The sequence below is a fragment of the Anopheles bellator genome, chromosome 2 (assembly GCF_943735745.2).
Source record: "Anopheles bellator chromosome 2, idAnoBellAS_SP24_06.2, whole genome shotgun sequence".
NCBI lineage: Eukaryota > Metazoa > Arthropoda > Insecta > Diptera > Culicidae > Anopheles > Anopheles bellator.
The window spans coordinates 15,685,645-15,825,679 of record NC_071286.1 but is presented as its reverse complement, the minus strand read 5'-3'; the positions used below and the strand labels follow the sequence as shown (position 1 = coordinate 15,825,679).

The 140,035-nt window shown below is 50.0% G+C and overlaps 11 protein-coding genes and 1 non-coding gene across 14 annotated transcripts; 8 read left to right on the top strand and 4 right to left on the bottom strand.

The window, feature by feature from the left end:
• Positions 1-5,663: 5,663 nt before the first annotated feature.
• On the bottom strand, positions 5,664-20,226 carry LOC131211482 (fructose-bisphosphate aldolase). 2 transcript variants are annotated; one of them, XM_058204965.1, is made up of 6 exons: positions 20,131-20,226; positions 17,341-17,500; positions 17,024-17,267; positions 14,494-14,684; positions 13,997-14,425; positions 5,664-6,770 (listed from the first exon to the last, which is right to left on the bottom strand). In XM_058204965.1, the coding sequence occupies exons 2-6, from the start codon at positions 17,473-17,475 to the stop codon at positions 6,678-6,680; spliced, it is 1,092 nt and encodes a 363-aa protein (XP_058060948.1). In that variant the 5' UTR covers positions 17,476-17,500; positions 20,131-20,226; the 3' UTR covers positions 5,664-6,677. The 2 variants fall into 2 exon arrangements, with proteins under 2 accessions (XP_058060948.1, XP_058060947.1); XM_058204964.1 differs by lacking the exon at positions 5,664-6,770 and adding an exon at positions 11,389-12,185.
• A 676-nt stretch (positions 20,227-20,902) lies between these two features.
• LOC131209889 (ras-like protein family member 10B) lies at positions 20,903-23,887 on the bottom strand. The gene is made up of 6 exons (XM_058203042.1): positions 23,580-23,887; positions 23,068-23,171; positions 22,767-23,003; positions 22,588-22,695; positions 22,460-22,527; positions 20,903-22,379 (listed from the first exon to the last, which is right to left on the bottom strand). The coding sequence occupies exons 2-6, from the start codon at positions 23,131-23,133 to the stop codon at positions 22,259-22,261; spliced, it is 600 nt and encodes a 199-aa protein (XP_058059025.1). The 5' UTR covers positions 23,134-23,171; positions 23,580-23,887; the 3' UTR covers positions 20,903-22,258.
• A 1,280-nt stretch (positions 23,888-25,167) lies between these two features.
• On the top strand, positions 25,168-25,240 carry Trnaa-agc (transfer RNA alanine (anticodon AGC)). The gene has a single exon. It is a non-coding gene; the product is annotated as a tRNA-Ala (tRNA).
• An 8,530-nt stretch (positions 25,241-33,770) lies between these two features.
• LOC131212802 (odorant receptor coreceptor) lies at positions 33,771-41,338 on the top strand. Its single transcript, XM_058206825.1, has 8 exons — positions 33,771-34,209; positions 34,380-34,540; positions 35,766-35,864; positions 36,116-36,233; positions 37,466-37,673; positions 40,523-40,727; positions 40,845-41,000; positions 41,176-41,338. The coding sequence occupies exons 1-8, from the start codon at positions 33,771-33,773 to the stop codon at positions 41,224-41,226; spliced, it is 1,437 nt and encodes a 478-aa protein (XP_058062808.1). The 3' UTR covers positions 41,227-41,338.
• A 7,991-nt stretch (positions 41,339-49,329) lies between these two features.
• LOC131208692 (alpha-tocopherol transfer protein-like) lies at positions 49,330-56,291 on the top strand. Its single transcript, XM_058201512.1, has 3 exons — positions 49,330-49,386; positions 55,253-55,557; positions 55,625-56,291. Exons 1-3 carry the CDS (start codon positions 49,330-49,332, stop codon positions 56,244-56,246), a joined length of 984 nt encoding a protein of 327 aa, XP_058057495.1. The 3' UTR covers positions 56,247-56,291.
• Positions 56,292-58,825: 2,534 nt separating this feature from the next.
• On the top strand, positions 58,826-60,379 carry LOC131207077 (odorant receptor 83a). Its single transcript, XM_058199685.1, has 4 exons — positions 58,826-59,887; positions 59,945-60,049; positions 60,102-60,257; positions 60,329-60,379. Exons 1-4 carry the CDS (start codon positions 58,826-58,828, stop codon positions 60,377-60,379), a joined length of 1,374 nt encoding a protein of 457 aa, XP_058055668.1.
• Positions 60,380-66,422: 6,043 nt separating this feature from the next.
• On the top strand, positions 66,423-89,283 carry LOC131212856 (glucose dehydrogenase [FAD, quinone]). 2 transcript variants are annotated; one of them, XM_058206908.1, is made up of 5 exons: positions 66,423-66,968; positions 81,515-81,704; positions 81,780-81,906; positions 87,317-88,611; positions 88,681-89,283. In XM_058206908.1, exons 2-5 carry the CDS (start codon positions 81,555-81,557, stop codon positions 88,930-88,932), a joined length of 1,824 nt encoding a protein of 607 aa, XP_058062891.1. In that variant the 5' UTR covers positions 66,423-66,968; positions 81,515-81,554; the 3' UTR covers positions 88,933-89,283. The 2 variants fall into 2 exon arrangements, with proteins under 2 accessions (XP_058062891.1, XP_058062890.1); XM_058206907.1 differs by lacking the exon at positions 66,423-66,968 and adding an exon at positions 70,754-70,814.
• Positions 89,284-90,756: 1,473 nt separating this feature from the next.
• LOC131211261 (uncharacterized) lies at positions 90,757-91,181 on the top strand. Its single transcript, XM_058204666.1, has 3 exons — positions 90,757-90,802; positions 90,871-91,004; positions 91,056-91,181. The coding sequence occupies exons 1-3, from the start codon at positions 90,757-90,759 to the stop codon at positions 91,179-91,181; spliced, it is 306 nt and encodes a 101-aa protein (XP_058060649.1).
• Positions 91,182-92,412: 1,231 nt separating this feature from the next.
• Positions 92,413-95,856, top strand: LOC131209353 (general odorant-binding protein 84a). The gene is made up of 4 exons (XM_058202406.1): positions 92,413-92,478; positions 95,080-95,401; positions 95,500-95,629; positions 95,709-95,856. Exons 2-4 carry the CDS (start codon positions 95,144-95,146, stop codon positions 95,795-95,797), a joined length of 477 nt encoding a protein of 158 aa, XP_058058389.1. The 5' UTR covers positions 92,413-92,478; positions 95,080-95,143; the 3' UTR covers positions 95,798-95,856.
• A 159-nt stretch (positions 95,857-96,015) lies between these two features.
• LOC131209197 (cytochrome P450 4C1-like) lies at positions 96,016-98,359 on the bottom strand. Its single transcript, XM_058202202.1, has 5 exons — positions 98,008-98,359; positions 97,674-97,932; positions 96,910-97,036; positions 96,650-96,844; positions 96,016-96,594 (listed from the first exon to the last, which is right to left on the bottom strand). Exons 1-5 carry the CDS (start codon positions 98,357-98,359, stop codon positions 96,016-96,018), a joined length of 1,512 nt encoding a protein of 503 aa, XP_058058185.1.
• Positions 98,360-99,684: 1,325 nt separating this feature from the next.
• LOC131209055 (microprocessor complex subunit DGCR8) lies at positions 99,685-102,168 on the top strand. The gene is made up of 3 exons (XM_058202027.1): positions 99,685-99,991; positions 100,060-100,349; positions 100,415-102,168. The coding sequence occupies exons 1-3, from the start codon at positions 99,757-99,759 to the stop codon at positions 101,852-101,854; spliced, it is 1,965 nt and encodes a 654-aa protein (XP_058058010.1). The 5' UTR covers positions 99,685-99,756; the 3' UTR covers positions 101,855-102,168.
• A 3,398-nt stretch (positions 102,169-105,566) lies between these two features.
• Positions 105,567-107,314, bottom strand: LOC131210752 (uncharacterized). Its single transcript, XM_058204045.1, has 3 exons — positions 107,146-107,314; positions 105,834-105,948; positions 105,567-105,756 (listed from the first exon to the last, which is right to left on the bottom strand). Exons 1-3 carry the CDS (start codon positions 107,288-107,290, stop codon positions 105,567-105,569), a joined length of 450 nt encoding a protein of 149 aa, XP_058060028.1. The 5' UTR covers positions 107,291-107,314.
• Positions 107,315-140,035: the final 32,721 nt, after the last annotated feature.

Sequence of the window (140,035 nt, the reverse complement as noted above, 5' to 3'; positions counted from 1 at the left end):
CATCGTACCCGGAGTGATTTCCGATAATCTGGCCGCTCGACGACGGCAACAGCTTGCTCGGCAAAATAAACCACCCGTCAGTAAAGTATCACGCTCACGCTGTCATCTTGAAGGTACTGCCCGTCCTGCGAGCCGCGACAATCGACGTTTCACGAAGGGCTCAGGCGAGTGACGGGGCCAGAAATTGGCACAACCTTCCACGCAAACCCACCATTAAAACTCGATAATTCATCTGTTGCGCCGGCCAGCAGTGTTCGTCGGCGACAAAACACCTTCTCGGTGCTGGAACTAAATTTAGCACCATGAGAGCGAGCGGAACGAGTCATGGGCTAAGAATAGGATCAGGTGAGGCAGGTTGGCTGGGCACAAATATCGCTCCAAAGTCATTGCACCTTCCAGGAGCATCGGCCCGAGGCATCGTGCCGTGCTGACCCGAGTGAAGTACCATGTTTTGAATTTTGGCCACCACTTTCTCCACAGTGCTCAGTTTCTAGTAAAAATGTCCTACAAGCGGCGGTCCGTGTGGTTCGCACAGTCCCATAAATCCTGTTCTTGGTCCGTACCAACGTACGACTTCATGATTCACGAAGAAAAAGGTTCCACTGGCCCCGATGAACCGTTGGTTGGAACACCGTTGACCATCAACCGTAACAAATCAGTCTAGGGGAGGGAGCGAACGGGTCTGTAGAGTACAATTTAATTACGCCATCTTTCTTGAGCTCTAGTTTCGAGGTCCGCGCCGGCAGGACACCCTCGAAACCTTGAGCGCGTTCGAGCGGGCGGTCAATTTTGCTTCCAAGAAAGTTCATCTCTCACTGAGGCTGAGCTGGCTACATCTTGCCATGCTCGTGACTGACCCGTATCACTATAAAAACGCGCGACCAATGTCGATAGAGCCAATTAGTGCGAATTTCCAGTCAACCAACAGTAACCTGCTGACCTGAAATGACGCTCCTCCTCGGGGTCGCGATTAAGGAAAAACAGGACGCGTAAGTGCAACACGGAGCCGAGAATCAGGAGCAGGTTTTTGGGTCGCCAGCACATTCGACGCACTCTCCCGCAGATCCGTTGAACTCCTGTCACGTGACGGCAAAGATTAAGAGAGCGGAAAAAGTGAGCCACTCGTTGGTTCAGTTCTTCAGTTGTATGATAGGGAAAACATAACATACTAAAGAACGCTTCCTGAACTGCTCCCCGGTGGCTTCGAACGTTGGCTCCCAAGAGCTCAATTTGCCCGGCCCGGTTCGACGGGGAAAAGAGACCCATTTAACACACCCCACAGCTTCCCGAGGCAGCAAATTGAATATGCCAACGAAGAGCCAAACCCTGGTCCCTCCACAACGGCAAGGTACGGCGAACGGTACGGTACATTTCGCAATCGCATCTTTTGTGAAGCACCAGGCGTCTCCTTATTGCGGAGAAGATTTCGTGGTCGTTTCGGCTCCGTTACTTCGTTTTTTTTATGTGCTTGCTTGAACCACCGCCCCGGAACCTGGGTGGATTGTAAGTTTTGCATGCAATTTAATATTTCAACAGCTGCAGGGTGCCGGCACTCCGAGTGCGAGTGCGGGATTTGAAAGAAAATGGCTGCCTCCGTCAGGCGGTACCAGGCGTCCCCATCGACGGAGCACAAAGCGCCCGAAAGTTTACAATCATTGAAGTTAAATGATTTGCCCGCTGGAGGCACCCCGTGCTGCAAGTGTTGTTTACTGTAGTTGTGTGGGGAGATTATTTTGCCAGCACTACGCGACGGCGACGGGGAGTGGTAATTGCGAGCTAAATGGTTTACCGAAACTTTAACGAAAGCGCTTCGCTTCGCGAAAGAAACTCATTATGAGGCGCATTTGATGCTTACTTTGGCCCGGATTGGTTCGGATAAAACTTCGGCTAAAAACTACAACTATTGCAACTCGTAAAACATCTGTTTGCTAAATCTGTTGAAGCTGTTTTGGAATAAGTCAACCGGTACAACGTTCGCCGGTTTCCATCGACTTTTGGAGCCGTTAATCCCGACTTACGGCTACATTTGCCTAAGCCCACACAGCAGGGGGCCGCGTTAAGGCTTATCACGCTACCTTGTAGGTAGCAAAGTAAGGGAATGCATAATTCATGTATTCATAATTCACCATCATCGCCTCGTGACGTGCCGTGACGCGGCTAGCGCTTGGAGCACAGTGCTCCAGTGCGATAAACGAACGGCACTATCATGGCGTTCTTGATGATGAAATCGGTGTCATGAACTGGCTAATGCAATTACGAATGGAGTAACACGGCACGTGCTGAAGAACTTCAAAGGCAGAGCTTAATCCGATGACTAGAGCGCCGGTTCAGTGAGCGATTCTACCCCTGGCAGATGGAACTAGGAGGAATGTGGCCCACTTTAGCTGACGCTCTGACATTATTTTGTTTGCAAAATCATTGGTAAACATTCAACAATAAATCTGAGCAAAAGTGTTGCCAACTGTGGATGATGGGAAATGGGCCCGAACTGTTCCCTTCATTGTGCTATTTTCTGGGCTGGAATTGATGACCATCACCCCTAGGGGTGATGATTGACGTTTGGCGTACCAAAAAAGGATGCGAATCAGGAATCCGACTATTTGGCATTCCGGTGGGTCATGGCACGCACGCCCGCCACCATAACAAATGGTTTCAAATTACATGGGCATGATTGAAAAATCACAATCCGCATCGAGATCCGGAGATCGCCGCGCGGAATATTAATGGCACCAGCCTCGGGTTTCTGGTGCTCGTATCTCACTCATAGAAAATGTTGCCACTAAACAACATTTTCACCGCCTCAACCCGAACGGCGGACACGGTTGCATGTCGTTAACTCTTTTTGGACTAGGAAATTTGACACAGGAAATTTTCGGTTCCAAAGGGCTTCATCACGGTGTGTTCACCGTGTAAAGGTCGCTGGAGTACGTGTGCCAGGAAGGACATTTTCAATGGGTTCCAATTACGTGATGTACCGACGACCCCAGGATTGACTGGCAACGTGGTTGCGCGAACCTATCACATACCGGGGGCTGACCTTTTCACAGCGAACCCACAGCGTTGAGCAATGGAGAGCATCGCTACCTCAGAGACGGTTGCGGGTTAAATAACCAGCATCCTAACGTGTTGCGTATTGTCTATAATTTAGGACCCGATTTCCATGAACAGGCGTTCTCTTACTTACTGCGTTCAACATCATGCGGCAGACGCTGAATGAACGTGACTGGCTGACGTCGAAAATTCTAAAGACGAACACAAAGTAAAACATCACACAGTTCCGTAGCTTCGAAGCCAATTTTTTAGCACAAAATGAGAATGCAAATCAAAACCCACCCAGAAATGGCTGCCGAAGCTTGTTGCGTGTATCTCTCGGGGCGCAGCAAGGAAAAGCGCGAGCCGTGGCGTGTTCGTGTCCTCCCTGTCCTCCCCCAGGGTCGGTCATGATGCAAACGGCGTAGGACGCGACCAAATCACTCCCCCCACAGGATTGGGAGATAGGAATAGAAGGCAAATTATATTTACAGAAACCCACATTGCGTTCGCCGTCGGGCGTCCCTGCGGTACACGCTCGCCGTTCGTCGCACGAAACGCAGGACGAGGACATTTTCCGATTACATTTTCCTTTTCGCCGGTGCTTGTTATCAAATGAGAAAAATATGATTTGCTTTCGTAACCAGTGCAGTGGACGATGCAGGACGCGCCATTTCTGGGGCTGTCGCTGACGTAAAAAGCGTTCCAGCATATCGACCCACTGCAATCGGGGAATTAATATTTACTGTACCGGTGTGCCGGTCGGTGACCGTCAAACCGTTGCACAGATCCTTCAGGAAGGATGAAACGATGATCCCGAACGGAACAATCGATAACGGGGGATTTAAGTGATTGGTGACGTGATCGTGCCTTGATCCGTGGTCAACTGGTATGTTATCCTAGTTTGATTCGTAACCATCGTCATCGTCGGGAAGCTAAAGATAGTTAGCGAATATGAGATTTCAAAGCCCACGAACAAAGCCACTGGCCGGCAGACTGTGCCATGTAAGTCCCATCAATCATTCAAATGTGAACTTTTGCACACCTTCTGGTGGTGGTCTCTGGGCGGTCCGAGGCCAGCCGGTGGCGAAGGTTAGTATTTGTTCGCTCGCCGGCCACGGTCGGACTTCATTTCACCTTGGCCAGTACACTTGATGGCCGGAAGGAGGTCATGAAAAACGGAAAACCACTTTTGAGATTGCTCGCTGCTGTTGCTCCCAGTCAGTGTGCAGTGCGCAATGAATAATGTAGAGCTTCAATGAGGGATCCATTTGTCTTTAAAATTAGTTTTCCGAGACTTCCTTCCTCCTGTACCTGTGTGTGTGCTGGCCGCCGGGACGACTAGGGACGCAAATAATTGGTTGGAAAAAATACGATCCAACTTGTTTGCTGGATGTAACAATGGTTGAACTTTGGATCCTGCTGCGATTGTGGATTCCTGAGTTAAGTTGCGATCGTTTAACGGTTAGCCACCTGACCATTCGAATGAGGTAAAACATAAGGATCTGGAACAATATCGAAAGCTTTTAGTTGGAACTTTTCAAATGAATTTATTTGAGAAAGAATTTTATTTAAATTCGCAAAAACGTCCCATGATAGGCGAATGATAGGATTGCACTAATTTCTCATACCCAGAAGCGCTCATTTTGTGCAGCAATTCATGTTACGATTGAGCCTTCTCACACGCAGTTGATTGTTCTTACGAAGTATCAATCATCGCGGCGACCGCGGATTATTTTTCAACAAATTTGTCGCCCACTGAACTGTGAGTTTATAAATATAGCGACCGGTGTACGGTTCTACGGCGAAACTGTCAACGAGAATTCCCGTAACGGCGCGGTAACAAGAAAAAATGATTAATATTATGCAATTACTCTTCGGACTGTCAGGCAGGATCAGTTCGGCTCTACTTTCTCGCCCAGCACGACGTGTGGATTTAAAACAAAGTGTCCACCACCGGGAGTCAAGCAACGTGCAGCGAATTAAAAAAGGGGTCCTTCTTTCGCTCCACCGTTTACTGATCACGCCAATTCACTCATCACCACGCACGGTATCAGCTTTCCGGGTTGCCGGGTTTGGCATCATCGGTGCAATAATTGGACTCTTAATTTGTCATTGCAATATATCCTAGCTCCTGGAAAGCTTCGAACGCCATCCCGGTGGTCCCCGGCCCCTGGTGGTAGCGGAGTATTTCATCATCATCCACTGACGGTGTTGCATAAATGAAGTACTCGGTTTTTGTAACCGAGTCGCGGCCCGAGAATGGACTGCTTCCCGGAGGTGAATTAATATTTAATTGTTATCGACCCAATGGAAAGTAAAATTAATTTTACATTTTCATCTGCTCACCGGCCATCGCCCTTTGGTCGTTGTTCGCGTGGCATAAGTTCATCATCGTTCGTTCGGTAACCTCTTCATTCTCGTTTCGCCATAAAATAATCATCGCGTGCCTTAATTTGCTTGATCAATTACGAATATGTTTGTGCACAGTCGCAACACATTGATTGATTGGTTGTGAAACGAACAATTAGTTTCATTCGATGAATTCCTTTCCGTTTCCGTTCGATTACATACATGTTCCTAATTGAGTCCATCATTTTCGGATGAAATTAAAATTACACATACGCAAATGATTTTTTTTCCACTATTTTCGAATTACATTTTATTGTAACATTACACGATACGCTTAATTTGCCCACACAGTTCACCATCGACTGGTACTTGCGGCGGTATAGGTTTTAGTTGTGTTGCGTCTGATCTCTGCAGTCAGATGATGCAATTAACGGTAACACCGTAACGTGCCACTTCCGTTCTCTTAACGATCCAGTATCATTTAAACTAGGGCTCTATAACTTATACAGAACAAATAACACACAGCAACAGACAGAGTTGTAGTTTGCGTGTGTTTCGTTTGACGATTGGTTTGACCAAGCACCGGAGAACCGCGTATCGGTGCCCGGCGGGCTTCCGCTACCATCCGGACAGCAGTCCAAATGCCACAGCTTACTAACCGACGGTGAAGTTGGTAGAAAGCGCCACCCGAAAGCCCCGGAAACCGCGGAACGGCGGAACCGACGGGCCCCAAACGGTGCATCTCCTGTGCATGGGTGCTCTACACATCGCTAGGAAGGCTATAGGTCTCCTATGGCTTCACGCTACGCTCTAAACCTTCGATGAATTATCACCCACTATGTGGTGCGGGTGTACGTAATATATGTGTATTATGCTTTTGTTTGGTTTTTGATTGGTTGCAACAACTTTAGCACGGGAATCTAGCGAAGCTGGGATACAGTGTCTAGGGTTCAGAGTTCTTAACGCAACCAAAATGAGAACGGAAGGAAATCAGGAACGTGCCGGAACGTCGGCGGGGGATACCACACCCACACACACACACCCACACACATGAAACCATTCGGTGGCCTCCGTCCTGGCCTCAAAGGGGGGCGAATCGAAAGCGGAACGACGGTGCGCGAAATCACTTTCGCTGTCCGGTGGTGTTGCTGCTTTACATCCGCCGCTCCCGATATGGCCGCGAGAGTGTTGCAGGGTGGTGGTGGTGGGGACGAGGGCGTACGATGAGGGACAAACGGAGCACTCGGGGGTGGGTGATGCAAGTTTATGTGGATGCAAAGAGGCCGGCCCGCGCCTTAGTAAGCGTGGTTGGCGACGAACAGACTGCCGGAACCGGCGGCACCAGTGACACCGCCGCCGTACTTGCCGAGAGCGGCATCGCTGTTGGCCTGCAAATGAAACAAAGCACACAAGGGAACATTAACATTCGTGCGGGGCTCTTCAGTTTCGGAAAGGAATGCAGAAATGCGTTAGAAATGATGTGGCCTCTCCGTTGGCCATTTTTTAAATTGAGTATTTAGAGTGATTGGCAACGAAATAGTCAATATTTCTAAGACGATTGATCTACCTCTAACAAACGCAGCGTATTTCTAAGTAATTTCAGACAAAACATCGAGTTCAAAATATTTAGATGCGGTGCTTTTATGCGACCAAACGGGGCGATTTATTCTGCGTAACGTGCCAGCGGCCGCGTCGATGAACCGAACTCGTAAATATGAATGGTGCAACAATTTGGCACCCAAACTGCCCCGCGGAGGGTTGCGAATTTCGTCGTAAATTGTAACGGCACGATCGGCCTCGCGTGTGTCAACGTGACCCCGTCCCCGTGTGGGTGCATTGGGCATAAAAATGGGGCACCCTCTCGCCGGGACCGGGAACACCACTGATCCACCGATCCATGTCCAGCGACCGTGAACGTGATCTTTTGGTCAATGGAAAACCCAAACACAGCCCCCCAGATGGTCCTCCCGGACGGTCAAAGGAGCGTGACACAGAACATGATTGCTGAATGATGCTAACGAACTGTTAATTGCAACCCAACCCGCGGACACGTACTGACTGGCTGGCTGGCTGCCCGATGGATCCCGAATTTCGATCCGAGCGTTTATGAAACCGCCGTCGGCAAACCGGAAACCCGCGTGCTCGCGAGGAATGTCAAACTCGAAACTACACCCAGACTGACACGGGGTTCCACGGTTCGCACCATTCAGAACGCGCGTCTGCCCACGGAACTCGATTTGGTCCGGACGACATATTCAGAACCGCGTGATTCACGCGACCAAAGAAAACCCAGGGCACGCACGCGGCTTGGAAGTGGCCCCTGGCTGCGTTTGGCCGCGTTCTGGGCCACGATTATGCAACGCGCGCCAGTGAGCGTTGGTGGGGCAAGCACGCGGTGCTTACCTTGGCCCCCATTACTCCGCCGACGGCAGCTGGCCGTGGGTTCGCACGGATGGTGCTGCCCATTATCGGCCCCCGTAGCTGAGAAGTCTCTCGGGGAAACCATTTGACATTGGTAGTTCGGACTTGGTAGATAGAGGAAAGTGCAACGACGCGCACCCGTCGGTGGGCCACGTTTCCGGGAACGATCCGACTTCCGTGGGATGTCTTCCCTTTTCGGCTAAGGGTATCTGGCCGGCCTGCAGCCGGGATTATTGACACAGCACAACACCAATCAACCGGCGGGCGGTGAGTGACATCGAGCGAGTTGTGGCTGTCGAAAATGCGATAAGGAGCGCGGCCTAAGCCTATTAGTAGAAGCGAGTCTGTCACGAAACATGATATGTCTATCGGCTCGGCCACATGTCCGACCGCGCAACCGAACGGTTGATGCTCGATGCGTGGTCCACCATTCTGTCGTGGAATCTGCCATTACGCGGTTCACATGCCTCGATAGGGATTCGGTGCCTGATTAGCATAAGCAGTTCGGCCACCACACCCGCAAACTTGTTTGCGAAATGTTGGACAGTCTCCTCGAGTTTTCTAACCTTGAAAATGAGAACTGAGAGGCTATGTAAGCTCCCATTACAACTATTAATTTATCGTTTAACCATCTTAAAGCCCGCCACTCGTACTAAGCCCCGATAATCTCGTGCTCAGCGCTTGACAATTCTTTGTTCGAAAACCTGCGGCCAATTCGAGTGAGTGTCCGCGGGCCACTCTATAAAAGCGGACGGTTGGTGTCCTTTTCGGGTTCGCACAGTAGCAGGAACAGGGAAGCGGACAACTGATTGCAATTTTAATACAATTTAAACAATTCCACTTCCGCCTTTTTGGCGGCCGCGCAATCACTCGTCCGGCACAGAACCGGACGTCGTCGTCGTCTTCGTCGTTCGGCACCGATGTATCTCTCCGTTTTCTAGTTGGCTGACTGAATTAATTCCATTCTGCATCCATTTCATTGCCTGTTGTTTCCTAACGGTGCGCCTGAAGAGAAGACGAAAGACACTTCCGGGCCGAACGGGGAAGAGTTCTTGTAATTTTCCCTTTCCGTCTCCAAACTGGAAACCAACCGAAGGACCATCGCCCGGTGCGATGCTGATGATGACGGTCAGCGGCAGGCCGCCGGTTCGTTTGGCAACCGGATGTGCACTAACCGAGAGCGCCCGGAGCGACCGAGATAATGGCGTAGATTAATATTCAAATGCCACCGTTGCACTGGATGTCCAGAAGATCAGGAGCCACGGTGTACGACCACCACCGGCCAGCATGTAGAATGGGCAACCTGGTCCGGGTTTGCGGTCAACGAATCGAACAGCATTGGTTTGCACTTCCTGGCGTGTGGATCCGTGCCGATACAACATACCGATGCCACCGAGCATCGCCACTGACAATTGTCCGGAACCAATAGAATCCCGAACTAGGGAGACTTGAAATGATAAGGAGATGTCAGCGACGTTTGGATGGAACACATCTTCCTGGTGTTCGCTACGAGCGAAACGGATTTTTGTGGTGTTGTAACGTAAATAACTTGTCAATTTTCTTTACAGCCCAGGGCATAGTTTCAAACTTGCATTATTTGGCCATCAAGGTGTGAAGCTTGTCGTACACTTTGCTTGTCACAGTTCCAAGAATATCGCAAAATGAGCAACAAACTTTAAGCTTTCCCATCGAAAAGCACATCAAAGAAACTCCTTACAAGATTCCGATTGACCTCCCCGATGACCACAGCGCGGCATTGGGAGTGCTGTTTGGCTCAACAGAAACTCGAAAGAAAAGCAATTTTTAAACAATTTGCTACCCACCAAACTTACCCACTCTAACAGGCGAACTTGACCAGACGTGCCAGCCAATTCCGAAGAACTTGCACACGTCTGGCGAAGAAAAGTGTGTTGCGAGTAGCACTTGCTGCAGCTTAGCGCAGGCACGTGCCAGGTACATCAACGCTTCCCGTAACTTGAACGAACTGGCCAATCGCTTGATGGAAACTTTTACAACAAAAAAAAATTCAAAAAATTATTAAATCACTCAGGTCGATTGCAACGATTTTGGGCAATCGATCCCAGTCGCCCTGCCCCAATCGATCGGCGTGTCGGGGGCCAATCTCGGTTTATGGTTTTATTGTGGTCGGAATCGAAACGATTATTGGTTGTTGATAATAAAGCGTTCGGTACGAAACGCGAACCACGCGCCCCGTTTAATTGTGCCGATCGATGGCTCCAGTTCGGGGCCAATTCAGCCAAAACATAACGCCTTGCTGTATGCAATAAAACCTAATCCTCGGACAACGGAAAACTCTGCGGGTTGTTTTTGCTGACCGGCAACAGGATATCGACCCGAGCGGCCGAATAAAGGCGCTCGCTGACGGTGCAAAATCCACCGAGTCCCCCGTAATTGTGTTGCACTTTTAATTGGCCGACCAACCTTGAACTTAACACCACCCAGGGCGGCGGTCCGATTCGAATCACACACATATTTGAAATTATTCATATTTTCCGTGCCCCCGGATACATGGCATCTGTGCTGTGGGGGGGTTCGTTACGTTTTACTGCACCAACAACCTGCCGCCTGCCAAAAACCGTGATGTGTGCGCTCTGTAACGGGAAAAACACGGCCGCCCAGACGGCTTTCCTTAATATCGGCCGGTGTGCGGCGCACGGTTTAATTAGTCGGCCGCGTTGTCTTGTTTGTAGCAAGATTTAGGTCTTCCCGCCCGTGCCCACGCGCGCACCGTCGTGGACTTTCTTCGTTTGCGATCGACATTCGAGCAACGCCTAGAATAAATCATCAGTAATGATTAATAGGCGGCCACGTCCGGGCGAAACCCGGGCAGCGAGCGAAGGAGGACCGCGGCGAGATGGTTCTAAATCATTCGCAATACTTCGCCGGTCTGTTGGGGCTGTACGCAAATAAAACTCCCACCGGTGAGACCTACGACGCAGCAAACAACTGGAACAACACGGCAAACTGTGCCCATCAACAGGTTGCGTCTTGTGCGCCCTTCGGTTTGTTCAGCGTGGCGCAGAGAAGTTGCGAGATCGTTTGCACTCACTGTCATATCGCAACGTTGTCACGATCGTGATCGCGCCATTAATCGCGATGCGTGGCGCCCTTCCTTTCGCCAAGGCTGTTCGCCAATCACCACGATGAGGAGCACGATTTCGGTCACGCGTACAATCGATTAGAAAGCAATCGGATCGCTAGTGTTTACTGGCGCCAGACAGACAGCCTGCACAGGTTGTGGTGAGGGCGATCTCTCGATTAAGTGCTTTCTTCCTCGAGACGGGCAGCACACGTCATGGATTTAATGGAATTTGGTGAACGGCGCAACTAGACACTGATTGTAAACATCCTGGCGGTGCGCCGATAGGGCCGTAACAGCAAACTACTTTTATCATTCCAACGCCGAATAAATCGATCTAAATAATCATGCGAAAGCGCAATTGAAGCTGGGGCAGAATTATCGAGGACTATTGAAAGGTTAACACAACTTACAAACTAAACATACCATCCGAAAGGCGCATAGTATATATGGGAAAATAATAAAGCAGTCATGCATTCTTCATTCTGTGCAGCTTATTCTGGCGTGCGAATTTAGGCAAACGTTGAATTTATTGTTTTATTTTTACATTCCAATCCGTTGTTGATGGTTCAGTTCTTTTAAGGCACGAGGATCGTGGTATTACACAGTACACAAACTAGGCCGTCTGAATCGGGTTCACATTCAGTTTTGTTGCTGTATTAATCCAAACTAGATGGTCTGCTGTAGATACCACGCTGTGCAAGAGACGATGCGCGATAGTTTATCGACGCCGAGATTAGCCACAAACACGCATAAAATGTGTAACAACAATTTGACATTCATAAACTTTGTACAAATAGCAAAATAAGAACAATGTGTAATAAAAACGGCTATTAAAACAATAAAATACATTCATAACAGTGCTGTGTGTGGTGTTTGTAGTGTATGTGGTCACTAAGCATCGTGCCAATCGTGGGTCTCTCTCACTACGTCTGCTACGTGGTGTGTCTATTGTGTATTGTGCGGATATGTCGATGTCTGCGCGGTTATCGAGTCCCTCTTTCTCTCTCCAGGCGCGCGCCCGCGGAATGTCGTAGCTTTTTTGCTCGTGATGCGTGTGTTGGACGTTTGTTGTGTTCCGTGCCGCGTTGTTCCTGAGATGATGTTGATGCCCCGTCTCGTCCACCGGCATCCTGCCTGACTAGAGGGGGCTTCATATTGTTCTGCGGCAGCAACACCACACGGCTTAGTATGCGTGCGACTTCACGAACAAGCTGGCGTTCGCGGCGTATGAGGGAATCGAACCGGGGACATACTTTGCCTGGGAAGCCAATCCGTTTGCCTAGAAGTGTTGGGTGTTGGTGTGTTGGGTTTAATTTAGCGTTCAATCAAATAGCGGCGCAAGTAGAGTGTAGTGTACGTTAGTAGATAGCAGTTGGTGATGATTACAGTGAATGAAGCATGCGGACAAGCGAAACAACACACAACATAACACATGCATAGCGAATGTGGCAAACTTAAATCGACGGATAAATGATCACTGACCACTGCTTACGATTGGCACCGGTTCAACTTGCCGCTTCTAAAAAGCCGATAAATCAGAGCACAACGCCCTCACAAGGCACGCGGGGGATTTCAAGTGGCTGCTCCACTGGTCAGCAGGTCCACAACAGCGCAAGAACAACCGGCTGCTGTTGTGCGCAAGAAGGTCGCTCTCGTCGTCGGCGTCACCCTCAGCGAAGGACATTTCGTGGGACGTCGTTAAACGATACGATCCGCATACGGTCATGTGAGCCGCCCCGCACAGCAACAATGCCAATCCACAATGGCGCAACATCGCCGTCTCTACGCCATCACCATTAAGAATCGGTGTGCCATTGAACTTCACTCGGTCCTACCCCTAATGAGTGACATCAGAGAGCCTGGTTAGTTCGTGCCGTCGGCGCTCTATTATGTCACGCTTGCGGCCACGAGGGAGCTCTGCACAAGGTGGATCGAAAGTTGTCCTATCTTTCTTTGGAAAGGCCACTGACTGACATCGCGACAGTTTGGGCTGAACTTGGCCGCCGTAGGTTAAGCTAGGCACTTGCGGGAGTCGCAGCACTCAGAAGTTCAAGGCTGTTTGCATCATCGCATCGTGGGCACCTGTGGTGCGGTCCAGTGTTGACACCAGAGGCACCCACGTGGACACAGGTGCATTGCACGCGGTGAAGTCACGAACCGCAACAACATACTTCGCTCCGAGGGGGGAATCCCGGAACCGACAATCTCGGCGCCTCGACGGGGATCATGTTATGAGCAGTTTAAAGGAAATAAAAATGAATCAAGTGCCACATTAGGGCGCGAGCCAGGCTCTGGGAAAGTTTTGTTGACACACCAGCACATCAGCGCGGAGAGTCCGGATCGTTAGACGACGACCCCCACACTTAGGGGACGCTGGTTGTCACTTGGCACGATTCTCCTTTCGAAAACGATACGGAATGTGCCACGCTTTGGTCGCGGCAAACCAACGATCGAAGAGCAGCAGTGCACACAGCAGTAATGAAAGATAAATTATTGCAAATAGATTAACCCACGACGTCGGCCGTCGCCCTAGTGGCGACACTGTCTCGTCGCCGTCATCGCACAAAAAAATGCGTGCCTCTACGGCGAGTGAAAGGGGGAACCATTTTTCACTTCCGATAGAATGGAAATCGATACCATCGTCTGCGGGGCGACGGTTTCCAGACACAGGCGTCCGGTGGCGTCGAGTGACATCAGCCCGCGGGGAGCCTGCACCCGAGTGCCAGCGAGAGAAGTGACGCGAAGTGAAAGAAAAAATGGTGAACGCACGAAAAAGCGATTTTATCGATTCTGAGTCGACCCGTCCCGGGAAAAAGAAAGGAATTATTTAACGATCAACAATTTGATTCATTACAACAGCCCGGTGCATTCTGAGCCGTGGTGGTCTCATCAACGCTGAGACAAGGATGCCGTTAATTAATTGATTACTTGAGCTTCGCTATGTGTCTACTCTTTCTATGCACTGTTTTACAGGAGGACTCATCGGCCCAGAGAGGGAAGAAGTGGTGTAAGCATACTAAAGATTTACCCATTTGACGAATTTGCACCTTGCACCGAATGGGACACTGAATGAACTAAGCGAACACTTACCTTCGCACGCTTGATCAGCTCTTCCTGAGCGGCCTTCACGTTCTCCTTCTTGCCACCCCAGGCACGCAGGACGGAGGCCTGCAGGGCACGACCGTACGAGAAAGTCAGGGCCCACGGTCTCGTCAGCGGCACCTGGTTGATGACGCTCAGGTTAACGGAGGCTTCCTCCTCCGACTGGCCACCGGACAGGAAGGTGACACCGGGCACTGCCGGCGGTACGGTACGGCGCAGAGCCGTGACGGTGGCCACTGCGATCTCCTGTGCGGACGGCTTCTTGGCGCAGCTCTGACCGGCGGTCACCATGTTCGGCTTCAGCAGCGTTCCCTCCAGGTACACGTGGTGATCGTTCAGCGCCTTGTACACGGCCGCCAGCACCGTCTCCGTGACCTTCTGGCAACGCTCCAGATCGTGATCACCATCGGGGAGGATCTGTCCAAGGGAGGAAGAAACGGTCCCATTAGTCTGTTTGTCGCCACTGCACGGCTAATGGCACTTACCTCAGGCTCAACGATCGGGACGATACGCTGCGACTGGCAGATGGAAGCGTAACGGGCCAGCACGTTGGCGTTTTCCAAGATGGACTGGTAGCTCGGGGTGTTCTTGCCGATCTTCAGCACGCAACGCCACTTGGCGAAGTCGCAACCATCCTTCTTGTACTGGGCACAACGAGCGCCGAGATCGTCCAGACCTGAAGAAGAAACGGAACGGGTGAGTTGCGGATGATTAGTTTCAAGTGTGGCGTACGATAAGAGCTTAATTACTTTCTGACTTCTTCACCGTCTCAACCGATGGATCCTATTTGCTTCATAAAACTCAAGTCACTTGCATTGGGGAGATAGATGCAGCCGTGTAACCGTTCAATAGCAACAGTTCCGAGAAACGATTTCGCATACAACCAAGAGGATGCGAGGAAATGCAATTTCTCGCCCCCGTTTTGCTCGTGGTAATCCGATTTACCGACTTTACCACCGCTTGGCACAGTTCCAATGCAATAAACTGAAGCAAAATAAATCAATCTTCCACACAGCACACAATACCATTAGTAGTGCGCTTCGGGACGAACGGCAACTAACCGGACGGGTAGAGCATAAAAAAAACAACACCAGGAAATGCACGGAACCGTAATAATGCTGGGTGGTTACCGATAGAGGCGAGGCCAATGTTGACATCCGAGAGGATCAAGCCCGGGAAGTGTCCCGCACAGAGAACTGTTGCCGCAGATGAAGCGAAACGAGATTTGCAACCCGAACAAACAGCTTTTCACTTTCTGGTGGGCTGCATCCGACCGGGACACACCGTGGAACAAGTGCACTCGGTCGGAGGGGAGATAAAGCGTTCCTCAAGAAAGTTTCAGGGATTCAAGAGAATAACGACGTTATTTGCGCGCCCCGCCTGGGGAGCGTTTGATTGCTTCAAAAAACAACAACGGAGATTCGTTATACGCTTCGCGGTTCATAGAAAGTACCTTCTCAAAAGAGTGCGGTGGCAAAAATGCGGAACTTTATGTGTGTAACTAGTACTTCACTCGCTCTCCCAAGGCATGTGCCTCGTGCACACGCTGACCCACTTGCAGGCATCGTATCTCATCCGTTGAGATTAATTGCTGTGACACCGCGGAGCCGGACGGAGCGAGCGAGCAAGGCAGATAAGAGAGCCAGATCCAGCATAAACACGCCCCAGAGGCACCGGAAGGCGGAACCCGGTCCCTGCTCGTCCGCGACATGGGGTCCGCAAGAAATGCAATAAAGGAAACTGTAACGATTGCGCTGCGAGAAAATTGCTCCGCAAAAGGAGCTTGTGGTGCTTGCGGGCCAAAACCTATCGACCGTGTTTGTGCAGCGCTCGTGGGTGAGACATGTTTTTAATTGAAATTTGAAGATATTCTTCAACACGCAAGATAACGACGCTCGCACAACGGCTGCGTAAATCCTCGACTCGTGGCGTTGAAAATGAAGTTGACGCCACCTAAGCACAGAACTGCAACAGCCGCATTTTACTGCGTTGCTTCTCGGCGTCCGCGAGCACGAGAAAGGATGATCCGCCGAGACCGTCCAGTGGGACGGAAAATTCCTCCTTCAACGCGTCGCGGCGGGCAAATGAGCACCATTTCGCAGGCCAACAACACACCAACCACCACCGCGGTTGGTATTCGCTGCGCCATACCGATGCACTTTCGCACTGCGCCACAGTGCACCAGCAGTGTGTGCACAGAGAATTCTCTTTAATTAACCCACTTCTGCTTGCTTCAGTTGCATTTCCCGGCCATCGTTAGGGGTTTCCCGTTAGCTGTCCAATCGGGCCACGTTAACAGTTGCGCGGCTACAACATCCTGACCTCAATAATGTTGATTTCCGTTGCCGCCCTTGCAATTCAATCGTCCGCTGCCTCCACCGCTCAGACACAGCTCAGACCGCATTTGCTGGTCACTGGGTCGGAAATAAAGCATCGTGTCACCTTCAATGCGCAACACCGGAAAATTGCTCATCCTTTATTCGCGCCCCCTGGCCACCGCCCTGGCTCGAGTGGAAAATCATTTCCAGCGGAAGTGGGATGATGTTGACTCACTTAGCGAATGCCCTCCTTTTTTCTTCTTTACTATTTTCTCGCCTCCGCGTTCATTGAGCGTCACTCAAGTGGATAATGGGGTAGAGAGCGTGGGTTTGTATTGGCTTCGCTACACAAACAACTTCTGCTCGGGCTTTCCTTAATAAAGCCTTCCTGGACTGGCCGCCGGAGCGAAGGACGGGCAGTCCATTCATCTTAATTAAATTTTGCTGCAAAAGAAAGCGGTGACAACGGGTGGGTCTGGGCGCGTCCTGGCGCAGCGTGTTCCCTCGGCGCCGTTGCTGGTTATTGTTTGTAAACGGCAAAGGATACTTTAATTAACGCCGGCCTCGGATTCTGTATCCCAGTGGCACCCGGCCCCGGCTCGAAAGCAGCATGCCGGCGACTAATTTTCCTTTTCCTTCACGCCTTTCGTCCGCAAACGCCCAAATTAGCGCAATCATTTACGCCGTCAAGACTCACCCTGAGTGGTGCATTCGCCTTCCGAGCCCATCAGATCGACGACACCCTTGTCGACCTTGATACCGGACAGAATGCCCTTGTTGGCCAGCAGCTTCGGCAGCGGGGTACCATCCTCGCCCTTCTGGTACAGCGTCTCGTGGAACAAGATCACACCGGAGATGTGCTCCTGCAGACGCTGGTCGGCGGTGAACAGCAGCTGACGGTAGGCGCGACGGTTGTCCTCGTTGTTCTCAACCCCGATGTCCTGCAAAAAGGGATAGCGTTCGGGGCATAAGAAGGCGAACCCTGGAGCCCGGGTGCGAACTTTGCGTACTTACAGCGAAACGCTTGCCACAGGTGGCCGTGGACTCATCGGCAGCCAAAATACCCTTACCGGGAGCAACAATCTGCTTGGCGATGCGGGCCAGCTCCTCCTGCACATCCTTGGGTGGGTAGTTGAAGTAGGTGGTCATGTTGCTTGAGGTAAGTTTGTTCAAGCTGCAAAGAGAAACAAAGGCATTCATACCACTGTTTTCGTCATACACTGTTGTGATTGTGAAAGCGAGTGCACAATGTGTCTCGGCTAAATGGAACAGTGCAAAGCTGGCGACATCTATCGACACCAGACCGAACCTCATCATTTCATGCAATTGCGTCACAATCTTTCATCATCGCGTGAAAGATTTCTAAGGGTCAGTTATTTGTTTTGACCCACCCTGTGGAGCCTCAAAATAATTTTTACTTTGTATGAATACCGAATCAATAAATCATCGAACCAAATTGGGAAACTTTCCCTCATTTGGCCATTGTTTTCTACGTCATGGTGCAGAGATTATCCGGACGTGCCTAAGCAATCGTTGCCCAATAAATCTCCTCTCGTAGGACGCACTTTACAACGTGACAACTCACTCCGCGCTATCAGTGCACGATGCACGGGGCAGAAGAGCATGATAAGATGATCAAATTTAGGACCGAGTTTCGTTACCAACAGTCACTCGGAGACCGTTATCGGCAGGAGACATGCGGAGACGAGCCTCTCGTAGATTTACGCGCCAGTAATAGCCGCTCACAGCTGATAACTAGCACAGTTGACGGCCGTTCTCAAGCTGGTGGCCTTTGAACGGGAAACGAAAAGGTTATCCCGGGGTTACTATCAGGCCATGAAGCACAGCAAGCTTGAACTTGAACGACACACCGTTCGCTTCGTGCGTTGTACAGAGATTTGAACGGAACACGAAATGACGCAAGTGCTGCACTTTGTTGCCTTGTGGACTGATATTTCATCAATTTCGAACCGATTACAACGTCTCATAATGACTGACGCATAAGCAACAACCGGCATGATCACCTTAAATCAGAAAATGGCACATAATGTTACGCTTTCAATCAATCAGTTCCACGGTGTGCGCCACAAGGCTACCCGATGCTACAGGATCACGCCCTTATCACCCCCTTTCTCTACTTTTCTTGACTTTGAGTTCTATTTTTGTGCACTCAGCGACCACTCGGCATCCCGCCGTGATTCGTACGGCGTTCGAGATCGAGATGCTCATTGAAAATAAGAGAATGAAACACAGACCACATGCTCGCGGTTACGTAACGGCAAATTGTAAACATTGAAAAGTGAAAGCCGCCCTTGAACTTGGGCCAAAGATTAACGTCGTGCGTGATAGCGGACACGCACCGGAATGGGGACGACGTCTGCGTAACAGAAACCAATATAATTGCTTAATGTAACATCCGACACGACTTGTGCAACTACAGTTTGTCCATGAGGCAACCCACAAAAGGCTCAATTTCAAGTGTCGCGGGTTTTTTCGACCCGACTACGACTACTGCGCAATTGCGTCCCCGGCCAGAAGGCGGTGTGTGTTTTACCGATTCCGAAACGACCGAAAAGAAAATTCGGCTCAGCCACAACTCCTTGACACGTGAATGACCTTCAAACTCGGCTACTGTGGGTCAAAGAATGGTGGCGGTCGGTGCAAGGATTACATTCCGTGGCGTTCGCGGTATTTGAAAGTCAAAGCACGATGCCGATCGATGGGTGCATGTCTTCTTCGACTGAGCTTAACACGATAAGGCTGCAACATCGCACTCGTCCCGGCAATGTTTAAGGCGTAGCTTGCGCCAAACTACACGTGCTCGGAGGTCAGCGGATTACTATGTAAGTTTGTCGCTTAATTTTAGCATCGCTCGCTAGCGCCTTCACAAGCCACAGTCGGTGACGATGACTGGTCAAGGCCCAAGACACGTCCAAAAGTGAACAGCACTAGCAAGAAAATAGAAGGAAGCGGATGCATTCAACCGTCATGCGCAGCACAGCCCATGGACAAATGGCGTCCCGAAAGATCATGCAGAGGTCGCAGAGATGGGCTGCCATTTCAGCGCGTTCTAGCGCGGCCATATTCGGACTCTTAAACGAGAAGAACGAGATTAAAATGTATATTGGGAAGAAGCTCCAAACTGGTTCTCTTCCCCGGGGTGCCGCACGAACCGAACGATGGAGCGGATGGATGGGAATTCGCGACGGTCGTTCGAGGTCATTTCAAAGATGTGAGGTTACTGACACTTTCACTATCCGTTCGGACCCGACCAATGGCCACGGAAGGAGTCGGCCCCACCGGGCTGGCCTGTCGCAGGTCCTGGCCTTTCGATTTCACTCTGCCCAGCAAAACAACGGGAACTTCTCGGAGCGATATCCATTTCGTGGCGGATATCAAATGTAGGGAAGAAATTTCTTCCCTCGGCAAAGGTTATTTCAAAGTCGTCCGGACTGGTTGTGCAACTGTTACCGAGCGGCGGCCCCCCGCCGGAAGCGCCACACACGTTTACCGAATTGATGGAGCGGTGCAGGAACAAACTAATGCACCACCGCGATTATTCCTCTCATTCGAACGATGAAGCCGACTGTGGCTTTAATCTTATCACTACCCCCGCAGCCGCGAATGAATGGCCACTAACGGAGCGAAAAACCACGCACACGCTTCAATTCAACACTGCACTTTTCGCCGAAAAAACTTGTGCCACCGATGAGAAAGGGTACTTTTCCACGCCACAACCATTGCGCTGATTATTCAACAGTATCGGGGCAGTGTTATGGTGTACCAGAAAGCAGCAATACTCACTAGAAACCGAACCGGCTTTGGCTGAGAACTTCTGCGACTTTACTGGAAGGCGTGCACACACAATTTAAGCCCTTCGCAGCTAGATTGCCGTATTTTGAGACGGTATCGGAACGTCAATGTTGAATGAAGGTCGTCGGCCGTAACGCTCGCAGTAACGCTCTCAATGACAGCGCACACGTAACGCTTCGGAAATTCGAAATGAATTTCGCAGAACAAAATAGCCGTTGGCCAGGAACAAGAAACGCGTTTTGCTGCAAATTGTGATTCTTTGTGTGCATTCCTTTTGGATTAACCCGTAAGCTTTTCGCTTCACGATTTTCGGGACCGGGAACCTTTTAAAACACATTGGTGACGCAATGATCAGTCACGATGAAAAGGTAGCGGTTGAAAGTGGATGACGAAATCGATGGCGAAATTTTACTCAACACAGGGTGACACACTTCGAACACGCTTGTTTCGGAGTTCAGGTTCAATAAAAAAGCAAATGTTTGCAACAATAATGTTTTTATGCTTCGTAGCTGTTTTACAAACTTTCCTTTTCATGTTCGAATCAATTCACTCATACTTACCGTTGACCAGCGGAATAAAAAGTCGTGTTTCGTTTCTCCATTGTCGTAGATTTATTTTCATTTGTTTTCAAACCCTACCATTGCTTGATTGATTATAATCGATAACATAGTTTTATCCGTTCTCAGTCGCTTTCTTTCCTTCAAAGTCATGTTCATAACTATACGATGTTTCGCTAACGCAATTCATAACTACAGTCCTCCTGCGCTGCCCCGATATCTGGACCGAACAAGAATTCATTAGCATAAGCGGATGGAAAATTAAGTCGACCAGTTATAGGCGCTCGCAGGCAGTACTTGTTGGAATGGAATAATTAGCAAAAGCGATTTGGTTGAGCCACGCATTCCATTGCGCTAGTTTATGAGGGAGCACTCGCTCGGAGGCTTTTTGACTTGCTTGAAGTAGTTCAATTAGTGTTCTTATCACATTTGTTTTGAGGGAAAAAATTAAATATCTACTTTTTAAAGAGAACTTTCGGGCACTAATATGCTGATATCTTCTTGGATGGGGAGAGGAATCGCCGCAGTGAGAAAGAAGCAAAAGCCTATCTGAAATCACATTAAGTCACTTATGACTAGCTAAGCTATGACGTCCACCATTTCTGTACATGGAAATGCACATTGGTACAACTGCTGATACTAGCAAATTACTTCGCTCTACCCCGAAACGAACTATCTATCTGGATTCGAACGGCAACCAAACAAGCTCAGCGCATTTATTCAACACAAACAATCGAATCAGCTAACGGCCCAATCCGATCGCACTAAAAACGTTAACAATGTAAACCTGATGCCTTAGCAACAATTCGAAAGTGGCCGGCGCATCCCGTACCATCTCAAGTGTGGTGCGCAAGCGAAGCCACTAAAACCAAGCCGAAGCAAAACACCCTATTGTGCAACTGTGAATTGTTTCAGTATTTTGTGAACACATACACACGCCTAGACACCTATAAACTGCCCACCATCAATACCGAGGTGCTACTGTATAACGTTATATTTATTGTCTATTTTGGTTTAAATCACGCTAAACTGTAATTGTGTGTGTCTTTTGTACAACGGATGCAATACGGTCTACTGACGGAGGTCTTAGGTATTTCGAATACGGCTTTGGTAACGGGTTTCCGGTACATTGAGGTTCAGGGGTGTCGATTCTGGTTTTCTATGGTTAGTACTCGTAGCTGGAAGCTACACAAGGTTCGTTACTTTCGCAAAGATTCAATAAAATCTCTCGTCTCCTTGAACGATTCATCATGATGCTGCCCCTAGTCCCATGCCGCTGATAGGAAAATGTGTCTACTGTGTGTTTATCTTGCCAATTTTAACATCGATACGGTCGGTTAGCCCCATTAGCCAACCACGGTTACGTTCTATTTACAACCCATTTATGAACAATGCCCGTGAGACTGGATCATATTGAGGGACGCCAAAGTGCATCCTCGACCGGCCCCGATACCGACTCCGACTGACGGTAATCTAAAGGGTAGAACGGACTGCAGCCTTCGGACTCTGGACATGATTTCGGCAGTCAGCCGCTTTGGAGGGAACCTCCAGTTCAGCTACTACTAGAGTATTGTGCAACGATTTTTTGACCTAATCGACTGCGAGAACTCCAGCTTCGGAGCGGTTCCACCGACCGGGTAGCCCATCAATTCTTTGAAAATATCACCAATCTTGTAGTTGTATCTGCAAAAAGACGAAGGCAGTTGGAGAGAAAACCGAATTAGATCAAGTCACCGTGAGCGGCCCGAACGAGTTGGGATTACTTTGCCGAACACTCCACATAGCCACAACGCCAATGCTTCCGGACCAGAGTCGAGATGTCCTTGAGTTCCTGCAGTAAACAGAGGAAGGGTGAGCCTACGGAACGCGGAACGGGAACGGTGGTACTGACCTGAGTGTGAGGGTTCGATGCCCTGTCGAATTTGTTGCCCACAACCATTATTTTAAAATCACGATGATTGAAACTTTCTAAAATCTGATCACGCATGTTACGACAGTACTGGAAGTAGTGCGAAAGTAGAAGCTTATAACAACGATGGCTCAACAGGTACCCCACCACTTCGATATTACCTGAAAGGATTCCAGATTCCCCATATCGTACACCAACACGTACGTATGCACGGTTCGCAGCCCGAGCGGATGGCCATTATTCCACTCGGCCAGATTATCCACCGGGAAGTACTTCTGCGGGGGCACATCCAACACCATTAGCTCCCGTATGCAGGTATCACAGACCAGGCAGCTTCGGTAGACGTTCCGCTTTGCGGTGCGAATATGTTGCCTCGGGAAGTCGTGCTTGAAGAATTGCTGCGGAGTGAAGAAACCGGCGTCAGTGGTGGGCGAGTGGGCCGGAAGCGGTAGCAGCAGTCACCTGTAGGATACTGGTGCGCCCAACGCCGGAGGCCCCCAGAAACGCCACCTTGAGGGGGCCTTGCATCCAGGGGGGATCCGGGCCTTCCAGAGTGATACGCTATGCTGAAATACACTTATTCTGTATTCGGATTTCCATGTCGATGGACAGAATCTTATTGAGCTTATTGCTAGTGGTGGAGGCGGATTTGGTGGTTTTGGTGGTGGTGGCTGTGGGGGTGATGTTGGTGGTGGTTTTGGCTGTACAGGCGTTTGTAGTGATGGAAGAGTTGGAAGAAAGAGATGAAACTCTAGCGGCGATAGCACCGGAAGTGGAGACACTAGCTGCACCGGCGATAGCAGCACTAATAGAAGAAGAAGTAGAAGTATTGGTGGTGTTCTTGTTGGGTGGTGACCAGTTTGGGTGGGATCGGGTTGCCGGCACGCTCGCTCTGGCCGATTTCGACAATCGGCCCTTATCCGAGGACTTACTGTTATGGCTGATTTTGTGAGAGTTATTGCAATGATCATTACCATTATCGTGCAACAGTCTATTGGAATTGGTGGGCGAAAGGCGGTTCCACATTTTAATGGCTAGCTTGAGCAGACTAATGGCAAACACTTTTCCTTGGCTTAGTTATCCGCGGCTAACCCCGCAATGGTTGACCCACTCGTCACAGTCCTCCAGCTACCAGCCGGTATCGCTGTGCCTCGATGACCGATTTAGTGTTTTACGACTCCAGAGGATTCAGCGACCGTCTGGCAGTGCACACAATGGCTCTCGCCTAGGATTATCTCTGACGACCGGGCGACCGGCTGCGGAACATGTCGGTCCTCCCGAAGGCGGCTTACGTTGGGGCGGCTCGAGCGGACACTGTGCAACTAAAAATCGTATCAGAGCACGACACACACTCGGCAAACTACTCTAATTATCACTAGTCCACTGCAAACACGTTATTGTGCGCCAAAACCATTACTATAGCGCTACATTATGCGCTAGCGTTGGGCACGTCAGTCCGCTTCCCGTCACGATGCATCCGGTGCCGCTGGCCCGCTGGCTGGTCATCCTGCACACGTGGAGTCTTCGCGCCGACGACTGGCTGACGCTGGGCGGCCGACGGCTCTAGAAGACGAAGAAGAAAGAAGTGGAAGGACGGAAGTGGTGTTTGAAATACGAGACAGGACAATTTTTTTAATGGCCTAAGACTGCTCGCCGCCAACCGTCGAGAGGCCACTCCCGAGCAAGGATAATACTTTCACGCTTCCGAAGGCACGGCCGAACCCGTGTGCCGTCGGTTCGCAACGGTAAGCCAACCGAACCGAGCCAGACAGTGTCTGTTAGCTGTAAGCTAAGTAAGTGGTTTGCAAGGCGATGTTAATCTCCGACATTTGTTTACAACAACAGCAAGAGGAGTCCCGTAGCTTCGTTCTTCTATAACTAGCTACAGTCAAGTACTGTCCTGCCTTGCCTTAACCAAAATACTACAAATAATCCTGAATATGCGGCGCGTATTTTTCGTTACAAGCAACGACACCGGCAAAGTTAATAAACTATCGATTGCAGTGGACGTGTAGAATTTTCCCTATAAATGGAAACATTCATGCCACGTTCGACCGGGACGGTAATCAACAGAGGGTAAACCTTTCCTAGACAGGAACGGGGTCAGTTATCTTCGTGTCCTGCCGTCTGCTAGCGCTACCGGGCGTCGCACCTTCACGAGCAGCGAGACAGCGTGTACGGCTAGAAATATGTTTACGTGCCTGAAAGGACCTGACCACTCCCGGGACGGTACCGTAAGTCATCGCCACTCGGCTCGGTAACGAGCTGGTGCACCATTTATGCACCGGTGGCCTAAAAATACGACGTCGGGACGTCCTTCGCAAGGAGCGAAACTTCACCAGTGGCCGCCACACGCCCCTCCATCGGTCCTAGTAATCCGCTCCCCGGGAGATGGGGACACGGATTGGTTCGTTGAGCCACTCAGCGGTTGAGTGCCGGGCCGTGTGGCTTTCGCTAATGGTGGCTCGAAGTCGGGCTGCTTGAAAGTGAAAGGAGGTCAGTGCGAATCGGTCGCCCTCTGGACGCTTTACGATTGCGAGAGGGCTACCACCAAACCGAACCGGGGATGTAGCTCAGATGGTAGAGCGCTCGCTTAGCATGTGAGAGGTACCGGGATCGATACCCGGCATCTCCATTTTTTCTCATATGCTCCACAATGAGCTGCTTGACAACCTATCAAATGGTTAAAATAAGGTGCAGAAGGTAATTGCGGTACAGCTATTAGCTCTAGCAGAAAATAAAAACATTTTCTGAAACGGTTATATAACGGTGTGACGGTTATAAATACCGGTTCTAATGAAACGGTTGATAAGGCGAATGTCCACATTTCTCATATTGACATATTCGTGAGGTCCTTTTGACCTCCATCACTCAACGCTGCGAAACTGGTTTACCTATGGATATGGTTCAAAACCCACCAATTTTTCCCACCAATCAAGCAAAAGGTATTCTTCGCTGGCCAATTTTTCGGCCAATGGCCGAAACAACGAACATGCTCTGTGACGATGAGCCGAACAGGGGTAAAAATAGAATGAATAATAGAAAATCGATCACCCCTCCGAAAAGTGACTTCATAAAATGTCACAAACGGCTCCGGGGCTTCAGCGGCACTTTTGATCCTGCTTTCGATTGCTAGCCCGCGGAAGGGCGCAGCCCTGGAGGTTCCGTATTTTTCCAAAGGTTCGCAATATTTTATCCGCGGCGTTCCGCGCCAATATGACAAAATGATGCCGCTCAATAGCTGTTCTATGTGCAGAGCTCGCATAAGTTTTCCTCGTTCGGAGGGGAAACTTTTTTCGATGTATTTTCGTGCGCTTCAGAGCATTGGGAATTCTTTCAGGCTGATAATGTTTCGTCAAAGTCGCAATAAATCTATTCCCACAGACCAATACTCGATCGCTAACAATAAAATATAACCTTCATAAACGGTTACATAAAAAGGTGTGAGCAAAAACGAATGAAACGAATGTAAATTGGCCAGTAAGTTCTGGATTTCCAAGTATCACTTCGTTTCGTGCACTAAAAACTGTTTTAAAATGTGCTTCCCCCAACAGAAGGTAAAGAATAAGTCAAACTCCTAATCACTTGACCGTTTAGCCGTTTAGAGCACAAACTAGAGTCCAGTGCTAATACGTCAGGTTAATTCCAGAGCGTGTATGTGTGTTGCTCCATCAAACGATTATGAATATTGCTCTACAAATATTGATAGTATTGGGTGATTAGATGGAGTGATACCTTCGTCCCGCTCGTACCAGGGTTTGCTCTGTGGGGCTAAACCAGTGGATTCAATTTTCTTCAAATGCACGAGCACCCGGCACCGAGAGCAGGGGCATGTGGGTCCCTCATTGATTGAGGGGTGAGTTTGGTGAAGTAATCAGCAGGGTACACAGCGCTGATTGCAAAATACATCCGCACGATGATGATTAGATGAAAGGATTTCCGGGCCTTTCCCGGGCGGACATTGATTCGCTTCGCCCCAGTGCGGTCGAGAGCCTGGCCGAGGTACACTCCTTCGGTTCGCTACCTTTACTTTCCGGTCTGTGAAAACGTTCAACCGATCAGCCTGGCTATGTCGGGCAGCATCGTCTGGGACCGGGGCGTTCCAACGACCCGGGTAAGTAGATCATAACCGTATGAAGCCATTGGCATCGGTCAACACATACACACATCCACACAAACACACCCACTGCAGATAAAGGAGGGTTATTTAATGTACGATGCGAACGTTGTGGAAGTATCTGCAGTGCATGCAAAGGATGCACCATCCGCAAGGTGGCTGCACTTCAAACACGAGACGAACCCGCTCACATTTGCATGAATGAAATGTGGACGGCGTCCCTGGTGCCGGTCGTGCGGGGAATTCTTTCCAGCACACGACGGCGGACGGTTCAGGTAGGTAAGCTATTTGCGAATTATTCTTAAGCAAGTGCAGTGCAGTGCTAGGAATGCATGAGTTTGCCTTCATCAGAGAAACACTTTGCACATCCATTACGGGGATGAGAATGTTTATTGTTAAATATCCAAGGCGCTATGCTTGCCATTGTATCCGCTACGGTTGTTAAGGAATCGAGCATTCCCAAGGAACTGAGTTCTCACTATTGACAGATGTAAATTATGTACTCATCGTAGCATCGTTGGCTTAGCAGCCCCTGCGATAGCTCGAAGATGTCCAGGAGGTCTTGGTTCCGGACGAAGAAGATGGTACGCGCAAATACGGATAAAATTACTTACACAAATCCCAGGGCTTCATATTATCTTTCACTCATGAATAGCAGGATCATTTCCTATCCTTTCTGCCGTTCCACGATACTGTGTATTCAGTATTTGACCTTTGTTTGATGTCCTAACTTTTGTGGTCTAAGCAAGGTGGTCCAAAGAAAACCCCGGAATAAAACGAGCAGCGTCGCACAGAGATAAAACCTGGCTTAATTGATTAAATATGAATCAAGCACGTTTAATAGTGACGATAAACTCACGTTGAAGTAAAAAAAAGCAAAGTAGAAAGGACAGCACCGGGCGGGGCGTCGGCTAAATTGATTTGTCGTTAGTCAAGATGCCGCCGATTCGGAACCATTTGGTCTAACAATGATTAGCCATGTTTGACCCCACCCGATCATCTTCATCACTTCGGACACGTATAGAAAATGTTAGTTCGAAAGGACTCTGAGGACGTAGTTCGAGTTTAAGACCCAACCAACAATTGTTAATGAAAAAATGGGCCAAAAAATGGGTTTCGCCAAAATTGCTTCATAAAGACGTTTTCTTTATGAGAATTCACGCATCCCTTTCACGGATTCGCGAAAAGACCTAGGCCGGGAGCAGGAAAATCACGAAACCTAATCAACCCACGATTATCACCCACCACCGGGGTTTATGATTAATAATGCCAAGCCTCGGCTAGATAATCCCGGCGATCAGCGCTAAAATTTACTCCCGCACCACCGACCGCGGTCAGCTGTGAGAATTACCGGCCCATCCGGCGGACAACCTTCGGCGTCGGCAATGCAGTGTTTATGCTTGATTAAAGCCCAATGCGAATGCGAAGAACGGCAGCGGCAGCGAACGCTGATAATAGACTTTATCATTCGTTACGTTTGAGGCAATTTGCGGCGAAAAAACATTGCGGCCCCAAAAAGCCGAATGCCCAGGCGACGGGCTGGCACGGCACACCGGCGTACCGAGTAAGGTGGCCACAAACCCTCTACGGAAAACTACCGTTGTGGTAATGCTCGGCTTGAAGAAAACAAAAAAACAGCGAATCGCGAAAAAAAACAGCCCCACAATCACAATCCGTGCCGAGACTAGTTTGATTGCATAACACAGTCGGGCGAAACTCTTGCTGCTTGGCTTCGAAGTTCACATCCTTTCGCATCGCGGCCACCGTGGGTTCGGTGAGTGCCGCCACCGTCGAATCGGGGAACTCACGGAGCTCGAGGCATTTCCCCTTTCGGCTTCGGCAGGGCCAGACACCGCCAAGCACGGGACTTTTGTGCCAACGGCCACCGACCGTGTCGGGAGAAATTTGGCCAACATCCCGAGGACACGTTCCGCCGCCCGGGGGTTTATTGTTGTTCGCTCGCGCGCCCCACCGCGCCTGTACTATAATCTGCCTGTGCCTCTGGCCCCGATGGGAAGTGAAAGTGCGTTCGAATGGATGGATGGAGAAAAGAAAGGAAGGCAAAACCACATCAAACGACAGCACGTGTTCCGTGGCGACTGGCTGGCCGTGATTGGCTGGCCAAAACGAATAAGCGGATTAGTTCGACTGCACCGCACGCGAATGGCGCTGTAAACCTGGGGGGAACTGAACATGATTTCTTGCGGAAAAACCGCGGATTAATTAGATTGTTATTCCACCGGCCCCCGGGGAACGGGGGCTACGCACGCTTTACTTGCGATGCGACATCTTCTCAATTTTCCAGCCCCGACCGGGGACACCTTCAGTCGCGGGGTGTTTATTTACTTTAGCTTGATCCTCTTACGATGGGACGTGCGGCACTCCTTCACGACGGAAAATTCGCTACACCCCGTTTAGGTCGGAGGGGTATCCTTCAGAACGGCGGTCGGCTGGCTGGCTAGCGGTTCGCTAGTTCAACGGCACTCCCATGTTGGACTCTTCTCAAACAAACACAAACAATCACTCCTGGCGAAAACAATAGCACGTGCGAGGTGCACTGTGTCGCGTGGTTTACTAACACAAACCCACCCAGCACCGGGACACCGTAAACCGAGCACGCCGTCAAACACCAGGCGCCTCCACCGGTCCCGTCGACGCGGTTGGCCACCCCCCGGATTCCGTGGTTAGCATTTGAACCCTTCACACCCACACACGGATACTCTATCACGCACCCATCGAACGGCCCTTGGGCCCCCTTCACGATTCACTTTTCGCCGGGCACTTTTGGTTGGCAGGACAGTAGTAAACCGGGCCGGGCTTTTGGGCAATGGCCACCACGTAGGTGTGGTTGTGTGTGTTTGGGTGCGTGCGTGCGTAGTGCAGGTGTGTGCGGTCGCAAGCGGTCGGCTGCACGGATAATCGGCGGCGGATCAGCTTCCGCTCGGGGTGGAAGTTCCAGTTCGACTAACTCGCGCTGCTCCCGGCTCACGCTGTTCGGTTCGGGCCGGTTCTGGGAGAACCGGAAACGAACGCTTGGCCGGAGCGTTGTCCAGCATCCGACACCGAGGCGATGAGTGCCCCGAATCATTAGTGCCTGGTGTGAAAGCAACTCACTCGAACGCGGGAACTCAGCATCGCAAGCCAAGCCGAAAACGAGAGTGAGTAAATCAGAGAGAAAGGGAGCACGCTTATCGGGAAAGCATCGGCTCTCTGGGGGGGCCACATTATCACGTGAAGATGCTTTCCCAGCTAGTGGTGCTTCGAGATACTGTGTACAAACAAAAAATCCACTCAAACGATTCCCGGAAAACAGCTGAGTAAAGCAAGCGTCTGCGGTCGTCGCGATGATCGGCCGACGGTTGGAGGCGGTTTGGTTGTGTCCGGTCGCCGTGTCAAGGGACGAGCTGGAGTTAGTCGTGCTGATTTGACAAAAAATTGACAATAAATATTCCGATGGTGTACGCCCTGACACATCATATTGTTTTTACGGCACGCTTCCGGCAATGATGCGTGCCTTTTAGAGAGGGACTTTCCCCTGTATTCCGTATGCTTAGGAGTAGTGCCGAGATTAGTATGGGGTCTTACCTTTTTTTATTATAATAAGTAGAGTTGACATCAAAACAGAGAAACGTATGCTATCCGCGTTGCATACATCCAGGGGCAAAGGAAATAGCCAAAGTAAAATCACTTGGAAACGGTCTGTAAAAAGGACGAAGCAAGTTGAAGATTTGATTCAGCTTAGATTGCACCGAAATTTTCCAATTCCAATTCCAAATGAAAAGCGCCCAAACCCAAGGGTGACGATGGAAAGTTAATTAAAGCACTATTCCTTTGAAGCGTGTCCATTGACCGGCTAACTATCAGCCTGCGATCTGGATCGTGCACGGACCAGCAGCGTGGCAATATGAGTGGCCCCATTAATTGCATCGCGCCATGATTTTCCGCTGCCGCCGTCTGGGAAATCAATGTTGAATTTAATTAAATTGGAACCCTCACCCAAAAGAGTCCTGCTGGGAGGTGCTGCGGGTGCTCGCGTCGTCCCAATTGCCAGCGCCTTCCGATTCTCCCACCAGCTATTTACCTTACCTCCGGCAACACGAAGAAGATTCTCAAAGAATGATGAAAAACTAGTGGATGCCTCCTGAGGGAGGCATTCGGGTTCTCAATCATCTTCTAATGGGGCAGAAAGAGTCGAGACTACGAATAACACCGGAGGCTCATCCAGCGTACGGTAGATGAAAGGATAATGCGCTTTGTTGTTGGCAAACGACCGGGAAGACGATAAAGGGATGAACACTTTTGCCTACCAGGCAGTGCCGACAACCGACAACGTGTGGCGTGGTAGTCACGGGCTTAGCGCTGAAGTGTCCCGTAAAACGAATGCGACCTCGGGCCGTTTATGTGGCCGTTCAACCTGCAACGGCACGCTCCCCGGGATCCTGGAACCACGGGTGGGGAAAGTGAAAGTTGCACTGGTAGCATCCCACCGGGCAGTATCTGTGATCTGTGACGCAACATAAAATGCCGGGTGCTTCACAACCAAGCCCGGGCCGGATCCGGACTTTCCACTGGGAAGGTGTATAAAATATGCTTATTTAAGCTCGCGACAGCGCCCGGTGTCCGGTGTGAAGCCGGGCGACTGTGAAGGTCCTTTATTTTCTTGTCTCCTCCCTGTCACCGTCCCTATTGTCGGTCACTCGGGCGGTGGATGGGAAATGGTTGCGGGGGAGATGATAATTTAGTGGTCACGCCGTCGGGGGCCGGGCACCGGGCACGTTTGGATGAATTATTTCCGGAAGTGAGCTCCGGATTTGCAGCATAATTACCATTCTGTCATCGTGGGAGCTTACGTTTGATTTAATTGCATAATTGCTCATCGGTCATCCCTCGAATTTCTCACCACTGCTAACTTTTAATGGACTATTTTTCGAGCATCCCTTAAGCACAGCATAAGAGGTTCTAAGATTTTCGAAAATAAGGTCTTGGTTTCCAAGAAGGTTGTCGATGTGAACCAAAACAAATCAAAAGTAGACAAGGACACCGAACGCTTTCGTCCCCTCGTGCGGGTCTATATTAATATTTCAACGTGGGACCTCGAACCGATGACAAACGCAATCAAGTGTGGCAGAGCGAAGCGAAAATAATTGGGAGCAAAGTTTCATCACTTCACCGGTCCCGGTCCCGGTCCGGGGGATGAACGCCCGGGTTCCACGGGAAGAATGCTGCACGCTTCAGTATTACTTCTTCCTATTTTTCCCCATCGACTCGTTCACTCTTTCTATCTTTCTCTCTCTCTCTCTCTCTCTCTCTCTCTCTCTCTACCGATTATCGGTCAGATTAGGAGCGGTTGCTATCAATCATAATCCGGGAGAAGCATCGCGGAGCATCGCGAAACATAGTTTTTCGCCGTTCCGTCAGCTGCTTCCGATGCAGATTTGATGAAAAGGGGAAATCCCAAAACAGTCTTTTTAATGATGCTCTTGTCGTGCACGGATGGGTCGTGAAGCGTGGGAAATGTACTGTCGGTGGAAAATCGATACAGTATTTTCATCGTTCGGCCTTCGGTCCGGGACCAATGTCATGCCTGGGTGTGGCGTTGCGGGTTGTGAAATCTTTCGAATAGAAAATTCTAAGCACACAAGGTATAGTTTTCTTCCACCGCGCGGCACGGATCGTTAGCATAAAAGATTCATATGCTTAAAAACTCCCCACCGGGGGGGCCACATCTCGGTACGTTACAGTGGTCGGTGCAACGTGTGTACGCTAACAGGATGGTCGTGGATGGTGGGAAAATGTGTGTATTAGCGTGCGATGTGGAGCAGATGTTACGCCTTGGGCAAGTCCCCCAAGATAGTCCAAAGACCCACCGGTGCAAGTGTACCGGCGAGCGTTGAGCTGTATGAGGCGTCCTGGCGACCTTAGGCCACGTAAGCGTCAAGCGAGGACAATTATGAGCAATAGCCTCGGAAAGGGACCCATAGCGGCACGACTCTTAAATCCGCTTCACGCGTCGAACCGAAAGGATCGCTGCAACCATCGCTGTGTGGTGGTCGCCGTTAAACCAAAGGTCACTCGGTCCAGTGATGTGAGCCACCCGATTTTTGAACATCTTTTTGGGATTACTACGGAAAAGTCGGAACTGTTTTTTTTTTCTCTCGGTCCAACGAATCGTGTAAATTGAGTGCCCCTGACGCTTAAGAACTTTCTGGAACTAAAACGCGGATAAGCTGGGCTCCCGTCGTTTGCCCGTCGCCGCGTTCGGAGAAAGGAAAATTTGCTAAGCCACGCGGCTTTTGAGGCCACTTCATCGGCAGCTGGGGGTTGGAAGTTCCAAAATTTATCCGTTATCGTTGCGCTTCGCTTCGGTGGATCCAACCGCCGGTTGGTGATTTGTGAAAATTCGTGCAAGTTCTCTACTGCTGACCGTGTGTGCGAAGTTTGTGTGGAAAAGACGTGGAAAAGCATCGCTTCAAAGTGAGTTATGGATGAGTCGGGAACATTCTAGAGCTTGGCCTAATTAGCCCCTAGTTTTGAATTTAGTTTGAGTCACCAAACAAATGAATTAATCTAATCTAAATTTACTTACTCAAGTCAGACATGCTGAGTCTTCGAGGCTTGGGACAATATTGAATGCTCTTTCATTTATTTTTAAATTTATACATTTTACAAAAAATAATTCACCATTGCATCGAAAGACCAGTTGTGAGCAATTTTCTAGTTCACTTAAAGAAATGGATTTTTTTTCCGTAAACCCATGAATTACGCAACGGTTTGTTGGCCCAACTTTTGGCCAACTGCCCAGGACTTCTATCTAAAAACTTACCCGCAGCCCGAAACTGAAACCATCATAAATCATGTTGCCCTGTGTACTGTGCTAAACGGATTTTACTGCCTTTCGGCGGACTATGTTTGAGTTAGGGATTTTCCATAAACTGCGCCAAGTATTTCGTTTTGCTTTCTTTCGGCTCAGGCTCGCTTCGGGCCCAAGTCGATAAATCAATTAAAATCATCGAACACCAATGGTTCTGTTTGTCCACCTCGCGCACAGATGCAAGTGCAGCCCACCAAATACGTCGGCCTGGTGGCCGACCTGATGCCAAACATTAAGCTGATGCAGGCGAGCGGCCACTTTCTGTTCCGCTACGTCACCGGGCCGATTCTGATCCGCAAGCTGTACTCCTGGTGGACGCTCATCATGGTGCTGATGCAGTTCTTCGCCATCCTCGGCAACCTGGCGACCACGGCGGACGACGTGAACGAGCTGACGGCCAACACGATCACGGCCCTGTTTTTCACGCACTCCGTCACGAAGTTCATCTACTTCGCGGTGAACGCGGAGAATTTCTACCGGACGCTCGGGATCTGGAACCAGACCAACACGCATCCGCTGTTTGCGGAGTCGGACGCCCGTTACCACTCGATTGCGCTGGCCAAGATGCGGAAACTGCTGGTGCTGGTCATGGGTACGACCGTGCTGGCGGTGGTCGGTAAGTTGTGGACGTCTTTATCGGCCTAATCGTAGGGCCGGAACTTCCGTTTGATTAATCGCCTCGACAACGCGCCATCCCGTGGCCGGATGGGCTGGATGAGTCGTTATGTTCCGTTCCGTTTCGTTCGCTCGACCTCTAATCTCACTCTCCGCCACATCTCCCAACAGCCTGGGTCACGATAACGTTCTTCGGTGACAGCGTGAGAAATGTGCTCGATAAGGAAACCAACGAAACGTACACGATCGACATCCCGCGGCTCCCGATCAAGTCCTGGTACCCCTGGAACGCGATGAGTGGGCCGGCGTACATTTTCTCGTTCATCTACCAGGTAAGGCGGGGGAAAGCAGAAGCCAGCCCCGAGTGTCATCGATCGTCGGGTGCACTCGACCGCCCGGGGACGGAAGCCACGAAATTAAGACCACAGTTTGTAATTTGTTCCGTTTTTTTTTGCTCGTTCTTCGGTCTATCCATTGAGTCGGGTGGGAGACAAGGCGATTACGGAAATGTCGGAACCATCCGCACTTTCGGTGGATTACTATTATTTCCTGTGCACAATGGTTTCTTGTGCCCAACGCAGCTCTTGACGATGGCTTTCGAGAAGATATGTATATTAAAAGTCGTTTCTTTGATCGCTGGAAGCAATTACCGTCTGTAAGTCAAACTGCGGTCGTCGTCGTCGTAAGCGAAGCTGGACACGATGCAGCATAGGACAATACATGAACGACGGAATGAAACGCGATATTCATGCGCGACATCCAGAGCACGCAAAAGGACTCGTTATGGAGCTTTTGTTCCATGTTACTTAACAGGCGCTTTCTGGAAATCCCATTAAATTCTGTTGGTAGGAAATATGGAAAAGTCCGTCCGTTTTAGTCCGCCAAAACACCATCCTTAAATGTATGGTTAATTTTTCGTATTGAAACGCTTTACTCAAATTATTCTTTTCTCGTCAGTCCGTCAGTCATATAGTTAATTTATTAAATCGATGGTGTTTAGTTGCTCCCAGCTTCCATTATCGGATAATTCATTTATCAACTACGAAGTAAACTGTAATCGGTCTCTCAATAAGCGCTTAAACAAATGAGGTCATCAACTCAAACGCTTCCGGTGATTGCGTAGCCCCTGGCCCCCCTTTCTTGCCTCACTGCGCCCACTTGGGCCACCGCCGGATGGCATATTTGGCAACGCCAAGCGCGTCCGTTGCACAAACGGTTCCAATTACTCCGAAAGCCAACCAACTCCCACGGCCAACCCGAATCGCCCTGAGTGCACTCGGGAGCAAACCGAAACTTCCGTAGCGCCGGGCGTAATAAAGTTTGATGGGTGTTTTTAATTTTATCTCCTCTCATAAGCGCTTAATGGACTTTTCATGCTCGAGAAAGCGACCGCCAGGGCGGGCAGGGAGGATTCCGGGTTTTTGGGGATTCTTCGGGAGCTTTTCCACCCGATATTACCTTCATCAATTGCTAGAACCGCAGAAACTGTGGCACAAAAATCCTGTGGGAAGTTGCGTGCATTAGATGCTTCTCTGACCTTCGCTTTCCAATCCACAGATTTACTTCCTCCTGTTCTCGATGGTCCAGAGCAATCTCGTTGATGTGATGTTCTGTTCGTGGCTGCTGTTGGCCTGCGAGCAGCTGCAACATTTAAAGGTAATGGGGCGCGAAGCAGGGCACCCAAGTCCCGTCGTCCCGGCCGGACAGTCCCAGTGCAAACAGTCCAATTCCCACAGCAACGCCACGATGGCGAATGATTTTTCCTCCATCTTTCATCATCATTCTTGGGCTTTCGGTCGGACGCGCTCTGGGTTGGCATCGATTTTAATCGCCCCCGTCTTGGTTCCGTTCCCGCGGCCAACATAATGGTCCTCATCACTCTCTTCGACGGCGTCGGCGGCAAACAGGGAATTATGCGGCCCTTGATGGAGCTTTCCGCCTCGCTGGATACCTACCGGCCCAACTCGGCGGCACTGTTCCGAGCAATTTCAGCTGGCTCCAAATCGGAGCTGATCCTCAACGAAGGTAGGTACCACTGTGCGGTGTGCATTGATAACAGGCAGACGGATACGAACAGCTAGTCGGTGGCGGTGGAAAACATGGGAAAGACATTTCCGATGCTAAACTGTCGGGCGTTGATGAAACGACTTGTCTAGCCAAGCTAGCGCGCGGACCTAGAGTCTGCTGGCCCTAGACCGCAGATCCAACAGGCTACAGGAACGAAGCGAAAAAAGGAAACCGACAATGTAACCAACACTCATCAAACCGGGAAATGAAAACGAGAGCCATAGGAAGGCGCGAGCGATAAAACAACACTGAAGCCAGTCCCCCAGAGCAAGGCTCGGGGAAAACCTGAAGCCTGACGCTAAACAAGCGAAGAAAAACAACCTATAAATTGAAGGTTAAAAATAGACTTTCCATACCCGACCATGGGTCGTAGGTTTTACCGCCCGCTCGGTGACAACAAACTCCACTGCCGGCCACAGTAACACGAAAGAATGTGTGAGGTTTGTGCATTTGGGATATTTTAAAAAATTGTTGGATTATTTAATGCGTCCGTCATTGGCAAAAAGGACCATTAAAAGATGAAACAAAATTTGTAGCACATTTCGGCGCGCCTACCACAAACGTTTGCCGAGCGATGCGAAAGTTATGCTCGGAGGTGTAAAATTACTCAATTCACCCCGAGTAAATCTCGGCTCGCCACGGCACACGACAGCACCCCGGACGGTCGGTTCGGGGTTTGCGGATGGTGCTTGGTTAGTTCCGACCGCTACGCGAAACGCATATTAAAAACCACCCGCTGCTATCTAACCGACGGCTTCGGAGCACTCCGGTTTCGGGGAGCAACGGGGAGTTTTTATTTCCCCGTTTCACCGCCAACATGTGGTCTGTATCTTCCGCTTTGAAGAGCTGGTTGCGGATTTTAGAGTGGTTGTGGGTTGGCATGGTTTTTGTTTCTTTCGTTTTGGTTTTAATTTGCTTCGATTTGAGCTAAGACCCCGCCGTTTTGGCGTTGTTTGAAGCTGCATCCCGCGCTAATGGAGCTAGTTTAACGGTGGTTTCGGTGTCGACCCGCACTGCAGTTTTAACTACGGCCTCTACGTCGTCTCGTGCCCGATAAACAGATTTTTTTTTCTCAGGACAGAACAAAGGACACTTCCTCTCATTTGCATCATCAGCACGGCTTTCTGGTGTTTGGCAGCTGCTTGCCTAGTAAATGATCTTCTCTGCTCTCGACGTGTTTCCATTCGCAGAGAAAGAACCCGAGGTGAAGGACTTTGATCTGAGCGGAATCTACAGCTCGAAGGCGGACTGGGGCGCCCAGTTCCGGGCGCCGACTACGCTGCAAACGTTCGACGAGAACGGACGAAACGGAAATCCGAACGGGCTCAGCCGGAACCAGGAAATGATGGTTCGAAGCGCCATCAAGTACTGGGTGGAACGGCACAAGCACGTCGTACGGTAGGTGTTTCCACGTCAGCCAGACAGTTGAGGACTTGTTTTTCCCGCCGTAAGAATGCGATACTTGTGTAACCTTTTCTTTTTATACTTAAACATTCTTGAAGAAGCTCAATTGTTTTCAGCATTTCCATTTAGGTTCTGTTCGCTCCTGTTGCTTCCCGTCTTGAGTGTTGCTGCCCTCTTTACCGTTAAGGACCCTCGCTCCATAATGGGCCGGTCACCATGAAAATTGCAAAAGGACTCTTTTTCCTACATATTTTGATTCGTTTTTCTTTAAAGTACACTTGAAGGATTGCTAAAGAAAAACTTTTAAAGAGAACGTGAACGATGATGTGAACCATACTTTACACATCTTGACTGTAGTAATCCTATCGTGGCCCCTCCAAAACAGCACAAACAAGAGCTAATGTCTGAAGGGCGAACAAATGGTGCCACGAACTGTGTATCATCATGTACGTAAAATCCCCAAATCGTTTCATAAAGACTTCGGAATCCTATCGCTAGCTTTCCACCAATCTGAAGTCCCTGAATCTCGACCCCCAACCCAACTCGGCTTGCTCGCAAAAGGGACAATAATCCCATTCCGTTCGATTGCGCCCCGGCACTGGATCGGTTCAAAAATGGATCGAATCAAATAAACGGGTACTCGGGACCGGGGTAGCTCAAACGGTCAAACGGCCGGATGTCCCCGGAAGCGTCGGAAGGATGCTTGCAACGTTGCCCAGCGTGTTCCATAAATCGTACACGAGCCTGGCAGCCGAGGATGGGTGGTAATCGCTTAGATTCCCGACGGACAAATTGAATCATCCGAACGCGTTGACTTGTCCGGGGTGTTATCTGACCCCGGGATTACAGGCAACAGTGTCTGTTTCTGCCGATTCGGCTGTAAATTTTGCCAGCCGTCTTGTCAGGCTTGTCTTGATTTGCCAATATTTGACATGATGGGGCGAGGGTCGCTTTCGAACCGTGACCGAGTGAGAGTCCTTCTTCGTCACCCGGTGACGGTTTGCTGAAGAAAGGCCGTCGGTTCGAATCATTTTCAATCACCGAAAACGACTTCGGTGTGATACTTTTTTTCATGTGATACTTTTGACGCTGCTCGCTGTGCGCCTACCGGGTATGCAATATGTTTGCACTGCTTCATTTTAAAATCATTAAAAGCCGTTACGAAACTCCACAACTTTTCAGTGACACTTCAGCCCCATTCATTTTGTTTACCAACGACACAACAAGACGCACTCGAGTGTCCTTTTTATTGAACAACAACCCGCGACCGACGGCTCCGCTCATTCTTTTCTATGGCTCCGTTCAAAGTTCGGCCGTTAACAATGCGAAATGCGAAATCAACCATCGACCGGATTCGAGCATGTTTGTCCTTTTCTCCGACCCGCCCCGTCTTCGTAATACCCCTGTCACATGACACGTGATCAAATAGGGCGGCCGGAAAATGAGAGCGCTAAATGAAAAGAAAATCCGTCTCGAGTGGTGCCGGCTTTTCTTCTGGTGTCGTCGACGATGAAGCAAACCGATTCCGACGCACAACGTCTGCGCTCGTGTCACCGACGTTTCCACGTGTGTTTCCGGTTCCGTGCAGCCATTTCCATTCAAATGCCTGAGGTTCCGAATTTAGTGAAAAACTCACCAGCACCATTTTTCAGACAGCCAAAGATAGAAAGACAGAACCAAAAGGACTAGACGAACGTTTGGAAGCAAACATTATTTCATGTGTTTGTTTCCACGAACCACCTCTCTGTCTCTCTGCGTGGTCGGTTCAACTGTCGCCCGATGCGGGAACCGTTTAGCGGAAACATGAAATCCGCCCGACGACCCGAAGCAGGCGTGTGACTGGGATTTGAAATGTCGCTCCGTTCGGTGATTCGCCGGTGGCCGCCCTTCCTGTGTCTGGCTTGCCCTAAACGCTCCTAGCTCCTTGAGCGCTGCTCCAGGCATCAGGAGTTTGCCTCTATTTTTGCTCGGTCCTTGGAGCATTCATTCAAAGGTTTGAATTAACTGCTCCCGGGCTGGTGTGGGAAGAAGCATATTCATGCCGCTTTCTATGCAAATCCGGTCCCGGCCTCCGTTGGGATTCCTATGACATCTGGTCTCTGGCTGCCGTTGATGCGGGTTGTTTTGCACCGCAAACAGGCATTCAAATCAAACCGCCAGCGTGCCCGCGTGAATCCCGCTCTGGAGGCTTTAAACACAGCAGACACCTACCGAGCGTTAGGGTACGAGAAAATGTCCCTATCCTGTGTCCCTAATTCTCGAGTCGCAAAGTGCGGTTCCTAAAGCAATAAATTCAATGTTTAATGACTGTCGACTACCATAAATATACTCACCCACAGCCGGATAAGCACACTGAACGCACGTCGATAGGCATTTTGCGTACTTCAGGCGGCCAAAGTGGAATCCCAATTTCCGCTTTTTAATTGAAATTTCAGTCCCCATCCCGTGCGGCCGAAATAAGCTTTCCCAGAAGAGTACCGCGTTTTGTTTGGTACCGCCGAACGAAAGTTTCGCCCAAAAGAGAATGCAAATTGGGTGCCCGGTTCCGGAAAATTGTCGACAGACTGCTGCTGGCAGGTTGGAGGGCAATGTAACGTTCCAACAATGCAGCGATTCTTTTATTAAAGAAGTTGATTGTTTTGGACAATGTAGGAAACGACAAATGGAATGATGGATGACAGCCGCCCGTAGTCAAATCCTGTGCATCTCGATCGATCACGATCTGTTTGATTGATGCTTATCCCTGATAGCTGTTTACTTTTTCCTTCCTAAGTTCGATTGTGTTTCAAGCAGCCTGAAGGACCTATTAGGCAAAATGCAAAATCACGCCCATTCTCTTGCAGGCTCGTAACGGCTATCGGTGATACGTACGGTCCTGCACTGCTGCTGCACATGTTAACGTCCACCATCAAGCTAACGCTGCTCGCCTATCAGGCCACCAAAATCGACGGCGTCAACGTGTACGGCCTGACGGTGATCGGCTATCTGTGCTACGCTCTGGCCCAAGTTTTCCTGTTCTGCATCTTCGGCAACCGGCTCATCGAGGAGGTAGGTCCTCGAGGACGAACGGCCCACAAGTGGGCCCCCAGTCTGAATTCGCTTTTCGCTTTCGTTCCAATTTAATTGCGCCCTCCACCGGCACCGGCCGGATATCGATCCACACAGAGCTCGTCGGTGATGGAGGCGGCCTACTCGTGCCACTGGTACGACGGTTCGGAAGAGGCGAAAACCTTCGTCCAGATCGTTTGTCAGCAGTGCCAGAAGGCGATGACCATATCCGGGGCTAAATTTTTCACCGTTTCGTTGGATCTGTTCGCCTCGGTAAGTGGCCGCCCGCCGGTGACCGGTCCCGTGCAATTTACCTTGAGTGCTTTCCCATCTGCCACGGGCCGGCCACGTCAAGTCACCAGGGGCAAGCGCTGGGCAGGCAAACGCCATCGACAAATCAGCTTCTTTGAGGTTACGTTTCACATCCTCCACTCCGGCTTCGTTTCAGGTTCTGGGAGCCGTTGTCACCTACTTCATGGTGTTGGTGCAGCTGAAGTAATCCACCCAAATCCTAGTGAATGCAGCACAGAGCCTACCACACAGTCACAAAACAGGAACCATCACACATCAATCACCGAGGACGCGCTGTGCAAGGCACGATACGGTTTTTTGGAGGGGCGAGTTTTGCCTCCCTGGAATGCGGAACGGAAATAGAACCGAACGGCGTAGGGCGTACGATAGATTGGCTCACATAAATCTGAACCCTTGAAGCAAGTTGCTGCGTAGTGACAAATAAAGACACGTATTTTTTGCTCGTGCACAAATCCATGCTCCGGAAACAGATCTTTAAACGCTACAGAAACCGGATTCAGAAGCACGTACAACATAACTGCATCGGCTTGAGTGTTTCATTTTTTCTTCCAGACCCGAACCCCTTCGGCTGGATGGAAATCAATTAAAAGCACCCAAAACAGCTAATTACGGCATTACTCAGTGCTACCCGGGGGAAAAAAGGCAAAACCTGCACCAAATGGCAATGGCCAACCCAGAATTCAAATAGTCGAGCCGGCTGGCGGCCCCAGCAACCGGAGAGAAATTTCTTTCTCCACGAACCGGACGGGCGGAAGCGAATGAAGCGAGCGAGCGAAAATCAAATGCATAAATTAGCAAAATTTCGCTAACCGCATTTGGCGAGCATCGGAACACTTCGCCCACTCGGCCCCCCAAAGAACCACTCCGGACACAACGCAAGGAGGAAGAAAACTTTTCGAAATCATTTTCTCACCCGTCCCAGACGCGGGCGATGTAATTGCAAAAATGTGCATCACCAATCGCCGCGCGCCAACATTACCGGCGCCATCATCATTGGGCGGCACCTTTTTGGCGGCGTTACTTCCGCCGCTTTCGACGACGTCGGGGTTGCGTGGTGCCTTGTGAGTGCATTTGTCTCGTGGACTCGATTTTCTTTTCCGCTCAATGTTGCTTCGGTTTCGCTGGCTTTCTGGCAAAAGAAAGCTTCCGGAGATGGCTGCCGCGCCGAGGGAAATGAAAGTGTAGAATAGTTTCCCAATGGAAGGGAACATAAAAGGATTATATGATCTTAATTTGAACAGATTTGAACAGACCATCACATTCTTTAAACGTTCGAATGAATGTTTGCACTTTTAAAACATTTCCTATTTTACTCGAATTGAGTATGTTTGACCGGATGCTGGCCGGCTATGCTGATCTTTTTCGCCCCGATGTCTCCGGCAGAGCCGTGCCTTCGACCGAGCGAAAGAATGCTCATCATGCTCGCACTAGGCTTGGCCTTGGTCTGTCTAGGACACTCCGTGTGATCCATCAACCTTGCCGCGTGAAAAATCGATCCACTACGACGAGCAACCACCGCCTGACGCGCCGCGTCTACGGCGTCTCGAGCCGTATTACATCACATCCTCCGTCGCGTTATGTTTATTTTCGCCGAGGATAGAAACCATCACACGCCGGCCGAGGCTGTGAGGACGCCTCAGCTAATGAACAAATCATAAACATGTGTTATTTCAGGCACAGGAGATGAGTCATAAAGACGACGCCGAGTAGAAGCTTCAGCGCAACCAGTCCGACCAGATGGAGGAAGATTTCGCTGCGGTCGTTATGCTTTTCTTATGCTTGCCCCGTGGCCGGAGCAGAAGCTGCACAGCCAGCGTGGCACACGCACGGCTCCGGTTACGGCAGAGCACCAGAGGCAACCAGACCGTAACCAATGTTCCAGTATCGAGCATAATTATCTCGTTAACAATGCGGAGCCCACGGGCCGCCGAGGGGGGCTCGATAAGAAATGTGAGCCCGGCAGCGAGTGCAGAATGAGCTTCATCTGCTAATGTCACTGATGCCGCCGAATAACTGCAGACTCCATGCTACAAAGGACCTCGGGCTTTGCTATGCAAGTTCATGTCTTGCAATATCCGTTCTTCTTCGGCTGTGTTATCAGCGCCTCTGCCTTAATGCCTCGACGCTTTCGCCTTCTACCGCTCGACCCGCGATTCCAGGGCCAATCGATCTAACGCCCCGCGCGCGGATATGATGAGTTGCAGTGGGTGAGGATGTTTTTGCGCCGTTTACCGCTCCATGCTCGAGCACACATAATGGGTGCCCCCTTACGCTTTAATGGCTAGCGTTTTATAAGGCATCACCCAGCGATCGGCAGCGAACGAAAGTTCATGTGCCGGGCGCAAGGTTGATGATGGTACGCCAGCGTGAACGCTTGCGATACTTCTTTCGCAAAACTCGTGCTCTGCGAAAGTGGAAATCAAAGCTCGAAGAATAGAACCTTGCGAGGGTGAGCGGTTTCCAGTGGCACAGGAAACTCGTGGCACAATCTAGAAGCGAATGAAGGAAATCCATTAGAGTAGAAAGCTGCATTGTTTGTTCCATCGGCAAATAGTAGAATTGATGGTGCTTCGATTCGAGCGGCACCCAGTGCCGCTGATTTATGCTGAACGCAGTTAAACTAACAAACTCAGCCTCGATTGGCATCGATGACGGGCAGTGATTACGGCGACGGATGCCAGCATAAATCAAAACACTCGAAACTCATGACGATGATCGCTGTCCACGTCCGCCACCTGGCCATTTCAATCGTTTAAGCAGCCACAGCCCGCTGTTAGTTACAGTTTGACGTACATAAAAAGGGCAAGCATCCGTGACAAATCCTGCGTGGACGTGAGAATAAATAAAACAATTTCCCCAGGCCGGACCGAACCAGAAGCTGTCCACGAGGGCGGGCCGACAAAATGGGCGGCTAGCGTGCTGGCTGGCGCGGCCCCCAAAAAGAAAGCCCCATGCACGTAGTTGCGAAACCGAATTGAACGAGCTCAACATGAGGAGCCATAACATGTGAGCTGACATGCCACCGAATAAAACGCGGCAACGGCAAACACCCCACAGGCACAACACATAATAAAATAAAACGCAACGACCCGGGTTGAAAATGATACTGGAATTTTAATTGATAGCCGAGCAGCGAGCCCGCACAAAGCGCTTTCGGCCTACAATTACCCATCGACGGGCAAGTAATAATTCGTGAATTCCGCCCGCCCGAGCCGCGCGCGTGTTCGGTTCGGCGAACGAAATTGAAAAGCCAAATGTGGAAACGCACAGAAATCACCGCATTACGCTGGGCCGTGTGCTGGGGGCCTTTTCCATCGATGCCACATATCGACGCCGTGTTCAGAATGTTGGGCTTTTTCCTCTTTAGTGAACTTGAATGAAACATGGACAGCATACTATGGACCATCCGAGATCGGAAAGGTCAGAACCCCAATGCTGATCGGGAAAAGGATTTATGATTTTCCACCAACCGGTTAGGTGGGTTGAAGGGTCACTTTCTCCGTCGGAATCACCTCGAGTGACACCGTCCAGCGAACGAGTGAACACCCTCATCACCCCGCAAACGATCGATTTCCATCTCTTCCATCGGACGATGATCGGTACAATTTCCGTGCGCTGGAGATACGCGGCGTTTCCGCTTTCTTACACACGCGCCGGGTGCTACAATTAACGCGGTGTTGCGGTTCTGGGATGAGGCCGCCGAAGGTGTGTTGCATATGCGAAGCGAGCTGAGAGATCGATCCGCCATGATGATGGGTGTTGCATGGTTCACATTAACGCGCCGTGCCGTAACAGATGAATCGCTGCCTAAGTGCTTCCTACTTTGCTTATGAAATTCAGCCTCAGGGGCTCTCTGGACAGATGTTCGGTATCGACGATGTTCGGGTGCTTGGATTCTTAGAACGACGAGAGGGCAGTTTTCTGAGATCAACTTGTTGAGATGGCAATTCGAGCTGTTTCAATTCTCTAAGGTATTACGGAGTGAAGTCGCGTTCGTTGAGAAGGAAGAACTCGAACCGAACCGTAGGACGACTGTCACTTCCTAACAAATGACCGCACTAAAACTTCTTAAATTTCTTAAACCTTCCCTCCTAGTTTATGGACAAGTTCTAAAACCTGTCTTTTGTCGAAAGTATCCTTCAGATTCATAGGAATTTTGTAACAAAGCAAAAATCCCCGTTACTTCAGCTTTTGGACTAAGTTTCTTTCTGCAAGTTGTTCATAAAGTCACCGTCCGGCCATCATGGGGTATGTTCCCCCGAGTGGTGGTCCTCAGCATGTCGTGTGTAAAATTTAATCTGTTGATTACAAAAACCGACTCATTTTCAGAGAAAATGCACAAACTTTGCCACTAAAAACCGAGAGCCACGTAAGCGCAATTTCTCCAGCCCGGGGGGGGGCCGTGTAGCTGCATTTCATTCGAGCTGTAAAACGGTGTTCGGTGTTATGAAAAGCCAAACCATTATTCGGGGGCCTGAATGATTCATCAGCTGTTGCCACTGCCGAAGCCGAAAATCGCAACCATCGCCACCGTTGCAGCTACCCGACCCCGGGTCGGACGATTGATAACGCAACTCGCAACCCGAAATTAGCAATCCTTAACGATGGGCCACAGTGCGCACCGCCGCACCAAGGGCCGCATCCGCATCGGGCGTAGGTAATGTTGTGTGTTTTTTCACGAATAAAATAGATAAACTAGACGCGAACAGGGCGCTGCGAGCGTAAAATACATAAATCTGGTACGATAGCAGATGCGTCGGATGAAGCCTGGGGGGTTGGCCAATTGGCCCCGCGCGCGCGCGTGTTGGTGAGCTTTTCTTGATTTTCCTTCGCCCCGAAATCACCAAAGTTCCGTTCGTTGGCACCACCGTTCGGTGGAGGAAGAAAAGCGAAATGCGCGCGAGCAGAAAAGAGTAGAGACCATACACGCATCGCTGGGTCACGACGAAATCCGCTCTATCCGAGCGGTGCATTAATTAATCGGTCCGCACGGTCCGCGAGCAATTCGGCGGGCGCGACCCTAACACCCGACCGGCGGGCACATAAAATCATCATTCCGCGCCACGTTTTCGTGCCACGTTTCGAAACGAAAGCTCCCGAGGCGCACCGGCGCTGAAGTCAATTAAATTTCTATCAAATTATTGCCCGTGTGCCGTTTTGCAGTCCTGGCTCGGAGTTGTAGAAACTTCCCCCAGATGACGTCGGGGCTTCCTATTCCAGGCAGCAGCGGTACAGTTCCTGCCCGCCGTCTCTCTTTCGCGAGGTGACAAAGTTTCATCCGTTCTGGCGTGACAATGTATTCGAGACACAAGAATGGCTCGAAACCGGTTCTCCGCTTTTTATGCACCAAAGTTGAACGATGCTTCTGGACTTCTGGTCAACTTTTTTTGTTGCACGACAATGTCGGAAGAAGCCAGCTGCTAATTGTTTTCCAACGTGGCGCGAATTATGGTTGCTGCAGGGAAAAGTTTCAATTGAACAACGAATTGATAAACAAATTTACAAATGTGTTTGGTTCGGTTGCCTCAATCATCTGATGTCATCAACCGTCGATCAAACAAGACGGTCAGTTGGCGGTCAAAGTCAGTCTCTATTTGGAAAAAAGGCGTCCCAAAAATGAAACAATTTTAAAAGCCCCGATGATTAGACATTAATTAGTCACCCAACTGGTGAGCTTCCTGCTACGGCAGGAATAACTCAAAGCCAAGCCACATTCGGCCACCATTGCGCGAGCTGCGCCGCTGCTCATTAGCCAACCCCCCGAGCCTCGGGATATTACAATCTGGTCTGGTACAACAATCCCTTAATGCGCGGGCCGTTGTTTTCGTGCCTCAAGGAAATTGCACTGACGCCACCGACCGACCGACCGACCGGAGTACTGGGCTGCACTCTGCGCCCTCTGGCCCCCTGGCCAAAGGATTCCGCAATTCCGCGGGCAATGCAACGCGTGCCGAGGCCTCGCCACGCCATCACGCCATTTCCATGTTGGCGTGGCTAGGTTTGGTGGTTGGGTTGCGTTTGGAAACATCCTTTCTTCGCTGCAACATAACCCTGGCACGCGACAGAACTATGGTTTGCCCGGGGCCCGCTAGTCCGCAGTTGCCGAAAGGGCGTGCCAAGGCAGGGCCCAGATCCAGGTACTGATGTCGGCCAAGTTTAAAAGTCGAAAATTGGATTATGTAAACAGAGGGCTCTAGCTGTGGATTTGGTCCTTCTCATTGTGCTTTTTTTGGCAACAGAGCCTTGTTTTGACATCTGGCACAGGATTTCATTTGAAATGCTTGTCGAAGTTTAGGATGATCATGCTCTTGGAGGATCACAATGCTTTCAGTGGTTCAAAGAATTTAAACATGAAGATTTTGACTTCACAAACAAAGAACCTGGGAGGCCTCCAAAAATATTCAAGGACGCTAAACTACGAGAGTTTTTAGACGAAAATGGCATGCACATGCAACAAGAACTCGCGGATCAGTTAAATGTATCTCAATACTCAATATCCTTACGTTGAAGGCCCTGGGAAAGATCCAGAAAATAGTAAAATGGATGCAACATTAACTGGATGAAACGACAGTAGGTAAACCGAAAATCCACATGTAAAATTCAGCTCGCCAGGGACAAAAGGAAGTCATTTCTCCATCAGATCATGATTGCGGATAAAAAGTGGATTCATTTTGAGAATCCCAAAAAGAGAAAATCATGGGTCAGTCCGAGAAAACCATTACCTTCGACTGCAAAACCAGATCGATTCGGCAAAAACAACAATGCTGTGTGTCCGGTGGGACCAGAAAGGTGTGGTGTACCAGAAACTCCCATCAAAGAACATTTCTTTCGTCCGGGCATCCACAAGCTACCAAAGAGAAGGCCAAACCACCAAACAAAACAAAATAGAGTTTTTCATTTCAATACCATAAACATGTAATGTCTTTGCCAAAAATCCGATTTTCGACTTTTTAAACAGGTACTAGATGTCGGTGGCTGTCCAGTGGCTAGAATTCCTTGGATGCATGCGATACACCCGCCGGCTGGCTGGAGATGAAGAAATGCTTCCGCCACCTGCGCATGTCTGCGTGCGTGGGTCCACGCAAGTGACTCACCGCCTGGTTTCGCGCACCACGATGGCCGCCTCCCGCTTGGCGCTTGGTTGCGTCTTTATGAATTTTTCGCGCATCGTTCGCGCCCCGCTCCAAGAGCCAGCCACGCCAGAGAAATTCAACGCAACGTCCGAAACAACCGCTAAGCCACCCGGCCGCCACCACCGGTGATCTTCACGCTTTGCTGCTGGAACACGACGCTGGATCCCCACCACCTTGGGGGGGGGGGGCCGTGGTGGCTCCGGTGGTATTGGTGAGCCGCACGGACCAACGTAGCACCGCGGTGTGGTTGTGTGTGGCGGTTCTTTAAATATTACCTCCCGGCACACCGCAGACCATCGTTCAGTTCGGTTCCAGTGGTGCCGCAGTGCAGAGTGATCCAGCCCCAAGAGCCTCTCTAACCGGATCTCCAGCGTTAGGCCGCCGACACTGCCGATCCGCAGACCCGTTACCCCGGTGATCGCCGCTGCCAAAGAGTGTTCGCGTACTTCGTGGTCACCGCCAGAAGCCAGCACAGCTCACAACCCAGCAAGGTATATTCGGGTTCGGCCGAGTGATCCGTGTGTACCGCGGAAGACGCAGTGAACGTCGTGCCCCGTTACTCCGTTGCACAATCCGTGGCCACCAGTGATCTCGGGGCGTGAAAATGTGTACGGTCCCGTCCGCGATCGGTCGCGGACCGGTCGCGGGCTCTGCGGATTGCGACACTCTGTCTCTCGTTAGCGCAAAAAGGGCTCCAGCGGCAGAACGGCAGCATTGCGCAACGTTGGCGGCCAGTGGATTAAACATGGACCGCAAGTGCCTCGACTGGTTTCTTAGTGTGCTGTGTGCCCCAGACAAGATTTAGATCACTTTCGGTTAGAGAGCCTAACGCGACTCTCGGAGCAGCCCATTTTTTCCCCAGTTCAATGGTGAAAGGAGCAGCCGGAAAAGTTGGAAACTCGTTTCCGGCACGGAATGCTCACGCGTTCCCATTCCCGATCGAGTTTCGATCGATCGCCATAGATCAGTGTGCCTCATACCTTTCCCTATTTTCACGTTCACATTACTTCTCTATTCTAATCGATCATTTCTTCTCTTTCTACGCTGCGCGGTGCCTCACAAACCAACGGTACGAAACGCCTAGCCCAGGGTATCGCAAAAGATAGGCCCAAAAGTTCCACAAAACCAAACACAAAACCCACAGTCCAAGTCCCACGATGCCACCGACCGTGCACAAGGAGACCAATTTCTCCACCACAGACCTGAAGTGGAAGGTACGTTTTTGAACAGGTTGGAGGCTGGAGGCTCACTGTTGCATGCGCCACGTGCCACGTGCGTTTAACATCCCGCTTGCGGTCACGCGATGCGCCAGCCACGTACTTAGCGTCTAATCCGGGGATTCCGGGGGGAGAGGGTCCAAACATAACACCTTCGCCGGGATCGGTGCCATCTAATCGGTGTCGCATTCTAACACACTTCCCCGGTTGGTTGCCCGGTTGGCCTTTGATGCATGTGGGCCCCGGACACTCATGTCAGCTAACAAAATAATCGATAACAGCGAACGTAACGTTATGTATGTAATTGCTTCAGCCTCATTGTTCCCGGTGCTAATCATCATAACCACCATCATAACAGTCCAGCAGACCAGGCAATGCTTCCTCTAAAACCCGGACAAAAAAAACCACGCAAAACTAATTGGCATTAACTTTCACGGCTGCCCATTAAACGCGGCCACCTTTTGTGCACCTTATCCCCAGGAGAGATGGGGCCGAAGCAGGAGAAAGCGCAGCTTCTTCAGCAACGAGTTCCAGTTTTCCCGCGCGGCCGCTTCGCGAATTATCGATCAGCTGGGCCGCGTGCTCCAGTTTGGCGTGTGCAAAAGTTTTCCGATTCGCAACCCCATTTTCCGGACGGTGTGCCGAAAAGGAACGCTTTTCTCCAGGCCTTTCACCGATCGGAGGAAAAACGGGGCCTGCGAACGGGCCGCGTGTGTTCGCGTTTTCCAATTTTCTCCAACCACCGACAGAGATCGTTGACCCCCTTTTCGGGGCGGTGGATATTGGAACGGAGCTTTCATATTTATGATCCGCGCGTGCCACGTGCGGCCACCGAAACGATGCTCACGCCACTCCCAGGGATCATTAATATATTCGACCAGCGCTAGAAGCGGTGGGCTAGTGACCCCTGTCGGGGCCTGTCGGGGCCCGTCGGGGCTGGTGTCCCAATTTTCCAACCCCACCCGTGCTTCATTTGCATCTGTTACCTTCGGCGGGTCATCCCGGTCGGGAATCGAGTTCATCTTCAGGACCCACGTCTCGACCGGTTCATCATGCGCCGGGGTTATCGATTTCCGAACCCATGAGCCTGGGCTGGCCTGGGTCGTAAATCTTTTGGCGGGTCGATGACGTGGAAAAAACCGCCTCCGTTGTGGTTCCGTCTGTTGTGGAAAGTTCGCGGCCAAACTTTTCTATCCGGAGACCGAAGGCCCCAAACGGTGGGCCAGCAAATCGATCGAGCTGGGTAACTATCATAAATTCTGAACGCTACAGTTCCGGTTCCGTTAAAAGTTGTTTACAACTTCGTCCGTTCCCGGGGATCCCGGAAAAGTGTCGGTAAGTTGTGCCATCCTTCGCCGCAGGGAGGTTCGGACACTTGTGCCGTGGCCACAGGCCACGGCCTGGGATGTAAATTTTACCAAACATCTCCGTGGGGTGTAGGCCATAAATAACCCACTTGTTAAGTGGCCCGGTAATGTGGCCCGTTGGGCCCAAAGTCTGCCCCGAGTGCTGGCAATTTACGGCTGCCATATTCTTTTGGGCCGATAATCGGTACTCTTCGTTGTCGCTGATGGTTTGGATCACCGTTTTGTGGCCCTGAAATTCCCTTTGATCTCCCTGCATGCTGACAGATTCCGTTCCGAGCATCAAAGCCCTCCGGAAGGACACACTTATGCTGCCGGCACTAGGCAATGACGGCCGATGACTGTTGGTGATGCTACATCATCACCGCACTTGAAATGCGGCCTTTGCTCGGTGAAGCCACGGCGCGCCCCGAACGGGTGGATCGTTCGCTGGCAAATAGGGTCATGAAGTGGTTACCAAACGAGTCGCAGTGCCGAGGCTGGCAGCATAGCGAGCGAGCGGGCCCCGATGCTGCTTCGGTCGATCTCGGCCTAGCTTTTCGACGTAGCAGCGTTTGGCTCTCGGGTAGGCCAGTGTAGCAAACGGCAACACGCTAGAGTGTCTGTTGCATAACTTTCGCTAGCATACGGCCTACAGCATAACTCGGTGCGGTTGCGACCCCGCTACGAGATTGGCGTGGCGTCGGGGCCTCCCGTTCGTCGTTATAATCGAGCGGTACGCGGTGCAATTGCGAAAGACCTGCAATTGCTTTTGTGTGCTGCCAGCCGCAATACCTGCCGAGGATTCTGGGTTTTTCGTCGGCTGGCTGAGGACCGGCTGAGCAACACATGCTGGTCTTCAGCACTTGGCCAGGCGCTGAGATGGAATACAGGATGGAGAGAGAGAGAGCGAGCGAACGAAATTGTCAAACATGCTCGTTCGCCGCTCGGGGATCCGTTAGGCTCGGGTTGGTCCCCAGGTCCCGGTGGGAAGATTTATGAAGAACATTCGTTTCCGTTCGAGCGTCCTTCCGGGACGTGGGGAATTGCATGAAAGAACGGCACCCGGCGAATTGCGAGGGTTATCCTTATTTTATTTCCTTTCAAATAAGTGCCTCCGGAACCGGCGCCCGAAAGAATAGTCATTTTAAATATTCATGGGATTGGCAGTGGAAAATGCCAGCCTTTTCCTAGCCCGGGTCTCGCCGGGGCCTCGGTTGGGTGTGTTTTTTTCTGTTCAAGAAATCAAGAAAACATTTTCCATTCCAGAACCGGAACCCACTCGACTGATTGTGCGCCCAAACTCGCCGCCCTCGCGGGAGGCTTTGTTGTTGCGGCCCAAAGAAAAGCGGGAAAACATTTGGGCCACCGAGGGGCTTTCACCGGTCCGTGATCGAATCGCTTCAAGATAGTTTCCCGGCCAACGAATCCACGGCCAAACACCGCACATCTACTCCAATTTGCTTGCGGTCCCGTTTGCGGGAAGCTAGTCCACAGATTATTCTTTCGCCAGCCTTGAGCTGGTTAGAAAAACCCTCCGCACTCCGGACGGATGGCGACTAATGGATCGTCGAAGGGCAGTCTGCCTGGGGCAACGCTCCACTTAGTGGCTCACGGGGAGGAAGGGGGGAAGGGAAAAACGAAGCATCAAGAGGACCACTTCCCCCGAGAGTGTTAATTAGGAAGTGAATTGTGTTGGCCCGGTACCGGAAGGCCAAGAGCACGGGTTGAAGTGCCGGAGAAAAAACCTTTCTTCGACTGGCTCTCGGCCACTTCGTGCAGCAAAAAGGGACCGGAATGGAGCCCCCGCGTGGAGCGTGTCTCAAATTTGGCGTAAAAATTAAATCGCTTTCGCTTTAAAGCCGCACCGTCCCGTGGCCAATAGTTGCCTGAGGTCCGTCAACGTGATGATTGAGCATTACAGATTTGAAACTCCGCGCTTTAGACCGAGAGATGGGGGCATTACGCAACTCTAGTGGCAATGCAACAAATTGTCCAACAATTTCTCAGTCTACCGGGGCCACAGAGTGTGGCATTTACGGGTTCCATCTGTCGACGCTCTCTATCTGCCTTGTGCCGACGTCCAGACGGGTGCACATCATTTGGCGCCGAATGATGAGAAATAACACGGCATTAATGATAATTCAGTTTCGGGCCGGACGACCCCGTCGGTGTGACGTCAAACCGAAAAGGCCCACGGGCGTTGCAGGGTCTGCTGTCTGTCCACCGTCTTCGTGTTGACCGAAACTTTTCCCGCCGAAAAAAAGGGGGTGGCCAAGACTGCAGCAAGGCTGTGGGTGGGCCACGGCGAAAACCCGACCGACCGATGTTGACATTGATTTAATAATCCAATTTACGCAACAACTCTGCGCCGATGGGCGAAATAAAAACTCCATCCTTTACTTTCGCTCGAATGTTTGATGACCGACCGTGGGGTGCGGGTCGGTGCTGTCCGGGTGCCCCGCGGGCCTTGGCAACCTAAACCTCGCCTCGCCTAAATTATTCAATCATTTGCTCTGCGCGTCAACGGCGCCCCCGAAGTCAATGTCAGCGTCATTTCAGTGGCTGACAGTCGGCCGCCGGGCTAGACCCAAGGGCGCGCACGTGGGGACGGGGACGACCCCCTTTCGCCTACCGCCACTCGCCGTTTGCTAAGCCGGCAATGAGAACTTAATAAAATCCCGAGAGGCTCGAGAAAAAACCGAAACCGGGCCCCTGTCCCCCCCCGTTTGGCGTTTGCAAACGAAAACAAAGTTAACCTTCAGCACTGCGTCTGAGGACCGGCCACGGTAGAAAAAGCTCACGGATGGAAGGTACTGGGCTGTTCCATAAGTTTTGCGGTTCAGTAAGAACACCGCAATTTCATGGTTTGAAATACACTTTATTCAGTATGTTTTACCGGAACTTCCAGACACTTGTTCCGACGAGATTTCGGTTGACGATTTCAAGCTCTAAAGCGAGATGCTGGAAGCTGGACGCTTCCAAAGCTGGATGCCTCCAAAGCTGAAATTTCTTTAGATCTGGAAACAGATGGAAGTCACTAGAGGCCTAATCTGGTGAATATAGTGAATGCTGCAACAATTGGAACTTAACTTTATGGATTATTGCCATTGTCAAAATGCTCTTGTGACACGGTGCATTGTCCGGAAGAAAAAGGATTGTTTTCTTCAGCAAACCACTCTTTAGCCTCTTGCTATGTTATTCAGGATAATGATGATAGTCCCAAGTCTCATAATCCACTTTATCCTTTCAAAAACGCACCAACTATTGCCGAGATAGTTGCATTCAATTGCGTTTTTTTACGGGTAGGATTCGGGTGTTGCTACTGCTTTTGGACATCCTTAACTTGGATCGTCTTCAAGTCTTGTTCCGGCACGTTTAAATTCAGCAACGCATCTTTCTACTATACTAATGGAAGGTGAAGATTCCTTATATCCCTTCAACAGCCGTTCATGAATTTCCTTTGCTTTTAAACTTTTGGCTTTGGAAACTTCACATACGTTCAATTGAAGAGTGTACCAACACAACGAAACTTTTTGAACAACCTGATCAATCGCAGTCACCGTTCGCCCCGTATCCATGAACTCGCACAGGCCTCGCATCTTCGCCACGTTGCAACAGTTGTTGGCGCTTCGGGCCAGGTGCTCATTATGGCCATTATTCGGGTTGCTTCATAGCTCAATTTCACATACCGTGGGGTCTGTTTCTTGGTTTGCTTCGCTCCCTGCCACGCTCTGTCTCACTATTGGTCCGGTGATGATGGGGGCCTTTGTTTCCAACGGACCACAGCCGGACGGACCACAACATTGGCAACATCGATTCGGTGGGGATTTGAGCGCGGCTCGCGCACATTGCATAAGCGCAGTGGCGTGGTCGGATGGTTTGTTTGGATGCACACCACTGTTGATTGAAGCCCCCCCCCCGCACCCCGCCCGGTCTCCGGTTGGCCGACGGTTTCGTTCCGCAAGACGTCCGAAGCACGCAGTACACGGTGCCAGTAATCACACGAAGCATGACGGAGCGCAGACGATAAGAGCGCACGGCGACGGCTGCTGCTACCTAGCGGCGCCTAATTGGACCATTCTGGGGCTAGGCTGGGTTTTCCCCACGGAAGGGTTCCCCCTGTTGCCGTTGGCCAGGCTCCATAATTAGTGGTGTCGGAAAAGCGCACGCCAGACGCGCCACGCGGCGTCTGGAGCGAGTCATCGTCGCGTGATGGGCCGATTGTTCCGGATCCGGGGGCTCCAGCGAGCGAGCCAGCAAGAAGTCAACGTTTACCAAAACTCGTTCCCACTTTGGCAAAAAACACGGCACGGCCTATCGTGTTGCCCGATGAAGGCCGACGCCATCAAAAAACGCCAACTTTCATCCGCTCCGCTTCGAACTCCGGCATAAATCTTACTAGCTCAAGGTTGCTGGGTGGCGTTTTAACATCGGTCACGGGCCACAGGTTGCGATTTTGTGATCGACGAAACTGACCACCACCGTGCTCCTCCTCCTCCTCCGTGTCCTCCCGGCAGATGACTCTCGTCCAGCCGTCCGGAGAGCTGAGCGCCAAGATCAAGGAGGAGCTGCGGGAGCCCGCGAACCCGGCCGACATCGAGCGCGACATCGGCATCATCCGCGAGTGGCTCAGCAAGCAGCCGCACCTGCCGAAGGACATGGACGATGCCCGCCTGCGCACCTTCCTGCGGGGCTGCAAGTTCAGTCTGGAGCGCGTCAAGCAGAAGCTGGACATGTACTACACCATGCGCAACGCCGTGCCGGAGTTCTTCACCGAGCGGGACGTTAACCGCGCGGAGATGGCCGAGGTCCTGAACGTCATGTAAGTCACGTTTCCCCAGCGCTGCATTGGATGGCCGGCTAATGCCTGTGTCCTTTTCGCCCGTTAGTCACATGCCACCGCTGCCGGGTCTGACGCCGAACGGGTGCCGCGTGGTGATGCTGCGCGGAACGGAGAAGGACATCGCCACGCCGAACGTGGTCGAGTCGATGAAGGCCACGCTGATGATCGGCGACATCCGCCTGTCGGAGGAGTCGGTCGGGGTGGCCGGCGACGTGTACGTGCTGGACGCGAGCGTCGCCACGCCGACGCACTTCGCCAAGTTCACGCCGGCGCTGGTGAAGAAGTTCCTGATCTGCGTCCAGGAGGCCTACCCGGTGAAGCTGAAGGAGGTGCACGTGATCAACGTGTCGCCGATCGTCGACACGATCGTCAACTTCGTGAAGCCGTTCCTGAAGGAGAAGATCCGCGAGCGCATCCACATCCACAGCAACATCGAGGACCTGTACAAGTTCGTGCCGAAGGAGATGCTGCCGAGCGAGTACGGTGGCAGTGCCGGGTCGGCGAAGGAACTGAACGATCAGTGGCGCGCCAAGATGGCCGAGTACACTGGCTGGTTCAAGGAGCAGGAAGCCTCCAAGGCGAACGAGTCGCTCAGACCGGGCGCTCCCAAGACGGCGGACGAGCTGTTCGGCATGGACGGAACCTTCCGGCAGCTGACCATCGACTAGGGCTCTCCTCACCATCACCACCACCACCACATCCCCATCATACCATCATCCGGTGCGCGCCCCTTTCGATCCGGCCGGTTCCGATAGGCCTGGGATCGAAATAGGCACACCCAGCGAAAACCAAAAAAAAAAAACAAATCATAATCCCATCTTCCCATCTTCCATCGCTAGTGGGCGGGTCAGTCCCATTGTTTCGCTCCTTCATCCCCTAGGCACCGTACTAGCAACACTACTATCGTATTGTGTTTTTTTTGCGTGTAGCGTTAGTACCGAGAAAACCCGTGGCTCTCGTCAGGCTTCGGGCGAAGGTTGACCATGTTTTCGGTTTCGGAGAAATGGCTAAAGATTTCAGTGGCTTATAAAGTCGTCTACCACCATCACCACCACCACCACCACCATTGGTAAAGCGAACGCAGCGAATCCAGCGAAGCGCGAAAGCGGAGCTGAGACAACGGACCGGCGCGGAGTTTGCAAGAGCTAAGACAAGATCCTGCCAGCGGGGTCCTGCTCTCTGTCTCGGCGGGGTCTCGGTCTCGGTTCACCATCCGGCGTTGGGTACGCACCCTCTGCTTTCGTACGTTCTTGAACGAGAATTGAGATTTTTCCTGTTTACTCATTAATATAAGCAAAAAAGAGTCAATTTTGTTACAGTTTGTTGTATTGCGTATTGCTATTAAAGACTTTCTTGTTTAAAAGGACCCGGCGAGTCGGCGAGTTTTGCTTTTCGGAAAGAAAACGGGGATCGGGCGGAAGTCATTTTACCAGCAGGGAATATAGTAATACCGTAGATTCTGATTCGTAGGGGCACCTTAGTGTCTCCCGAACCCGGGGAGATCCTTGTCAATCTTCATTTTCAACGCCAATCAGGCCATCAACATAAATTTCGTCACCGTTCGACTCGATTCAAGATGACGCGTTTCAAAAATATCATGAACAGGCTCTGTTCAATCATTGACTAAAAATTACAATGAACGACAATCAAAATTTGTGTGAAAATAGTTCAAGCAAGCAGCAAGGATCATTATATTTTAATCCAAACTGCCCAAGGTCTCTCAGATAACCTTTCGAAGACATCACTTCAAATTACTTAAATCATGTTTGAATTGTTGATAACAAATGGGCTGAAAAGTCCCGAGGCTAGTACATAAATGGCGCTAGTCTTATTGCATTTTTCAATTACAGTCTCATCCATTTCGTAGATTCGAGGGGATGCGAAAACGATCAGTTTCCATCAAAATTTTCATCAGCGACGAGCCACATTTTTCACTTGCGGGCCACGTAAACGAACGAAATTGCCACATCTGGGGCACTGAAAACCTTCAAGCGGTTCTAGAGAGGTATTTGCATCCAGAAAAGCTGACTGCATGGTGCGCAGTATGGGTTGGCAGCGTCATTGTACCCCATTTTTCGAAAACGAAGAAGGGAGGACCACTACCCTCAATTCCTCTACTTCGAGAGAATTTTTGATGGGTGCGATTTTTAATTTTGCGTTTCGGTGATATCAATTGACCATCAAGATGCGTTGGATTTATATTGCGTGAGTATTTGACGTGGAGAAAACTCTGTTAAAATTGCCGCGTTTGCTGACACGCGTTTGACCAAAAATTAAGAACGTGTTCTTGATCCTGAGCAATGTTTGGCCCTGTTGATATGGTGTGGTGGTTCATTGACTGTCTTAAGAAGCGCAATTCAATCAACAGTGAGTATTGTACAGTTTTATTAGAAATCTGTGAGGCCTCAAAAAAGCTGATCGGTAAGAAATTTCGGCCGAATGAAGAGGTTTTCGCTGAAACTGATGCCTATTTTGAAGCAAGCAAGATAAATCGTTCCACAAAAGTGGTATTGAATTGTTGGAGCGGCGCTGGAATGGTTTTGTGTGGCTCTCGTTTTCCCCCCTAAGCCCGGGACTTTTCAACCGGAATGTGTCAGCAATTTTTCAATTATTTTTGGCCATACTTTTGGCCTTCCACAGTGAGTTGTTTTAAACCAGTGACAGTTGGTGATAAATCATTCAAAACTTTGCCTCGTTTCAACGTGATGAAATAATCATAACGACAGCAAAAGTCACCACGTTACGTTACGCTTTCGTTGCCGAGTATTTGAATTAGTCATTGTTTTTCGCGGTTACCGGATCCACCCTGGTAATGCGCCCCAAAAGGTAGGAACCCGTCGTTAATTGGGCCTCTAAGCCATGGCTGTCCATTAGTTCGTCTTCGTCACCTTTTCGGGGATTATAAATTTCACACCGGCGCAGCCTTTTGAACCGAAAGCCTTTCCGTTCCGTTCCCTGAAAACCCCTGAATGGCCACGAATCAACCACTCGACCGCACACTCGACTAGTTGCTCAATCATTTATACTTAATTTGGCAATTAACTCGCCCGAAAGCCCCAAAACGTCACTCGCCAATAGTGGTGTTCGGTGTTGAATAATTTGTTTCCAACCATTTTCCATGTTTCTCGTTCCTGGGGTCCCATTCCCACGGCCCGTTTGATAAAAGGGTTCTCCGTGGGCGTTATGTTGGTCTTTTGCGTGGAGCGCCGACCCGACCGGAAACCGGAAGCTTCGGGACCCCGACAAAATGCTCAAGCCGAGCAGTGAGGAGGACGGCACGATTGAGCTGAACTTTCGGATGCTCGAGCGGATGCTACGGTTCATCGCCGTATGGCCAACCGACTACGACCCGTACCTGCCGGGATGTCTACGCCGACGGTTCTTCCCCCTGTCGCGCACTCTGGACGTCCTGTACCAAATGTTCTGGTGCTTCATCTGCGTGCACATCGCGGCGTTCCACCTGATCACGACCGTCACCACGAGCCTGAGCTACGACGAGCTGTTTCTGGCGCTAATCACCACCAGCATCTACTCGATCCTGGCCCCCCTCTACGTGTACCTGCGACTGTACGAGCCGAAGGTGCGCCAACTGTACCACTACTCCCAGCGTTACTTCCGCAAACGGTCCGCGATCGGGGTGTACTATCTGTCGATCAGCTCCTGCTATCGCTTCGCCAACCGGTGCCTCTTCTGGTGGATGATACTCTGCGTGCTCGGCGCCATGCACTGGGCCATCTATCCGATCCTGTCGCAGCAACGGACGCTCCCGTTTCCCTGCTGGTACCCGGTCGATGTCCACCGCTCGCCAATGTACGAGCTGGCGTACATCTGCCAGGTGCTGGGACAGCTACAGGTCAGTCTGGTGTTCGGGCTGGCCGGAGCCCTCTTCATGGTGTTCGTGTTTGTGGCCTGCAATCAGTTCGACCTGCTGTGCTGCAGTTTGCTGAACGTGCGCCAAACGGCCATGCTGCTGAACGGTGGCCACGGAGCCGAGCTGCGGAATGGGCAGCGGAACTGTACGATCGAAACGCTTGGTGACTACTTGCTGCGGGAGGCCTTCCTGGAGGATCTCGACACGATCCGAGCGACGGTAGCGACCGTTCCGGCTACGAATTCACTACCGGCATCACAGCGCTATCTGGAGGAGCTATCGGCCGAGCTGACCACGGCCCTGGACGACTGCATCCGGCACCATCTGGTGGTGCTCCGGTATTGTGAGCTCCTGGAGGACTGTTACCACCCGTACGTGCTGCTGAAATTGTTTCACATTGTCCTGCTACTTTGCTTTCTCGCCTTCATGGCCACGGTGGTAAGTTACGGTCCTGCGGTGCCCTCCACGCTCCGGACACTCCGTTTTCTTTTGCAGGAAAGTTTGTCCACGATGAAGCTTATAAATGTGCTTGAGTATTTCACGCTGACTATGTCGGAGCTCTATCTGTACTGCTTCCTCGGGCAGATCCTGCAGAACCAGGTACGTCGGTGGATTGGAGCTATGCTTTCGATTGTCGTCCGATTCCTTTCAGGCCTTCAAGGTGGGTGATGCCCTCTGGAACTCGCCCTGGCAGCTGTGTGGGGCCTTGTACCGCCGCCGGATGCTCATCGTCCTGATGAACGCCCAGCGACCGGTGCGGCTGACGGGGATGAAGCTGTACGAGCTGAACCTGGAAACCTACTACACCGTAAGGCGCTTCGGGGGTCGTGGGTTATTAGCCGCCCATTTTCAATTTCAGTTCCATTCTGCTCCTTCCAGGTGCTAAAGGCGTCCTTTTCATACTACACGATCATCAAAAAGTTCCGCTAAAGCCGGCCGAAAGGTTTCGCCGGTGCCGTCGTGTCGTGTAACTGAATTCATCCAATCAACAGTTGCCGGATTCAAATAAATCAAATATGACACTCGCTGACCGCATGGCATACACGAAGAGCGCGGCGTGACAGTTTTACTTAACCGAACGCATCAATCATCCCATTTCGGTTTTCGAGACAGAGCAAGCAAGAAAATCGATTTTCCATCAGTCACGCACCGCATAGCTACCGCACACCAGGGGCTTAATGGCCCATTTATTTCAATCTCTGCCCGCAGCAAAACCCACCCTAGGATACTAGGCCACGGACTGGTTTTAATAATAAAGCGTTCAGCCCCACACACAGAGCCCGCAAAAAGGACACGAGGTTGGCGAAGTTTCAGCTCCCAAGGCAAGAACATCATCCATCGTTTCTTTATCCACTCCGGGCCCCTCTTAGACAAGAACGTGGCGCCGTTCGTTGTATCGAAAAACCGGAACACATAGCAGAGTCGCGACGCGTTCGCATGATGTCTACATTAGCCCGGAGCAGCGTTTCGAGGTCGGTCGTACGTATTCCGGGCACGCTGCAAGATTTTGGTGGCCGAACCGTGAACCGGCAAGTCTCTTCCTGGCAGCGATTAGAGAAAGGAGCCGATGTAGGCAGCCGAAGGTTCGCACAGGGAAGGTTCCGTGTTAATTAAATTAAGTCAAAATTTTCTGCAATTTTCGCTTTTTCGGCATATCCTTTCGGCACTTCAAACGGAACTCGGCGATAATCTTTTAAAGGCAAAAAAAGACAAAAAAATCGACTAGGTTAAGGACAACCTTGGGGCTTTAAGCTCTGGTTATGTTTTAAACAGAGCCACCAAAAGGATGTGAACATAATTTGGTGACCTCCCTTTCCGAAACGTCCTTGGTGCAAACGTCAACGTGCAAGTCAGCCACCGACATATTCGGCACGGTGCACGATGTTGCGAAAGCTTTTATGCGCTGCTATTTTATGTTTGCCGTTTGTCCCGTGTCCTGAATTTCTGGCCCGCGCATCCGGCGTTCGTAGCTGCCCGTGAAAAGAAACTGCGCTCAATGCGCTCGGTGCCTTTTTATGATTGAACAGTAACCGGAACCGTTTCATAACCTGCCCCGGGAACGGGAACAATGCCAGCGAGACGATGAAAACTGTGCGAACTTCGAGCGTCTTTTGTCGGTCGGCCCCAAGATGCTGTGCGCCTTAGAATGTTGCCACCGTTGGTGCCATGGCATTGCATTGTTGGTGTACAAACAACGGTTTCGCTTTTTGACATTTCTTTTTCGGGTTGTTCAGTTGAGTACCACAGGCCACATTACAAGCGGGCCCGGCAATATGTTTCCGACGGAGCAGAAAGGTTGGGACGCCACGTTGAAGGATAATAAAAACATCAGCTCATCGGTGGCATTGTGACACGATCGGCGATGTGGCCCTTTGTCGTATCCGTTGGCGCCTCCACCGGAAGCTTGCACCACTTCCAGTCGCCCTTTAATTTGCGCTAATGGGAAACTATTTCGCTCGGAAGCGAATTTATCACGTCGCTTCTATTTATCATCTCGCTCCCCCCAAGGGAGGACGCCATTTAGCTGAATAAATTGTTCAGAAAATATTTGCCCAATACCCTCGTTAGTCGGGAGCCCGGCTCTCGTGTCGTCGTTGTGTTGTTTTTGCCAAGCACATCCAGCCACGTGGTATGGCCCTGGCCCCCCCAGAGACGCGTTCCGTTCCGTTCGCCATAATTTCGGGTGGGCCACGATTTTCCGGGCCGGTTAATTCGGTGCGTTAATTTCGGTGTACACTCCGGCAGTCCTTCCGGCTCGGGCCGGAAGCCACTGCTCCTTACGCAGAATGATATGCAAATCCTGTTTAGAACCCGTCCAGCCGTGGCTCGTTTGGCAACGTCACATCAAGGCGCCAGCCAGAAACAGCAGACTGCTGGACGCCACTTTGTGCCGTATTATGTTTCATAAACTGTCTAACACGCCGGCGGACGGTTGATACTCAATTCTCATCTCCCAGACCGTAGCTCAGCAAATAAAACTTTCACCGGCGCAGGACCGTATCCTGGGCGACTCCGTCCGCGCTGTTTCCGAGTTGGAATTCCGAACTTTAAGTTTAATTAGAAGGAGCGAAAATTTGTGGCCTGGACTGGCTTCCCCCTTGACAGGGACCTTGGGGCCTCATCCTTCGCCTGGAATCTCCGCCGCTGAAATGGGCCGTTAGCGGGCGTCACGCTGCTTAGGACGCTCGCTGGTCTGGCCGCTTCGTAATAACGATGAATTATTAAAGCCGATTAATTAATTTCCATTCTCCACCGGGAAGTTTGCAGCGACCGCGCACCGGGGGAATGGGAATTAAATGAAACCGTTGCCACCCGGGGCAAAGGAGTCCGCAGCAGCAGCGAGCAGGTTGCGCCGCCATGCTTGTCATTCTAGCGTGAAGGTAATTTATATCAGCGAAAGCATAAATTAATTTGCAACATTTATCAGCATCGGGTAAGGACGCGCCCAAGCGAGCGTGTGCATGTGTCGTGAAAATGTGAAAATAGAAGTGCCTAATTCCTATCCTAGCGAAAGGAAACGGCACCGTGGGGAAAAGGCGGTCATAAATCAACTTTAAAAGGGTTTTAGTTATATTTTCCTAAAATAGATAAGTTATCCATGACCAATCAGAATTTTCGTCCTTCTACGTTGCGTAAATTCCGAGAATTCATCTGCCAAAATCGAAAGAGTGATGAAAATGGAACTTTAATACCAACTTTTAGCAGCTACTTTAACGTGATCATTTGTAACAGTTCTGCTACGATAATGTACCTATATTCATTAGAATCATTAGAAAGGTAATGGATCTTTCTTTCATATAAAAAAATCAAATATTGACGTTTGGCATTGCCTTCACTTTCATTCGAGCAATGCATAGCATTTACCCTAAAATTAGTTCCATTTCATTGGGTTATAGGTAGTGAAAAACCCATACATGATATAGTTAAATTTTTGTTGATCATGGAGAAAAACATCAATGAGTATATCGCGAATCGTGTATTTAATAAAATAATATCGGTTTAAATTTGCATGGAGAGTAGACTAATAAGTATTCTTTCAAACATTTAAATAATATTTCAAGGGTTGGGTTCTTCGGATGATAAAAAACCCACAAAACCCAACGCTGAGAAAATGAAAACGTTTAAAAAGGTCCGTAGATTCTTCATGAAACCAAATATCTCCGACAAGTTTGGCACCGAACGCCTTAACGCCTAAAAGTATGCAAACGGGGAACATAATAGGACTTCGTGCTTTTTCACTATGGGATGGTAACGGATCAATCGAAAGGCAAAAGTATAATTTATTTAATGTGATCTTCAAGAAATGAGCTTGACACGCTTTTTATTCCTAATTACAATCGGAGAAAGAATTATTGTTATGAGTGTATCGATTCAGATTACGCCAATGATAGACGCCTATTTAAAAACACTGGATGGGTGTTACGGCCGGTGGATCTGTGGTCATCCTGAAGGTCGAGTACAATTGCTAAACCCGATCAACAATGTTTAAACTCATACATCATACTGAAAACTCTACCGACTCTGCTCTAATCTTACGGAGATAACGATTCTAATCCACCGCCCATTTATTCCTGTTTTATACCTGAAAACCACAAGCGCTACTCGTGACTGAATGCCGTAATATTAAAAAGTGATAACTACGGTGTGAAGCAAATATATATATATATTAGCTGGTTCCGGTAGCTTCAACCCTAACCTACAAGAATGCTAATCTTCACGAAAAATCCGTTCCGTGTTTTGCTCGTTTGCAGTCACGACGAGCCAATCAAAATCAAACATACGATCGGAAATATCCGCCGTCGCCAGCGGTAAGCGATTGCTGTAAAATCCCGTCTCCAGGAATTCCCGGTGTGCCGGAGACGGGAGCCGAAGAGCCCCACCGGTGACCCACGTGAGGTCACGTTGGCAGAGATTGTCTACGAATTGATAACGAAGTTCCCACTGCCGAGTGGCGCGCATACGTTGCACGAAGCCACCTCGGCCCAGGGCTCCCGGGCGAAGCATCCGCACACGAGACCGCCCGGTGCATGTTGATTAAACAAATGCAAGCTGCATCTTGACGCGGCACCCGCCATTGTACCACCACCCGGGGCCGGGCGGTTGTGTGTGCAGAAATACTCCCAAACGTGTTGCCAATCCTTGCTTCCAGCCGCTGCTGATTGCCGATGCTTGGGCCAATAGCTGAAACCGATCTGAGATGCGTGAGCCGTTTTGATGGCGCTTTTCTCCTGAGGCGGCCCGGCGGGCCCGGTTGCGGCCACACTTTTGATAGCCCGCAACAGAAACCAGTCGCTGGAGTTTGGTAATGAGATTCGTCATCATCTCCTCCAGCCCAGGCCCAGTGTGGGAAAAATGAATCGCTGTGTGGTAGCTCGCTTCTCTTGTCAGAAATTAAAAATCAACCCCGGGGGCCGAGCATAAAATTGACAGTCCGGGGTTTGATCCAAACTTTCAGCGCTCGCAATGGTATCACGAAAGTGGCTGCTTAGCCCACCGATTCGCGGAATGTCTTAATTAATCATCTCGTTTGACTTTTGTACCGAAGAAACCGAGGTGACCATCGTTACGGTGTCCTGCAGTTCCCACAATCCCGTGACTCGGAAGCGGGCGCGTGGCTTCATTTCTTGGGGAAATCGAAGGAACAGCCCGCCAATTTATGACGTGACGCAACGAGATTGCCAAGATGCTGCCACCGTGACCGTAAAGCCACTACTTTTAATTGCCGCCATGTAATAAACACCATTATCGCATTCGGGAGCCCGAACTGCAAACTGGCTGGAAGCGCTGACAACGATGGGGAACTGTCGCACGGTCTGCGGGATTGATTCGATTATTAATTTTATTACTCGCTATCGTCCCATTAATTATCAGGTGATCTATCCACGTTATGTCAACCCATTTGAAGGCGATTTGTAAGTATTTCTTCAAACACATTCCACAGCGAATTAACAACTGTTTTTCGGTTGGATCTTCGTATTTTGTGATGCTTTAAGCTAAGTATGTTTGCGATTTCAAAAATAATAGCACAACTTAACTAGTCAGTGGCCGGAGGCATAGTTTTCAAGGGCTTCAGAAGCAACGTATTGAAATGATCCCAACACCCAACTGTTAGCTGCCAAACGATTAAATTCCTTCAAGCACTCCCTTAGCAGTCCTTTGGCCTAATTTCTAGAACATGTCCCACTTAAGCTTCGCTCGTCAATGAATTTCTTAAAGAAACCCCGCACAGAGAAAGTATTCGTTCAGCATTGAGGACAGAACTTGGGTGAAGAATTAAGTCACAGCAGTGATCCTTCATTAATCAAAACCCACCCAAGACACTAGCTGGCCGTCTACCTTATCAACAAAACGGCCACAGAAAATGTGTAGGCCGCCGACGGACCTCTGGCTCGAGTAAGCCAACGATCGGGTGAGATACCGATAGCCAGGGGTTTTGTTGCGGCAACACGCCGTTTCCATCCAGAATACGTGCAATACGTGGTTCGCGATCTCAACCCGCCCGCCCAAACCTGAGCTCCCCAGAAGTACCTCCAGCCAAGCGCCTTCGCGCAGTGAACCGGAGCCCCGTCGGTGGTGTCGATCGCGATCTCCCGGGTCACGCCGCGACGGTAGGCAACCCCCGGCCACACTCGGTCTCTTTCTCCGACTCGGGCCCCGGTGGGCCCTCTATCTGTCCCGTTCTCTGGCCACTTCTCCGTGATAATGCGTTGCGAAAACGGCACCTCGACTCTTCGCAGCCTCCGTCGGCTCGGCGCTGAGGTTCGCGTGAAACCTCCCCGAAGGCTGCGGGCGTGAGAGTGAGACAGCTTTGGAGCTTTGCCGGAGCATAGAACCGCCAGTCAGCCAGTCAGCCAGCGCCAGAAGAGCTGGCCGCGCAGCAGTAATTGTTAAGAAACCGCGCAAAGAAAACTACAACGCACTAATAAGCCACGACTCAGTCGCTGTCCAAAGCTCGCCGGAGTAGGTTGTGCGATCGGTCTTGTCCAGAGCCCACGGCCCGCTGCCAGCGTTCCCTTCGGTCTCGCCCTCTCTCTCTCGCTCTGTCTCTGTGGTCCCAGTCAGGGTGTGTGGTGATCGGTTCTGGAGAAGATCCGGACTGTTGGTCCCGGGTTCCGCGGAGCCTTCCGTTCGGAACGATCAGTCGATCGGGTGTAGCCAAGCGGATCGGTACTGTGGTCGATACGGTCCTCATCTCACGAGAACTAGACGTGTGTATGCGTGTATGCGGGAGTGTGTCTGGGTTTATGGACTGTGCCGCTGTGCCATAGAACAGACCCCCAGAACTCGGTGAAGCAGATCGATCGCGAGTGCCAAGTGCTGTGCCGCGGGCAAGAAAGCCTGAAACTATACGAAGCGTATCAGCGCGGCGAGTGACATAAAGTTCGCGAAGTGCGATAACCGCTGCCAGTTGTGCTCGGTGAGGTTTTGCCACCTTGACACCGGGACCGAGACGATTCGCCCGCCCGTGGTTTCTGGTACGACGGTCACAGCCGGAAGAGGCAGAAAGACAGTGAAGCAGGTGAATTTCCATCATAATTCCGGGCTACGTTTTTTTTTTGTACTGCTTTCTATGCTAACGTGGCCCAGAGGGAGGGTGCTTCCTTGGCTTGCTGGAAGGCATTTTTCGGATTCCCTTTCGCCGCGAGCCGCGAGCAATGCAAAACACACCGCGGTGGCGGCGCCGTTACCGAACTAATTAGCAAACCCCGGAGCGGTCGGCACGGCACTATTGTTTTTTTTTTTTTTGTGGTGCTGTGTGTCGCATTTCCCACTTCCTTTACTAAGGAGTGGAAAAACCAGACACAGACACCGCTACAAAGGGATGGCACCGCACGCGCGCCCGTGTGCGCGCCCAGTGTTTGGATTAATAATTTCATGCCTTCCAAGTGCTGTCTAATGCGTGTAGCCATCCGATAAGCAAGAAGGAGGTGGTAGGTGGGAGACGAAATTAAAACACCACTTGAAAATTCAAACAACCCTTTCCCGGCGGCGTCACCCGGATTGGGTTAGGTTAGGTTCGCCCACCATTTCCCGCTTCAAATTGTTTCACATTTTAGGGGGGGCCGCTCCCGTTGGAGTTTGGTAGGCGGAAAAGACGGCCAACAGTCGGGGCTGGGTGGGCTGGGAAAGATGGCCCCGTGTCCGCTGCCGGCACGCGAAATGGAAATTTTCGTTATGAACGATTGGTTCGCTCAAGACACAATGCGCGCGTTGATATCAGACGAAGACGATCTGCTCGAAAACGATCCGGAAACCGGTGGGGCCTGTGGGGAGATGGCCTTTCCCGAAACAACACAATCGAAAGTGGAAGACCCGCCAACCCGTCGGCCCCGGCCCCGACCCGCCGACGACGCGTTTTCACAGCCTCTTCCTGGCCTGGTCTTGGCCGAAGGTCGGTTGGCATTCGGATGACGTCGGATGAAAGCGGAAGACACAGGGCGGCTTATGTGTGACGGAACGGCAGCCATTTCTATGCCACGAGATGGGGGCGTTCCACTTGGAATTTGGAAGCTCGGCTGGAGAATAAACTTTAAAAAATCTTTTCCAAAAAGGCATGTTTCATGTTGATCGACGGAGAGACACGTGACTAGAAAAAAAACCCTACCCATTAGGTACTTAGTATAGGACTTAGTGAATTCAACCTGGTCCTTTATAAATCATCTATATTAACCTGATAAACCTAAATTTGTTTCAACTTCTCATTCGTTCCTCTTTTGGTTTTAAAATTTGGCTAAAGATTGTAAAATCAAAAGAGGAACTGCTTGAATTTCAGTCGTATTAGTTTATGATAGTATATTTAAAACATAAATCCCTTTTCAAAGACTCTATATAATCTGAGTTACTATCACTGTACTAATGGGCCAAAAAAATATTGGGAATTCGCTTATATAAATCCTTTGTTTATTCTTCTAAATCTATGCCATAAACATAATGCTTACTCTAGGCAATGTCACCATTGGCACCAATTTTTGCAACCGTTCGCGAAGTTTATTTTAGGAATAGCCTTCAACACATTCTTCGTTTCGAGTCCTACCTCCACGCCTCGGTTCTAAGCGGGGTCCGCGGCACGCTTTCTTGAGATTAACGAAAAGCCAGAAGTCCCATGATGCTAAGTCGGACGACGGCGATGGTTGCGGAACGATCTGGGTCGAGTTTGCGTCGAACTGATCACGAAATGATCTCGAAAATGTTATGCAAAGCCTTCTTCTAGAAGCGAAAAACCAAGAATTGTCTTTCCACAAATCGAGTATCTGACGCACAGAATTACGCAAACGCTATGCCCAACATCGAAATAGTATTTCAGTTGTTGGCAGTTTTGCCATTTGGAAGGAATTCATAACGCACCGTACGAAGATGATCAAAGAAAATTGTTTCGTTTTATTTTTGGCCCACAACGTTATTTGCCATCAACTTTTCCCTAAAATGACGGCATCTTGACGTGGGCTGTCTCGTGTTGTTGCGCTGTGACGTGATGCACTTAATAAAATATCAGATCACGATTGTGAGAGCATTTGAATTGAATTGTTGTAAAATGAACAATTACTTCGCCTAATTTTCCATTCAGTGCCGAGCTACATTTGCCGCACCGTGGAAATTAACGACAAATCCCCGTGGCACGACCCAAAGAATGGGTTTCGGTATACCAAACAACAGCATACCGATCATAACAGGCCCGGCCCGGCCTGCGAGAAAGTGAATTTTGTTCCGCATCCCGGAAGGTTGGGGCGAGTTTCCCGCATTTCCCGCCGTTTACTTCTATACCACCACGTGACGTACCAGCGACAGTTCCATGCTTCCATGCAGCCCGTGGGAATCGGATGTTGGCCGCGCGGTGGGCGCGTAAAAACACTTTCTGGTGGTGGTGTCTGTTTTCGGAGAGCATCTCTAACGAGCCGCAATGGCAATTTACATTTCGTGTTTTAATCATCTCCCCACGACCACGACCACGGTGACGGCGACGAGCATTCACTCCGGATCGCTGGCTCCGGTCGATCCGCGCAGATGATGCGCATGATTTATGCTAGGCGTCGGAAGGCGGAAAGAAATGGAGCATGCGGGGCTGATTATGGGGGGCCTTTGTTTGCCGGTTACGAGACGCACCCGGTCGCCGCCACCGTCACCCGGTGAGGTGTAATTCTGCCTGCCCGGCTGCCTTGCGAAACGGTGGCCGACGATCAATTCCGACATTCCGCGCGCTGGCTGACCTCCCGTTTTCTAAACGCTCCGATCGCCTAATAAGTGCGCAGCGCGCCGGCCACCGACGTTAGGTAACCGACGTGGCGTGGCGACGAGGAATGCTAATTTTCCGACATCAAGAGGGGGCCCAGACCACAAGGCCCAGAAGGGCAATTGTTTTGGAAAATTATTCTTCTTCACCGCCCGAGCCGGAGCCGGACCGAAAATCCCTTCGGCATTTCGTAAGCCCCACGCTGGCTAACCTGGGAATCGGTTTATTTACAAACAAAACCTCCCTCTGGCCCCGGGTGCCCTCGCGGGTTGGGAGTGCGGAGGGAAGCAGGGGCAGGATCCGGGGAGACCCTTGGCCCTGCCCGCGCAGACGGAAGATCGCGGTGTCATCAATGCGGTGGGCTGTGCAAAGACTGGACTTAGATAATGAAACGAAAAAACATCATTCCAGCGGGCAGCGGCCTATGATTTTCTCGACTTCTCGTCGGAAAATTATGGTCCCTCCGGGAGGGCCGGGGAGTGGGTGGCCCAGTGAATCTGCCCCCGTGTTCGAGTTTATGTTTGAATGTTGTGAACAGCATTAATGGCACTTTTATTGCCTCTTACGTAAGCCGCCCCGAAGCTGGTCCGCTGCCCGATTTGTCAGTAACACCGCCCCGGAGTGTTACAATGTCCTCTCGAGTTTGAAGAACTCCCAGATCGAGATCCGTACCAACTAAGCTGTAATCGTAGTTTAGACACCATCCTTAACTCAGGTTCTTTACTGCCCGCATAATCCACGCCTCGGAGTGTAGTTATTATTTTATCTTTAACGACTTTTACTGACCATTTTATGCACGCCGGTGTCACATCATCATCATCGTCGTAGCGCTTTCCAGCCACGGACGCCGTGTGGCAGTGCGAAACTTTCATTTGCTCAACGTTTCAACTTTACCGATAAAACTTCGTTTGCTTCGTTACTATCCCGGTGCTCGTCCCAGGTTCCTGGTGTTGGATTTCAAAGCGCCACCAGGACATCGTTATCGGGGAGGGAGCCCCGACAACGACAACTGTCACCGAGGACGACCGAAGTTGTGCTTAAAGTTGTCCTCTTCTTGTTGTTGTTGTGGCCGCAGAACTCAGAGCGACACCCGATAGCGCCCGCTCTGTCGGTCTCTGAGTGCCGCATGGACATCCGGTGGTCCGGTGAGATCTAGAGACACGTATCCTCCGAGTCGTACACTTAATTATAGCCCTTTCGAGCTCTCCGATAGCCGCGCCAGGATGTCCACGGCTAATGAATTCCCAGTACAGTGTAACCGTGAAGTCAGTGACCGAGGGTAACGCGCTCAACTCGTGCTCATTAACGTTGGAAAAGTCGCGACAGCTCAAAGTCGAAACCTAACCTAATTACGATGGGCGATTCATGATGAATCCAGTCTGCTCTGTTCTGTTCTATTTGTTGTCCGACCAAAAAGGACAGCGTCAGCGAGGGACTTAGGAACCTAGCAACGTGGGCAGTGTGCGATAATTGCAATCCGATGACCAAACCCCTGGTGGCCTTATGTAATCCGTGCCGTGGATTGCAGTGGCAGCATCATTTTATTTTTTGTCTCGCCAAAGGTGAGACTTTGACAGAGGAATCGCGGACGACTGCAACAGAGAGTAATCACTGATCATTAGCGGTCTGTCGATGATGGGTAAGCAAGGAAAAAAAACGATGTCGGACAAAGAATGATAAATTGCACGGCGCTATCGATATCGTGCGCGCGTTCCGCACAAATTGAGTGTCATGTTCCGTGTGGAGGGCTCTGGGGTTGTAAAACAATCCATCATGCCGATCATTACCGGGTATGTTGCCGCGTGCCGTTCTTGACCGGGCAGAAAAATAAAAACAAAAATATAGAACCGACCCGACTTTTGCATTGATTGAATCTGTTTCGGGGGATCCTTTTTTTCTTCCGCTTCATAATTGAAACGGGAGGCCGTTTGATGTGGAGCTTAAAAGGATGTTCCAACAACTTAATCACTCCGGATCCGGTTCGTAGCCGGGATGATAAAACGTTAACGGTGGTGATGCTTGACGTTGTTTAAAGCTCTCGCCACGCGGTTGGTTCGTGGACGGTTCGGCTTTAATGTTGGCAGCCAACCAGACTGGCACCCGAGATTGTGACCGGGTGTCTTAATTCTATTCGAATTGACTTACCGGCAGATGATTTGGCATTTTGTACTCGTGTTCGCAGTGTTTTGATTAAAATGGGAATCACCTTTCGGTAACCTCCAAAAGTCTTTGCCCGCGGAACTGCAACATTTCCGGAACGTGCTTGAACAATTTAATAAATTCCTAATCCAATCGAAAACGACTGGCGGAACTTTCTTTCTCGGTCGCTCGGGCTACGAATTGAGTTTCGTCAATTTACGGGGACAAAGTTTCGAAAAGTCGGGGCCCAAAGTTCCATCTAGACACACGCCCCAACATAAACAAAACTTTCCTTCCGAAAGCGAATCGACCCACATATTCGAGAGGCTAGGGCTGGCCTAGGGGAGGAACCTGGCCGGCTCTAGGCGCCGCCAGATCGATGAATATGCAAAAGGTGTTTCGCGATTTTTCCCCACCGATAAGCGGTTCTCTGCTGCTGGCGTCGTCTGCCGGACACTTCTGTAGGTCACTAGCCCCAAGTCTTAAAATAGCGACGACGTCATTCACGCCAACCGAAAGCTAATCCCATCTTTCCCCATGTCTCGGCTGACCAGCGACACTGTAGTGTTTGCTCGGAAACACGAAACCAAAGTGCAGACATTAAAATAATTAGCCTACATCCGTTAGGCAAACAATTTTTGACTCTTGGGGCGCAACCAGTTTGGGCGCCGCGTTTGGCCGTACTCGAACCCGTACGCTGGTGGTGACGCTCAGCGATACCGGCAAGAAACCTGTCTCCGGAAAGTGCAGAACATCTCGAAAGGAACGAGCTGGCTGCTAAAAGACCCGCGCCCATTCGTCAGCAGCCCAACCCAACACCCAGCGCACGGTATGCGAGAACAGTTATCCGTGGAGTCCGTGGAGAAACTTCCATCAGGTCTGCAGGTCCCCAAGACGGTCATTTCGCGGCCGTGCAACCGCCGCCTGTCGACGAGAAGCAATAATGTATTGAACGCGGCAGAGATGTGGACAGAGTGCTTTCCTCTTCGCCCTCGGACAGGTTGTCGTTTCGGATGACCTCGATCGGGGACTAAAAGGGTTCGTCTATGTAAGCTCTGGCAGGGACCGCTATAAAGCGATTCGTCGCCAGTTGATGGTTGAGGTCAAGATTAGAAAAAACCCGCAGCTTCGACCTCAGTCCACGCGGCACTTAAGAAGAAGTCGACGACGGCGACGGGTTTTCCCACCGATGAGTGACAAATTGTTGCACGCTTGAATGCTGATGAATCTACTCTGTCCGACCTGGCACCAAATGTCCTCCTAATGACCGAGAACCGAGACTAGTTCACCAACTGGCCCGATCCGATGGCGATTCTGTCAGCGACTGATGACACTTTATCATCTATGCGAAAAGTGTCACTAGAGGTTGAGGACCCCCCGGTGGGGTCCGAAAGCTCATTAGGCCAACCTTGAACTTGGAAAACCCGAACCCGCGTAGATCGCGTGTCTTGTGCCAGCTGCCCCACCGGTAACCGGTTGCGGTTGCGAGCACGGGGTTTGTCCGGCCAGTGGGGCGGTTCGCCAAAAACCGGTTACGGCTGAGGGGTTGCGTTGCGGTCAGTGAAATGACCGGTTAGGCAGGAAGTGGGCAGCTAGTGGGCAGACGCATCAGCCACGTCGTACGTCATCGGCCGATAATCAACGGCTTCAGATAATGAACCATCCGGCGCGTACCTTCACGACGCACACAGCGTTGATCTCGTTTATCATCGTCCATCAGTGTCATCTTTATCGACACCCCATGGCTTTGACCCCGGTGCGAAGGCACCGTCACGGTATTGCAAGGTTTCGGAGGCTCGCCCTCGACACCGTGCCACAATGGAAGCACAAGGACCACACGGGGACACGTGGCGAACCGAACAGAGGTCTCGACCCGAGGAATGTGACGGAAGTGGAAATCGACCCCTTCGCCGTAACCGATTGGAATCGTGTCGCATCGCGAGCTTCCGGTGACGGTGGTTTGGCTTTGTTTTTCACACCGGAACCGAACCGGCCACAAGGAGCATTAGAACTTCACCGTGCGTTGGAAATCGCTCATCGAAACGAAACGGCGATTGTATCTCGCAAAGTGTTAACCACCGGAACGGATCTGTCTAATGGGAGCCGAATGAAGAGCTGAGCTTGTTTCGATTGCATAACCACGGCGATGGGCCACAATCTGCGATCGGCGTGCCAATCAAAGTGGTTGGCTTTTTAGTGTTATGATTAAATTATGAGCATGGATGAGCACTTTACTCGGCAATGCGATGAATTGGGCGCAGCTAATTGTGGTTCTCTAGTCGTTTTTACCTAAACGACTTAAGCAGTTGATAAAGACATGATAGTACAGAGAAACATATTTCCTATTAACATCTTCCTAATTCTCTTTCTTTCCTCGATTTTTTTCCATTTGATTTTTTTCTGAAAAGGTTAGCTAATAAGAAAAATAATACCCACCTTCGAATTCTAATAAACAAAGAGTGAGCCATTTAAGATTACTATTTTCTTTTGGTTATAAAAAACAAATAAATAATTGGTTATTAATTTTTATTTGAAAGATTTATTCATTTAATTTATGTATAAAATACAATTTTGGTTGCAGAAAATTGGGAAATAGGAAAAACTTAAATTCATATTGCCATTGCCGACAGACAGTCGAAAATGTACTCAAAAATGGGTCGACCGAACGGGGTACCGAAGCCAACATAGCTTTGCTGAACATATGACCAAAATAGTTTTTCATGAAAAAATTTGAGGAACCTTGCAATGAAATCAATTTCAAATAAAAGTTCAACCATCGAAAAATACTTTCGAAATCATGATGCCAAGCGAACTTTTTCATCCTTCATTGTTAAAAGTTCGCCTTTCTTTATGCCTGACAATAGTTTATCCTTACTTTCCCAGCGGCAAGAAATATTTTAAATAGCCCGAAATGTTTTCGTCTCGTTGTCGTTGTCGTCCCTGAAAACCGCGAATAACAGAAACCTAAATTGCATCCTATGGCAACTCACCTTCAATGTCGCCGTCCTCGTGCTGACCTTTCGGCGACAAGAACGCTGATGCTCCACGTGGCCACACTGCACTGGCCACTGGAAACACAAAAATCAAGGTCCCAAAACGAGAATCGCGGACGAGCGAGCCAAAAAGGTAGCTCATTTTTAGCCAGTCGACCGGTGACGGTGACTTTCACCATGCCATCGTCGTCGTCCGGTGGCTCCGGCTTCTTTCCACACAAATGTCAAGTAGCAAGGGCAGGCCGGGTTCCAAAAAACCGGTTCGCATGACTTTTGTGCACTCCCCCGAAAAGTGCATTCCCCGTGGCCGCTCGCGTGGTTACCGGAATTTCCAGCTTCTCTTCGGGCGTCGGTCACGCCGTGCTCGTCACAGTTGATTGGTGTTTGCGTTTGCGTTGAACGCGAAACTACGCCCGGTCTGTTCTGCGCGGCGGCGATGATTACCTTTTTTCCCATGGGCGGCCCCAGTCCCCCAGTCAGAGTCGTGGTCCGTCGACTTGGCCCCAATTCTCGGTGTTCGGCGACTTGCGTTTGCCGACGCGTCGATAGTGATCGATTGCGTAAGCAGCTCACGTCTTCCCGGGGGCCGTGCGCGTTCGCAAGTTTCTCTCCGCTTGCGTCTATTGTTCTTCACCGGGCCGGGCGCGTGCCACATCACATGTGGATGTGGCAAAAAAGTTTCCTCTTTCTCGCGTCTCGGGCATGAGTTTAGAGTCCGTGAGCCGAACGAAAATCGCTCATTCGATTAAGATTCTATTTATTTTGCTTAAACTTAACCCATTTTTCTCTACGACAACCACGAATCTGGTAGGCCGGACGGTTGTTTAGCCGCCACAACCGACATCGTTAAACTTGGGCTCGCCACCGACACCACCGTGGGTTACCGTCCATACAAAGTTCGGGCCCGGGGGGATGCAATAACATTAATCCGATTACGGCGGGCTGGTGGCGTTGAACTTTTTGATTTATATTCCCCGTCCGTTTTACGTTCGCAAAAGGAAAAGATGGCCGCCGATACCCGTTGGGATGCTCCGAATGCGAAGAAAGTAAGTAATAAACTCGAATGTGGAAGGTGCTGTGACCCACCGGTGCTCACCTCTCATCCGAAGTGCTGCGACTGTCGCTGGCCGAGACAAAGAGCTCTCCGAAGACCGAAGGACGAAAGTTGCAAGTTCAAACGATATCTTATCCGATTGTCCGCCGGGAAAGCCACAGCCACAACACTCGCCCGTTATCTTCCAGCGTGCGGACATGATTTTCCATTTTACGATCCGGCAAGCGTCGGGAAGGATTCTGATACATCCTTGCAGTGCCCGCCACCCCCCGCACGCACGCCCAAGACGTGCCAGTGCCGATGTTGCCATCAAACACTGGCGATGGGAAAAAAGCGGAGCCCGTCGCCTTCGGATCCAGATTGATGGTTTTCGAGGGAAAGAAAATCCTCGCTCCTCGTCCTCGAGCGCTGAAGCTAAAATGAAAAGTTAAACATAAATCTTTTCTCTTCGGATTTCACCGCTCATTGGTATGCGAACGGTTCGTCGTCGGAGTACTCGGTACGGATTGTTCGCGTTTGTCGGTCGAGGACTCTCTTTTTTGGGTGGAGATTGAAGCACGCGTTCGCTCCACTTCACGCCCGATCGGAGTGGATAGTGGGTCCAGTGCCCTGCTCCAAGCCATAGGCGACTGCATAATGAGACCACCGAAGCGAGCGAATGGGATGTATGTGCTACATAAACACAGGAAACGGATATAACACCAGGAAGGACCGGTCGTGTTTGGGAACGTCTCAAAGGACAAACGGCGACAGAAAGAGAATCCTTGCCGACTGTCGGGAAGCACGCAAAACAAACACCGAGCGGGATTTCCTTTTCGGGGCGTTTGGTTACTGCAAGCAAAATTTACATTTAAGGGGTGTTATTACATTGCAACGGCCATTCTTTCCGCGCACCGAAAAGCGCATTAACAATCGCAAGCAGAAAAGGAGAAGAACTTTGTGTGATTAAACTGAATATTGTGTGACATTCTTCTGTCGAAGCCGAGCAACAACTCCTTAGGCGGCCAGAGACCGAACTCCAAACCGAACCGAAGCGACTCCAGAACTTATATTAGTTTAACCGATATCAATCAGGAAACTTGTACGAAGGAACAGATAAAAAGCAACAGCTCCCAAACCTGGTCGTTGCGGTTTTGTAGCGGAAATTGATTTTCCATCATCGTCCCTGCCGTGGGCCGAGAATTGCTTTCAGCCCCTGATGCCCCTTTCAACCCCTCCCGTGGACTCGACGATGGATTATAAGGTGTAAACCACCCCTAAGGCCGATGTCAACACGTTCTAGCCGGAAGGTTTCGCAGGGTCGAAGGCGTTGGCGCACGGCGTTGGCTTCCGGTGACACCCATCAAGCGCCGGCGGTGAACGGGGGTGCGACCAGCAGGGTCTTATCGAAGAACATTCCCGTAAACGTTACGACGGCATGTCAGGTGTTGCTCCATCTCGCCGGGCCGGCAGCGTTAATCTTGGTTCGTGCTACGCGCTTCGAGCCATCGGCTGAGTCAATTGAACCGAGCTGGCGGAACGACCATCGTCGACGTTGCCGGGCAGATGGTCTCAGACCGTTTCGGTGCTCGAGGAGACTCTCGATGCATCCAGCCGACCGGTCAATTTGTGGTCGCAATCTACAACTCCATTTGAAATCACGGACCACGGCAAAGGTTGAGGTGAAGCCCAAACTCCAGAAGCCGCAATTGGCAGTCCCAATAGCCCAAGTGCAACCTCGGTTCAATGCACGACTGCCAGAATGTAATCATGCCCGGAGGCCACGGGTCCGACTTTCTATCTCTTCCAACAACTCCATCGTAACGCTATCCATCGTTTTAATGAACGCTCGCTGCTCGATATTCTGGTAGCATCCCCGGGCTCGAGGCAGTAGCACCGGCGGCACTGCAGCTCAATTACTTGTCCCACGCTGGATCACGGTGCGCCCAGCCCAGGCTCCAGGCTAGCGGGGTCTGGGAGCAACAACCGGGAAATCGATAGCCTACCGAGCACCATCCTACGCGGATCACCCGGATGAGCTCGGAACGAAATTACTCCCAAAGTAATTAATAAAGGGGGTGGATTTTATTTCGCGCCGATGCAATTTAGCCCCCCGGTTTCCGGAACCGTTCGGAGTTTGTCGTGTAGATCCGAGCCCACGGAACCACGGAGCGTTTAAGGCCTCTCGAAAGATTTATTGGGCAAGCAGCTAGCGTACCCTAGCTGAGGGCCTTAAAACAGCTAATTCAATTGAGCCAATATAAGCTCCCGGAGCGCGCTTGGCGTAATAAAGTTCAACGCTCGCAGCACGGATGCACCTCTGTGCTGCCGGCTCCGGATTCCCAAGCATATCGGCATACGTCAAATTTTCGGATCACTAATCTCGAAATAATAAAGCATAAATTTACATTTCATTTGCCAAACTCGAAGCGCCTTATCAGACGGTGCCGATGCCTATCGCCGAAGCCACGGTTCACGCACCGCCAGCCAGCCAGCAGAAGTTCTCAGGCCTCCTCATCGCCCATCTGGGGCCGGAGTCTCACGTCTTCACCGATAGTTTCGCCATCGCGCGTTGCCGTTACGCAAACTTCTTCCCCAACGACGACCACTGGCCTCGGCCTGCGCAAAATCATCGGCGGTGCTACTCTACGGCCACAACTTTTGCCCGTGCCCCGAAACCGGCAATTTTATCAAATCTTTCAATTACGGACCCCGGCCGCCGAGTCGTCGAGCACGTCAGAACATTTTCCAACACCGAACGCAACCCGGCGGACGTCATCGGAACGGGTGCATCAGCCTGCCCCTCTCGTTAGCAGTCATGTTGCTGCATTATCGCTATTATTTTCCATGCAGGCCCAATTTATTTCTTCCGGCCAACCCCGGTACACCGCGCCGGATGGCGAGGTTATGTTCTTCGTGTTCCTTTTTTAGTTTTGAGTTTCGTGATGTTTTTCCGGCTCCGGCTCTTTCCCCATCCGCAGCATCTTCTCGGTGCCTCGGCGCTATGCCACTCGATTTCCACATCTCGTGCTTCGCGGAAACAGCCACGGCGCGAGTTTCCGCGAACTGAGCCACCGAACGGCGCTCTGCAATATCGGCGGCCGTTGTTGCAGCGGCAAATATGACGAGATTGATCGATGATGGGCCGATTGGGAGATTGCCGTCGATTTCGGATGCACTTCGGATGCAATCGAGAACGCCGTTGCCCCCTGGGGCGGATTGCGGGTTGAGTGTTTTCTCCGCGTCATTCGCCTACCGCTGGAAAGCCGGTCGTGGGTCGGATTCGGAACAGCAATTGCTCTTAGTAGCTTGTTTTTGTGTCGTGTTAATCGTTCGCCCCTCGGGGACGGCGTGTCGTTTGTACTGCTTTTCGCAACGGGTTTATTTTACGGTTTTAAATTTGTGTTTGAAAATCCCTCTTTGTTTAACGGACGGACCAATAGTTTCGACCGGATTTCTAATTAAATAAGTAAACCAATCCAATTACAATATTACATAATAATAACATAATTATTAACAGTGACACTTTTTATTTGTCTGGAGATTGTGTCGTATGGTGGCATAAGAATGTAAAATTTCAACCTAAACGAATGTTTTTTTTTTATTAAACATTGGAGCGTCGATGTTCGACCTACCGACAAACCACACAATTTTAAATATAACGACAAACTAAAAGTTAAGTAACAAATATAGGGTGATCTATCTAGTGTTTGAAGTTTATATTACCGTTTTCTTTATTTTTAAAACGTTAAACTTATTTCCAAAGTGGTGACTCTTAAAAAAAAATTGAAGCTGAAAACAGGAACGACATTTGGTTTCAACCAGTGTTACGTAAAAGTTTAGTTCAGTGAAAACCGCAATTGCAATGATTTGCGCCCCATCTTCGGATCCAGAAAATAGATGAATATATTCGATTATTGGACAATATCGATTGCGATCGAATGGCTTTCGAACTTTCGATGTGACGTCTTAAACGGATACATTTGCTGAAACTTCTTGTGAGGAAATGTCAAAAAATGACATTGACATTTTTTGATTGATCTTTTTTTCATTTGACATTTCAAAGTTCCAGAAGTTTCGGAAGTGTAGAATTTCCGCTAGAAAATGGCAGGCTTAGTTAAAGATACTACTGTTGTGTTCAACTATGTTGTCGCAGAAACAAAGCTGCATTTCCGCACGCTGGAAGGATATGTTAAGGCCAATCTCGGAAATCGAACAGTGAACGTGGAAGCATGCATCTCTTACATATGGAGCTGCATGGGACGACTATCAGAATGTTTGGACGACGACTGGTCTAGCTTCGGAAACAACATCGGCCGAAAAGGAGAACGCATTACACCGCAGAACTTGCTGCAGTTGATTCTTTACTAGATCCGATGCAGATCGATCTCGAATCCTGTGCATCTACAATGGGGAGCGATTGGCCATGGATACTCAATATTTTGCTTGCACCATACGTCTTCCTTTTTGGGGAGGGTTGTGCAATGCGACGAAAATAACCTTGAGTTCGAAGAGCGAATGACGTTTGTTTTGAATTAATTTTTTATAAATCAATCCTCTGATCAGTATAAAAAAAGAACAAATAACCAATGTAATGCAATGAAATGTTTCTGAAGTATCTCGCTTTCACCGTCAAAGCTATGAACTACGTTTGCTGACAATTGGAATATGAGAAAGCAATAATAAATGCGAATTCCCTGATTCCAAGATTACCAACTAACCAACGTGAAAGATGGCAACGAAGAATAGGTAATCGATCTCTGACTGTGGGTCTCTAATTTTGTAATAAATAAAATGTCTGCTTTGTAATAACCGCATGTTCGGAGGTTGGCCTAACCGTGTCGGATCACGTCGGAAACTTCCACCTCAAGAACACTCATCACATTTCCGCCTCTCGGTGTCTATCAGATTACTAGCAGTTCCCCCCACCTGGCGACGTATCCGATCGGCTTCCCTTCCCGCCTCTCGTTGTTCCTCCGATCGGGCTTCACGGTGACGTATCCGATCGGCTTCTCTTCAATTTCCTCAGATGTGTTCGATAGTTTATTAATGTTTGAATTTAATAAAGTAACTGTAAGCTTTTTGAAGATGAATAACAGTCATTCGTTCAACTTATCGATAAGATTAAACAACTGAACGACGATTTGCAAACAAACATGATGAAATCAAATTCAACATTACTAAAAACTTCAGAATATTGTTCAGTAGTTTAAGAACAGCAACAGAGAATACGCAACACAAAAATATGGAACAAGCTTAACGATCAACGCAGATTATTCAACGATCTGATCGGGCCGTGGTACCGTGACTGCAGACTGACTGTTCCGATGTGGCCATTTTCTCGCCGTTCGCCACTCGTCTACATTCAACACCGTACCACGGGTCATCAGTAAAATCTCACACTCCGCAGACCATATTCGAGTGTGGCCGTACTTAGCGTACGCTCGAAGCGACATCGGCAAGGCTTCGGGTCGCCTTTCGTTTCCGTGATGCAATGGCTGGTGGTCAGCCATCTTCGGAGTCGCGGCGGATGATCACCACTCACTCGTCCTTGCTCCGATTATTGCTTCTCGCACGACGATCGGTTTGGCGCCGATCCATCCGAAAGTGTGTGGCGTCAGGGGTCAACCCGCACATTCAGCCGAAACTAACCACGTGTCTTATGCTTTCAGAACTCATCGGCGCGGGGACCATTCCAGCGACACCGCCACGATGTCTACCTGTGCGTGCCCGATGTCGAGCCCGGTCGGGGCCACCCTGGCCGCACTCTGCGGTGGCCCGCAGTACATGCTGTTTATGGGGCTGCTGGAGGTGTTCATTAGGTCGCAGTGCGACCTGGAGGACCCGTGTGGCCGCATGAAGGTAGGCCCCCGATCAGGGACGATCGACCACGATCAGCGCGCGCTCCAATTTTCCCTTATCGATCCTCGTTGGCAGGCAAAGTCTACGCGCGGTGTCGACTACGAGTACGATTTCATTGTCGTCGGTGGCGGATCGGGTGGCTCGGTGATTGCGTCACGGTTGTCGGAAATCAAGAACTGGAAGGTACTCCTGATCGAGGCAGGTAAGTACGCCCGTTACGCCACGCCGATGGTGTCGTCGCGAAAAGCGAACCATTTACGCAAACGCTCCCGCCGCTTGGCACGCTTGGCTGACCTCGGCCGACCACATTCTAAGCCCTCTTCACTCGTGGCAGACGCCGAGCAAAAGGCATCGCATCGGGCATTCACGCGCGGGGCCCATTTTCTTTCCCCACGGGTGGGGGTCCTCGACAAGATGTTGCAGAAGTGGGAGCGCTTGGCCTCGCACTTTTGCACGACGGTCCGGTCCGGTAATGTTTTGGTCACGATTAGCTTTCGGTTGCCCAACGCGCGCGTCGCTTCGATTATTAAGCGGAATCGAAATTAAAACACCGATTCAGGCGAGCGGGTTGTTTCGGTGCGAGCAGAGCGATTAGCATAACCAGAGGCTCTGGAGCGTTACACAAATACAATGGCCACATTACGAAAAATTGCGCGACTCGATTTTAGGCAGCTGCAACCAATGCTGGCTCACTGTACGGAAATCCGTTGACGACCCCGCTTCAAGTGGTTCTATTTGGAAAGCCCTTACACCTTACACGGGCCGACCTAGGGGGCGACCATGTAACGAGACCGAAGGTGTCAATACCTAATCCGTCACCGGCAGCCCGTTCCGAGGGCCGCTTGATCCGTGGAAGGAAAGTTGTGAAGATGATACGAGCCCGATTCGGGCCGAGTCGTTAACATTCCGACTCTTGGCTCGATTTGCACCATCCACATTGGCCCTACCGGTTGGCATTTAGATGCCCGGTTCCGGACCGCAGCTACCCGGAGGGTCTGCGTCCGCGAACGATGCTCCAACAAAATGCGTGACACGTGGCTGAGTTGGTGCCTTTGGCCTTTTTGCTCGTCGTCGCCGTCACGACCCCACGTTCTCGGATGACCGTTCGGAATGTTCGAATTGCATCCAACATGCATAGCGTGGGGCCACGACATTTATGCGGTGCCAAATCCCCCCCCAGCCCGGCCCGCCGATCCTCTTAAGCTGCGGAACACGCAAGCAGAACCCTGCGAAAAAAAACACATTTTTTCGGGGTCGTTACCTTCTCCGACTTTTATTTCATCCCGGCTGGCCGGAGTCGTCGAATGTCCAAAAGTCGCGGAGTGTCGAGTTACCCCGAAAACATGACATGGTCAAGGGTTTCTCGGTCGCGATTAGCCCCGGGTGCTCCGATGCACACGGCGGCCAGAGACAGGAAAGTAGTTGAACTTAATACGCGACCGACGCGACGACGCGGTAAACCTGAAATACCGGATTCGGTGCGACGAGCTGGGAATTCTGGTTTCGGGAAGGATTATCGATTTTTCCCTGGACCACTGGGTGAAGATCTTAAATGTCACCATTCCGCCACAAGCGGCTCGGTACGCAGGTCATGCTAATACCGTGGTCGGCGCTCCGAAAGGGGAATTTGAAAAGGTCCGCCCCGTCTATTTGTTTACTGTGGTTCGTCGTCGTCGCTGATGGCAGTCTGACGGTCTTTGGAGTGCAATAAAGGCTTGAAAAATGTGAGCCGCGTCACTTTCTAGTCGCACTCCTCCTTAATGATGTGACCAAACCAAGGGGATTCACCGTGGGACCTGGGCTCAGAGGTCTATTCTATTACTCGCCTTTTTACTTTTCTTTTACTCACCCTTTGCCAAGTACTGTTAGGGTACCTTTTCAAGGTACACCCTTTTTGGGGGCCACCTCGCAGCGCTTAGACTATTCCGTTAAATGCATTTTCTAATCAACCCGAACCGTTTCATTATTCCAACCAACGGTCGCCAAGTGCCGGTTTCGCGTTTCACACCGTTTCTCTAAAATTTGCCCAAGGCTGTGATTCCTCTCTGTGGGCACCATTATGCGTTTGGGTACAATTATCGTGTTACTGCACCGCACCGTGGACCCCTCCACCCGACCTTGACCCGGAACCGAAACTGAATGCGCAACATCAAACGGGGCGAATGGCGCCGCCTCCCCGTCATTTTATGCTTTGATGTTTTTCGCCAACCGGACCGGCCATTTGCCCATCGGATTACAAACCCGCGCGCTGAAGCTGGAGCTGATTCGCGAAAGGTGTTCACTCTCGCAAGATGCAGCTCAAGAGAACTTCCTACCGAAACTTGCTTCCAGCGGAAGGAACCGCTCGGCACACCAGCACCAAATACAATGTGACCACCATGTTCGCGTCGAATAAACGTGGAGCCCAGCAACGCGGGTTGACTAATCGAAGCGCATCTCGTTTAACAGGCGGTCCCCCCGGTCGCTCCCACTTCAAGTGGCCTCCCTCCAGGCCAAACAGCTGGCGCGGAGAGTCGATCGGATCGATCCGACACGATAGGAACCGGCGAGCCATTGGCTGTTGCGCAGCGAGGCGAGCACATGAGCACTGAGAACTAGGTCGACTGGCCGGCCGGCGCACAATTACGGCCAGTCCGGTACTACGGACTGCGGCTGGCGAACTCGCTCGCTGCATTGCACAAACTCTTTTCACGACTTTCACGATTTTAGACGATTGATTTGAGTTTAGAAGAAGAGGAAGCAAAACAAGCGGTCGCACTCACGGTCGCACTGTGACCGTTCCATTATTCCATTCGCAATCGGAACGGTGTGAAGTTATGTGCGCTGCGATTTGTTCAGCCCCCTCCCCCCAGGCCACGGTTCGGTTCGAGAATTGCAATCGATTTTGTGTGTTGGTTTTCGTCGGTCGACCCCACTTGTCAATCCTGGTGCGGTCCGTGGCACGAGCCGATTTCCAACCGGGTTTTCGTTAATGGACAGTTTAATTGATTTTATGAGTCGGGGCGGGACGCGAAAATGGAAAATTTGACTCACGACTACCCATTACAGGGGTCCGCATGGTTCCGGTGATTTCATGGTGATTACATTGATACTGATCATTTTCCGTTAACGGTTCGTTATCCCATGTTTCGTGATTATGTTGTCCCGTTTTGAAATGGTAAATTAGATGGTAATTTACAGTCTCAATGTTCGTATCTAATTGAGCTTTTGCCACCCATCGATTCAACGATAGGCACCTTAAAGCTCCGTCCAAGGCAATAATTTTCGTTACTCAACATCTGTAACAACTTCAATTCGATTTACAGGACGTAATGTGAAACCAACGAATGGGCTGAAGAGTCGCGGGTCTAAGGGGGAAAACGGCGAGCCACAGAATCATTCCAGCACCGCTCCAACGTTTCAGTACCACTTATGGAGAACGATTTATCTTTTTTTGCTTCTAAATAGGCCTTAGTTTCAACCATGACCTCTTCATTCGAGCGAAATTTCTTATCAATGAAATTTTTTAGAGGGTTGACGGATTGTTTTTCTAATGAAACTGTACAATATTCACTGTTGATGGTATTGCACTTGACAGTCAATGAATATTACACCACACCATATCAACAAAGCCAAACATTGCTCAGGATCAAGAACACGTTCTTTTAGAGTCTTTACAATGAGTTCTTCACGTGAGTTAGCAGACTCACGCAACTTCACTTTTCAATCATTCAAAACGATTTTGTGGACTGTGGATTTAAATGTTTCTCTGGTGTTACTGGCTCATTTCGACATCCACAGCGTTCTGCATCATCGGAATCTCTACAGCCACGTTTAAAGTCAGCAAACCAACAACATTGTTCGCTTGAACGATATTTTTCCCCGCCAAGGAACAGTTTGATCCATTGTTTAGGAAATAACAAAAATAGTATCACACAATAACTCTCAAATTTATGAGTAGAATATCGTGAACTGAAATTTACCGGCTTTCTTTTGAAGGTTAGTACTAACTGCAAAAAAAAACGATGAATGCAATAAGACTAGCGTTATTTGTGAGTTAGCCTCGGGACTTTTCAGCCCATGTGTTAAGCAAACAACGGTTAGTTGATTGCTATGAAACCAGCAGCAATTCAGCGAATGATCGGTGATTGTACAAACACAATGGATTGTAAATATTGTTCAATTCCCGTTTTAATTACGTTTAACCACTCAGCACTGCGCACTGCTTGGACCCCTTCAAAACAGCTTGGGCCGAAAGTGGTTAAAACGATCCGTTTGTACGAACCGTCTGGCTAATGGATCGTGCTCTGGTTTCACTCATTTCTTCCATTTTTTCCACCCCATTATGGTTTACAGGCGGTACATTTATTGTGGCCAACCCCGAGAAGTTGGACAGAACGGAAAATGAAGGAAAATGGACACAACGTCAGACACAGCATTGTGGTCAGCGCTGACTGATTCCGGTTAACCCACCCGGGCGGACGCTTTGTGCTTTGGATGCTGCATCGTCCTTGATGTTAAATGATGTTTACAACTAGTCTCCGGTGTATATCAGATAAACATTTGAGAATGTTCAAAATGCAACTCAAACACCGCCCAAACGCTCGTTACCAAAGACGGCGTACATCGCTGGCGGCCCAAGGTGACGGTGATGAAATTACGAAAAATAATCTAATTAACGCCACAGAGCACGGTCTCACGGGTTGCCACAGCTCAGCCAGCGGAGATGGAACTGGAATGTAGTTTGCATCTTGATGAGCGGCACTGTTTGCCCCACAAAAATAACCTATCAATTGCGCATTGCACCCCAGGGGGCGAACGATGTTGGATGTTGTGGAACGTTAGCATCCGTCACTTTGAAGAGAAGCTCATTAAAAGTGGAGCAATTAAATGTGGCTGTGGCCAATGAATAATCAACGATTGGCAAAGCGTCACAGAACGTGACATTTGGTGCTTTAAACCAACCGACACTAGAATTGAAATTCAATTTAAACAATATACGCAAAGATGCGCGCATATCGTAAATGATCCGTAGCAAGCATTGCGGTCCAGTTCCAGTTCCCCTGGTTTATGGTGGCCCAAGACACGCTCTCCAGACCATACAATGTTTGAGTACAAATGGGGCCTCAAATCGGTAGCATGAAGTGGCACAAATCGGCCAGCGTATGTGCTCCGTATCGCTGCCACCGATCTCCACTGCTGTGTTCGATGCAGTTCTCCGACTTCGGTTCGGGAAGCGCCCTCCGTCGGTGCACTGGCGGCACACAATTGAAAAGCAAATCTCTTGGAAAATTCTTCATCAATTGCAAAAATCCCACCCAACCCGAACCCGGCCCGGCCGAAGATGCGGAGAAACCTTTTTGTACCGATTACTTCACACCACTGCCGCGCCGCGCCATGCCCGGGGTTTCCAAACCACAAACACACTCACGTGTATCACAAATATTGGTTCATGTCGATCTCCGCCGTTGCATCTGCATTCTCGGGGGGTTCCCGCGATGGCCGCCGATGGTTTCAGCAACGTTGCGCACCGATTGTTCCCCTTTCGTATCACTTTAATCACTCGCAAGCTAATTGGTTGGCTGGTGGTTGGCAAATGGGCTTCACTGACGTCGCTATGCTGTGTGTTGCAGGACCCGACGAACCGACCGGTGCGCAGATCCCGTCCATGTTCCTGAACTACCTCGGCAGTGACATCGACTGGAAGTACAACACGGAACCGGAGCAGCACGGGTGTCTCGGGTCACCGGAGCAGCGCTGCTACTGGCCCCGTGGTAAGGTACTCGGCGGCACATCGGTCCTCAACGGCATGATGTACATCCGGGGCAACCCGCAGGACTACGACGACTGGGAAGCGCAAGGGAACGCGGGCTGGAAGTGGAAGGACGTGCTGCCGTACTTCATGAAGTCCGAGGACAACCAGCAGATCAACGAGGTCGACTCGAAGTACCACTCGACCGGTGGCATGCTTCCGGTCGGTCGCTTCCCGTACAACCCACCGTTCTCGCACTCGGTCCTGAAGGCTGGCGAGGAACTCGGCTACCAGGTGCAGGATCTGAACGGGGCGAACACGACCGGGTTCATGATCGCGCAGATGACCAACCGGAACGGCATCCGGTACAGTGCGGCCCGGTCCTTCCTGCGGCCGGCGGTCAACCGACCCAACCTGCACATCCTTCTGAACACGACCGTCACCAAGGTGCTGGTCCATCCGACCTCCAAGACGGCGCACGGTGTCGAGATCGTCGACGAGGATGCGCACATGCGCAAGATTCTCGTCAAGAAGGAGGTGATCGTGGCCGGTGGGGCCGTTAACTCGCCGCAGATCCTCCTGCTCAGTGGCATCGGACCGAAGGCTCACCTGGAGAAGGTTGGCGTCCGGCAGCTCCACGAGCTGCCCGGTGTGGGCCACAACCTGCACAATCACGTGGCGTACTTTATCAACTTCTTCCTGAACGACACCAATACGGCCCCACTGAACTGGGCCACCGCCATGGAGTATCTGCTGTTCCGGGACGGGCTCATGTCCGGGACCGGCGTGTCGGCCGTCACGGCCAAGATCAGCTCCCGGTATGCGGAGCGGGCTGACGATCCCGATCTGCAGTTCTACTTCGGAGGCTACCTGGCCGACTGCGCCAAGACGGGCCAGGTTGGGGAGCTGCTCAGTAACGATTCGCGCGCGGTCCAGATCTTCCCGGCCGTCCTGCACCCGAAGAGCCGCGGTTACATCGAGCTGAAGTCGAACGATCCGCTCGAGCACCCGAAGATCGTGGTGAACTACCTGCAGGAAGATCACGACGTGAAGGTGCTGGTGGAGGGCATCAAGTTTGCCGTTCGCCTGTCGGAAACCGAAGCACTGCAGGCGTACGGTATGGTCCTGGACCGGACGCCCGTCAAGGCGTGCCAGGAGTTTGACTTTGGAACGCAGGTACGTACACGCGAAAGTCGGTTCGCTTCGGCCCTCGGCTCACTCACTTCGTTCCGGGATGATTTTCAGGAGTACTGGGAGTGTGCCGTCCGGCAAAACACGGGCGCCGAGAACCATCAGGCGGGCTCGTGCAAGATGGGACCCACCAGCGACCCGATGGCCGTCGTGGACCACGAGTTGCGGGTGCACGGCGTGCGGAACCTCCGGGTGGTCGATGCGTCCGTCATGCCGAAGGTCACGTCCGGCAACACGAACGCGCCGGTCATCATGATCGCCGAGAAGGGCGCCCATCTCATCCGTAGAGCGTGGGGAGCCCGCTAGGCGGCGGGGTGGCGGGCCTCTCCGCGCATTTACCGTATGGGATAGATTCATCTACCAGGTTAAGCTTCGCGTTTAGAGTCGGTTTTCTTCCTTTCCCTCGAACTCGCGCACGATTCGACGGTCGATGTCGTGCGATGTCCGGCTCCTCATGTCCGTTATTATTACCGCTTCAACTCCCCCCAACTCTACCCAGCGACCGGGTAGGGTCGTTGCGTCTAGAAAAGAAGGTGGAAATGAATTGAGTTTCGCGCCAGGGAGTCCACACTTGACCGATCGATCGATCGAACGAAAAGTCCCGCTCAAAATGTGTTAATGTAAAGTTAAATTATGAATATCAATAAACGCGTCAAAGGTACAGAACTGAATCCGCATCCGCAGGGTATTGGTCTTTATTTTCGAAGTGGTAGTCTGAAAGGAACGACGAGGAAACGAGTCCTCCATCCTCGTCGGTGGTAGTTACTGTACTCTCCAAGCGCATATCATTTCACGGTCCAAGTCCAAGAAGAGTCCAGAGTTTAGTGGTTGTTGATTTTGTTGCGGTTGCGGATGCTGTTACCGATCCGGTTCGGGAGCCCACTGCCAATGTTGGACGGCATGGTGGCGTTTTCGGCTCCACCGACTCCTCCGGCCGGGTTTTCGGGGACACCACCACCGGCTGGGTTTTCGGGCACTCCACCGGCCGGAGCCTCCGGGACGGTCATGTTCATGTTGTTGGCCATATCGCCCGGGTTCGTCTGGTTTCCTCCGACCGGCATCTCACCCACGGACGGTGGTGTCATGCCTCCGGGCAGCTGGTCAAACTGTGGCGCAGCATTGATGATGGCTAAGGGGACAGAGGCATACATTAGTGTTACTCACAGCATTAAGGCTCGACTCGGGGATGGACACTTGCTGCTGGCTGTCGCACCGCATCAACTAGTAGTTCGCCCCCGGATCTCGGAGTGACTTACCGGCAACGACCAGCAGAACAGCAACGGCAGTAAGTTTGAAAGCCATTTCTCAGAAGGTTTCGGTTCGGTCTATTCGTTGGGCGTCGGAACGTCTGACTGCGTCTGTTGACGCAAGGGTTAGGTTTTATACCATTCCGAAGGCACCGAGAACTGAACGATAGCTCGTCGTGCGGCCGACCCATTGGCCATGTTTAATAACGATAAGGTGAAGGAATATTAATTATGCTTTCCCGGGGCTGTCGTGCCGGTGGATAGTAGCAATGGGTCGCGCTACTTCAATTTCACATTAACCCAAATTATTTGACGCATTTAATTAAATGCTTGATTGAATATTCATTTCGCAGATTTCGGTGAATTGAAAACGAGTCCACGGGTCCACTTTTTAGGACGATCCAATACTCCAATAATTTATTGATCAGGATCGGGTCTTAAATAAAGGTGACGAAGAAATAATATAAATTTAATGTGCACGAATTCGCACCAACATTCCACAAAAGGGCGACCGCAGCGGTTTTCATTCACAAAGTGTCTGCTTAACATAGCGCCATTATCGCGAAAAAGGAATTTACAGCGACAGATAAAAAAGGAATGAAATTTACACCTCGCAACGAAGCGTAATGTAACGCCGGGTGGTGCAATGTGCAGTGGCCAGCGGCGCCACTCATAAAAAAGTTTGCCGATGAATATGCTGTTTCAAACAACTTGTAGCAGATAGCGTTGACTAATTACGTCGCTATCATGAATTGTGCACCCGCCGGGGACGTCAGTTGGTAGAAAGTTTCAACTATAAAAACGGCGCCCTGGTCCCCAAGCCGGCACACAGTAGCGCCCGTTGGCAGTGAACCCTCCGCAGAACCTGCACAGGATATTAAAAATGGCATTCAAAGTTGTGGCTCTCGCCGTCCTGCTGGTCATCGTGGGTAAGTGTCCGAGACTCTTCGTGTCCTGCGCTACAATGTCTGACGCTCTCCGTACAACTTTTCGCCAGCCATCAACGCTACGCCGCAGTTTGACCAGCTGCCCGGAGGCATGACACCACCGTCCGTGGGTGAGATGCCGGTCGGAGGAAACCAGACGAACCCGGGCGATATGGCCAACAACATGAACATGACCGTCCCGGAGGCTCCGGCTGGTGGGGTTCCCGAGAACCCAGCCGGTGGTGGTGTCCCCGAGAACCCGGCCGGAGGAGTCGGTGGAGCCGAAAACGCCACCATGCCGTCCAACATTGGCAGTGGCCTCCCGAACCGGATCGGCAACAGCATCCGCAACCGCAACAGCAACCGAAACAAAGGACACTAGGGTGTGACGGAGGAGGGTTGTCGACTTGATGGAACGGAATTGTGGTGCTCCTGGTGCCACGTGGACCGAGTGTTGGTTGGACAATAAATTGAATCTGGTCATAGCAACAGTACATCGTCTGGATTCTCTCCTCATCCATCATCACCTCGAGGATAATTATTTCCACCTTCGTAATTGAGTGGCAGACCACCACCCAGAGCGGGTCCTGTGCCGGTTAAAGGGACCTCCAGAAAGCGTTCGAAGTGATCTGGCTGACCCTCTTATTCTAAGCAAGATAATCGACTGCCACACGGTGTCGCAGAGCACTTGCAAATTGCTGTTAAGATTCCCTGTCATCCGCGACCGTTCCGGGCCAAAAGGACTGTTTTAAAATTTATACCGTGATGTAGTTCCTCCTGTGACCTGTGTTCCACCAAGACCGAGCGGTACATGTGGAGCCCGTTTAATGTGACAACAAAATTGAATTCCTCGCCATCCGCCTCCCAACGCTGCGACAGCCACTCAAACGGTGGCGCTGGAGGATTTTCTTGGAACAGAACGTCGTCTTCGACTTTGCTGGAATTCAGCGCTCCGTTAGCGACGGAAATTCCAGGTGCAGTGGGACGAGGAAAATCGTTGATCCTTTGAGTCGTCGAGCTATGTGTTCGCTACGCCATGTACACCGCACTCTGTTTCCCTGCGGGTAGACTACGGCGGACAAGATCTCGAAATTGCTGCGCGACTACTTTCGTGTTCCGTGCCGTGTACCGTTTCTTAATATGCGTGTCGAGGGAAATTAACTTCTTTAAAAGATCGCGAGGAAAACGGGCGAGCACGTGAAACTCCGGACCTTGGACAACGCACGTCCAATAACGTTCCCGGGAGTAATAGTTGTCACCCGCTGTCACATGGCGGCGATATTCGTCGAAATAAAAAAAAAAGCCACGTCAAATAATTCAATTGCTTGCGTTTGCTACAATTGTTCATTCAACTTTGATGACACGTCAGCTAAGTGGATGCAAATAATGTCGGGCCAAATTGCAACGGAACCGACGCGGCGTACCGGTTAGATGTCGGAAGTTGGGTCGCCCGTAGGTCGTCGTAATTCGATCAAATTGTCCATCATAACAGACCGCTGGCTGGCTAGGTTGCGAAGGGAGGAAACGCAACTAAGCCTCGCGACAACGGTTCCGGATCGGATTTTCTCGTATAAATTCGATTTCCATTCAAGCGGGCAACTTAGTGCATCCGACGCGCTGGCACTGAGCTAAACATTGTAGTAATCGAAAAGTGTTTCAAGTGACTGTTTAAGTGAAAAGTAAGTTTAGGAAGTTTGTTCGTCGCACATTGTCGATTGGAATACAGTGGAATACGGCATCTACGGCACTAGACGACATACATTGATTATTGATTGAGAGCATGCGGTATCGCAAAACACATTCTGTGATGTGAAACACTTTTTGAAATGTTTGAAGTGAAATTCCTATCCAATTTACCCGATTTGTTTTGGTTAAACATTCCATTTTTGAACTATGAATTTACGGAATTTCCAGGAAGGTAGTGCAACACGACACGATGGTTCCAGGATAAAAACTACTTCATCATACGTTCTGCACTTGGCCATTTTGTTATTCCCTGCGGGAAATGCGCTCCCTTTGAATACTTTCTTCGTTACGTGCTGTGCAGATTGCCTGCCTCACAGGCGTAGAACAGAAGAACTCCGGAGATCGGAGAAGCAAACTGCCGGTCAATCGATTGCCGATTGTTTGCCGAAAAGCCCATCCACCGGATGCCAAACGTTGTGGCCACGTTGGCACATTGCCTCAGAACAGCCTCCATAATTGATTGCTGGTTCTTCGTGTGATTTACATGTGCTTACTCATGTACCACTGGCTCGGACGGGCTCGTGTGGAAGAAGATCTTGGGGCCAAATCGGATTTTCCATGTGTTTGCGAATTGGCAGGAGCATAAATTATCCTTAGAATGCTCGGTGGCGGCAACCATATAACTGGGCAAGGTTATTGCGTTGAGGCGTGATCGGTTCTTGTATTCGTATTCGGACGAGTCTCGAGACTTGAATGACTTGCTTCGGTGATTGAAACCGATTGCCATTTAGGAGTGATGGAGCATATAATTTGTATTCATATCGAGCTTCCTGCCATTCCATTGGTGTGTTCCATTCCTACAAGCGTAAGTTTATACTAGTTTACCAATTTGTGAGTTACAAGCCATTGAATTTCGGTTGGCCAGCTCGGGCCGTTCCGTTAGCAATTTTCACTTTTCGACAAATGGCCACCATCTGCCAAGCCGAGCTTGTAATGCAAATTCACTCTCGATAAAGTGTCGCGCATTACGCCGTAGAGCCTTCGAAGAAACGGCGGACAAATGTTTACGCCAGAACACCTGGCGCCATCGTCCCAGAGTGCTTGGCTTCGCGCAAAACAGAAAGGACCGTAGATATTGTTTGCGCTAAGCCGGTATGGCTGGAAGCAAACTTTGGCGAACGCACTTTGCCGCTCGTCGACAAAAACAATCGGGCGGAATTCGAGCGAAGTTCTTAGGATTCATGTTGCGCAAGTTCCGGTCACCTCCACCCCCGCCGTAAATAAGCCGCCCACTGGCGGCACGAATCATGCACGCCACATTTAGTGCCACCGCGCTACGGTCGGGGACGGAAATTCGCGATGCTCATCCCGTGAAATTGATACCACTTCCTTTTATCATATTTTCCGCACCAAACGCCCACCGGGGCCGGGCGGTCGGGTTCGCCTATTTTTACATCGCCAAGGATAACAACGCAAGCCGTTCGAACGGGGGGGCTGAAAGACGATAATAATTTTTTTAAATCGCCCCGTTAGAAGCAGTTTGTTTTTGCGTGCCTTTGTGCGTGGCGCGGTTTTCGCTTTCCTTTCTAATGCAAATGGATACGCCCGTTTTCCCGCTTTTCCGACCGATCTGCTGCCTCGTTACGCTCCGTCTAGCGGAATCATATTTTTGCACGTCCGGGCGTGGGCATCGTGGACCTGACGGGGCTCACTTGCTGACCGGGGGATTGTTTACGAGAGACCCCAGCACTGCTTGGCTGATCTATGCCCTTCGCGGTCTATCCGGTCGCGGTCCATTTTGGGCCGAGTCCTCGCAAAGGTGCCACAGCCGAACAATGGAACGGAATGGCAAATTATTTTGCTTCAACAAGTCGACCGTTGGTAACGAGAATGCTGCTTCCGTTTCACATTTAGAATTATGGTCCCAACAGAGTCCGGCAAGCCAGAAATGTAGCCTGCCGAAGGAAACTTAAAGTGGGGCGCTTCGTTGGAAAATTCGCCCGCCCGAACTTGTGTGCAGACCAATCCGTCGGCGTTCACGCTTCAATGGCTGCCGTGGCGCGAAATTTCACTTTCTAACCCTCTTTAAAGTTGAATAATTGCGGCGGAAAATTCAATTAGCAATATTTTTGAACGATTTTGTAGCTCACAAACACAGCAATTAAGTAATTGCAAAATGAGAGGCGTTTGGGAAGTGAACAAATCCATTCCTGGTTTGGGTTTCAATTAAATTGTTTCGCACAGTGTTTGCCCCAGGTCCGGTCACAAAGCGCACACTTTATCTAGAGATAGCGGCAAGAAAAGCCCACCCGAAACAAATTACAACTGCCAAGTCCGAACGATGGCCCCATGACTTTCGTTCGCTTCATTCCGCTCCGCGTCATCTCCACGCCACACTAATTGCAGTCTTGCACGACATGGGCCACAATGTCTGGAGGGCTGAAGCTTTTCTCAAGCCCCACAACAAAACATCCCCATCGTGCGACGAAAGCGAAAACTGTTGGCCATTCTTTGATCCGCCGGCAGCTCGGGTCGACCGGGCTGTCAGCGATCGAAAAACTATCTGCATATTAATGGTCTGTTTTTGCGCGAAGCGCCCCAAGCCGCAACGCAAGGAAAAACGGGCAGCAAGGCACGGACAAGGGTTTTCTTCGCGCGATGCATTCCCGGTTCGGCCTCCTGCTGGCCGTCGCTGTCGCCCTGGGGGCAGCCGTCGGTTGCAGCATGCTGAACAACGACAACGCGGAACAGCGCAGCGGGCTGCTCGCCGATCCGGCCACCGCCAAGAAGGTGCCCGAGATGTCGTCCCAAGAAGCGATCACGGAGTGCAACCGAACGTTCATCATCACGACCGAGTACTGGAACGAGCTGAACGAAACCGGAAGCTTCCCGGACGAAACGGACCGGATACCGCTGGTGGGTTAAGGGGGGTGACGCTCGGGCGAAACTCGGCTATCTTCGACGGGTAATCGATTTTCATTTTCACGAAACTTTTCCCACCACCGGACGGGCAGTGTTTTGTCCGATGCTATCTGAAGGCGCTCGGAATCCTGACGGAGGACGATAGAGTCAACAAGGAGCAAGCGCTGGCACTGAGCTGGGCCACCGCTGGCGAGACGATCGACGAGTGTCTGGATGAGATGAGTAAGTGTAGCACGTCGTCTGAGTCCCCTTGGGAGACGTTCTTCTTATCCTTCTACCGATTCTCTGTCTTCCGGGGCAGCCGGAACTACGTGCGAGAAAGCTTACTATCTCACGCGCTGCGTTATGACCCGAGCGCTGGTAGACGGCAGGAGCAAAGACAACAAATAGGCCCGGCGCTGATGATGACAGCTTACATCGCTCCTCGCACCCGCATCGATGCTAATTGTTTGCCCTAATGTCCCGATGATTGAATCTGTAAATAAAAATAAGATGGCCCCCAGTGGATAGCAGCAAAGCTCACACGCCGACACAAATTAGCATTGAAGTAACTAGCTGGGCACTGTTGCGCTAGCTTTATTAACACCCACTGCCAGGTTTGGGGCCCACTAGTCCCGGCGGCGCAACTGCACCTCGTGGGCAAATGCAAGATTCAGAGAGATCTGGTACTGGAAGCGGATGTCTTCGTAACGCAGCCTCGTGGTCAGCTCGTAGTTGCGCAAAATCGACGCCAGCAGCGCCTTCAGACTCATCATCGCGTATCGGTATCCGATACAACCACGAGGACCACCGCTGAACGGAAGGTGCGCGTACGGATGGTACGGCGGTGCGGTCCTTGCGAACCGATCCGGATCAAACTCGTCCGCCGATGGGCCCCAGATATCCTTGCGCCGATGCAGCGAGTAGAAGTTGAACAGTAACATCGTTCCCTTCGGAATGCGGTGCCCGTCCAGGACGAGCTCGGTAAGGTTCTGCCGTCCGATGAGCGGAGCCACCGGCATCAGACGCATCGTTTCCTTCAGAACCCGTTCGAGGTACACCAGGTCCTTCATCAGTTCGATCGTGACCTCCTGGGCACTGTCCGGGAGCAACTCGTAAACCTCGGCGTACGCTTTGGCCTGCACGTCCGGGTGCATGGCCAGCAGCAGACAGGTGTGCGCTAATTGCGTTGCCGACGTCTCGTTGCCCTGCGAATTGACGGTGTCAAGGATGGGTAATGGAAACGCTTGGCTACCAACTTACCGCCACGATCATCGTGTAGATGTGATCGGAAATTTCGTCGTCCGAAAAGTGACGGGCACCTGGCTGGGTGGCCGGAATTTTCATCAGTTGGTCAATGAATATCTGAGGCTTCTTGTACGTCTCCTCGGTCGGCCGTTGCTGGATGCCGGTCTCAATGAAGGTTCGCCCAATCTCTTCCCGCTTGTCCTGGATTATCTGTCGGAGTGATAGACTGAACCCGTCAGATGTCCGTTGAGCGAATCAGTCTAAATGGGGGGTACCTTTTTGGTGAAACGCTGGCACACGCCGATAGCTTTCATCTCGTTCCGGTACAGCTCGGTGAATTGATAGATGAAATCGATGTGCAGGAAAACGTTGAATATCCGAATGCCTATCGTTTTCAGTGCGCTGATCCGCGTGAACAGAGGATAGCTTGTTATTTGATTTTTGCATTAAAAGCCTAGGTTATGGAATGGTAAGGACTTTCGCTACTCGTCAGGATGTTGAGACACACGAACTCGAACTTGTGTGTCTTTCTTCAGAGACTGTCGCGACAAAATATAAAGTCCAATTATCAGATATCTAAAAAAAAAGTCCGCCATCCTTCAACTCTGTAGGAATCGTTAAGGAACAAGTCGCTCGATGAGCAGCCGCACTGATTGATTGTTTAGCATTTCAACACAATTTAGATGGTTTGGCAAACCGAGCAATAAATTTCAGCTCCGATGGCTGACATGTAATTACGAACCATACCCGCATTACGCAATCACGATCAAGCCTCTAATTGAAACTGCTATCTTCACTGGCCATAAATTTATGAGATTTCCTGTAAAATCTCCGCCCACAATCGCCACTGACGCAGAACACCGCCCATCATGCGGGCACATTGTGACGGAATCGGGTACCTTTAATTGGGGACCGCAAACCATCGGCAGTGAAAACGAAAGTTTCACAATTAGCAACCGCCACAACGTTTGAGGGCATGCTCCCGTGAGCAAACCACAGACCTCCTTTCATTTCAAACTCGAGCCTGGGCAACACTTACACTTCCAAGTTGCTAATGAACTGCTCGGCCCCATCGCGCTCCAGAACTTGGCCCCCCAGTGACGTCCGGCAGATCATCTCCAGCGTGCAGGCGGAAATGTACTCCAGGATGTTGCACGGCCCCGCGCCAGGCCGTGTGTAGCGGTCTAACCGCCCCACGAGCCGTCGTGTACAATCGTTGAAGATCGGCACGAAGCTCTCCAGGATCCGGGCGTTGAAGGTTGAATTGAGCGTTTTGCGATGCATTTTCCACACATCATCTGGAACACGGCGGGAGAAATTGTGGCCGTTATCTTGGCACCGCACGTCGGTCGGACATCGGACTGGTTGCTTACACTTTGCCGCCAAAAGCCCGTTCGGGAGGCGAACCACCTTATACACGTCCGATTTCGCTTGGCAGGCCGGATGCGTGAGGACTTTCTGGACCAGCTCCGGGTGCGTGACGCCGATCGCGACCTGTGGCCCGAACCGGAACGTAAACAGTCGATCGTGCTGCCGGAAGTGTCGATCGAGCAACAGAAACACTTCGCTGGGGCTTTTGCCCAAAAACTCGCGCAAATTACCGAGCCACCGGTGGCAGGGTGTGGCACGTGGAATACCGTCGGCCCAGCGAAGAAGCTGCGACCAGTACCAGGGGATCGTCACCGCCAGGAGGATCACCGCCACCAGCAAAAGCCCGGGAAGCATGATGCGTCCACCGTTCACGCTCACAACAGGAATGCAACTGCGCCACGGCGAGCCATTTTCCGCGCAATTCGAGGGCCCTTTGCTGCAATCGGTGGGCCATTCGCGTGCGCGAGTTCGTCATTTTCCGCGAGCACGGTGCGTGCATAATGGCATAATGGGCCATGTCAGGGGTGGGGTTTCGACGGTGGTCCGAGTAACGGAAGCAGAAAAAATGCGTACCGCCGTATCACATAATTTATGCAATTATTTTTGCGATTTTCCCTATGCTGCCGCGCCGCCGATCCAGTATGTTGACGGCCAGTGGGGCATAGTGGCGGGGATCGTTGACTTGTACAAACATTTCAGCTGACCATCAACAAGCAGCGGCCAGACTGAAAAGCCCACTAACCTAGCGACGGGCTACATCGAAGGGTGCAGTTTCCGATGAAAAAATGCGTTCACGCCGGCCTGTGAAAATGAAGTGTTAACAGCAATGTTAAGCTCAGACATGGTTTCGCTGTTTTCATTTAAAGGGGATTATGCAAATGTTCAACTATTGCTTAGGAATTTAACATCCCAATCATAATCAGTCGTTTCGTCACTTCGAATCTCTTTAAAACCGAAAGTATTATGTGGCTTTAAATTCACTCGGGAGATTCGCTCCTCTTGAATGGTCTTACTGCAAACGAAACATATAACAGTTTTATTATACGTCTTTTCCGTCGCATAAAGCGCGAACGGAGCAACGGTTTTTATGTTACACGTGCTTGGGTTCGAAAGTTCGAGAAACGAAGTTCGAGAAACTGTGCGAGCTTCGTAACGCTTCGTAACGCTTCGCTGTTTGACAACCTACTGTCAAAATTTTGACGCCATCGCGGACTGTCAAAAGTGAAACGCGTGTTGATCTTTTGCAGCCATTCGGGAGGTTCAGAAATATTATCCAACATCATGCAGGTGTTTTTGTTATCCTTAGCATTGTGAGAAACTTAAACGCTTGACGTTCTTGGTATAAAATTTGTTGTTTCAAGAACGCCAGGGCGCCAGGTTTCTGCAAGAAAGCATCGCATCCCCGTCTCAGTGTAGCGTGCGCGAGTGTGTTTGCCGACCGTTCCAAAGCGTTTTCCGGCCAGCCAGGAACACCGATCGATCCGCTGGCCTCTCATCCATGTGTGAAACGATTTTCTACCACTGACCGATGTGAGCAACACTCAATTTTGCCATGCAGTTTAGTGCCACACACTCCGCATAGGAAAGAAAGATTGATTTTGTTCATCATTGGCTGGTTGGGTAGAAAATTGCAAGCTTCGGTTGTTATCTGCTCCATTTACCGGAACCGTTCGGGACGGGTGTGCTGCGAGGTAGTGCGGCGACAGTGCGGGAACGTTGTCCCTTAGGTTAATGTGAAGAAACGTTTCAAAATGAATGAAGAACCGCATTTAAAAAAGGAGCTATCGGCGGACGCCTTGTCAGAAAGCGGAGACGATGCTCGTGGATGTCCTATGGCCAAACGAATCAAGCTAGAACCGGAATCCCCTGCTCGTGACAACGATGGGATTAAACTCGTCACGAAGAGAGCGGAAGAAAATCTGCGCGAGTTCGATGTTCTGGACGAAGTCACGGGAGACAATTCGGATTGCGATTCGGATGGAGACGGTATGAAAACAATCTCTAAATCGATACATTTTGGTAACGGCTTTGTTGATCCCCAAAACGTTTATCAGGTGGCGAAAGCGAAAACAACACCTCCGAGGGCTCAGATGTCAACTACGACGATATCGAAACCATGCTGGACGAAGGACTGCCGGAGGAACTACGAAACTCGAACAAAAGGCAACCGTATGAGGAACGTTTTAAGAAGGTTCTCGACGAGAAGGGTCGCAATCATTTCGAGGTCCTACCGGAGGGTTGGGTTCAAGCGACGCACGTAAGCGGCATGCCACTGTATCTCCACAAAACGACACGGGTATGTGTCGCGTCCCGGCCCTACTTTCTCGGTCCGGGAAGCGTAAGGGTAAGTTGAGGCGTCGCTCGGGGGGCGGATGAGGCAGATGTTTACCAGATGAACTACTATTTTAGAAACATGAGATCCCTCTGAGCGCCATTCCTTGCCTCAACTATCGAAAAGCACTCGAAAAGGAACAGCAGTTGAAGAAAGAACTTGCAGCGGCCACGGCAGCACGGGAGGCAGCAGCCAACGACGCCGCCAAGGCTCCAACGGCTAACGGTGGAGCATCGGACAGTGTCGAAAACGGTGCAAACGTACCGCGAACAGGAACCGTACGCCAGCTGCACAATCTGCAGTTGAGCAAGATGATCGCCGGAGCAACGAGTGCGGCCGAAGCGCAAGCCAACGTAAAGTTGCTTCCCCTGAAGGTGAGTGCCCAAATCGAAACCGTGACGGAAAATCTGAAAGCCCAATCCCTCACGGCAGACGCCGTGGTAGAATACTGCAGTCAGCTATTCCACTTCAAAACGGTACGCGTGTTGCGATTCAAATCTTGGGCCGCACGCCGCAGGTTTACCAAGCACAGGAAACACATCAAGAACCTGCAGCGACCGACGCTGCCTGACGGCACGAAGCTAATCACGTTTCCGATGCTGAACATGGAAGACGAGCAGGGCAATCCGCATGCTCGACCGAAGAAGGAGTGGATCATGAATCCGAACGGCAAAAGCTACGTCTGCATCCTCCACGAGTACGTGCAGCACGCATTGCGACGGCAACCGACGTACGAGTTCAAGGAGCTGGAAAACGCCGCCACGCCCTACTCAGCCACCGTCACCATTAATGACCTCAAGTACGGCACCGGTTACGGGACGAGCAAGAAGCAGGCCAAAAGTGAAGCTGCTCGCGAGACACTAGAAATCCTAATCCCTGACATGAAGGACAAGATCACCGGCAAGGAGGCCAAGAATGCCTCTAGTGTCGGTAGCTCGCTGTCGCAGTCGGCCGACTTGCGGGAACTATCCGTGTTCGATGAGATCAAAATAGAAGACCCACGCGTGGCGGAATTTTGTGCCAAGACGACGGAACCGTCACCGCATGCAATCTTGCTGACCTGTCTGCAGCGTAACTTTGGGCTCGGCGAGGTGCACATCAACTACGAGGTGAACACGATGAAACACCGGAAGAACGAGTTCACCATGACGGTCGGCAAGCACACGGCGACGGTGGTGTGCAAGAACAAGCGCGACGGTAAGCAGCGCGCCTCGCAGGCGATTCTGCAGATTTTGCATCCACACATCAAAACCTGGGGCTCACTGTTGCGGCTGTACGGCAATCGGTCGGTCAAGTCGTACAAAGAAAAGAAACAAGAAGAACAGGAGATTACCGTGCTGCAGAGCAAGGCGGCCATTAACCAGCCCAACTACGCCATTCTCGAAAAGCTAAAGCAAGAGATGCATAAAAACTTCATCGAACAACAAAACGTGCGTGTGATCGGCAAGTTTGTCCCTCCGTCGGACGTCGAGTTGCCAAGCGGTTCCGCAGCGATTCTGAAAAACGTTGAACTCTAAAGTAATGTCCGTTGGTTTCCAGGGAAGGTGGTATCCTCTTAAAGTGTTATCATTACATCTTATCCAGGTGTGTCTATTTATCTATCGTAGTCAAGATTTTACTGTTTTTTTATGCTTACCATTACGATTAATTCCTGCCGAACTAAAGCCAACTAACTAAAGATAAACTCATTTTACTCTACTAGCACGCCAACTGCCTATTGGCGACGGCAGCGATAAGTAGCGGTATTATTATTAGCGCAGATACAACATTAACTTTCACCCACCAGTGGTAACGACATGATTACGATATTACCTGAATATAAGCATGATTTTTCCGCTAGTCTTTTTCACGTGCCTGGTTTCTCGTCAATACCAAAAACAGATAAATAATAACGTGAAAATAACGTTCATAATTTTAAGGCACAACTATCGTATTTCAGAGCCAGTTGCTGTGCCACAGGATGAGACGGGCGTTGAAGAATGAAGAACTAATGCTCTCCATTATCACCTGAAAGTATATTATAATTTACTAGGCAAACCAAGCGACTTCTGTTGCACCCAAAGTGTATTTTTGAAAATAAAAACGTTTATTGTATTAGCAAACGTTTTTCATATTGGGTTTCAGTTGAATTTCTGTTTAAGCTTGGTGCGCCAGCTGTCGATGTCAATGGCAGCCGCATGCGTTTGTGTTCGGACGGACACCAGTTCGCTTTAACTACATTCAGCAAAGAGAGAACCGAACTGAACCCAGCCAAAACTATGCTGGCATGATTTGCCGAAGAATCGAAACTTAAAAAATAAAAATCGTATTTGTTAGGAAACATTTGTGTTTTATTCTCGTGAAATATGCTTTCGTCCTTCCTCTCACACGTGTTCACATCGATAGCTAGCTGAGTGATAATATTAATCTGTATTGGATAAGACTTCCCACCTCGAAGGATAAGACAATTCCCGCCCAAGTGGCCGCTCTCTGGTTGGTCTCGTCGTGCGTTTTTGGTTAATTGCATACGTCTGCCGTACGTTAGGAGCCAACTAGGTCCATGCTTATGCGCCCTTTTATGTGGGACAATAATTTGTTGGTGCTTTGTAGTTTAAATGTACCGTGTAATTCTTATGGTTTACTATTACAATTTAGGTAACAAACTTTATGGACCAATCCACCCACGCTGCTGCTACTTCTTGTTTGCCAAGGCGCGCCCCGGGAGTGATAACCGACCTCGCTACTTAAATACGAAACTTTCCTACTTACAGTTACTTTTGACGAAGGTGCCTTAATGGGTATTTCAACGATCAATTTGATTGATAATGACTGAGTGCTACCGCTACCGTTGCTCTATCAATATGCAGTATCGTACAATCGACTAGTGCGATTTTGTAGTATATGTATGTTGAACGGCAAGCTTCCTCCCATCGTTTGCCCCCTGGTCCAACGACGTTCCCTGAAGCCTAGTAGCAATCGCAACGGTGCACTGATGCATTGCATGCCGACTATTGCATTGCTGCTTCTTGCTTTGGATATCACATTTAAGTATATTTGTATGTTTGCTGATCATTATGTACAGTTGATCATTTTGGTTTATTTATTCGCTTTAGTTTATTCGCTCCTCTGCTCGTGGTGTCGAAAAATAAACCAAACAGGGATAAATAAACTCTGGTAGTGGAACCCTCCTGGGACCGTAGTTTGTTTCTTGTTTGCTTCCTTTTCGAGTTTGTGCACGAAAGCGTGTCCATGTTGGTTTGATTCGATTTTCAGTAGTATTAGTGTGCATTATTTTATGAGTGATTGTAATAAGCTTTGTGCGATGTGTTAGATTTGCGGTTACAGCTCAATGCGTCCTTTAGGGTATAGTCGTTTTATTAGGCACTTATAATATACTCGAACGCTTTGCATACTAATTGTTTATCCGGCAGCATGGTGAATTAGTTTCGAAATTGCCGATCCGATTGCCAAATTGACAAGGTGCCGATATATTCTCTTAGACACGTGCTGCCGTACTGTATTGTTGATGCTGCTGCTTGTTTCGGACTAGCTGTTGCTTGCGGAGAAGTTCTCGATTACCATCGTTATCGGATCGCTTCCCGCAATCGCTCCGTGTGCTCTACTATACCACAAAAAGGCAATTTTAATTAAAACAAAAAACCTCACTTCCTTCGTTTGAAACCTTCATACCCTCGGTACCCGTCCAGCAGGGGGATGCACTAATCCGTAACACTACGTGTGATATTTTAGTACAATGTTTTCGCGTTATCGATACTATGTGGTGAACATAACATAAAATAACTACTCGAGATCATCTTTACCACAACAACATACATATGCCTTTTCTAACCATTTTCATTCTACTATGGGGTTACCAAAAAAAGATGGGAGTTCTTCCGGAAGCATAATGACCAAGGAATCAAAATAACTATGCAGCGTTGAAGCACGCTTTCGCTCACAGGCTATAACACCACACGTAAGTAAGACCATCAGAAGCGATTAACTAAAACGCTAGCATCTGTTGAGCCATTTTGTTTGGCAATCGACCATAAGAGAAACAATTAAAACAATCCAATAAAGAAACCTATGATAAACATTAAGAGTTGCGGTCGAACCGGGATTAACACGTAACTAGGAACTGGATGAAGTAGTGCCGCCTGTAATCGGCTGGACTGCTTTTCAGCTGGGCGGTTTCTGGTCTGATTGTGGTCAGGAAAGATGTTCTCTGGCAACGGCAACAATAAGTTCGCAGTACGTTGCGCATTCGATCAAGTAAATGATTCGCGTATCTTGTCAACGAGAAACTATTGCATTTCTACATTCTGTTTATAACGAAGCACAGGTAAAATTGGTCCATCTCTTAGACTATCGAATCCGTGTACCGTCAGGACTTTTCTACCAAGTCCTCCAGATGGTTCGGTTCGTTGGAAAACGAGTTCGGGCATTAGGGAAAACCGGGGCCAAAAAAGGGCAGGAAACGATAGCTTTCGACTGGCTGGCCTTTATTATCCTAATAAAATATCATATCATATGTGTTTGTGTGTGTGTGTTGTATCATTTCAATTCAATCTGCATTGCAAAGTCAGCGAATAGTGTGACCTTCGAAAACATTACGTTAAATCACCCGTCGTGCAGCACTGTTCTCTGTTTTAAATTTACAATTTAGTTTGCCTTTCATTGTTTTCGCGTATCCATTACTGAGCTTCTCTTGCATAGAACCAAATAGTTACTTGGTTCGATTCACGGCTGGCACTGGTAGCGGTTTTTTTTTCTTTTTTGTTATTTTTTTCTAATCACTAGCTTATACTAATAATTGTATCTTGCACTCTAAACTTTCACGTGTTTTGATTTTTCCTCGATTACACCTTAGGTTGTAGATAATGGTTGTTTATTTTGTCCACTTTCTTCCACTCTTGCCTATCAAGTTAAGTAGTTAAGCACCTCAGAAACCATCAGCCAAGCAAACTAACAAACCCTTTTTTTATTAAACCTACAGTGTTACAATCTACTGCTTCCGAACCCGGTGCATTGAGAGCTTATACTTCACAATCGATTTGATCATCTTGTTTGGTCATAGTTTTTGTGTCCCTTCAATTGAGACGCATGATAATTGAACGATATGCTATAAACATCGTTCCAGCCAAGCTTCTGGGTGTTGTTAGCTATGGTTCCATGGAGTGTAAAGCGAGAAAAGCAATGGTCTAATGAATTATATTCTGATGGACGCTTCTAGCTTTCTTCCTCACGTTGTTAGCTTCCGGTCGCGAGTAGACACTGGTTGGGAGTCTGTAATGACACGGATGTCCTTAGCAGCACCCCTACCGCCACCATGACAATCGTAAGCGATGACCAAAACGCCACCGTATGTCCGACCATCAGCCGTGAACCTCTGTTGCAGGCATCGGCATCGTTACAGCTCTGCAGACATCCGTGAACGTATCTGAAAAATCCCACCATTCGACGGAAATTTAAGTTAGGAAGGACTGTGGAAAAGTTTTCGATTTTACGAAATCTTACCTATCATCGTAGTAGAAGCGGCCGCAGTGCGACATGCGAATGATTTCGGTATCCGTCGTCAGCGTGCCACTGTCGAGGGCGCAACCCCTCACGGTAATCGTTTCCCCGGTGTCATCTGGGTCATAGAAAACGAACGTTTCATTTACGAATGCCACGGGTGTGTAAGAAAGCAAAAGGCAAAATAAAACAAAGTGCCACGCAAATCTAAAACAGACTTTCCCAAAACAAATGTTTATTGAATGAACCACCAACCTAAATGATCCAAGCCTTGATTTACGATGCAGCAACAAGAACATGCGCCGGCGAGGTGATTGTAACATAGTTTCAATCACGTTCCGGACAGAAGCATGGTGCAGAAAGACCATCAATCTCACACCCAACAAGACACACGTTGCACACTTCCGGCCAACGTGCAGCCAACGTGCGGGCCTTCAGCAACAGAATGGCTGCAATTAATGCACGCTTGGCCATGCTTTGTCCAGCCCTATCGTTGTATCGGCAAAATGATGCTTTTTGTCTCTCGTTTCATATTTCGTTCTGTGTGCGTTGGTGGCACTTTGATGATGCGTGTGGAACGCGGCCCGAACATGGGTTCCAGACACAGTAAAAGTCCCACATCAGTGACACACTGCAACCAAATAGACCTCGCAATAACCGATGGACATGGGCACGGACGATGCTGACAGCATCCTGTGCAGAATCTACTGGATCAAGTGTTGGCCAGGAGGCTGGACCATGTTCATCCGTGCTGCGGTTCTACGCTATCACTACGATGGATGTATGGGAAAGTGATTGACTTTTTGTCGGAACTCAATCAATTCCGGGTTTTGCTTTGTCCCCACGACCTCAACGAGAACATGCATGGGGTGGCTATGGCTTTTCGGTCATTGTTCGTTGCTGGGTTGAAAAGGCTCGTTTTCCTATATCTTTTCGTCGATAAAAACAGGGGCGCAACCATATTGTTGAAAACCTATTTCATCACCACAATAAATGCTGAATGTCGGAGCTTACACTGGCGGTTGATTGATTTCGAACACATTAATTGATTCGGGGGAATAGTTTTAATGGTCAAATACTGCCATAAATAGGGCAGATTATCATATTCAATTCGAGATTCAAACGAGAGTCGAAGATACTGCTCTTGATGGATGCAAACATCGAAAAAAAAGTTCATAGAAATCATAGAATAGAATCAAAATGATAGAATAGACAGAAAACATCTAAAACATGAACCACAATAGGCGATATACGAAAATGGAATGAATCGTGAATCGAAGCGATCAGTAAATTGAGCCACCACCACGATACTCACCGTAATATCCGGCAATTTTAATGCACGACGTGGCCGGAAACAGTCCATCGCGGCCCTTGCGCCCGCCCATGCACGGTGACTCCAGGATGGCGGCCGAGTAATTGTTGTGGAACGGATCATCACACGCCTTGTTGGCACCGTTCATCGAGACGCACTTAAAGCAATCGATACCATCGACTGGGAAGCGTTGGGTGGGAAGTAATTTGTTTGCCACACGAAAACGAGAGCAAATCGGATAAAACGAGCAGATGAAATACAGAACGTAAAAAATCATTGAAATCCCGCCATCGCTAAGCTCAGGGCCCAAAACATAAACGCGTTTCAGTTGGCAAAGAAAACCCATAAATCAAATCATTCGACATCGAGCTGGCAAACTGGTGGCCCATTGTGTATTGGTGAGGTTTTTTTATTTTCTGGGACAACATATAATTCGCTTCCGGCCTGCATATATTTGGTCGCCCGCCGTGGGACCGGAATTCAGTGTTACCCAATTTTCTGCCGCTAAATTGGATTCCTATTTTGCAATTATCTACGGCCATTTTACTGGTGGTATTTCCTTTTTTTCTTGCTCTCCCTTTAAATATGAGGATGCGCCGGGTATTGGGGAGAAAGAAATGGAATCTCCTTACGCAAACAGCGAATGCTGTCGAAACGATTCACAACATTGTGCAGGTTATGCAAATTCAAGATTTACGTTAATTGGCTTATGAATAAAATATGTGCCCACCTTCCGGTTTCCAATCAGATCCTGGCCAGTGCCGTCAACGTTCCGTTCTCTGGTCACAATCGGAATTGGGCCAGGCTTCATTCGATCGTTACTTGAGTGGAATGCTTGCAATGTGTGTGGCACGGTTGGATTAATTATGCATTTCTGTTTGCCCTGTCCGGTGGATAATCAATTCGGAAGCCGACGGCCGCGTCCGGAGTTGTGGGACGAATGGACTCTCTTCGGATGGATCAAAAATGCCACTCGTCGGCTGCTATTATGATGGGCTCGTTTTAATGCTTTATCGCTTCGAGCGATGCGACACTAGAATCCCTGTGTAATGCTGTGGCTCGCTACTGGCAGAGAGTCTAGCGGCTACCGCATGCTGCCTGCAGCAAGGTGTATCAGCACGGATCACCGGTGTGGTCTCGGGCTTCACCCAGCGGTACACTCGGGCTCGGACGGAATGACATAAATTATGAACCAACGGCATCCAATGCTGGGGCATTTTGCCTACCGCGATGGAGGCGCATGGTGGTTTTGCACCGCCATGGAGACGCATGGTGGAGATTACATACAAAGAGCGCACTAAAGCCGGCAGGGACACAAATTAAATTATTTGCTGTCATGTAGAACAATCAACGTTGGTCGGTGATGTCAGTCACCTACATTGTCTCAGCTGATTGGAGCCATCCGGCTGTTTCGACTATGCCCATTATTTGAAAAAGTTGAATTTTATTCTTTTCGAAATGAAATCTACGGACCCACTGTCTAGGCCCACTGGTTGATTGAGGCTACAGGCATAACAGCGGCTGCACAGTTACATTCACGGTGATTGCTATTGAAACAATCTATTTCAATGGCGTTCATAACAATTCATTCTATTACGAACGAACATTATTATTCAACGTAAACGCATGCAAATAAGCATGGACCACACGTAAATCACGTAACGAAGACCCGCCCGCCTGGTGGCCTCATTCACCGATTCGTTCACAAAAAGCAATTGAATTCCTTCCTCGGCATCGGCTGTAAATTTCGTTCTCTCGACATAACCACAAAAACGGAGAAGGCATTCTGAACAAAAAGGAGCAGAAAACGTGGGAACGTGTGCTGCTCATGCAATATTCAATTCTCTTCCGGTCAGAGAATTTAAAAAAAATTCCCGCACAGAAACCACGTAGCCGGAGGGCCCCGGAGTGCTTTACTATTCAGCCATCATTCAGCCATCAGACAGCCGGTGGAAGAAACCGTACCGGCGGAAAGGACTAAATGTAAAAGCTTCATCAAAGGGTGAACTTTTTCTGCCGGGTGCCACCGAAAAGGACAGGCCATCGGTAGAAAGGGAAAACGTGGAACATTGCATTCTGTTCCGTTAATTGAGCGAAAATATTGATGTGTCCTTAAAGGAACATTGCAATTGGTAGCAGAATCGATCTTTTGTTGTACGGCCAATTGGAACAGCACAGCATGGAATGTTTCTGGCAGGACTTTCGAGAAACGACAATTTAATTTAAATACAGGTACATTTTGTGCTCCTTCTCAGAATGTTGGACGTTTTGGGAAGCCACTCCCGCGTGTTAGTTCTATAAAATAAGAAACGTTTCCACAAAAAAACTAACCATGAATTCGGAGTCCACTCGGAAAGTACCGACCACAGAAACGGTTACTTTCATTGGTGAATAGAGTTAGCCAAGCTGCCAACAACGAAAACCACCGGCACTTCTCGAAAAATTCGTTGCTCGCCGCCTTTCTCTGACACTAAAGGAAACTTTTTCAACGCATCGATTCGTTTTTTTTTTGTGCTGCTCTTTGTGGTCTCGTTTCACAGAAGGAATGTTTGCATCCGTGCTCGGGGAATGGCCAAAACGTCGGAATTAAATCGCAAGCACCATTGGAATGGCACCATCCATTCCAATTCCGTTCCATCGAGTCCCGCTGGGTGTTCGTATGCATCTTTAACAGACGCTACCGAAGTAAGACGTTACAGCAGTCAACCGGGACGGGGCAGTTCGATATTGCCAATTATTGCTAAAGGGGATGTCGTTGCTCCGTTGCCCTGTTCCATCTGGGGCACTGGTTCAATGACTCCACTTGATCCATTATGGAAAATCGTATCATGCTACCCTACACACCAGCATCAGGAGGGGTATGTAAAATGGGGTCTCCATTAGTACCAACCAGACATCGCTCAGGTTGCAGCCTGTACCGAGTGTCGGAAGCTTCGCTCTGGTTGAAGATTTAATTTACGTCTTCAACACTGTTGTGCCACTCGGTACCTAGGAAACCGAGCGAGCGAGCAGCTTAATCATGGATAACGTTGCCGGAGGAGTGCATTCGAAAGAAACCGGAAAACCTCCCTATCCGTGTCGAAGGAACGATCAACTTTCTCATTAAGTCGTTGTCAATTATTGTGACTGACGGAGCGACGGAGCGCGAACCCTACAAAGGGCATCCCGTTCACTCGCATGGTCTTTGTTTCCTCTGCACGAGCTCCGAAGCACTTCCGTTTTAGCAACGGTTTATTATATTCGTGCACCGACTGCAATATATCAACAGTTCTCGCAAAGTTTTCTTCCACCCGCTTGCCGAAGCACCAGCAAATTCTGCGAAGCCTGCCAGCTCTTGTCAATATTTTTTGTACTCATATGACCCGTCGCAAGACACCGCAAGGCTTCTACTTACCCGGCTGGAACGACACCGTAAGTAGGATTGTGATGAGCGCAAGATGAACGCAACCGTAACTGTTGATATGTTTAAAGATGGCCGCCGCCATTACTTCCGTCGGGCCACGTGCCGCGACAACGCGTGTGCCGTAACGGTCCATGGTTTCAGTCGCTTCGAACGTGTCTTCTCGAGAAGTCGGCCCCAATTTGTAAGGATCCTTTCTCACCCCACACAACAGGTCGATTACGAAGCTGCACTGCAGTCAACGGATAAAGCGCCCTTCGGGTAGCGAGCGGAACAACCAGAGGCTGCTCAAGGACGAAGGGACCAGGAGGATCGTAAAAAATTAATGTTTTAGCATAGTGTTTACTTTTCACCACGCCAGCACCTCACTTCCGGTCTGAGTTCGGCTCTCGGGCCCTTCCGGCCACACGCTGCAGTGTTCTGACAGACGGCGTCTCGATGGTTATTTGAAGTGGGTCCCCACCGGGTGAGTTCCAGGAGGGCGGTACGGCTTATGGTATTTTCTAATTAAGGTGTGTTTGCATATCCCCACTACCCGACGAGGACCGTCTCGACTCCAAGCATCGTACCGAACATCAAACCACCGCCGCTCTGCCTTCAGTCACTCGACAAATGGTATCAGTAACGCCGGTTACGAAGGACTCCTTCGGTGACATTGAATCCCCTTCAACTTGCTAACCAGGACACACGACGCAGAACTGGACTACAATTGAACTGACTTCCAAATCCGCTGCATTCCGGAGCCAGGACCGCAAACCGAATTGATTCGCTTGAGCTGGCCGTAGAGGCGGACCTCGGCTCTACTGCTCATCAAACGGGTTGTGTCCTCCGTCGCCACTGAGCTTACACTTTACTCCACAAATCCGGCCCTGCGAAGCGCTCGGAGCAAGTTTCCGGATGTAAGAGGCTTTGTCATGTTCGCCGGACGCGCCGATGAGGTTTCCGTTTGCTGAGCACTTCAAATCCCCGCGCCCGAAGTGGGGTCTTTGGTTCTTTTGTTTTTATGTCCTCGACGTCCGTCGATTCACTCGCTGCGTCCTTTCTCCCACGTGCCTTTCTTCTTTTGTTCTTCCCACCACAAAGTTCTAGACGGTGTCCAGCGAAGTCGTAACCATTGCGAAGTCAGTCGCCGCTGTGTCCGGCTGTCCGTCGAGCCCGGTTTGCTTTTGATGAACTTGCTCTCTCCGCAGGCCGCTGTCAGTCACGTGTCAGCCACTAACGGCACACTAACGACTCTCTCTCTGTGACTCCTTGCGGGGACTCCACCTCGGGCGACTATTATATATGTTGGCGCGCAATGGCTCCGTGCACCAGCTGCTGCTCGCTGATCGTGAAAATTGGATTTGATGGGTTGCGATTCCTTCCGCTCACCGCCCATAAACGAGCGAATGAATACGCATCGCAATTTTTATTCCACCGTCCCCTGTCCGCACGGGACAGGATAACTACCCGTCCTGGTTCATGCTTTTTATGGCCATCTTATGGCTCGCGGCGCTACGGCGGGCGATGATGAATGATTATTCGTTCGTTTCAATTACTACGCCGGCGGGTGGGTTTACGTGCTCGTTGCCGGTTATTGAACTGTGGAATGGAAAATGGGAAAGTGTGAGAAAAATGTGAGTCAATTTGCGGGGTCCACTGACAAAAAGCAGAAGCCTAATTCAGGGCGATCGCGGCAAGAAAAGAAACACACCGAGCGGGAACATCGGAAGCGGAATACTCGGAACATGAAGCGGGAGGAGCTACAAAAAATTACCCTTAAAATGTAAGCACAGAAAGGTGGCTAACGCTGCTTCCGAGAAAGCGAGCGAATTGATGATGGCCGAGCATGATTAATATCCATTTATTCGGAGCAGGTTTTATTACGGCCGAACGGCTACACACTTTCTCACGATTGCATTTGCATACTAATTGACCATTTCATTTCATTGACTGTAGAATGTTTAGAACTGAATTATCAAGTTTCCGATGTTGTTCATATTTTTCCCATCGCTCAGGCAAATTGTAGATTCTTTTCCAATCAAACTTTTTCGTTTCGTCGAAAACCATTCATCGACCCATTTTTCGACATCTTTGCATTCGGCGACGTGCCGCTCTGCTGTTGCATGTCCCATTAAAGCGAAAATGTGATAATCTGACGGCGGCAGGCCTGAAGAATACAGCTGGAGAAACACCGTGCTGATCCCAGCGCACACAGAACATCTTGGTTGAGCCGAAGCAACTGAACTTAGCAGTGGATAGGTAGACTTTAGGGCGCTTAGAGTTCTTGAAATAAAACGATTTTGCATCGACAGGGTCCGATCCGACAGTATAGGGAAATCTCACAGATCGAAATCACATTTTTTGAAATGCCAAAACCATCTCTAACGTGTTTTCACCGCTCGGGCATGTTTAATATTAGCTTCCACAATCAAATGATGTTCCTCGGCCTCTTCTTCTACGAATGAAGAGGAAAAAATAGCGATTCCTGCAAGTGCCCTGTATTTGGAGTGAAACTTTACATTTTGAATGGGCTGAAAAACCTAGTCAAATTATTCTTTTGGGAATGTCGCTAACATATTTTTAAAGCCAAATAAAAAAGTAACCCAAAAAATAATTATAATAAAAATAAAAACATAAAAGTAAGGTATAGAGTAAAGTAAAAGCTTACAGCCAAATAAAAAATAAGTAAAGTGCATAGAACCCTGCTGGCAATATCTAAACCATAAACCGGATAACTTTAAATTGAAAACCATGGCAAAAATTTCGCTCAATGGGCTAATGAAACGCTGTCCGCGAAAACTTTCCGTACCGCTATAAATATATGCTAAACATAAATATAAATATAAAAACAGTGTTTAAAACTGTAAACAAGAAAGGCCCAACGGCTTGACCTGTTCCACGTGGCGCCGCATGGCGGTCCGCAGATGAGTGGGCACCGTTTAATCTCTCCCCGCTCGTAAACGTACAAACCCAAAAATAAATCTTTTACGGCCATTCCTGGGCCACCCCCGGGCGGGGCCCGGCGTCCGTGTCTTGTACGTACTTAGGCCGGGCCCCGGACCGGACCACACCCGGTGTGGTCAATGGCATTTTCATCGCCTCTCAGGGGAGAGTGGATCATAAACAAAAAATCCCGGCCGAACATTTTACAACATGATGCTCATATTTTCTTCCTCTCGATTTAATCTCCACATGGCCTTCACCGCCCAACCGTCCAACTTCAAAGTTTCATTGCCTTCCGCAAGGAAGGCGTTCGCTTGACCGCCACCGGCGAAGGTCATATACGGTACGGTTTTATTGCGTAATTTTCGGCCATCCACCTTCGAAATCGGGACAGGGTGGGGCTGGACACTGTCCGACGGGTGCACGGATGTGACTGTGTTCTCGTCCGAGCCGCCGGAGCCTCTGACGAAGCTTCGTCCAGAATTAGACGAAAGTTCCCGTTTTATGACAGCTGCAGATTGCTGCTGGTATGTGACGCAAAAAAGCTGTCCGGCTTAATGGATGGTCCGGACCAGGTCCGGTCGCTTGATGCCTGCGGTTCTTGGCTAGAAAGTTAATTTCTACCTCCACTCAGGTGCAGGGTCCCGTCGCAGCTCAAAATTTAATCTATATTGAAATCATCCTCCTCGGCGAATGATCCCCAATATCCACAACCATACGGCCCGATTCGGTGCCCCACGGGGGCCGCCTGGCGAGTGAAAGCTAATCTAATTTCCTGTGTCGTCGTGCTCAGAGTGATTCCGAGAGAACCTTATGGGACTCGACCGCGACCGGGACCGGATGGCCCTTTGGAGGTTGTGAAAGTTGCGCCAAAAGCGCACTCTCGAGTAGTCAGCAAAAGAAAAGCCACTCACCATCGATGACCCGATCCACTCGAGATTCGAGGAGTCCCAATAGGACCCGACCACCGGTCAACCCACGGAACGTCCTTTACGGCGTACGTCCTTTTGCGAGTCCAAGTTGCTCACTTGGCTCCGGGCGCCGTCGCTCGAGAGGTGAATTTTTAAAACTCCCGCAAAATCTGTTTCCCTTTCTTAAGGTTTCGACCAAGAAAGACCAAGGACCGAAAAAGGTTACCCGTGTGGAACCGACCACTCGAAGGCCCTAAACACACAGCGATTCGCCAAACAAAAGCAAACCGGTAACGCGTCCACCGGCAGTTACCAGCAAACCATCCGGAATCAAGACGCATTTGGAGCAGCTATTTTGGGCACAGAACGTTCTAGGTTCCAAACACAATGTTCTAAAATTATCGTGATGGTCAAAAGAATGAACATCCTTATTATTGATCCAATCATTTGATGATTTTCGTTCTGTGCGCATTATCAAAAGGGTTTAAATTTTATTACATTGTACGGAGATCATACCGAAAGTAATTCGCCCGCCCGGATCTGGCAACGAGTCAAAAAGCAAATCGAAATCTAAATCATCTTGCCCCTTTCATGGGGAATTAAATTGTTCTGCAAATCAGCGAAAGTACACCACTTTTAGCGGCCACATCGCCCTTTGGTCGCCACGTAAACATCCATCGTCGGTTGATTTATCAAACCAACTCGCCCGATAAACCGGGAGACCGGCTGATTTAAGTCTACCGTGGAAACGGTAGATACGAAAATCCGATTAGGCGAAGAACTTTCCGGTGCCACATTTTCCGCCCCAAAACGGGCGATGGGGCTAATCTGATTGGGTTCGGGAGAATGTTTTCGGGTTCGGAATGTTGAGCCGTAAATTTGTCAATTTCTGGTGCGCAGATTTTATTCGCCTTTCAGTTTTTCGCCTCTTTCGGGCGCCGGCCCTTTGTCCGGCCCCCAAAACCCGTGACTTCTCTAGAGTCTTTGGTGACATCGTAAATTGAAGTATGCGACCAATTGCGGACCTTTGATTTCGGTTGCTGCCAGCGGATTGGCCAGTGTCCCGTGGGCGGACGAGATTAAAACTCTAATCCCCAGCTCAAGCAAGTCACAAGGAAAAAGCAGTCTTCAGCGAAAGGAGTCTTTCAGGAGTGCGTTTTTCGCAACCCTGCGAGGTATTAAGTATTTAGTGTAACAAACTTCGGTTCATTCGAGTTTTGTCTCCTCTTTTCAGTTGATGTAACGCTGCATGTAAACCAATGCAGGCTCACTTTGGGAGCGACCTAAATTCAATCTAACTTAATAGATGCCATTATTGCTTTGTTAAGTAATCCAATTTGTTTTCATTTACCCTAATGCTGTCTCAAGGCCCATCCTTGGGGCGGCCAGTGCTCGAGGCACATAAAAAATTCAATTATGACGCCAATGTTTTAGGCCAACATTTGCCGTGGCCGTGCGACGCCGTAAAACAGCACGCCAGACACCGACGACAGCAGGTCCTGAGGCGGCGCCTCAGCTAATATGGAGCCATTACGTTGGTGGTTAAAATTTAAATTTATCCCACCCGAAATCCACTCTCAACGGGACACCGGCTGCCATGCCGGTCACACTCCGGTGGAGTTTACCCGAGCAAAAAGCGCTAAGCGACGAAGACAAAGATCAAACTTACGAATGGTTCTATTTCCACGCACCCGCCCGCACCATAAAGCAACAGTCATAAACGTTTCCGGCTTTCCCTGCTGCTCCCGGGACGGGCGGTCCCGTACGACGAAAAGCGAAGCTTCACGGCCAAATGAAGCCCTCGTCAAGATATTTACGATTCATGAACTTATGGCCCATAAGGTTGACGGCAGCACACGTGTGCCGGCGAACGCGTAACGAAGGTCACGGCAGCGCCTTCGAGGCGTCGTCAGGTCGTGTAAGACTGGCCCAAGGAACCACCTTGCAAGCTGTTTCCGGCCAACACGCACGCGTGCTTAAACTGAATGCATTCATCAAACGGAGCGAACGTGTGTCATTCCGACTGAATAGGTAGCAACTTTGGCATTTCTGTCACACGTCTCGTGTGCCCAAAGGTGATGTCCGGGGGTGAACCGCTATTTGCCGGTTCAGCCGAATCCACACGTCGCTGGAGACATGGCGGACGTCGTCGAACGAACGGCCGGCTAAGGGCTATGGGAGGGGTACGAATTTTCCGCATTTCAAATCCTATTTACGTGTCGATTTACTGTGTGTGGCTGACAGCAGCAACGCCAATGGCCAGGACACAAACGCAGCTTATCCGGCTGTCCGGCACGATCGGCCATTCACGGGACACATTTCCGTTCCCAGTGGGAACGCATAATTGGTCGCCGGTCAATTACGCCACTCGGAAGATGTGTCGCAATCGCAATGTATGTCCTTCATGTCCTTGCCGCACAATCGGACAAGTGAACACGGACTGGAGCGAAGAACCGTTAAACGATATTAATTTGAAGGCATGTTTTGTGTGTTAATGTTAGTTAACGTTTAACGAAACGCTCGGAAAATTACACGAAAATCCCCTTATTCGTCTTGTGAAAACCCCTTGCTTTATTTATTCATACCTTCGATCCGTCACGCCCGAAATTAGGTTAACAGCGGGGCTCACTTCACAACAACTGCATGAGCCAAGTTGGGCTCATTTTCAAACTCAACGGCGCTGACCTCGAACGTCTGACCCGGCCCCCGGTAGAGCTAGCCCGGAAAAGGATGAGTTAAGCTTTATGAAGTTGAACTTTTATGGAGATTTATGACATCATTATAAAGCATTTTATATCGGGTGGCTCGGGCCACCATCGGCCGCTGGGGCTGGCTGGCCAACTGTTACCGAGTGCTCCGTTAACTTGCCAGCCGAGCGGACCGATATTGATGGCAAACAGCTCCGTTGGAGAGGAATGTAAATGCCGTTGCTTGCGAGGTTTGCGAAAATTCTTAAAACGTGGCAGTAAGTGTCTGTCAATAGAGACTGGCCTGATTCCCAGATGCCCAGCCCAGTTGGATTACCGACGAATATTTCGATGATTGATAAGAAGTGGCAGCCGGCTAAACGGTTGATGGATTGAAGCAATGATAAATTGCTTTCGCTGTGAGATTTATGCGTCTGATGAAAATTTTATTTTCTAATTTTTCTTACATTTATACACATTATTGAACTGAAAATTAATACAAAGCTCTGCAAACGGAGCAAGGACTAGTTGAAAAATCTAACTAAAGTTCAAAAAAGTAAATAATAAAGTAATTCTACCCAAACGGGTAACCCAAAATCAAAATAACGGATGAGATTCTGCTCAATTTATTGCTAACAGTCCGGCCGCGGAACATAAGATTACGGTACAGAATTTATTGCAAAAATCACCCACCACTAGCCGAATCGAATGGCCACCCGGTTAACCCAAACCCGGTTGATAATGTGCCGGAAAGGTGTTCCAAATGCACGTTGCTTAAATATTGGCTCAAGGGCCGTGCGCTGACGAAGCACAGCCACTGGGTTGGGTGCTGGGTTGACAAAATAACAACAACAAACTCGTCCCTAAAATCCCTTCGGAGTTTATGCCACGCCAGCTTATCCGGGCCGTATGAGTGTGAACATCCGCACCATCCCGTGTGGTGCCGTGTGTATATGGCGTAGACCAGCGACGCTGGGCGTTGGCTGGCCCCACAAAATGGATTACGTACTTTATTTGTTTACATCAGAATTTATGTTTACCCATATACACCCGGAGCCGGAGCGCCCGGTGCCGCTAAAGCCGTCCGGTGTCGTCGTCACCGTCGTCACGTCGTCACGACCAACAATACACATTCACTCTTTCGCTAAGACAGCTCACTGATAAGCTAAGCCGGGAGCCCTGGCACACAGGAGGTGCCACAGTTGGTAGCATACTTTCCGGCACGCCCTCAGTCACACTGTTGCCGTTGGGCCGTTGGGTGTTGGTGTTGGAAATTGTTTTCCCGTCGGCTTTCCCCGTACGACCGGGATTCGCCGGGGGTGTTTGGATTCTTCGTCGTCGGAAGGTCCTTTTCCGTAAATTCCATGCCGAAATGAGTCTATTGAATTTTCGGAACGGCTTTTGAGGACGGAATTGAAACTGAAGTAATCGGCAGCCGAGAGCTTCAGGGCTTCGTGATTTGAAATCCGTGCTACAATCCCAGACGTGGCGGTACAGTAATCCATCCGCAGCATGCTTTCGATTGCTCGTCGTGCGACAGAGTTCTTGCCACGAACGCGGTTTTCTTAGGACCCCAGACAGGTGTCTCGTAGTTGCCATATGATTCAGTTTCGCGCTCCATTCAAGGCAACAGCTCCCGCTGAGCTGTCTTTAATTATTGTACCAATAAATCACCATCCATAAAAGCTGACTGTCGACTTGGTGAATGGCTTTCGTTCGGAATGCATTTAGAATTTCTTTGGCCGCTCGATTTCTGACATCGCTGCCGTCACTGGGTTGTGGCTGATGATTGAATTCCAATAAAACGCGTGGATTGCGGTCCAACGCATTACACGCCACTTTTATGACCACTTTTCGCTCCAACGACTATGCCAGCAGCATCATCAGCCCGGGGACCGGAAAGTTTCACATGGCCCACAAACAGAACACGCGCCGTAGTGTGGCCGTTTTATACCCTTTTTTCGTCCTTCTTTTTTGCCGGCCCTGATTCCGATGTCAATAAAACGAAGTTTGCTCGGGTGCGTAAAAAGGGTTCTGGATGGTTCGAGCGAAAAGAATTTATTTCACAAAAATGTGCGCCACACGCCCGGAACTCCCGGATGGGTTGTGGTGAGCATTTTTCACGCCTCTTAATTTTTCAAGCCCCACCGCGTGAACTTCCCAGAAAGTTGATGAAAATTGGTTTAAAACGTTTTAAATTGAGGCAAAAATCAGGCTCCGATTGCGCTGCTCTGCTACGGCCTATCGAACGAAGATCGGGCGTCAAGTTCCTGACGTACGCATCGGTGCGTTTACATAAATTTAAATTTTTATATCTCACTCAAAGAACCCGATGGTACGACCCGAGGAAGGACTTATGGTGGTGATTCCAACTTGTTCGTGGTACCCCATAAAGCACCCGGCACAGAAGCAACGTTCGGCCAGAAAGATAACGCTACTTGTTACGCTGCCTGGCAGCAACCACGACATTGCTCCTCGTGTGGCTTTTCACCACACACCCATCGTCCGGCTTTCGTGTCCTCGTTTCTCGTGCCGCGGGCCCCGTTAAACGTATGCTTTATGAGCCAGACACGCCACAAAAGGGGCGCGCACTTCTTGCTTAGTTTAGGTGAAAAATGCCACCCGGACCCGGACCTCGGGCCGCGTGTCGCGTGTGGCATTTTCGGGGAGAGTTCACTTCATTCAACTGGCTGCCGGCAGCCGCTGCTTTCCACGCGAAACGGTGTGTGCTTTTGCGCCATTTCCTTTCCGCCACTCAAGTGGTTCCCGGTCGGTCGTTCGAATGCTTTCAACAGCGTCCAGAAGCGACGGAAGACGCGCGGTCGAAGACAACATTCCTGCGGCTCGGCTACGTGTCCTTTCGGGCCATTGCTGGCCATCCTTTCGTCACGCTTCGCGAAACCTAATGCCCCTCGCAGACAACAAGGACAACGGCGAAGAATGTGGCGAAAAATTACACTCATCCCGTCGGTCCCGGTGGGTACAGCACACAACGAGAGCACACTCTTTGTTTGGGCTTGTTACGAGCTCTCCTAGACACCGCCCCGTATGGGAATCCTCTGATGCTGCCGATCTGATGAGGGTAGCATGGAGCGTCGAAGGAGTCGAGAATCTACGCGAGATCTGCGTTCTTTCTTCGTAAGTATTTGAGGAGGATGTTAAACACCGCCAGGATGGATAAAGAAATGAATGCGTTGGCTGAAAATAATGGCCCCAGTATTGTCCCAGTCTTAGATCAATCGGAGAACTCTGTTTCTTTTTCTTATTTTTCATATTTAATCGACAATAGATGGCATTACTCATTAAATGTCACAATTTTGTTGGTGAAATATGTATTAGGCAGCTACTGCCACTACACATCCAACGCAGTATAGTTTTTTTTGTAAAAGTGTAAAACAACTCCTTCAAATGCTTATAGAAAATGACGAATTTTGTCCCTGGTGAAGTGTTTTCGCGAGGATTACTTTAATACGTGACGAAAAAGTGTTACCGAAAATTATCATATTTGAATGTATGTTTATGGTGAACATGCTCTTGCTGAGAATCCTAAGCGGAAAAGGCCTGGGTGCAGCCTGGTGAGTCAGGTACTTCGCAGCCAAAGCGAAATAGTAACTGTGCAACGGTTATGCTGGTGAGATATGAAAGGTGTCGCGTACTATGAGCTTTTAAAAATGAAATTATTTATGGACCTTGTCATCGACAACAATTGATGATTGAAGATGATTGAAGCAAACTTTGGACATAAAAAGGCATTAGACATAACAACGTTCGACCACACATTCCAAAACCGGTCAAAACCTATCTCGAAGATTTCCGATGAGAAGTGTTATCCTCAAGATGGGTCTCAGATTGAATCGCTTCTAACGAAGAGGAGTTCCATCGACACGGTATCCAGGAATTACCCGAAAGATGGGAGATAGTAGTAGCTAACGATGGAGAATACTTTAATAAGGGTATTTACATGTTTTGTTGTTGTAGGTGAAGCCACAATTGTCGAATAAAAACCGCATACATTAATTCAAGGCCAAATATTTATAATAGCTTTGCAATATTTTCCAGTATTTTACATGCAAAAAGTTTGTGTAGGCCAATGTCAAACGACCAATTCCATAGATCGCATACATAAAACCTGGAAAACAACGTTCATTATCAATCAGGACATTTCAAAGAGAACTTTGATCAAATGGCCGACACGAGCTCTAGGCGGAAACCATCATCTTATGCTGGGCACTGCGAAAAACATGCTCCTGCCCCGATGCTCTTAAATCCAATTATGAGATCACACTGAGCTCGTTCTAAAGGACGTTTTCTCTTTACCACGTAACTAACGGAGCGAGTTACATTCTTTGTGAATGCCGACGACCTGCTTAAAGCTCGCTCCTTTCTGTTCGCGACCACAGCGCCACCGTTTCCCAGCTCATAACTCGGGCAACACCACTCTTCCACTCCGACCGGAAAGGCAAACGATGATTAATCTTTGGCGCTCACATCGGGGCTCTCCTCCGGTGCACCATGCACCGCGTCACAAGATGGCGCACCAACCGGCGCTCTTCTTCGCCCCGGCACCGGCTGTTGATGAAGCCATGACGCGTGATGGTATTCCCTGGGTGGAATTAGCTTTGCCCTGCGTTCTGCGTGCCAGAATCGACCCATAACCGACGTCGTTTCCTTAGCAAATGGCTGCCGGCTTCGCTGCCCCACGGAACGCACCATTACGCACCCTGGGGAGCTCCGCGAGCCGTGGCTAATGACTCACCCGGCTAGCCGGCGGGCTAGCTGGCAAGCACCATTAAAACCATCACCCTTCAACGCGCTATCAACCGTGAAGCTCTCGGGGCGGAAAGTCCTTGCGGCCCACCCTGTACCGTAAGGAACCCAGCCAGACAGCCAGAGCCAGCGGGCCAGTAACAAAGTTTGTTTCTGTCACTGGCACACACGCTTTGGGGCTTTCATATAAATTCCACGGTTCGTTGCGTCACCACTGAAGTGCTTTTATGGACTAGATACGCCCAATGGGCTTCGCGGGACGGAGCGAGTCCTTCCACCACGCACCTGAGCGGGTCATGAAGAGTGATCCGTTGCTCGATTGAGGCCAGCGTAGAAGTATGACGCATTGGCACGTATTACAAGTTGCCACGTAAAGTTCACCTTCCGAACGGGACAATAACGGGCTTCGGAGGAGACACACATCAGCCCTTCTTAACTGATAAATAGTCTCTCATCTTTATTCAGGTGTTCCAGCGGCTCGAGGCGGCTTGAGTCAACAGAAGCTCAAAATTTGTTGCTCCGCCGGCTGGCTATTTAGGCACGGCTGATGATCGACTCTCCGGAACGGTCCTGCCAGGCTGGCGCGTCTGCTGGGTATGAAATATTCATATCCTTGCTGCTACGCCCGGGCTGCGCGAGAATAAATTACAAAGCTGTCGCGGATGACAGGCTTCGGTGTGATAGGCCGTGAGACGGGCCACGAAATGAGACATCTTTTCGGCGCAAACAGTTTTCGGGGCGATTGAACATTCCGTAACCCTTCGCGGTCCGTTCTGCCGCTGGAAGACAGAAACTTGACGCTTCACGCGCGACTTTCGGAGAAGGGCACCATTAAGTAATCACCGTCCGGAAAGCAAACCATTCAGATTAGTGTTCGATAATACCCTTGGACCTTCCAATTAATTTGTTGACTCCGGTGAACGATTCCACAATCCGCCGTGATTGATTGGGCCTTGGGCGCAGGTTTTTATGAATCTGTTTTTCGCTCGTTGCTGGAGCGACCGAGTTGGAAAGTTGTGGCCAACATTTCTCATCCACCGAAAACTCAACGATTTCACACTCGTGTGGTTTGCGGTGGGCAAAACTTTACCGTCAATCAAATCATTCCCGCAACAAACTTTCGAGAGGCTCCCGGGCAGTCTTGGGGTCGAACACAGAGTTGAAGGTGCCCGGTGGTCCTCCCGTCTGTCCAAATAACTGACCGACCCATAACTTCTGCCAAGCGGCGAAGGGTGAAACACGAATGGATTCGTGGCTCAGTTTTTCAATTAAAAAAGTGTCACAAACTTTCAAGACAGTCGGACGGGAGCTTTGAGACGGCAAACGAACGCGCTAATGGCGTCTGGCGTTATGCGTGATTTGATTCGGGGAGCCTGCGGAATCGTGTACTTAAAATGCAGAAATGAAGCACCCGCAATAAAGCCCGCATTAGGCAAATCGTCGTTGGCGAGCCATTTTGTGCCGAGTTCCAGCATTTCCAGCGGTCCGTATCCTTCGCACGCAGAGTAGCAGGAATTGTGTACTGGCTGTATGAAATGATACACTCACTTGTTGTTTTCCACTTCATATCTTTGATGGGCCCTTGTTCGCTTCTTCGCCTGTGTACTTCTTCCGGTTTCCCGGACCAGCATCCGTCATCGGTGCGCTGAGTGAAATGCCTCGGTCACAGACACACGTGGTCTTCTCGTTTTCAAGCACACATACCAACGCTACTGACGACCCCGTTTTTCGAGCGAGCCCTGTGGACGTGATTGTTATTTTGATATGTAAAACATTCCACGATGTAAACCTGGAAAAACGGTGGAAAATCAAAATACATGCCCGACCCGACCGAACCGGGAGCGACGGCCAGGGTCGGACGGGGTCGGATAGGTCGGATGTTACATTCAAGCGTGGTGGTTGGGTGCCTGAGCCGTGTTTAATGAAAAATATTCCACAACCAACCGAGCGACCGACCGCAGGAGTGCTTTTCCGCTCCGTAGCCGGAACACAGATTGATGTTTTACATGCGAACTTTCGTTTCGCTCGTTCCCACAGCCCGTGTGCTGGGTGCAGGGCATCCGGCACACCTGATCATGTTGCGGTATTTAGTAGGTACCCCACCCTGGTACGACCGTCCGGAAACTGCAATCCGTACTGAAGCGACTGTATGTGTTCCGCCCGAAAACCGGAATGTTCGGCTCAATTATGAATGCCGACGAATCTGGGGATCAGGCGATCAAAAAAGCCAACCCGGTCATGTGCGCAAGACGGACAGCACCGCCCGTCCAGCCGGAGCAGAATGTTAACTAGGAATCAGTGTGATGAATAAAATTTACAATTCACGCCGGAGCACGTCGTGGTCAGAAGTTTCGATCGCTCGGAGAAGATTGGAGTCGGCCACAGTCCGGTTGATCCGACATTTACATTTCACACCGCCGGCCGAAGCTTAATGGAGGTCCGTCCCTCCAGGATGCGGATAAAAAGAGGATTTCGTTTCAGTTAAACCGCTTCGCCGATAAGACGATGGATGGCGCCGACCGACAATCGGAACCCGGAGCGTTCGATACTCGGCACCACGCCCGGCCGACGATAGGTTTTACATGCTGTGATCGGACCGGATGGAAACGAGATATGTCCAGGGCCGGAAGTGTCACTGCTTGTGAGAAGCCAGCAACGTGTCCTTTATCTCCCTCCGGGATTCCGAACCGTTTTTGTGTGTGGCGCAAGCATCCGGCACCATCCGGTGACACGATCTCCGAAAGGTCGACGAGTGAGGGTGCCAAACACAGTGCCGTGCTGGGTGTGGTTTTTGTCCTAGGTCCGTGTCCGTCGTCGTTGTGTCCATCGGCTTTCACCATCAGGAGACAACTTTTATCTACGGCACTATAAACCATCATCAGACCCCCAGGTCCACAGGAAAGGTTTACCGATTCATGTCACTCGTCGGAGCGGCCCCATTCCGGAGGGTGGTTTGTTACACATTAAGCCGGATCGGCACGAATGATAAATGGTATCTAGCAAAAGGGGTCAACATGGGGACAAGGTTCCTCCCAATTATGCTTTAAAGTGTGGAACCTCGCAGTATAGACCTACGCACCAGCATCCCCTTGTGTTATAATTTCATTTTTATTGGACTAACATCACTTCACATTAAAACTTCATCATTCGGGATCTGCGATTCGCGGAATTCGCCCACCGAAATCGCTCAGCCCAATCACGTGCGATGGAGCCCATCAATCAACCCGGGCCATCGAGCCCGGCCATCTATCTCTCGATAGATAACGCCTCCGCCGAGGCTCACGCTGGACACCACCGGCCAATTCATCTTCCGAAAATTCTCCCGGGAACGCGATACTTTCTCTCTGTTTACTTCTCGGTCCACTATTGACACGGGGCTGCCCTCGAACTCGAACTTGGCATTCATCGCAAGTAAGCGAATGACGGACCAAGGCCGGAGTGTCCGGAAGGCACACCGGAAGTGTGGCCGATAGGCCACAAAAGTGGCAACAATTTGCGCCACCGACGACGCCGGCCGAACGGTTACGCCCGGCAGGATCTACACTCCAAGTAGCGGAACGGAGTGGCTCTTTCCAACGCGTATTGACTCAAGTATTTGGATAAATATTTGATGGAACCTATAGTCCCGGTCTGGAGTGCGTGGAGAAAGCTTAATGCGGTCGGAAGACGATTAGTTGGAGCTTGCTGGGAAAAGCTACTCCATTTTAAGTTCCCGAACGGTACGCCAGTGGAGCGATGCAAATGCTCTCGCCAGCAGTCGGCATAATTGGATTTCAAGTCCACCGATGGACGATCCAACTGGACGCCATAATCCGAGTTTGATGAGATTCTCAGGGTCGGAGAAGAAGCGACGACCAGTGTGTTGTTTTCCAACCCCAGGCTTACGTCCATGTGTTTGGCCATTCATCGCTTTGATTCGATTACGGCTTCCGTGGATGCTGAAATTGCGATTCCAATCACAACGTGGAGCATACACATTTGTTTCGATTAACCTCGATCAACTCACCGGGGTCCCGCAGGCATCGGAAGAGAGCCGGGAAATTTATGCACCCAAACTGTGTCCTCGACCGCACCGAAAAGGACACGCGGATCGCATACACGGCACAACGGTACGGCCAGCAGAACCGTCGTCCTTCTTCAAGTGTCAATTTGGTCACGGGGAATTACTTTCTCCCGGTCCCCCAAAACCCCTTCCCGGTGGCCACCCGGGCCCACCGGAAACGATAGATTTGTTTCGGTACGGCCCTACGAAGCAGGCACCTTGGCCCATTCGCTAGGACACCACGGTGGTCCATGGACCCAAAGCCCGAGATTTATTAGGCTGGCAAAAGCTATTAGCCGTGATTTATTGCCCACCGCCCACCGGGAAGATGATGATGAATCGTGGACGATTGCCGATTGGCCGCCCATGGGATGGAGGGCCTGCCACGTGAATGCCACTCTAAACTGTTTCCAATCCGTCCGAGACGGCCACCGAATCTTTTGAACTTTCTAATCAGCCAACGTAAAATAAACACAGTAATCCTATTTACTGGCCTGGCCCTGGCCGGGGTGTTACGAAACTCACTCTGCCACCGAACATCATCGCAACATCACCTCGGCTAATCAATCATCTAAAATCCCGGGCCGTGTGCTTCCGTTCGCCTGAAATGGCACAAAGAAAACAGAGCCACTACTGCTGGTGGCCGACCGAGCTACGATGGCTCACTAAACTAATATTCCCCAAGCGTACGGACGAGTTTTACGATGTGTTTGTTGCGGAACTAAATTATGTTCCTTCCCGGCTTCCGTTTGGAATTTCACAACAAAATCTCACACATGGGGCTCACCCGGGGCTTCAGAGCGGGTCATTTAACGTTCCGTCCTTTCGGGTTGTGTTGGGTTGCGTGGCCCGGAAAGCCCTGATTTCTTAGCCACACGAGCCGGTTTCGGGGAGGGAAAGGACGTAATTAGTTACGCCCGGCAGGAATGTGGCGTTCACAGTTTTCACTAGCTTCCCAGGGTGCGGTGAATGCGACACTTCGCACGAGAGCATTGCTTTTGGGGGTCTGTTGGACCAGCTGACAAATGGCTGACGCTACCGCTTCATGAAAGACGGAAAGGATGGGTCCAGCCGTTCAGTTTTATGCTCGACAAAGATCGGATTTATGTCACCTTGGAAAGGGTCCGTCAACGCGAGCATAATGTGGTCCGATAAAATGACATGTGTTGAATATAAAGCAAAGTTAGACAAAGAAAAACCAAAACACACTCAAAACGAATTAATAAGCAAAAGATTGATTGATTACTAAACAAATCAAAGAGAAGTTGCAGAATAGCTACAAATTATTAAATAAGTTGAAAAGTTTGATTCGAAACCAAAATATATGACTAAAAAATGCGGACATAAAAGAGTGAACTTAATTAAAACGATTCAATAAGGCCACCAAGGCCAAGAAACACAACTGTTGTTTATTTAGTATGTTACAAAAGTTTTATTTACTTACTAGTAAATAAGTTATTTAGATAATGAAGATTTGGCGGGCTGGCCATTCTCATGATATGACTAGTCCACCGTAGCCTGGCGAAGTGTATAAGCGCTGTACGACAGTAAGGTTGTCGTACAGGGATTCAAGGATCATATCAGGTCAAAACAAAAGTGTAATATTCCACCCGGTTCTGTTCTAGCCAAGATCCAAGGTAATGTAACTGTTTAAGCCTCAAACCAGAAACTCACATTAAAACAGGTTAACTCCTTTTTAAGTTCATTTTGAAATTCAAACTCTATCGTAAAAACTCTAACAAATGTACGCCGGAATGCAACGTGATTTCCTTACGAGTGCCACTATTAACGGCAATTCAATCTTTTCCTACGACAGAAAAGGAGATTGTGTCACATATTTAACGTGCTTCAAACCGCCAAAGCCATCATGAAGCATAGTTCTCTTGCCGCGATTGCCGCAACTGCGCGTCCCGTGCCAACATTTTCCGTTACCCGAAACATGACAGTTAAGAGAAATATGAAAAGCAATGACTTCTGTTCCGTCGCTTTTTTCACCCCGATTTACCTCAGCAGAAAGCGCCAACCGTTCCGTTCCGTTCCTCTTGCGTTCCGTCCCAATTCGCGTGCTGTTGTTGTGTGCATGGTGCCAACTCTCGAGAGAACAATGAATTATGTGCTCCGTGCCGTGGCAAGAATGTGGCTTTGCCCTCGAACCCTTTGAGCGTCCCGTTCCGTTTTGAGCACGAGCCAAGACGGCCGACCGGAAGGTGGATACGCTTGCGGTCAAATTGAAATTGAAAATCACCACCCACCTACGAGCACTCACTCACCACATCGTTATGCGGCACTGCCCTCGGGCAAGCAGCCCGGTGCCCCGACCGGCTAAGGGCACCATGTTAAGGGTTTAGCGGAGCACCGCATAACGGCGGCTTCGTCGCTCGTTTACATAACGATCGAATTTATAAAACATTTTTACATTTCATCAGCGCCGCCCACAACCGGTCGGTGACTCAGGAGGGTCACGGTCAAGGACCGGCAAGGCGGGGCGGCGGCAGGAAGAGAATTTTTTGGTGAACTTCCAGCCAGCCGGAAGCCTGCCGGCAAACGAAACAGAGACAGGCTGGCGCTACAGGGAACGAGAAATCTCTGCACTGCTCGAGTGACTTCACTCCGGTACGTGAGGAGGCGTTTCGAGCGGGGCGGGAGTGAAGCAATTGTACGGTCCATTGCGTTCTGGCAAAGGACTGCAGCGGTGCAACTTCGAAACCCACCCAGCGCGATACATTGTAGCGTGCTTGGAGGTGGCTTACATACGCTCGCGGCATGTAAAATAAATCACCAATTCGATTGAATAAATCCCGGCACAAGGCTCGCTGAAACCAAAAAAGGATCGATGGCTGGACGCTGTACGTGAACTAATTTCATTAGACCCGCAGTCAATTGTGCTGATGCAATCAAACGAGCAATTCAATTAAGTTTAAAAATACAGCTCGTTAGCAGCTTTTCAAATCAATTACTGTTCAATTACTATTAAACTATCAAACCAATCAATTACTGTCAAGTTACTGTTAATGAAGAAGCCCAAATTTAAATAGTTTTCTTTACGATTGCTTTGGTAAAGAAAAGAACCCTTTATTTGTCCACCGTGCCGTTTAGGTGAAAAATTTCTTCCTTCAAAGCTCCTTCAAATCACCCAAAGTCAACTGACACAATGGCAAAAAGTTGCTTATCTGAAGAATATAAAGTAGAAAGCAATAGGAGCGTATCGAATTCCAACGATCACAAGAGCAACAATAGATACAAATCGCAAAGTACGAATTCGATACCCGATCACTTACCATTTATGTTTGCCCCAACAGCATACCAATGTGCGAGCGTTCTGTGAAAAGAGATAAAAGGAAGATGAAATAATTGCAAAACGTAACAAAACTCTAAGCATCACATTTCTGGAGAGCTCCTCACGATGGCGGGGGTCGAGCCCTGCTCGTGACCTTTACCGGTCTAGCAAGGTTACATAGTCAGTCCTGGTAATGCCCGAAGATTACATGAAAGCTAATATTTTTAATCCTTCACATCGATTATCAACGCCCCATTGTTGGCGCAATCCTTGCTCCGGTGAAGGGTCACGAGCAAGTCCGGAAGTCCTCTGGTTGTGGGTTCGTTTTGATTCTTCGAAAGTTCCCGCCAGCGACAGGCGCAAGTCCTAACGGGGACGATCCCGAATCCCGACTATCCCGGCCAACTATCGAGGGTCGAATGTATTTCTGAGTGAAGCGATTTTGTGCCAAGGACCCATAGGATGCGATAGGAGAGCTCCAGGGGGCCGACCCAATCGGGGCCATGCAGGATGCACACAGCCACACAGCATCCTGGGTTGGGCTGGTAATAGGAAAATAATGATGTTGTCATCTGCACGCCATCCCGGATGCCGCCGGAGCGATATCCGGTGACCGAAGGAAAAACTCTTCGCCAAACCCGACACAGTGGCGGGCGCCGACAATTTATGCACGACAGCTACGTGGCCATCGCAGTGGAAACATGACACAAGCATACATCATCGCGAAGGTGACAAAGCAACAAACGCGGGGCTAATAATGCTCACACCGAGGTGGCACCGAAGAACCTGTCCCCGTAGCGGAACGTCTCGCTGAAATGATGCCACACGGAAAAGCATCCGGCTGGTGGGCGACTATTATTAGCTGGCACACGGTGCCGTGAGCCAAAGGGGCGTCCGTGGTGATAAGTGACACACGATTCGCTTCAGGTGCTTCAGGTGTCCTGGTGCCGATCTTCCCCGGTACGGGCGGATCGAAAGTGTAGCAGCCCTTATGCTGCCGATAATAGCCCGACGAAGGGTAAATGTTGCTGCATCGATCCTTGGCTGTGCGCGACAGTAGCCTTTTTGTGCTCCGTTGGCTCGCATGTCCGACGGGCAGGAAAGTGCGCCATATCCTTCGGGTGATTTAATTTGAAAGCATGAAAAAGCGAATTTCGTTAGCAGCGTGTTTGGCATTGGAAGGGAAAATGGGCGTTTTCGCACGAATCCGTTACGATGATCCCGTTTTTATGGGCGTTGTCCCCGAATTAAATTTCCCTCCTTTACAGTTTTGTTCTTTTCGCATCGATTTTACATTTTGGCACTTTTTACCTTAAATTCACCATCGACAAATCGATAGCTTAGCGTTCTCCCATGACGCGTATCGTTCGTTCAACCATTTTGTTACTCGCAAGAAATTCGAAACCGATCCCGAAACGTGTTTGAAAAATTGTCACTCATCAATGAAACTGTAACGAAGGGCTTCTCCTCCGATGCTAAACTTTTCCCTCCTGCTTGCCGTAGTGGCAATCTCATCCGACGGCCAATCTCCCGACGGATTAAAGTTTCGAGAGCTCGAGATTCGATCCAGGAGAATGCGCGCCTCGAAATGGGAATAATAAATCTCGTCATCCCAAGTAGTAGCGGCCACCTGCAGCTGACAGATTCCATCGAACTGTCACGTTTCGGATTCACCACGTTGCTGGTTGTAAGTGGAATTGGTTGAAACAGCAAGCCAGACACGGTGGGAGTGGTCCCCGAGCCAGCAAGTGAACGAAGCGTTTCCAAGAATCGGGTTTAACATTCCGATCGCGAACGTCGCTGTTTACGAGAAACAAGTTGGCAACCGCTCTCGTGAATCCCCACGTGGTTCCGCGGTTCGCGCCCAATTCTCGCCACCGGGTTTCGAGACTCATCGCAGAAAGTGTAATCAGCTTCGGTGCGCTAGTTATGAATTTTAATTTAAATACATTTTTCATTAGCAAATCTTACAACGTTTTGTGGGCCACTGGAAACTGCTGGAGAAACTTTTGTGCCAACGGAAACAGAAAACCAACGTCCTGAAAGGGCGCTGGGTGTGACTGAGGACACCTTCTGTCATCGCCAGTTCGCTCGCGTGACAAGTACGTGAGCGGCATGAAGCACCGGTACCGGTGAACGTCACGACTGTCATCCGCGAGGCGAAGGATCGTCTCATAAATCTGCCGCTCGTGTTTGGCGAGCCGTCGCGAGTACCTTCATCGAAACAGTCACCACCGGGGCGTGGAGTGGCCTCGTTATCTCAGCACCACGGCTGTGGCACCCGAGACCGGTCCGGGGCAAATTATGAACCCCGGAAGGACACTCGGGGCGAGAAGAAATCCAATCATCCCGACGGGTGACTTGGGCCGATCGCGACATGTTCGTTTCCAGGAGGCTTTGCGGCAACAATGGTCAACAACCCGGGGGAGTGCTCGATTGCAATCGATCCGATCGGCTGAGCGGAAACGAAAGTAGCTTCATCGACTCAGCTTCACGACTCAGCTTCACGACTCAGCTTCCGATTCGGGGGGAGCCGAACCGTCTTACGCTCGGATTATTCCGGTCACGTACCGCGGCGACGAAATCCCTTCGCGATGTGTTAATGGCGTCCGGTGGCGGCGGCCGGGACCGGCCGATGTGTTCTTGAAGTGACACAAAAATCACGATTCTTGGTCTCCTGTTCGCGGTCCCGCTTGTCACGTTCACCGGATACATTCGCCAGCCAAACAAAGGAAATAAAACAAAAACCCGCGGCCGATGATGACGAACTTTGCATCAAAAGAAATGAAATCTGAGCTCAAATAATGCTCGTTTGTTCATCGCGCCGAAACATAAAACCACGTGGAGCCGATAAAGGAATTATGTCCTTCGGAGAATCAACACTTGGCCACAGGGTGTTACCAAACCCGCCCACATTCCACTACCCGGGCGTGCGGTGCGCGGATATGGAGAATCTGTGTACTGAGTGTGAAGCAGCGCCCTGCAGCACATGGTTCGAGGTAAAACAAGGTTTTCTACTTAAAATCGCTACATGAGAAGGTGCCAACCGTACTCCATTCGGCCGAAAGATTGCTTGCTTCAACTAGGTTCCGTGTCACCGAGATGTTAAACCGAGACTTCTTGAGAGAGAATAAGCATTAGTGTTGGAGATGCTTTTGGGGAAAATAAATTTGTAATGCAATTGCCCTTTTAATGCGCTTTTCCAACTCATTCAAATTTCAAGTTGGGAATTAATGCTGCATCAGCCCACCGAGCGGGAATCGAACTTCGGCCCTCGGGGACTACGAATATTTAAATCAGCAGGATTATCGCAGCCGACAAGGAGGAGTGTCTTAATCCTCGCATCAGCCACCACGGCACGGAAGTCTCAGGCTCACCACCGAAACCGACCGGTTGGTTTCGCTTTCACTCGGGAGCCCGGCTCGATTCCCGCTCGTTCTGCATTCTCATCACATTTTCCAATCGTTCACTGGCTTTTACCACCATGTCTGCAAACGGTCCCGTCACGCAGCCTGCTTTTCTTTGTGCTCCGTCAGCACTTCTTGGCCTTGGAGTGTTACCGTACCGCCAGGAATTCGTCTCCTCGTTTGGTGATTCTTAAAGACGCTGGTTTTTACTCGCCGCTGTGGTCGATTTTTCGTCGTTTCCTCTCGCGCTACGGTTCGATGTTCGACTCCAAAAAAAAAGGTAAACCTATTTCACCGCGACGGCCTCGATGTCTTTATCCAATTCGTCCCATGTTCACGCGGATAGTGGCTCCACCTCTAATCCGGCCGGCCAGTAGCCGAGCCCAGAGCAAAACAGTTTCCACCGTGCTAAGCTAGGGATAATGCTTTGACATCGTTACTTTACTGGGATCATAACTTCTACCTGGTGCGTATACCTCATTCGTAAGCCTTCATTGAATGGCCATGCTGGTCCATTGTCCTGGTGCCAGGTAACACAGGACCACAAGCTGGACAATCCTTCCAAAGCCACTGCTAATCTGTGCGATGGACAGATTTAACAAAATTCTATTTTATCCACATCATTGTGTCTCAGCCTATTCCGGCAGCTTTCGTGATTGCGCTTATTATTTAAAGATATTATTAAATAACGCAAAACATGGTCTGTTTTCACACAATACCTTTGAAATTATACTTATTAGATTGATTATATTTTTAAGTGTCGTGTCATGCCTCGAGCACGAGAAGAGATGTAAGTAGAGTGGCAACCAAACACAAACATACCTAAAATATCAACAGGAATACATTGGCGACCCTTTCGGTGCCGCTTGGCCAAAAACTCCACAGAATGAAGGGTACTATAATTGGACTTGATTTTCTATCCCCTATTAATCCCCCCAGGTCTCCGAGGTCCTCGAGCTAGATAATGTTGGGCATGGAAATGACATAAAAAAACGATCCGGCCCACTCCGCTGGGCGGTGTAGTTGCTGCTGCTGATAGGGATTCGACTTCGATGGCTTCAACCAGGCGCCTCCATTAGCATACAGACACCTTTCGGTCGGCAGCACGGAATCGTTTGCACGGTTCCCAGAATACACATTACACCGGTTCGTAGTTTGCGAAATCAACCCCCGGCGCGGCCAGTCGAAAGCGAATGCGAAGGCAACAACTGGCCAATCTCAAGCACCGAGAAGCCTACCAAAGTCCTTGGGACAATGTTGTGTCTCAACAAACAATGATTACCGAGAAAGCCTTTCTCCACCGCGTGTCCCGAGAAAACCGCCATCAGCCTTTCTGCCATTCTAATTTCATCCCCAGTCCAAACCGGCGGCGGAGGAACGCCCGTCCAACCATTTGGCGCGCCATCCAAATAGACTCGATGGGGGGCCGATTGCACGACGACGGAGCCTTCGAAGCCGGCATAATACTAATATTGATTTTTCGTCTGTTTCGTCGGTGACCAGAAGAAGCATCGAAAGAAAATCGTTCAAGCACCCGCAACGCCGGGCGCAGTGGGACGTTTTGCCTTGACGTTCGCAAAGACCGTGCTGGTGGTCATGCTGGGCCGGGAAAGAAAGAACAATTTTCGATGATGTAAACATTGACGGTTCGTCGGGGAATTCATGCGAAATTCCGTAAACGGGCCCACCCGTCACAGTGCAGCCCAGGACGCCAAGTGGTTACCGGGCCAAGGGAAGGTTGGCGGAATTTCTGCCCAACAGTCCTGGGAGCTGTTTGGCCAATGAGTAGCATTTACGAAACGGATCGCTCGCTGGTCGGCCGACGCTCTGGCTCGTTGGGTTTTCAACAAAAAAAAACAGCGAGGCACCATTTCAAGAAGCTTTTAGCAACGACACGGAAGCCTAGCGAAGGAGACGCCTGGTCCTTCACGCGGAACGCGCCCATTTTTGGACGTTCGACGGCGCAGAAGATGAAGATACACGGATCAGCTCCGTGCTACACTGACATCTTTTAACATTTGTCAAACGCAGTGACATCCGTTTCTTTAAGTCCATATCTGTAACCGATGGCGACGGCGGCGGTGGCAATATTCGGTGGTCCATCGTACGTTGGCCTCCACATCGTGCGATAGCTTCATCGTTAAGATAAATCGAAGACGTGTACTTCGAAAGCCGGGTGCCACAGCACACGGAGCTCTTTGAAGCCGACAAAGCACCAGCTTAAATGGAAAACAGCCGAGCTTCGTGAGTCGCTAAGCTCCGGCCATTATTGGGTAATTTCTTCGCTTAGTTAAATTTCATTAACACCATAAAACTTGCTATCGCTGCCGGTGGCGCACGGCGACGTGTCGCACTTCGCCGATCCTTCGCCAGCATTAGCGCCGGCGGGAACGCTTTGCCCGAACATCTTGAGCACCGCGTAAAGAGAAAATGACTGGGCCGGGGTGTTATGCCGGGAACCATTAGCCATCGGGAAAGCGGCGGACAAAATGCTGTTGATTTTACAGACAGCCATTGGTTTACCATTAGCTTTGGGAACGGAAAATGCGATGCTCCGGGTTTTATTATCTTATAAACATACCAAACAGGGCGCCCTCCGTTAGAAAGATTTTAAACATTGACGTCAACCATCATTTACTATGCATTTATTTTTTTCCGATACGTGATGTGATTAAGAGTAGACAGCATTTATAATTTTATTGTTTGAGAGTGTTCATTCGAACGAAGTCATGATCCCAACTGGGTCTCTACATCAATCTCAATCGAAAGCTCGAGGTTCTCTGAAGGCGCTTCCCTACACTTTGTGCCGCTCGCCGCTCAAGCTCGCGAGCAACGAACGTACAGATGCGACACTCTCGGCTTCAACGGTCACCAAAAAAAAGAGAACGGGTAAATTCTCATTAAAAGCAACCCCGAGCTACTGCAGCAAGCGAACAACGGTCGCCAACATGTTGCTAATTGCTAACAACCCCGATTATCAAACCCGTGAAAACCGACGAATGCTGCCGGCGTGAAGAAAGCCCCAAATTGGAAACGAAACCGCTCCTGGGCAGGGCGGACCCGGTCACCGTCATTTATAATTGATAAGGATATTTACTCGCGCCACTACCCAAATCCGGACCCCGGAGTCCTGGATGGGTAAACACGACGACGGAATAGTCAGCAGGCAGCTTTTCCACGTGCCACGGCTTCACTCAAAACTGGGACAACAGAACGACCATTGTTCCCCTTTTCTTTGGGCTCCGAAGGGGCGAAAACAAGCCCTTTCTCCGAGTCGACTTCCGCACGTCCTTGCGAAATTGCCTCGGGGATCTTTCGCCTCGCGTGCCACGCCACCCACTTGCGCCGCCGTTGCCGCGAGCTTTGCGACAAAGCATACATAAACATATTTTCATTAAACCTTTCCCGAGGGTCCTGGCCCTGGTCGCAGCCTGGCCTGGCTGGGAACGGCTAGCCGGAGTGCATGAAGCGACAGGAGCGCTCCATCGAGTCCAAGCTTCCAAGCCGAGGGGTCCTCAATGGCGCGGTGTCGGAACTGAAACTGAATAAATAACGAACCGAAACCCACCACCGTATGCCAATGTTGTTGCCGTCATCGTTACCGACCGAAAATCGCTCTCGGGATCGACCTTGTCATACTCCGAGAGAAAGCCCTAACAACCGGCGCGCCTCCTTATGTCTGATGTGTCAGAAAGTCCCCGTTTTCCCCAGGCCCCCCGGCGGGCGAAGGCGGACAGGTTGCACCATTGTTGTGCACAAAAAGAAACATACAAACACACATAGACAGTAGGACCGCAATATCCGCCATGCAATGCTGAGGCGATAACCGGAGAGCTTATGCTGTCGCATTACAACTGCCGCAGGGACATTGGTGCTGATCGAGAAACGTGAAGGTGGCCACATCAGAGTTTGCGTCAAGAGGGCCAATGGAAGGACCAATTACACTAACTACGTTCGATCGACTGCATCTTGTTGTGGGTACCACGAAGAGAAGCGATTTGTGGCCAACATAATTAATTTGTTTAAGCCCATTTTGCGTAGATCCCTGGCCTGCCGTGGGTCCCCAGTGCACGGTCGTCATTGCGAGAACAAGCTTCAATAATGGTGTCCCTGTTCATATTGATTCTGAAACCCAAAATACTCATACCAATGTTCTATTTTTAAGTAAATTTTTCAAACGCTTCTAAAGCAGTACTTAATTAAAATCACAATCACCTGATCTGGAAAAGGGAGAAGCTAACAGTATCGTGAACACGTTTTCGTTTGATTGAATTTAAACTTCAGCTCCGTGCATCGCGTTCGTCGAGAAGAATCATGATGCTGAACGATGTACGGCCTCAACCGAAACGCATCGACTTTCGGTTTAATAATCTCATTTCAAGTTTCTTGGCGTACGTTCCGGCGCATCAGGTAAGCGTCTTCGTGTCGTCTCCGAGTTGGTATTAATACGAACGAGCTTGTACGAGGTGAACAAGGTGTACGGAGAGAAAACCGTAAATAAAACGGTTGGCGAAAAGTTGGTACAAAGTTTTATTAAATTTAATTACACACTTACACTCACCGCCCCCGAGTTTCCAGATTGGTTCAGCTTGGTTGACGGGGTTTTCAGTTTTTTCCCCGAGACCCCAAAAACTTTACGGTAAAAACACCTTTCCAGCTATCACTTCGTACAAGTTAGCTCGTCGTTGGCGCCGTACGACGGAGTCCGTGGCTTGGCGAGGTCAAAGTTGCAGTATTATGTTGTTGAAAGGTAATGAACGCTACAGTGTCGTTACAGTTTGATGCAACCAACTCACCAGAAGTTAATTTAACCAATCACTCCGTTCTCTAAATTACCACAAACTTGACTAGTTTCATAAAAAAAATTTATTGTGCCAAACACAATGAACCAATTAATACCCCAAAATATAATAGTTATTATCAGATAATTATTACTGTACATACAAAAACACTTCGCATGGTCCTAACAAAACTTTCCCTTAATCGGCTTCACGGTCTGCAACACAGCCTCAAACTCGGAATCCTCAAAATAACCACTAGACCTGGGATGGCCAATCTGTTGGGAAATTTCTTCGACGATGTTCCGACTAGTCAACTACGGAAGGAAGCCAGATAAGGCCCCAGGAAAACGACCGGTGCCAAGCATCCGGGATGGCTATGAGTTACACCCAGCACTGTTGCATATGAAAACTAACTCTGGGCCGTGTTAGACAGGACTCCGATAAGCACCGTATGTGAACCTTTGCCCACCGATGCGTTTGACAAAACTGTTAAACCGAGCGCACCCTTCGGAAAGTTCGCTTCGGTTACAGCTGAAAACGGTAACCAGTTTATCAAACCCTTGCTTTTAGCTATCAGAAACCCTGAAGTGCTAGCTATAACAAACTAGGTTGTCGGTCACAAGGTTTCAGACTTTGGATTGTTCGTAAGAGTATTTTCGTTGGCCTACCGATCCGTGCTCAAATTGGTCCAATCGTAATGTGAGATCTTACAAATGATGATAACCTATTCGTTTTAATACCAATTTTCAAGATGAGAAAACCCACAAATAGCAATGTAGTGAATACCGAAATTCGTTACATTCAGTGCGCAAATATAATGTCAGCGAATACGGAAATGGTAAAATGTGAAATGATTGGGTTTTGCGGTACGCCGACCATGCAATCCCACAACACCCACAAACGTATTAATTTTGTATTCAAATTCCTAACACCACATGCACAATCGTACTCGTGACGCTCACAAATAGGGCTCAGCCCCGCAGCTGAGGCGAAATTTGTAAACCAATTAGAAGCAATCCAGCTTAGCACCGTAAGTCCTTGTTTATAACCACACATTTTAAGTGTTCATTTGCGGTTACTGTCGGGCCCCTCTCTGGCACCTCAAACACCGCTTGTGTCGAGGTTCGAGTTCCGTGAAGAGAACACACTCAAAATCGAAAAACAGCGAAAGCGGTAAAACGTTATAATCCACTGCCTCGAAAAGTTTGCGCCACAATTGCACCGATTTTCTTGCGCAAAATATTCCCCGAGCCGGTGCCAGCTGACTTTTGTGCGGAAACTCACCGGAAAGAAAATAAACCAACCAGCGAATGCCTTCAGGAGAATCCACCCATCCGGAAAAAGGAATCGAAGCAAGGACAGCGCAACTCGCGGCCACACAGTGCGTACGCGTCGGCCTTCGGTTTCGTAATGTTGTTCCGTTTGCTTCGGCGCCCACCGAATTCACCTGGCACATGTTTGGGGTTTATTTTCTTCCACCATTTTATGGTGCGTCTTGGGGTCGATGGGAACAAGAACTGCTGCAGACCACATTACCAGTCCGAACCGTGTCCGGCAATCGACATCATATTTTCACCATTTTGCTCATTTTATTAGTAAACACACGTGCCACCCGTCCGTAGGTCGGTACGGTCCTTTTTGGTCCGAAGGTCCGAAACTTGCCAGAACGGAACGAGCGAGCTAAACCGAGCATTGACGAACCCAGTTGCCAGTGACCGGAACGATACGGGTACAGTAAAAAAGTTCAAAACTAAAACCGGAACACCGACGACGGAACGTTGCGCCATGGCGACAAACAAAAACATTTTATCACTTTTGCGTACTTTGATTAAAAAAGGCCTGCCGTCGGCAGGCCGCAGGCCGCGAAGTGGATTTAGGATTCTTTAACTCGGCAAATGTATCACGCACGTTGCGCCGCTTTATTTGAACGGCCCAACGGGCATTATGCAAGGTGACATTTTGCGGACAGAGCGTTTTCATTTTTTTTTATTTCAGAGGGCGAACAGTTTCCCCCAGACAGGTAGGCAGACCGTCGGAAACTGCTCGATCGCGGACGAAATGTAAATGTTATGGCCCACAGATTATCTGCACCATTCTGCGTACGATTTAATGGCATTTCGTCGGTGGCGCAGCAACGTGGGGACCATGTCGTTAGCCGTTTAGGGGATCCATTTCAAAACGAGCTTCGTCCAGCAAACGGAGCAGCAGCCGTGTCACCGAGGCGTCCGAGCGTGAGAAAAGCACACGCCCGAAAAACATGGTAAAAATCACGTCTCTGGAAAGTAAGTTCCATTAAAGGACCGTAATGGAGGTTGTCAGGGTTCGGGACTGTGTTTCAAAATCCTTTCAAACTCGTCCGAAGTCAAAACTAATCCTGTTGACCGAATTTACCGCAACTGGGCTGTCGTTGAGCATGTTTTGGGGAAAACCTAAAAAGAATAGAGTTGCCTCTAAAAAGATGATAAGTATTAGATTCTTAAGCTACCCTTTTAATCTAAAACACGTCATTCTAGTTATTCTAATTAAATCCCGAATGTGTACGCTTACAAAGTAATCCACCGAATTTTTTGCTCCCTTTTTTATCCAATCACCACACTCAATGTGCTGGCACCTCATCTGCAGTAAAATTGTTAATCAACGTTGGTCACACCGGTTTGCACGGAATCTGCCCGAAATCTTCATTTTACACCACAACC

Excerpts from the sequence above, each read along its gene's own strand:
- LOC131211482 (XM_058204964.1), bottom strand. The coding sequence starts at position 17,475 with ATGACCACCTACTTCAACTACCCACCCAAGGATGTGCAGGAGGAGCTG. Across the intron at positions 17,268-17,340 it reads CCTGTGGCAAGCGTTTCGCT|GACATCGGGGTTGAGAACAA; the intron begins GTAAGTACGCAA and ends CCCTTTTTGCAG. Across the intron at positions 14,426-14,493 it reads TCCCGATCGTTGAGCCTGAG|ATCCTCCCCGATGGTGATCA; the intron begins GTAAGTGCCATT and ends TCCCTTGGACAG.
- LOC131209889 (XM_058203042.1), bottom strand. The coding sequence starts at position 23,133 with ATGCAAGGCCCCCTCAAGGTGGCGTTTCTGGGGGCCTCCGGCGTTGGG. Across the intron at positions 23,004-23,067 it reads GGCGCACCAGTATCCTACAG|CAATTCTTCAAGCACGACTT; the intron begins GTGACTGCTGCT and ends TTCACTCCGCAG. Across the intron at positions 22,380-22,459 it reads TATGTGGAGTGTTCGGCAAA|ATACAACTACAAGATTGGTG; the intron begins GTAATCCCAACT and ends GTCTTTTTGCAG.
- LOC131212802 (XM_058206825.1), top strand. The coding sequence starts at position 33,771 with ATGCAAGTGCAGCCCACCAAATACGTCGGCCTGGTGGCCGACCTGATG. Across the intron at positions 34,541-35,765 it reads TTTTCTCGTTCATCTACCAG|ATTTACTTCCTCCTGTTCTC; the intron begins GTAAGGCGGGGG and ends TCCAATCCACAG. Across the intron at positions 36,234-37,465 it reads GGAGCTGATCCTCAACGAAG|AGAAAGAACCCGAGGTGAAG; the intron begins GTAGGTACCACT and ends TTCCATTCGCAG.
- LOC131208692 (XM_058201512.1), top strand. The coding sequence starts at position 49,330 with ATGCCACCGACCGTGCACAAGGAGACCAATTTCTCCACCACAGACCTG. Across the intron at positions 49,387-55,252 it reads CCACAGACCTGAAGTGGAAG|ATGACTCTCGTCCAGCCGTC; the intron begins GTACGTTTTTGA and ends TCCTCCCGGCAG. Across the intron at positions 55,558-55,624 it reads GCCGAGGTCCTGAACGTCAT|TCACATGCCACCGCTGCCGG; the intron begins GTAAGTCACGTT and ends TTCGCCCGTTAG.
- LOC131207077 (XM_058199685.1), top strand. The coding sequence starts at position 58,826 with ATGCTCAAGCCGAGCAGTGAGGAGGACGGCACGATTGAGCTGAACTTT. Across the intron at positions 59,888-59,944 it reads TCGCCTTCATGGCCACGGTG|GAAAGTTTGTCCACGATGAA; the intron begins GTAAGTTACGGT and ends TTTCTTTTGCAG. Across the intron at positions 60,258-60,328 it reads ACCTGGAAACCTACTACACC|GTGCTAAAGGCGTCCTTTTC; the intron begins GTAAGGCGCTTC and ends TGCTCCTTCCAG.
- LOC131212856 (XM_058206907.1), top strand. Across the intron at positions 81,705-81,779 it reads ACCCGTGTGGCCGCATGAAG|GCAAAGTCTACGCGCGGTGT; the intron begins GTAGGCCCCCGA and ends CCTCGTTGGCAG. Across the intron at positions 81,907-87,316 it reads GGTACTCCTGATCGAGGCAG|GACCCGACGAACCGACCGGT; the intron begins GTAAGTACGCCC and ends TGTGTGTTGCAG.
- LOC131211261 (XM_058204666.1), top strand. The coding sequence starts at position 90,757 with ATGGCATTCAAAGTTGTGGCTCTCGCCGTCCTGCTGGTCATCGTGG. Across the intron at positions 90,803-90,870 it reads CGTCCTGCTGGTCATCGTGG|CCATCAACGCTACGCCGCAG; the intron begins GTAAGTGTCCGA and ends ACTTTTCGCCAG. Across the intron at positions 91,005-91,055 it reads TGAACATGACCGTCCCGGAG|AACCCGGCCGGAGGAGTCGG; the intron begins GCTCCGGCTGGT and ends GGTGTCCCCGAG.
- LOC131209353 (XM_058202406.1), top strand. The coding sequence starts at position 95,144 with ATGCATTCCCGGTTCGGCCTCCTGCTGGCCGTCGCTGTCGCCCTGGGG. Across the intron at positions 95,402-95,499 it reads AAACGGACCGGATACCGCTG|TGTTTTGTCCGATGCTATCT; the intron begins GTGGGTTAAGGG and ends CCGGACGGGCAG. Across the intron at positions 95,630-95,708 it reads CGAGTGTCTGGATGAGATGA|CCGGAACTACGTGCGAGAAA; the intron begins GTAAGTGTAGCA and ends CTTCCGGGGCAG.
- LOC131209197 (XM_058202202.1), bottom strand. The coding sequence starts at position 98,359 with ATGCTTCCCGGGCTTTTGCTGGTGGCGGTGATCCTCCTGGCGGTGACG. Across the intron at positions 96,845-96,909 it reads GCCAGCGTTTCACCAAAAAG|ATAATCCAGGACAAGCGGGA; the intron begins GTACCCCCCATT and ends TCACTCCGACAG. Across the intron at positions 96,595-96,649 it reads TCTACACGATGATCGTGGCG|GGCAACGAGACGTCGGCAAC; the intron begins GTAAGTTGGTAG and ends GTCAATTCGCAG.
- LOC131209055 (XM_058202027.1), top strand. The coding sequence starts at position 99,757 with ATGAATGAAGAACCGCATTTAAAAAAGGAGCTATCGGCGGACGCCTTG. Across the intron at positions 99,992-100,059 it reads TTGCGATTCGGATGGAGACG|GTGGCGAAAGCGAAAACAAC; the intron begins GTATGAAAACAA and ends AACGTTTATCAG. Across the intron at positions 100,350-100,414 it reads TCGGTCCGGGAAGCGTAAGG|AAACATGAGATCCCTCTGAG; the intron begins GTAAGTTGAGGC and ends CTACTATTTTAG.
- LOC131210752 (XM_058204045.1), bottom strand. The coding sequence starts at position 107,290 with ATGAACGGTGCCAACAAGGCGTGTGATGATCCGTTCCACAACAATTAC. Across the intron at positions 105,949-107,145 it reads TAAAATTGCCGGATATTACG|ATGACACCGGGGAAACGATT; the intron begins GTGAGTATCGTG and ends TCTATGACCCAG. Across the intron at positions 105,757-105,833 it reads CGCTTCTACTACGATGATAG|ATACGTTCACGGATGTCTGC; the intron begins GTAAGATTTCGT and ends GGGATTTTTCAG.